The sequence below is a fragment of the Capra hircus genome, chromosome 3 (genome assembly GCF_001704415.2).
Source record: "Capra hircus breed San Clemente chromosome 3, ASM170441v1, whole genome shotgun sequence".
Lineage (NCBI taxonomy): Eukaryota > Metazoa > Chordata > Mammalia > Artiodactyla > Bovidae > Capra > Capra hircus.
In genome coordinates, this window is record NC_030810.1 from 66,292,701 (window position 1) to 66,436,879 (window position 144,179).

Here is a 144,179-nt window from a genome sequence, read left to right on the forward strand (position 1 = left end):
TTACTCCAGAATTCTGAGGGAGGTGAGACAAGAATAGGTTTCCTGAACAGCACTGGCAAAGTCTAGGAAAGTCGGCTGCATGCTTCACTTGTTCTTTACCCCCAAGGGGAAAATTGTGGGCTGAATGGATTTTTCTAGGTGCTGAGCTGTTCTGGCTTAGGGGAGAGGCTGATGTTATTAAAGAAAAACTGCTCCTCTTACCCATTTCAGAGAGATTTCTCAGTTGGTGCTCATCTGCGTGCTAAGTCACTTCAGTTGTGTCCAACTCTTTGCAACTCCATGGACTGTAGACTACCAGTTTCCTCTGTCGATGGGATTGCAAAGAGACACAATTGAACCGCCTTAGCATGCAGATGAACACAAACTGAGAAGTCTCTCCGAAATAGGTAACAGGAGCAGTTTTCCTTTAATATCATCAGCCTCCCCGCTAAGGCAGAATAGCTCAGCACCTAGAAAAATCCACTCAGCCAATCAACTGGAGTGGGTTGCCATGCCCTTCCCCAGGGGATCTTCCCAAACCAGGGATCAAACCCTTATCTCTTAGAATCTTGCATTGGCAGGTGGATTCTTTACCATTAGCACAACCTGGGAATCTCCTGTGCTCATCTGAGCTGTTGCAAATTTTTAACTGGATTCTGGAGCATATTATTCTTGATTGGCGGTCTCAGAAAGGTATTTTGGCCCTAATAGCATTTTTTTAATGTTCCCAGCAAGGACTGGGATCTCCTATTTCACTACGTTACTGATATCACATCAGAATTTTAAAATTTTTACTATAAAAATAAACTTCTTTAGAAGCTATAGGATTATTCAGGTCAACTACTTTAACTTAGGTGGGTTTTGGTAGTTGGTGCTTTTTGAGAAATTAGTCTGTTTCACTAAGTCGTTCCTCCTTGGAAGAGAAGCTATGACCAATCTAGACAGCATATTAAAAAGCAAAGATATTACTTTACCAACAAAGGTCCATCTAGTCAAAGCTATGGTTTTTCTAGTAGTCATGTGTGGATGTGAGACTTGGACTCTAAAGAAAGCTGAGCACTGAAGAATTGATGCTTTTGAACTGTGGTGTTGGAGAAGACTCTTGAGAGTCCCTTGGACTGCAAGGAGATCCAACCTGTCAGTCCTAAAGAAATCAGTCCTGAGTGTTCATTGGAAGGACTGATGTTGAAGCTGAAACTCCAATACGTTGGCCACCTGATGCAAAGAACTGACTCATTGGAAAAGACCCTGATGCTTGGAAAGATTGAAGGTGGGAGGAGAAGGGGACAACAGAGGATGAGATGGTTAGATGGCATCACCAACACAATGGACATGAGTTTGAGTAGGCTCTGGGAGTTGGTGATGGACAGGGAAGCCAGGTGTGCTGCAGTCTGTGGGGTTGCAGAGCCAGACATGACAGCGACCGAAATGAACTGAACTGGACTGAACTAAGTTGTTGAAATTATGCATTCATTGTGGTAATGTTTTTTAATTTATCTGTTTATGTATCAAATATTCAAAATATTTCTTAAATCTTTATATTTGTGTGTTTTAGTAAATACATTTTCATTGGCCTAATAGATTATTGACCCTGGACAAAGTAGGGCAGGGACTTCTGCTGTTAACACTTTGCCAGTATCACTTTATGGTGTGTTCCCTTCCTCTAGATCAGTGGAACCTATATTTCCTATATAAACTCATAGAAGGAAAAGTAATCATGTGTCACTTAGAGAAAATATACTTCTCTAGGCTAAAAAGAATTTTGACACAGAAACCCCATAAGGGTCAACAAATATGGGCTCTAACATATGGTATCTTTGGCAGATTGAAAGTGTATCACCTTGAATTGTGCTTTTGTCATTATACTTCTCAATGACCCATATCCGATCTACTATGTCACAAAGTCAGGGGAAGGGTAGGGGCCTGAGAATCCTTATATTTAATACATTTATTTTAATGTCTAGCTAGATTAAGGACCACTGGTGAAAGTAACATGCCTCCTTGGGAAGACAGCTGGATTTTGTTTCTGGAGATAATATAGAAAAAGTGTTAAACCAGAGGTTAGATGATTTGGAACCTGTTAAAGAAACTCTTGCTACCATTTTAGAGAAGAAGTTACCTAATTTAGTTTAGCTGTAAACTAAATTTCTGATTTTTTTTTCTGATTTTTAAATGATTAGTAAAGAAAGCACTATTTGATCTTGAAGGAACAGTTATTCTTTTCTATCATGAAGTCTCTTCAACTGATAAAAATGTATTTAACTTACTCCTTTGTTGCAGCACAGCTTGGAAAGTACAAAGAATTATCTACATAAATACTGCTTCTAATATGCTTTGAGTCTCATATGGTTTCCTATAAACGTGCAATTTGAGTAAGGAAGTACTGCTTATCAGCACTAGCCCAACTATGGAAGGAGGCATTCTTAATCCTGATGGGAGTGAAGGGGATTCAGTAGAGTAAAAGTCCCAAAACAAGCAGGTTTATTAATGTAGATTCAGTGGCATTAGCTGCGTCCCTGCTTTTCTCTTATCATGTAATAGTTTGAAGCACTGCATGATCTTTTCACAATGCTCACATCTACAATCTAATTCACATGTTCCTTACAAATGCAAGAAACATAAGGCAGGTACATAGAATTTTGACTAGTATTTCTATTACATAAAACAAGGGTCTGCAAACTATGGCTCGTGGGTCCCAGCTGTTTTTGAAAACAGTATTTTCTTGAAACATAGCCATGCCATCCATTTATGTATCATCGGTGGCTGCTTTATGGCAGAGTTGAGCGGTTGAGTCAGAGACCATATGGCTCACAAAGTCATGAATAGTTACTATCGCATCTTTTACAATAAAGTTAGCCAATATATGGCTATATAATGTAAAACATTATTTTCTTGGTGAAATAATTTTAAAAATCAGAAATGTAAAATTCAGTGAAGTATAATTTATTTCCAGTTTGAAAATAATTCTTCATCGCTTTAAGAAACTTCAACCACGTACTTAGGAGTTTTGACAATTGTGATAAAGTCCTAAGTAATACCAAGAGTATTATTTTACTGGTCAAAAGAAGTAAAAAACAACTCATATTCTCTTGGGGGAAAATAAGCAGGATTTCAAGTATGACTGTTAAGAATTGGGAAAAGATTGCCTAAGGTTTAAGGTTATAAACAATCTAATAATTAATTTAGCTCAGTTTTCTAACACATTGTCTGTCATCATTTTAAGTTCATCTTCGCAAGTTATAAATTGCTACAAACACACAATGTACAGTTGTCATCCTGTTACTTTGTTTAGCGTCACCTAAAGTTCTAAAGGGTCCCATTAAATTGTAATCTGAGTGAACTGAGCAAGAAGGAAAAGTTTCCTTCTCTAGCCCATTTATTTATGATCCAGGTTATAATCATACTAAAGGCTTCTTCCATCTTCCTGTGAAAACTCTGTAGCGATTCTAGATCACTGCGTAAGGTGATTTACTTTAGCTTGAAATTCACCACTAAGCATTGCCCACTCCCAGGCCCAGGAATCACATCACTGCTGACAGTCTGTGCAGTCTGGAGACAATGGGACACCATATACTATCTTCACTAAGAAGCTAGAATGGTTGTCCCTGATATTGGAACCTCTTGTGTATTTGGTGAAAGTCATGACCAACTATGTCCCAAGACTTGGACCTAAGATTTTGCTCAGTATCCACTTGTCTAACTAGTGGTCATCTGGAAGAAGCAGCTCCTGATGGTATTAGTTTATGATGTCTCCTGTGCTGGCACAGAGGTGAAACGCATCTTGTTACACAGTTGACAATATTGTGAGGATGATACATGTGATTTCAATTATAGTGCTGCATGTCTGCACATTTTAGTGTAATAAAAATGCAAAACCTAAATATTATCGAACATGGTGACACTTTTCTTAGTTTTAAACTTCTTGAGTGATGCCTTTGATAAGAGTTACCAGGAAAGCTCTATTCTTTAATTCTTTAGCTTAGGACACATGGGTAGATTGGCCTATTCATATCCTTCTGGAGATTCTGTATTTCATTTTGAAGTCGTCTTTGCTCCCCTTGGAATCCTTCCTGTAGTAGTCGGGACTGTTCCTAAAAAATACAAATGGGGACTGAATAACGTGTATCATTAAGAAAATCTCTAACTTCTGTTTAGTTTCCACATTTCATAGATTAAAAAAAAAAATTAATGTCTTCTTGAAATTTTCTCCATCATTAATTTTCATTATTGTTTGTCTTGAGCCTTCTAGCTCTGTGATTACTTTTCCTGAGTTTCTTGAGTTAAGAAATATTTTTAACTCATATCTCCTGATATGGTGGTGAATCTCAATTATCCTTCTAATTTTTTCTCCCATTAATTGTATCAAGCTTTGCAGGCAATCTTAATGAAATGTTTCTCAATGCATTTTGATTTTTAAATACACACACATACACATATAATAGAGAAATTAAAAAATATTTTTCAAAGTCTGATGCAGTCTGAATCTTAGATCAGGAAATTTGATCTAAGCTTCCACAACTCGGTGGCGGTGGGAGCAAAATATAGGTGAGGGAGTATCAGGGTACCAGACTTGACCATACTGAATTTCTCCACATAATATTCCCAACTTAACACACACTAGAAGCAGGGAACAGAAAAAAGTAGGAGTAACAGATGGATACAGTGGTGTAAGATTTAAGGAATCCTTCTACTTATGAAGGTTCCCTTAGAGCTAAAATTCATCCCAGGTGTGACAGGAAAAAAATCATACATTCCTCTAAGTAGCAAAGACGGTTCATGTATCTTTCCAAGCATTGTGAACTAATAAAACTATTTAGTCTTATCTGAACCTCTGTTTAATTTCCAAAGTAATAGGGACATAACAGTTCTTGCTTCGTATAGTACTAAGTAAGAGATACGGATAAGACCATTAAAAAAAAATAATGCTTGGCAGATAATAGCTATTACTGATCGACAGATACAGTGAAAAAGGACTGGGTATGACATAGCTGCAATAAAATCTTTTAACAACGAGATATTATAGGGGCCAGTTCAGGCAGGCAAAAAAGATTGAAAAGTACAAGCGAGCAAGCAAGGTCTTTCTTCTGGGCTTCATGTTCTCACTGCTGTGCCACATATGTGAACAGGGAGTGTGGCAGGAAAACAGAATAACAGGAACCTCACGGTGTTGCAGTTAAATACCTGCAGTTTGAGAGCAAGAGTTCTCTCTTGCTCTTTCAGTAACTGGGCCCGCTCCCTCTCCATCTTCTCAGTCAGTTGTTTCACATGTTCCTGATAGCTCTTTTCTTTCTGCTCCATCATCTGCTGGTTCCTTATTTGCATTTCCTCCAGCATTTTTGCTGCAGCCTGTGCACATTCAGCTTTCATGCGTTCCACTGTCAGGAGGAAGAGGAAAAAGAAAAATGTATGTGGAGACCAAGTTGCTTCTTACTTCCATCTAAAGTTACCTATCACTGTTGCTACTGACTTCATATGCCCTACTCAGAAATGACTTTAGCAAGTAAGAAACATCTTTTATCCTGTTGCTACAGTGTGAGGCTCCTAGGTTTACCCAGCAGAGTTAGTTAGAACTTTTAAGAGCTTTCAGGGCTGTCTAGTCTCTTGACTGGCTCCTCACCTTCAATCAACTTTTCCTTCTCTGAAAGTGTCTGGTCTGTTTGTAGAATTGCATCAGTCATAGACTCCTTGGACTTCAAGTATTCCTGAAGAATCTCATCAGCCTGGGGCCCGGAAAAAATGGGGTTAGTAGTAGGAAATGGCTGTAAGCACTTATTCCTGTTTCCCACCACTTTTCCCTCTAGGAACTGCTCCTCTTGGCCCTGGTGTGCCTGGTGGTCAGATTCCCTATCACTGGGCTGAGCACATGCTCCAGACTGGCCAAGCAAGGTGCCCTCCCAAGCAGAATCCTTTATAAGAGGTTGATATATATGTAAATAGTAATCCTCTGTTCTTTTGACTGAGAGCTCTGATTTTGGAGCTGTTGGTGCTATGGGCCCATATGGCGTGAGCTTGTTGGAGAATGAAGGCATCATGGAGAAAGTGGATCTGAATAAAGAGGGTAGAGGGAAAATGGGAGGGAGGAAAGTGTGGGGTTGAAGGGAGCCACAGTCAGAGTGATAAATGATGATATTATTTGAAATTTTGGATACATCTGGTAATCCAGTTTATAACTCAATTGTTAACTGAGTGCAGACTCTTGGATGAGCACATAGGTTATACCTGGTGTAACAGGCTCCTTGCAGTGTTTATTGAATGAGAGTGTATCAACCTTGCTTACCTGTATGCCCTTCCTGGGCTCCTGAAGATACTTCTTCTTCAGCTCTTGCATCTTCTCAATGAAGAGACGATAGCCCCCTGATTTCGAATAAATCCCCTGTTTCACATCTTCTTCTAGAGGACTGAAAATATCCTTCAGTAAAGCAGAGCAACGATCGGATGATGCTTTACGATTCTGATTACAAAAGTCTTCTCGTTTTTTGTCTAGCTGGGCCTTTAATGCAAAACAATAGGAAATGTTAATAAACAGAGGAATGAAAAGATGTTAGCTTGATGTTGAAATTTCTGGAAAAGCTTCTCAAAAAATAAAAGTTAAAAAGGTCTCTGACCCCTAGACAGACTTATAGGCACTCAACAGGACCATATCCTTCCTCCAGATTCTGACTTTTACTAAAGCCCTTTCACCATGGGGTAACCTTCAGAGCAGTGATTACTAGCTATATGGTACACCTTTGGAGATAAACTCCGGCTTTTCACATTGGATCAGTGACTGCATATGAAATTAATGTGGCTCAATGTAAGTCTGCTTGTGATAACTAAAACTAACAGTTTCTTTATTGCCAAAATATCCAGTGAGTCTGATAACAATAAGCATGTAATTTGATTAGAAGCTCTGCTACTTATATATGCATGTAATGAAACTATAGGGAAGAATATTTGTTTATTCATGAAGGAAAAATGTTTCAGTGCATAATAAGATATGTGATAAAAAAAGTGGTTCTTCTTATGATAACACAGATTGGTTTTCACCACTTAAATATCTAGTGAGAATTACTTTTCTCAAAATAAGCACCCATCTCATTTTCTTCTATTATTTTACTTTCTAAGAACCTAAGCTGTATAAACTTGAGAAAACAATTACCGCTAATTCTTTTTGAAATAATTGGTCTATATCTTTGAAGGAACTGCTCATGAAGACTTCAATGGTCTCTTTCTCAGTGTCCCTGTGCACGTCCAGCAGCTCCTGGAGGGTTTCTGTGGGCAGCTGCAGCTTCTGACCCATCTGCTGGTCATAGTGGGCAATGGCCTTTTGCACCGCAGCCGAGTTCTCAATCTCAGCCAAGGCCAGGACTGCATTCTCCATGCAGGGCAGATCCCCACTGTTGATGGCATTGACATAGGTCTGCACCAGGGTCCCTAGACCTACAGTAGAGAACAAATGATGATGTTTATTTTATGTGGAGTGAGGAAACTTTCTCTTCTGTGTAATTCTAATGTCTATTACCAACCACTTGTCTTACAGCATCAATGCCTCAGCAGCATCTGAATACCTGCTAAAAATGCAGACTCCCAGCCTCTGTCCCAGTTTGATTGACTTAGACCCTCCTCTTTGGCAAGATCCTCAAGTGGCATAAATGTATCAAACGTTGAGAACCTCTGTTCTGGATAGCGAAGTCCAGCATTCATTCAGTGCATTCACTTTAGCAGCAGGCATTGTTAGGCCAGAAACCATATTTCTCTCATTTATGTCTGTATCATCAACCCTTGTAAGTCCATGGGAAACATTTGATTAAAATTTGTGGAGCAAATCAAAATGAGCCCTCCATTTTGCTTATTCTAGCAGAGCATTATAGGAGACCTTTCTGTGATGTTGGAAGTACTCTGTGTGTGCTGTCCAGGGTGGGAGCCACTAGCTTCAGGTAGTGTGAGCTCTTGAGACATGGCTGTGTGATCAGCATGTTAAATTTCTATAGTTTTTATTAGCTACATTTAAATTTAGATAGGCACGCTTGTCTAGTGAAAACCATGTTGGACAGGGCAGGTCCAGTTTACTAGGACAATTGTCCGCTCTCAGAGCTTTTATTCTTTGCCTTTTGTATCTTTTCTCAACTACGAAGTCTGACTAATAAACCCATCAGAAGTGTTGGTGCCACCTAGAGTTTATCACGGTAACAGCAGTAGATGTGCACTTTTCAAAGTTGAAGCTACATGGATGCTATCACACCATCCTCTAGTCTTAACAGTGAGAGTGAAGACTGGGAAGAGGACTCACGTGGGCCATCCACCTTGATGCCTCCTGAGAGAGTTTTAGTTTTGGAATTGCCAAAGATGTAGGAACAGAAGACTGCAGCTTGTTGCACAAATTCGGGATCCAGCTCATCGTCACACAGTTCCTCAAGCTGGCCTAGTTTCTTCCTATGCGTGGGCCGATCAAAGATGAAGCATTTCTTCTTTGGGAAGAACTTTCGGATACAGAGTCGAGGCATATTAAAAGTTTTATCTTTCGGGCTGGTACCTGGAGGAAGAAAAAAGGAATTTACCTAATGTAGGGTCTTGCAAACACTTCCTGTAAATGGTCAAACAGTAAATATTTTAGACTTTGCAAGCCAGATGGTCTCTTTTCTGAGTACTCAAGTCTCCTATTGTAGCCTAAAAGCAGTCATAGAGAAAATATAAATGAATGGGTACAACATTATTCCAATAAAATCTTATTTATAATACCAACTGGCAGGCTAGATTGGATAATATTTGCCTGTGGCAGTCCTTTACCAGCCCTGAACTGTGGATGGTGCATGCCTGCATTTCTTTTCTTCAAATAAATGACCATTCTACTCCTACTCTTTGGCTAATTACACCACCACAAGCCCTAAGCATGGAGATATCAATCTAATCACAGCACAGGGCAAGGTAAAAGAAAAAGAAATGTATTCTTAGAACAGGGAGAAAAATAATCTAAAGCCAAATCTATTAATTCAGCATTACTTCTTAGTAACTTCTTAGTAACAAGCATTACTCCTTAGTAATCACCCCTTGAGAAGAAATAGAAACTGTAAGTAGAAGACGACTGTTGACAGAAAACTAAGGAACAATAGTTCTTAGTGTTTTGTCATCTGTTTACCAATTCTAAGTCCCCTTTACCTTTGCTAAGCTTGAGTGAATTCTCCAGGTACTCGTCTGCTGTGATGGACTGTCCCTCTGCTTCCAAGTCTAGGGAGAAATCCCTCAGTGTCCATACGAAGTCTGGAAAGAAGCTCACAAAGTCAGCTGAATCCTCAACCTCATCCACATCAGGTGAGGATCTTGCCCTGATCCTATCTGTCAGCTCTGTCACATAGCTGAGTAGCAAAATAAGGAAAACTGGCATGAATGAAGAGTACCTCCCCATCCTATATTAGTTCCACATACAAAGCCTTGTTTCTCCTTTGTTCTTAACCCATATATCCCAAGTATCAATTCTTCTGTAGGTTATAGGATTTTCCCCTTGCCATTGAATTCTTTTTTATATTTCTCGTTTTTGTTTCACCAGGATTCATGGTTAGTCAGCTGTTTTTTAAAGTTTGGTCTCCCCTCTGACTTTGATGTGCTTTGGATCCCAAAAGGATACTGCAGTTGGTCCATGGCCTGCTGGCTGATAGTTCCCATACTATTGTACACGAAAGTGCTGCTCAAGAGTATTGCTAGGGCGAAGATCCAGGAGTCATTCTGGTTGTCACCCTGGAAATCAGAACATATTTTACCAGAACTGTGTTTCATTCTTAATGACACTTTCCTGATCAGCAGTAGTAAAAGGATGCTCATGTAACTAGAGTGTTGTTGTTGTTGTTGTTTTTGAGACAAATGACCTGTAAGATGAAACTAAATCCCAGCAAAAATGACTGTTAATAGGACTTGAAATTTGAATAGTTTTGTAATTAATGTTTTTGGTTTACCCTGATTCTCACTGGACTCTTATGATCATTGGAAGGTAGTTGCAAAACAAATAGTCATTGCAGGTGGACATTCTAAGGGCTTAAATATAATTCAAATTTAATTTTTTCTCTTTATTTTTACCGAACAATTGTCTTCATATGGGGGCAATAATAGTTGTATTTATCTCATTAAACAATTGTTGTTCACCTAACACTTTCCACTTCTTATCTTCTAAATATTCAAACAACATCAGAGGCAAGTGTAGATCTATTACATCTGTTTTATAGATCAGAATAACTTGCTAAGGTCATTGAGGTACTGATAGACTTTAAATCCATGAGTATGGCACTTCAGAAGCTAAATCCTTAACTAAAGTTCTTTGCAGGATAAGATTAGGTTGAATTTGTTTTTTCACTGCATTGGATTTTTATTCATTACATTGAATTTGTTTGTTCTACCATTACACATCTGGGTTATATGGCTTAGGTCATAGCTTTTTATTAATTAGAACACTGTCTACAGACCACTATGCTCTTCTTCTAGGATTCTGCCTTATGAATGTTCTCCTGACCCCTGGTTGCTAAACTTGGTTTCATGGCATGTAAACAGCAATGAAAAAAACATGGTTAAGTAAAGGTCTTATTTAAAGGAAAATTAAATAGTGCAGAGAATACACAGACATGAGGGGCTTAGTCCAAACTACAATCCTCATTCCTTACCTTCTCCACATCCCCCAGACCCTCAGTATCAAGCAGAACTAGAGTATGGTTTGGCTTCTCGGGATGAGGCACACACCACATCCAGATGCCCTTCGTGTGAGACTGCACTGTGGAGCCCAGAGAGAAGCCTGCAAGGGGGCATGGGGAAAAGAGAGGGTAGAGTTTTAATATTAGCTGGTTCTGGAAGTTGAGATGACAGTTAACAAGTCCTAAAACATCTCTTAAATCAAGTTTAGAAGAACTGAAACCACAAGAAGTATTAATCTTACTTACAATCAGAGAAACAGAGAAACAGGGCAATTAGAATATTGAATACATGAAAAGATTAAATACCTTTCATGATAAAAGCAATCAACAAGCTAGAAATAAAAGGAAATGATCTCAGCATAGTAAATAATAATAATGATTGTATTAAAAAAAGATATAGGCAACATTATACTGAATCGTGAAAGACAGAAATCATTCCTTCCTCAAAAATTAACCAAAATGAACCAAAGACCTACAAGAAAATGAAAGTGAAAGTGAAGTTGCTCAGTAGTGTCCAACTCTTTGCGACCCCATGAACTGTAGCCCACCAGGCTCCTCCAACCATGGGATATTCCAGGCAAGAGTGCCGGAGTGGGTTGCCATTTCCTTCTGCAGGGGATCTTCCCGACCCAGGGATTGAACCCACGTCTCCCACATTCCCGACCCAGGGACTGAACCCAGGTCTCCCGCACTACAGGCAGGCGCTATACCCTCTGAGACACCAGGGAAGCCCTTGAAGACCTAGATGTTAGAGCTAAAACACACAGAAGAACTTCACGATGTTGGATTTGGCAATGATTTCTTGGATATGATACCCAAAACACAAATAGCAAAATAAAAATACATGAGTTGGACTTGATCAAAATTAAAATTTTTGTGTATCAAAGGACACTTCTTACAGATTTAGGTATGTAACTCAGAAAGGAAGAAAATATTTGCTAGTTATGAATCTGATAAGGGATTGATATCCAGAATATATAAAGAAGTCCTACAATGCAACACAAATAAGCAAACTAAAGATCATCCCAAATAAAAGAATGAGCAGAGGAATTGAATATACATTTCTCCAAAGAAATTATTCAAGTGATCAATAAACATATGAAAACATGCTCAACATTCCTAGTTGTTAGAGATGTACAAAGCAAAACCACAGTGTCTTGTAACAACCAATATTGGAAAGTAATTGGAAACATGTATAGATAGAACTGAGTCACTTTACTATACACCTGACATTAACACAATATTGTAAATCAACTGTACTTAAAGCACTAGTGTAGATCTTAGTGAATCCTGAAAGTTGACTAATACTTATAAGAAAGTTGGAAAATTTAACATTGAATGAATTTGACTATATTAAATAATTTTTATTAAAAAAAAACCCACAATGAAATACTATTTTATGCCCTTTAGGATGGCCACTATGAAAAATCCAGAATATAACAAGTGTTGATGAGAACATGGAGAAATTCAAACCATTGTGTGTTTCTGGTGAGAAATTATAATGGTATAGTTTTACATTTCCATCCAAATGTAAGCACCAGAATGGGACTTCCCTTGTAGCTCAGCTGGTAGAGAATCTGCCTGCAATGCTGGAGACCTGGGTTTGATTCTTGGGTTGGGAAGATTTGCTGGAGAAGGGAACAGCTACCCACTCCAATATTCTTGCCTGGAGAATTCCATGGACAGAAGAGCCTGGCAGGCTACAGTCCATGGGGTCCCAAAGAGTTGGACGTGGCTAAATGACTTCCACTTTCACTTTTCTGTGGAAAGCAGTATGGCCATTTCTTTAAAAAATGAGCACAGTATTGTCATATGATCCAGTAGTTCCACTTCTTGGTGTATAATGGAAGTGAAAGTGAGGACATGAACAGATGTTTGTGAACCCATGTTTTTAGTAATATTATTCATAGTAGCCAAAACAAGGAAACAGTCCAAATGTCCATCACCTAGATGATTGGATAAACAAATTAGTATCACATACAATTATTCAGCCTTTAAAAGGAAGAGAATTTGATACATGCTACAACATTGTTGGACCTTGAAGACATTATCCTCAGTGAAATAAGCCAATCGTTAAAGGACACTCATGTCTAATTCCTCTTGTAAGAGACCAGTCAAATTTATATACAATATAGAAGGGTAGTTGTCAAGGTGGTTGGGGCATTATTGTTTATAGGGGTACAGAGTTCCTGTTGGAGGAAGTTTATGGAGATGCATGTTGTTGAAGTTTACACAACAGTGTGAACTGACTTAATACCACAGAATTTTTAAAAACAGTTGCAGTGCTAAATTTTGTGGTAAGTTTTATGTGTATCTTACAACAGTTGAAGAAAAGAATAGCCAATACAAATTTAAACATTTTTCTAAATCTTAAAGATCAGTGGAAAATGTTCTTACTACATGAATATCTTTGTAAGAGTCTTGTAGTTTATTGTTATATACATTACCTATTTTTTGTTACCACATTAGTCTTTCTAGGAAAGGAACAACTTATGCTTTTAAAAAAGAAACTAAGGTAAAGTGCAAAGAGTGGTGAGCTGATTCTTTCAGGTCGTAATGACGATAATAACATAACTGTGGACTGAAAGTTAGCTTTCAGTATCCCTCCCAGGTCTCTCACTTCCTCTCTTCACATCACTACATGCTGGGGGTGTGGATGGACAGAGAGACTTGGCTGGGCTCTGCTGGGGCCACTCACCCTTGTTCTTCCCAGCCAGCTTGTTCATCAGGTAGGATTTGCCTGTGCGGTAGAGCCCCACGATAGCCACCACCACAACAGGCTGCCTGATGGCAGACAGGATCTTCAGGGCTTTTGGATTAACCAGCAGTCTCCTATTAGCGTTCTCAATGAGGCACTCTGGGCCTGTCATGTGGATCTCTGAGGCCATGTCCCTTTGTCTGCAAAGGAAGATATGGGATAAATTAGAATTTCCAGTCTAAACAGATCAAGAACTTTCATGAGGTTATTTTGCATTCAGAAGGAGGAATCATAGAATCCCCCCACATGGCCAAAAGTTGTTTGTCAACAGGGAGAGAGATGAGGGAAAGATCTGCCTCCTTTCAGAAAGTTACAGAAGTACAATCAGAGTAGTTCATTAAAAATACTGATTTGACAGTGACTTATCAGCCAACATTCAGCCACCCTCATGCACAAAACCTTCCATTTAGTTTACATGTAAATCTTTCCTTTTGGATTCTCATTTAAAAATTTATACTAGACATTAAGTGTAAAATAGAATAGGATTCAGAGAGATTTGTTGTACTTACTATGTATGCTGCTGCTGCTGCTGCTAAGTCACTTCAGTCGTGTCTGACTCTGTGCGACCCCATAGACGGCAGCCCACCAGGCTCCCCGTCCCAGGGATTCTCCAGGCAAGACACTGGAGTGGGTTGCCGTTTCCTTCTCCAATGCATGAAAGTGAAAAGTGAAAGTGAAGTCGCTCAGTCATGTCCGACTCTTAGCGACCCTATGGACTGCAGCCTACCAGGCTCCTCCATCCATGGGATTTCCAGGCTAGAGCACTGGAGTGGGTTGCCATTGCCTCCTCTTGAGAGATTTGCTATTTATTTATTCACTAATTCTTACTATGAATAAGCAATTTCATGAATAAATGTTCATTGCTTGATATATATATATATATATATATATCTGAACAATTTCTAATGATTTGAAAGGCATGTTTTTCTCATTAGTTATCCTTATTTCTACTGTAATAATTGTCCACAGAACTTCTCACACTGCTATGCTAGACGTGGAACTTACTTTAGCAAATTTTATAAAAAATATGTAACCTTGTGAAACACATGGCTCAAGACTCTTCCGAAACCTTGGTATGGGCTTGTGGAAGCAAGGGATCTAAAAGTTAAAATTTATTACCTTCAGAATAAATAGCCTACAACAAGGTGGGGATAAACCCCACAACTGAAAATATGCATGTCGCTGAAAATTGTTTGTATATACATATATGTGTGTGTTTGTAAGGGAAAAAAGGACAATGAAATAAAGATTAAAAGATCAGGAAGCATATCAGGAGAGCTAGAGAAGAAACTTGTTGAAAGGAAATAGCTATATTTCCAGCCATACAATTCTGTTTTCTGTTTTGTTCTTTTTCCCCATGTTGTAGAAGAGAAGTGAAACAGGAAGAGAAGGAAGAGGGGTAGAAGTAAGGAGAGAGGGATGGGGAGGCAAAAAGGGAGAGGAGAAGCTGAAAAGGAGAGAGAGCTGTCAGAGGGTAGGTGATAAAGGGAGCTAGTGCCAAGCCAAGGAAGTCAGCAGAAGAATTGCTAGAAGGCAAAGGGCAAAGTAAACAATGATGGTGCCTTTAGCATTGCACCATGGTAGAGTCTTTAAAGAGGAAGGTGTTTAGTAAAGTAGTGGGGTTGACTTCCGCTCCTAAGGCGTAAGACATCCTCGAGTTGGCACCAAGAAATTGAATGTAGTGAAACCTGTGGTATTTCCAAAGTAAGAAGTCCACTTTGAAACAAAGTTCACAAGTAGGGCTGAAGAGCATGGTGTTGTAGATTACTGGTGATTACGAGTGAAATGACACAAAATACATGAGACATACGAGACACACAAGAGACAGACAGGACACCACTCTGGCCAGAGGAACAACTGGGCAAACTAATTGCCGTTTATTATTATAAAGCCCCCTAGGCAGAATTCCAGACTGTATGAATAAGCCTTTTCAGTACAGTGCAGGTGCATACATGTTATCATACAGCAAAGGGGAGTGAAATTCTGGCCTTCTGCAGAGTCTGTCCAGAGCCCTTATCACAAGAAGGGAATGTTCCCTTATTTGCAAGGGACCATCAATCTCAAGGCTGTGTCCGTCTCCTTGAAAGAACATCTTGTTTGCAAGCAGCACATCTCCACTTTCCCTATTGTGGCCGCATTAACCCTTTAGGTGTCTTCATGAATCTGTATCTTTCACTTTGATTTTCAGGTTTTTCTCTGCCTTCAGAGTGTCAGGTGGCTGTTACCACTACATCTCATTTAGTATTATTTCCTTCTCATGAAAATAACATATTTGTCACCCTGTCAGTTTCTTAGCTGTAGTCAAATAAGTATTGAACAAATATAATAAAGACATTGGTAATATAACTGTGCCCCAGTCAAGACAGACAACATCAGCAAAGAGAAGGGCAATACTCATTCATTTCAAGCTATCAGCTGCTACTGCTAAGTCGCTTCGGTCGTGTCCGACTCTGTGCAACCCCGTAGACTGCAGCCTACCAGGCTCCTCCGTCCATGGGATTTTCCAGGCAAGAGTACTGGACTGGGTTGCCACTGCCTTCTCCTGTAACTGCATAGTGATACACCAATTCAACTTACTGCTATGGGGGAAAAACACCATTTAATGAGACATGGAGACAAAGCACAAACCCGACTAAGGGGACACATGCTCTGGACCAAAGCACAGCTATGACCAGAGCAAGTGAGGGGACGGGGGAGGGGAGATGGATGGGTAAACTACAGCCTCGAGGATGGGGGTTGGCGGGGTGGGTCTGGATTGATGATGACTAAGCAGACAACAGGATGAGACAGGAAATCAAAACCAATGATTTTGCAGACCCACCGTCAGAGAACTCCAACAGCAAGGAAAACATACAGAACTGTTCTTTTACAAATATTCGGAAAGAAATCAAGGATGAAACCACAGAGAAATCGTCAAAGAATTTTGAATATCAACTAATTAGCCAATGATGCAAATTATAAAAACAGTGTGGCAAAAGACCACAAAATGGACTAGTTACCTCACAGGCAGCTTCACAGGCCGCTAAAGTGATTCACGGTTAATTTAATGATAAGCTGACTAACCATGCAGCTAACATGAAATGGGTGGTAACAGAAAAAAGAGATACTACAAGTCCAGTTACAAAGCAGAGTGTTGTACACGTGATTTCATGGGGTAAATAGCAATGTACTCACAAAACCTAAGCTAAGCACGCAAGAAAGCTGGAACATGCGCTTTAGAACTGCACACTCTCACCAAAAGTCCTAGGTCATCATCCCAGTTTTAGACTCAGAAAAGCGAGGCAGCCCACATCTTCTGTGGGGCCCTGGGGCACCGGGCTTTTAACCTGGTTTCACACACAGAGCTGGCCTGAGCACGTGGCCAGGTCCATCAGCAAGCAGACCAGTGTAGATTCTTGGTTTTGTTCCCACTGCATATTAGCCCAATAATTCCACACAAGCACAATCATGACCCAGGACATGCTGCCACTTGATAACACCAGGATGTCATCCAACATTGTGTCTCATGTCAGGATGAGCTGCAGCCTGTCTTGATGCTGGTCATTTAAAAATTTATTTTATTTTATTTTTAATTAGAGGAAAATTACTCTACAATATTGTGATGGTTTCTGCCATACATAAGCATGAATCAGCCATAAGTATACATATCCCCTGCTGCCAAGTTGTCGTCCCACCTATCTCTCCATCCAAACCCTCTAGGTCCTCATAGAGTACCAGTTTTGGGTTCCCTGCATCATACGATGCTGATCATTTTTTAGAAAACTAATGAACGCTTGCAGACCCCTTCCCACCCCTGCGCTAATCTTATCATGGTCTCCTTCTCCCAGAGCAGGGCTCCTTTAGCACTGGAGAGAAAAATGCTCTGAGGAAAAAATGGAGTTCTTACCTGTTTTCTTCCCAGCTTAGGTGGAGCGGTTCTGCAACTTCTCTGTCTCTCACTAGATGTTTAGACTTCTGTTTCACTCACTCGTATCCTAGGTCTTGCTTGCTTTCCTTCAGCAACCAGACAGAAGTAAAGCAACCTCTTTAACAGCTTTAGAGTAATGTGAAACTGAAAGCACTGAGAGCAAAGCAATGACTCAACAACCATAAAAGGAATTTTTGAAAGCTGTCCTAGTATGAGGGAAGATGGGTTTCACACAATTTCTCAACTAGAACCTTCACGTTAATTTTTTTGAAAGATATCTTAGAGATCATTTAATATTTTGAAAAGTGTCTACTAGATACTTAAGTATAATGGAATGTGTCTGAGAATTGGGGATCAGTTTAGGAAACCTAGAAGAGGAAGCATATTAATTTTTAAGTTTAATTTCCTTAAATAATGGACACACATGGGCCTGGCTCCTCATTTATGCATGCCATAAGTGAGGAAAGAGACACATCTTACACATTTTTGAACACACAGCCCTTGGAACTTAACACCAACTGCCCAGGCAGAAAGGAGTTCTGTGTGTTGCACACATGTTCCATGCACTGTGCTGACGGTTCTACATGGGTTAAATATTGATATCACACAACAGACATTTCCCCATCATTTTATAGAAACTGAAACACAGGAAGATTTAATATCTTGTCTCATATTACAGCACTGTAAATAATCTGAACCAACTCATTCCTGTTTCCAAACCCTCCTGTTTAACCTCTTCAATATACTGCCTTTCCTTGTCTGTTCAGGGAATAGCAGTAGAAGTAACAGCTTTATTTTTCTTGATTGTTCTAAGGAGCACACATTTTACAAGCCTAATTCCATCCTGAGTAAAATCATGCAAAATAAGTGGTCTTGTCGCCATCTTACAGTGAAAAAACAAGAAGCCTTGAGGGAGGGTAAATAACATGCCTGGTCAAATTCACTAAGCACGGCTTAGAGGTGGGATGTGAATTTGAAACTGTGTTTGCCCTTAAACTCTTCTGTTTCTCCTCCTCAGTAGGGCTTCTGAAGGAGGGAATAGGAAACTGAGGAGGAAGAGAGATATTCAAGGAGGAAGGGAAATATTTATAAGTTCTTCTGATCTCATGGTACATTGGTGTTTCTCCCCACATGGAAGCCAGTGTCTGAAGTTTAACAAATAGAATTATTTGTTTTAGTTATTTTATTTTGTTTTATTTGTTATTTGTTAAACCCTAACCCTAACAAATAATTCTATTTGTTAAATTATTTCCTTTTCTTCTTTGCTATTATCTTTTAAAGTGTCTCTGGGTAAGAAGTACTTCAAGTTGCTTTGAAAAATATGATTTTTCTGGGTCTTCCATTTGCTGCAAGGGTTTCTCTGGTGGCTCAGATGGTAAAGAAACTGCCTGCAGTGTGGGAGACCTTGGTTCGATCCCTGGGTCTGGAAGATCCCCTGGAGAAGTGAATGGCTACCCACTCCAGTATTCTTGCCTGGAGAATCCCATGGACAGAGGAGCCTGGTGGGCTACAGTTCATGGAGTCACAAAGAGTCAGACACAACTGAGAGACTAACACTTGCACTTTCACTTGTTGGAACACACTCAGGTTCCTCTTGTCTTAGCAATCTGTGTATAACAATTTGCTGCATGTGAACCTTTCTTATGACAGGTCTTGGCAAGACTGGTTCCTTCTTGTTCTGTTGGTCTCAGCTAAATAGTATCTTCTCATTGAGGTCTTCCATGGTTGCTAATCTCCACCCTATCATCATGTTTTTTGTTTTTTGTTTTTACTTTTCCCTATGACTACCTGAAATTCAAGTTCATAAAAGCATTGACTCCTTGTGTCAGCTGATATATCTCTAGCACTTGAAACACAGTTTGACTGAGAGTATAAGCACAATGGGTATTACATGTGACTAAATATAAAACAACTTCAAATATGAGAGTAACAACACCATTTGCTAACTTGAAGTGTAGAAGAAATATTAAAATGCTTTTGTAAAGCATTTAATTTATTTATTTACTTACATTTTAAAATTATACATTTTATATTTTATATATATGTAAATCTACTTCTGCTTCATTGACTATGCCAAAGCCTTTGTGTAGATCACAACAAACTATGGAAAATTCTTCAAGAGATGGGAATACCAGACCACCTGACCTGCCTCCTGAGAAGTCTGTATGCTAATCAGGAAGCAACAGTTAGAACTGGACATGGAACAACGGATTGGTTCCAAACAGAGAAAGGAGTACGTCAAGGCTATATATTGTCACCCTGTTTTTTTAACTTCTATGCACAGTACATCATGAGAAATACTGGGCTGGATGAAGCACGAGCTGGAATCAAGATTGCCGGGAGAAATATCAATAACCTCAGATATGCAGATAAGACCACCCTTATGGCAGAAGCAAAGAAGTAAAAAGCCTCTTGATGATAGTGAAAGAGGAGAGTGAAAAAGTTGGCTTAAAATTCAACATTCCAAAAACTAAGATCGTGGCATCTGGTCCCATCACTTCATGGTAAATAGATGGGGAAACAGTGGAAACAGTGACAGAGTTTACTTTTTTGGGTTCCAAACTCATTGCAGATGGTGACTGCAGCCATGAAAAATTAAAAGATGCTTGCTCCTTGGAAGGAAAGTTATGATTAACCTAGATAGCATATTAAAAAGCAGAGACATTACTTTGGTGACAAATGTCAGTCTAGCCAAGGGCATGGTTTTTCCAGTAGTCATGTATGGATGTGAGAGTTGGACTATAAAGAAAGCTGAGCACTGAAGAATTGATGCATTTGAACTGGGTTGTTAGAGAAGACTCCTGAGAGTCCCTTGGACTGCAAGGAGATCCAGCCAGTCCATCCTAAAGGAAATCAGTCCTGAATATTCATTGGAAGGACTGATTCTGAAGCTGAAACTCCAATACGTTAGCCACCTGATGCAAAGAACTGACTCACTGGAAAAGACCCTGACACTGGGAAAGATTGAAAGCGGGAGGAGAAGGGGACAAGAGAGGATGAGACGGTTGGATGGCATCACCAACTCAATGGACATGAGTTTGAGTAAACTCCGGGAGTTGGTGATGGACAGGGAGGCCAGGCAAGCTGTAGTCAATGGGGTCACAAAGAGTCGGACACAACTAAGCGACTCAACTGAACTGAATGCTGACATATTTTTCTTACATTTTATAAAATAACTTCTTTATTGAAATATAGTTGATTTACAATATTACATTAGTTTCAAGTGTATTACATAATGACTTATATGCTACATTATGGAATGATCATCACAATAAATCTGTAGCCATCAGTGCCCTTGCAAAGTTATTGAAGTATCATTGACCATACAGCTTATTCAGTATATTACATTACTGTGGTTTATGCATTATATAAACAGAGGTTTGTAACTCAATCCCCTTCACCCTTTTGCCTGCCATGGCTCTGTATTTGCAAAAGTGTACTGAAACACTGTGGTGCTGTGGCCTTACTCACTATACTAACTGTGACATTCCAATTAGTCATGTTGCAAAGTAAAAAGTCTCTGACTCTCCTCTACTTTCTCCTATGAGACAGCACTTTGTTCTGTCAATTAAGGACAGCTTGCAACTGTTCTATTGAACACATGCCAGTCAAAAGCGAAAGCAAGCTTAGTTTCTCAGAAATGGACTAGATGTTAGGAAACCAGCTCCTTCCTGATTAGTACAATGGCTTATGTGCAGTTTAGGAGGAAGCTGTAATTCCTCATTTTCCTGTATATGTGGAGTTGCAGTCTCTAGAACATTACATTATTCTAAAAATAGCCACAGATCAAGTTAGTTTGCAGGTTAGTATTATTGCATTAAATCTTTGTATGTGTATAAATGCTTAATGTTTTCAAATGCTGTCCAAATTTTAGTTTCCATAAAACAGACTCTGAATTTTAGGTTTGGAATGTTTTTATATTAAATGGCTTGACATGTGAAAAACTTCATGCAGCCTGTTCTAGTGTACTCAATACCAGGGACGTTATTCAGCTGGAGGCACTAAGTCTCATGTACACAGGAATCAAGACAGCACATGAGAAAATAATCTGCAATATATGTGTATGTATAGGAAACATATGTACTTGTGTGCACCTGTGCTAGGTGCAGAAGGGTGTGTAAAGATCAATTAGACATAGTCGTAGCCCTAAATACAGCTTAATCTAGGGGGTGAGATTGACTTGTACTCAAGTAATAAAAAGAAAGGAATGGAAAGGATAGGAGGGAGGAGCACTGTTATCCACATAGTAGTCTCAAGATCTCAGATTAGAACATTTAAAGCTTTACCCCATGAGGAATTTATGTTAGTTATAGGAAATAGATTGAATTTTAAGTATTTTTTAAAATAGCCTGACAGTTCTAATTAATATTTAACTTTATTTCTTGACCATCTATTCTGTCCTGTCTGTTCATCCTAGTAAACTCAGTAAAACACTTCAAATAACTATCATTTATATGCTGTTTCAATAATTTAGTGAATTCTTTGGAATATATGTTTTGGTTCTTCTTACCCACAAATTCTTAGTGAAAATTAGGATCATTTTGTGAAATTCCTCCATAATTGGGATTATGTCACATATAACGGGAAAATACAAATGACTTATAGATACTATTTTTAGTTAATTGTTTTTATATTTGAGTATGGATTGCTACTTTATTTAAAACCATTTTTTAGTCTTTCAGTATTGTGTAGTTTTCTATAATTCTTTTCAAAGTCATATTTGAATTTGCCTTATTATTTATCCTGTTTATTTGTAATTATAAAACAAACAACAAATTCTACACTATTTTAAGTGTACAAATTAAATATATTTAAGTGTTAATTATATTCACTTCATTGTGGAACAGATCTCCAGAGCTTATTTATCCTGCAAAACCAAAACTCTATACCTATTGAACAACTTCCCATTACTCTCTTACTCTAGCCCTTCACAACCACCATCCCACCTTCTGTTTATATGAGTTTGAACTACCTTACATATTTTATGTAAGTGGAATCAGACAGTATTGCTCACTTTTGTAGCTGGGCTATTTTAATTAAAATAATGGTTTCATGGTTAATCCATGTTATAGCATGTGGCAAGATTTTTCTTTTTTAAAGCTAATATTTTCCTTGTGTGTATCTACAGCATTTTTTAATACATTCATCTGTTGATACAGGCATATGGTTTATTTTCATCTCTTGACTATTGTGAAAAATGCTCAGTGTGAATACTTCTCTTTGAGATACTGCTTTTAATTCTTTTGGACATGTACCCAGTAGAGGAATTTCTGGCTCTTACGATAACTCTACTTTAATTGTTTGAGGACTCACTGTACAGTTTTCCATAGGAGCTGTATAATTTTTCATTTCCACTCACAATTCACAAGAGCTCCAATTTCTTCATATGATCATCAATATTTGTTATTTCCTATTTTTTAATAGTGGCCACGCTCATAAATGGGGCTTCCCAGGTGGTGCTAGTAGTAAGGAATCTGACTGCCAACAGAGGAGATGCAAGAGACGCAGGTTTGATCCCTGGGTTGAGAAGATCCCCTGGAGGAGGAAACAGCACCCTACTCCAGAATTCTTGCCTGGAAAATTCCAAGGATGGAGGAGCCTGGTGAGCTACAGTCCATGGGGTGGCCAAGAGCTGGACACAACTGAGCAACTGAGCACACACATGCATTGTTGTATACCTTTCAGCTCTAAATATTGTGTGATTCTGTTCTACAAGTGAGCTAATGGAAAAATGGCAGAGATTATATTTTTCCAGCACTTCACAGCTAAGTCTGGACACATGATTAAGTTTGAAAGTGGAATATGAGCAGAAGCACCTGTGTTTCTCTGTGGAATGGAGCTGTAGAATGCTGGGCCTATACTTGGCCAACCTGTGTTTCCCTTTTTATTGTCTGAATTACAGATTTCACAGTAGTCAAGTTCTGACCTTGTAGGTAAGCAAAATATCTTAGTGGGTACAGAACATCAAACTGAAAGAAAATTGAATTCCTGAATGACCCTTTCACATAAGCCTTCAGTGTTAGAACTGTATCAATCATGCCTGCTAACCCATAGCAACAGCCTTTTGATCTCTATCTCCAATATCCACTTTATTCTCTCCTCCTGCCATCAGAGAGATGGTCCTCTAGCACAGCTCTGGGCAAGCCTAATAATAACCTTCAAGACTCTACCTGTCTTGAAGTCCATGACTCATGTCCCAACACATCTTTCAAACTCTTTCTCCACAAGCTGCTACATGACTACAGCGGATTAAGGCTGACCCCTAGAATCCCACCTCTGTCTATTTGCTTATTCCCCTCCTACTCCCTTGGTTTACAGATCCCAGTAAAATATACCCCAGTGTTTCAGGAAAGCCATGGCATGTGTCACCTTGAATGCCCCCAAATATGGACTGTTTGAAAAACGGATCCTCTAATTTCACCATGATATCTTAAAAGAAGAATATTTTTTAATACTTCAAATTAGGAAGGAGAAGATATGAACTCATATTAAGACACAGATTTTCCATAAAAAATGTAGTTGGTTGCATGTCATCACATGCCAAAGGAAATGGGTATATTTAATTTTTCAAATGAGAAATTTATTTCCGGAATTTTCTCCATGTCAAGATTTTTTTTATTCCTTTAATTATTTTTTAATTGAAGGATAATTGCTTTACAGAAATTTTGTAGGTTTCCGCCAAACATCAATATGAATTGGCTATAGGTCAAAATCATTCTTGATTCATCTGTCATTTTAAGACTATTTTTGACAGTTTTATAAAAAATGAATCTCTAATATTTAAGTGTTAGTTCATATTATGGCATTGTCAAAGAGTCAACTTTATACCAAGATACTGCTGAGTCAGTTCTTCACATCAGGTGACCAAAGTATTGGAGTTTCAGCTTCAGGATCAGTCCTTTCAATGAACACTCAGGACTGATTTTGTTTAGGATGGACTGTTTGGATCTCCTTGCAGTCCAAAGGACTCTCAAGAGTCTTCTCCAACACAGAGTGCAAAGGCATCAATTCTTCAGTGCTCAGCTTTCTTTATAGACCAACTCTCACATCCGTACATGACTACTGGAAAAACCATAGCTTTGACTCGATAGATTTTGTTGGCAAAGTAATGTCTCTGCTTTTTAATATGCTGTCTATGTTGGTCATAGCTTTTCTTGCAAGGAGTAAGCGTCTTTTAATCTCATGGCTGCAGTCACCATCTGCAGTGATTTTGGAGCCCCCCAAAATAAAGTCTCTTACTGTTTCCATTGTTTCCCCATCTATTTGTCATGAAGTGATGGGACTAGATGCCATGATCTTAGTTTTCTGAATGTTGAACTTTAAGCCAACTTTTTCACTCTCCTCTTTCACTTTCATCAAGAGGCTTTTTAGTTCCTCTTCACTTTCTGCCATGAGGGTGGTGTCATCCTCATATCTGAGGTTATTGATATTTCTACTGGCAATCTTGATTCCAGCTTGCGCTTCTTTCAGCTCAGCATTTCTCATGATGTACTCTGCATAGAAGTTAAATAAGCAGGGTGGCAATATACAGCCTTGACACACTCCTTTTCCTATTTGGAACCAGTCTGTTGTTCCATGTCCAGTTCTAACTGTTGCTTTCTGACCTGCATACAGATTTCTCAGGAAGCAGGTCAGATGGTCTGGTATTCCCATCTCTTTCAGAATTTTCCACAGTTTATTGTGATCCACAAAATCAAAGGCTTTTGCATAGTCCATTAAGCAGAAATAGATGTTTTTCTGGAACTCTCTTGCTTTTTCTCGATGATCCAGTGGATGTTGGCAATTTCATCTCTGGTTCCTCTGCCTTTTCTAAAACCGGCTTGGACATCTAGAAGTTCACAGTTCATGTACTGCTGAAGCCTGGTTGGAGAATTTTGAGTATTACTTTACTAGCATGTGAGATGAGTGTAATTGTGCGGTAGTTTGAGCATTCTTTGGCCTTGTCTTTCTTTGGGATTGGAATGAAAACTGACTGACCTTTTCCAGTCCTGTGGCCACTGCTAAGTTTTCCAAATTTGCTGGCATATTGAGTGCTGCACTTTCACAGCATCATCTTTCAGGATTTGAAATAGCTCAACTGGAATTCCATCACCTCCACTAGCTTTGTTCGTAGTGATGCTTTCTAAGGCCCACTTGACTTCACATTCCAGGATTCTGGCTCTAGGCGAGTGATCACACCATCATGATTATCTGGGTCATGAAGATCTTTTTTGTACAGTTCTTCTGTGTATTCTTGCCACCTCTTCTTAATATCTTCTGCTTCTGTTAGGTCCATACCATTTCTGTCCTTTATTGAGCCCATCTTTGCATCAAATGTTCCCTTGGTATCTCCAATTTTCTTGAAGAGATCTCTAGTCTTTCCCATTCTATTGTTTTCCTCTATTTCTTTGCATTGATCACTGAAGAAGGTTTTCTTATGTCTCCTTGCTATTCTTTGGAACTCTGCATTCAAATGGGAATATCTTTCCTTTTCTTCTTTGCTTTTCGCTTCTCTTCTTTTCACAGGGATTTTATTTTGGTCATACCTGAATGGTGTAGTGGTTTTTCCTACTTTCTTCAATTTAAGTCTGTATTTGGCAATAAAGAGTTCATGATCTGAGCCACAGTCACCTCCCAGTCTTGTTTTTCCTGACTGTATAGAACTTCTCCATCTTTGGCTGCAAAGAATATAATCAGTCTGATTTAGGTGTTGACTATCTGGTGATGTTCATGTGTAGAGTCTTCTCTTGTGTTGTTGGAAGAGGGTGTTGCTATGACCAGTGTGTTCTCTTGGCAAAACTCTATTAGACTTTGCCCTGCTTCATTCTGTACTCCAAGGCCAAATTTGCCTGTTGCCCCAGGCGTTTCTTGACTTCCTACTTTTGCATTCCAGTCCCCTATAATGGAAAGGACATCTTTTTTTGGGTGTTTGTTAGTTCTAAAAGGTCTTGTAGGTCTTCATAGAACATGGGGGAGCTCCTCTCATGCCTCAGATGGGCATCATTAAAACACAAATAACTTTCTTGTCTAACAAATCCTGCCTACTTCTTTTGGCATTCAAGGTCTCATTATGGATTCAGAAACTATGTTTCAAGATTCAGTCCTCTCTACTCTGGTAGTGGGAATCTTTTTTAGAACTTAACTCAGGTGGCAGCTCAATGATGGCATGATACCTATGGTGATATCTTCTCCATTTCATTTTCCTCCTCTTCACATGGACAGAAGTAAGAAAAGGAAGTGCTACATGTTCATGAATAGGAATGTAGAGTTCTCATCTCAGCCTTCTCACAAATTCTGCTTATGAATGCATACTTTTCCTCTTGGGAGTCTGATAAAAATATATAGGTTAATAGAAGTTGCATCAATTCTATAACATATGGAATTTAGCTTATAAAGATATGCGGTAAATAACGGACAGAGAATGTTTCTTGAGACAGCATTTTATATGTATAAAGTTTGGATTGTCTGTTGAAATGAAAGTAATATCTCTTCCTGTTGGGCCCTTAATTTCTTGCAGGTTTAACCCTTTAGGTTCTGGGCAACCTGGACTATCTGCTGTCACTCACTGTATTTTGTGAACTTCTCTTCCCTTGCTGGTTTCCATCTGAGATCCACAGTGTGATCTGAATCCAAGGTCATCTAAATGTGTTATGTACTGTCTTCCTACAAACAGTGGTTCTTCTGTGCACAGAGCTTGGACAATAAGGATCATAGGAAAAATCTTTCCCTGGTCTTTTAATTTGTTGTCTTAATTCAACTTTTGTGACATACTCTTGTGAATTGTAAACTCATATGTTGGATAATGCCATTAAATTCTCTTGTTCAGTGGCTAAATTGTGTCCTATTCTTTGTGACCTTGTGGACTGCAACACTTCACCATGCTTCCTGCTTCCTGTTCTTCACCATCTCCTGGAGTTTTTCTCAAACTCATGTCCTTTGAGTTGGTGATGCCATATTATCACTATTTTTTTTTTTTTTTTTTTGCTGAATATGTACTATATTTGCTCATTAAGAGCTTCTTCAAACTGGTTCTTGTGTAATGCTGCAATATGCCAGAGTTTAACCACTTTTCTATGTATGGCCATTTAGATTGCTTTCAGTATTTTGCAATTACAAACAATGCTGAAATGAACAGACCTACAAACCTTCTCATATTTTTCTTTTTTTAATATAAATTTATTTATTTTAATTGGAGGCTAATTACTTTAAAATATTGTATTGGTTTTCCAAACATCAACATGAATCCACCACAGGTATACACCTGTTCCCCATCCTGAACCCCCCTCCCTCCTCTCTCCCTGTACCATCCCTCTGGGTCATCCCAGTGCACCAGCCCCAAGCACCTGTATCATGCATTGAACCTGGACTGGCAATTCATTTCATATATGATATTATACATGTTTCAATGCCATTCTCCCAAATCATCCCACCCTCTCCCTCTCCCACAGAGTCCAAAAGACTGTTCACTACATCAGTATCTCTTTTGCTGTCTTGCATACAGGGTTATCGTTGCCTTCTTTCTAAATTCCATATATATGCATTAGTATACTGTATTGGTGTTTTTCTTTCTGGCTTACTTCACTCTGTATAATCGGCTCCAGTTTCATTCACCTCATTAGAACTGATTCAAATGTATTCTTTTTAATGGCTGAGTAATACTCCATTGTGTATATGTACCACAGCTTTCTTATCCATTCATCTGCTGATGGACATCTAGGTTGCTTCCATGTCCTGGCTATTATAAACAGTGCTGCGATGAATACTGGGGTACACATGTCTCTTTCAATTCTGGTTTCCTTGGTGTGTATGCCCAGCAGTGGGATTGCTGGGTCGTATTGCAGCTCTATTTCTAGTTTTTTAAGGAATCTCCACACTGTTCTCCACAGTGGCAGTACTAGTTTGCATACCCACCAATAGTGTAAGAGGGTTCCCTTTTCTTCACACCCTCTCCAGCATTTATTGCTTGTAGACTTTTGGATCGCAGCCATTCTGACTGGCATGAAATGGTACCTCATTGTGGTTTTCATTTGCATTTCTCTGATAATGAGTGATGTTGAGCATCTTTTCATGTGTTTGTTATCCATCTGTGTGTCTTCTTTGGAGAAATGTCTGTTTAGTTCTTTGGCCCATTCTTGGGCCATTTATTTTTGGGCCATCATTGGGTCATTTATTTTTCTGGAATTGAGCTGCATAAGTTGCTTGTATATTTTTGAGATTAGTTGTTTGTCAGTTGCTTCATTTGCTATTATTTTCTCCCATTCTGAAGACTGTCTTTTCACCTTGCTTATAGTTTCCTTTTTTGTGCAGAAGCTTTTAAGTTTAATTAGGTCTCATTTGTTTATTTTTGCTTTTATTTCCAATATTGTGGGAGGTGGGTCATAGAGAATCCTGCTGTGGTTTATGTCTGAGAGTGTTTTCCCTATGTTCTCCTCTAAAAGTTTTATAATTTCTAGTCTTACATTTAGATCTTTAATCTATTTTGAGTTTATTTTTGTGTAGGGTGTTAGAAAGAGTTCTAGTTTCATTGTTTTACAAGTAGCTGAGCCGTTTTCCCTGCACCACTTGTTAATATTTTTTCTTTTCATATATATATGTGTATATATATATATATTTTTTGCTATTTCTTCAGGATAGATTATTAGACGTGAGCTTGTGGAGTCAAAGGTAAGAGCAGATGGTTTTGTTAAATGTGGACAAAGTCCTCTCCAGAAGGGTATGCTACATTCTATTTCACCCCCTCCTTTTCTTCTTCTTTTTTTTTTCATTTTATTCTCCAAGAGATGAACTTTTCCCTTGGTACCTCATCTTTTGACTTCATCACAAAATTTGCTTTGCAAGTTCCGCTTCTTCATATTTAGGTCACTGGGTTGAAGAAAGCTGAGCTTTCTCGGGTCAGGTGTATAATATCAATAGTAGGTAGCTTACATCTAGAGAAATGTGTCAAATATACCTCTGTACTTTGAACACAGACACTGTCCTCATCTAGCCTTGGTCCTGATTTCTCTTAAGTCTGTCTCTGAGCAGAGTCTGGGTCAGACGGAGTGATTCAGACTCCCCAGTGGCTTCCTCCTCTTACTGTTTAGCATGGCCCCTGGAGCTGCCAGGGCCCATCTTGTCTTCCATTCACTGGTTCTTAATCTTCGTGTCTGCATTCACATGTTTTTCACCAGGCCTGATACCTCAATGTGACTCTTACTCTGTTGGTTGTTTACTCAACTGAGTTTTCAGATTTTGAACTTTGTTTTTTTTAATTTTATTTTTAATTTATTCTTTATCACTTCCATAGGTATTAGCTTGCATATTGCTTAAAATTCATTCAGGTAATGAAGCAGTCTTTTGTAGGCATGGCCTCTTTAACTAGGCCTGGATGATTTGATAATTTTGTTGAGTTAAAAGCAGCGAAAGCCTTCTGTTAGTAGTCTTTTCTGTGTCTTTTTAATTTCAATGTCTCAATCTTGACAACTTGAGGTGATCTTGACCTAACATTTGTTAGCTCTTTGAGATACAAATAAATATAGAGTATAACCCCCTCGTGTTCAGTCTTATCCTACAATGAAGACTGATTTGCTTCCACTGTAGAGTTGATTGTTTCTGACCTGCTCACACTGAGGGCTTATTTCTAATAGGAGGTGAATCCTGTCCCCTATTTAGTTTACCACCTGTGCAGAGGAAAATAGTTTAAAAAAAAAAGAAACCCAAAAAAACACACATTTTTTTCTATGATCAGGACCCATTTCCTCTTACAACAGGCCTACAAGATTTGTTGGATAGGGTGATAGTCTGTTCAACTTTATAGCATAAGCATAACATAACATGATAAAATGGAAATCAATCAGTGGCTGACTCAGTGAAGGGTAGACAACTTGATGATGAAAGTCCACGTGAAGAGAGAGGTCCCAGTCTTCTGGCCATCCTACTCAGGCCAGACTTGTGGACGAGGCAGTGCAAGGTCCTCCACCTCCTAAAGTTTCACACATAGAATACAGCCATGTGACTGAGACCAGGTGAGTCCAGGAAAAGAACTACCCACTCAACTCTCATAATATTTCTCATACTGTGAGAGATAAAATAATTTTTGCTTTTATTCAATAGGTTTGTGGTGTTTCTTATGTAGCAACAGACAATAGAGTTCACCAGTTGGTAAAGCTCTTTGGCATTATATACTAAAGTTTAACATAAACACCCAAGGACTTGGGCATTTCACTCTTAAATATATTGCTATCAGAAATGTATGCACATGCACACCAAGGAAATACATATAACGATCATATCAGCAATATCTGTAATACTTCAGCAGTGAAAATAGCCAAATTGTTCACAAACAGTAAATGGATAAGTACCTTGTAGTATATTTGCACTGTATAACATAACTTCTAATAATTACTATGCAAAGACTTAAAGCTTGAGAATGACAAAATTACAGTTGAATCTAACAACATGGATGAATCTCTTAGTGGTAATGTTGAATGAAAGGAGCCAGACACAGTAGAATCCATATTGTTTGATTCCATCTATGTAAAGTTGACATGCAAGCAGATCTAATCTCGGTGTTAAAAGTCAGGTAGTAGCTATTCAGTTCAGTTCAGTTCAGTTGCTCAGTTGTGTCCGACTCTTTGCAACCCCACAAATTGCAGCACGCCAGGCCTCCCTGTCCATCACCAGCTCCTGGAGTTCACTCAAACTCACGTCCATTGAGTCGGTGATGCCATCCTGCCATCTCATCCTCTGTCGTCCCCTTCTTCTCCTGCCCCCAATCCCTCCCAGCATCAGAGTCTTTTCCAATGAGTCAACTCTTCACATGAGGTGCCCAAAGTACTGGAGTTTCAGCTTTAGCATCATTCCTTCCAAAGAACACCCAGGACTGATCTCCTTTAGAATGGACTGGGTGGATCTCCCTGCAGTCCAAGGGACTCTCAAGAGTCTTCTCCAACACCACAGTTCAAAAGCATCAGTTCTTCAGTGCTTAGCTTTCTTCACAGTCCAACTCTCACATCCATACATGACTGCTGGAAAAACAATAGCCTTGACTAGAGGGACCTTTGTTGGCACAGTAATGTCTGCTTTTGAATATGCTATCTAGGTTGGTCATAACTTTCCTTCCAAGGAGTAAGTGTCTTTTAATTTCATGGCTGCAATCACCATCTGCAGTGATTTGGGAGCCCCCCCAAATAAAGTCTGACACTGTTTCCCCTGTTTCCCCATCTATTTCCCATGAAGAGAAGGGACCTGATGCCATGATCTTAGTTTTAGATTGGTACAAATGTAATTGTGGTTTTGGACTGTGAATTTTAAATCATTATAACTAGGCTCAAACACATCTTTATTAATCAATATAGGAACCATAACAATCAACACATTTTTACCAACAAGAAATAAGTTTGCTTATTCCTGTAGCATAAAAATCTGTGCTTTAGGATTCAATGAACTGTTGGAAAGCATTTTCTGCCTCCTGCTGGTTGTGGAAGCATTTTCACTGCAAAAAGTTGTCAAGATACTTGAAGAAGTGGTCAGTTGGCAATATGGCAGATGAGGCAAAAGTTCATAGCCCAATTTGCTCAATTTTCAAAGCACTGGTTATGCAACCTTGTGTGGTCAGGCAGGTCAGGCACTGTCATGGAGCAGAACTGGACCTTTCCTACTGACCAATGCTGACTGCAGGCACTGTAGTTTTCAGCGCACCTCATCAATTTGCTGAGCATACTTCTCAGATGTAATGGTTTTGCCAGGATTCAGAAAGCTGTAGTGGATCAGACCAGCAGCAGACCACCAAAAGGTCATGACCTTTTTTGATGCAAGTTTTGCTTTGGAAAGTGCTCTGGAGCTTCTTCTCGGTCCAACCGCTGAGCTTGTCATTGCTGGCTGTTGTATAAAAGCCACTTTTCATCACATGTCACAATCCAATTGAGAACTGGTTGGTTGTTGTTGCATGCAGTAAGATAAGACATTTCAAGATGATGACTTTTTTTGATTTGTGATCAGCTTGCCAGGCACCCACTTATCAAGCTTTTTCACCTTTCCAATTTGCTTCAAAGGCTGAACAACCATTGAATGGTCAACATTGAGTTCAACAACTTCTCATGTAGTTGTAAGAGGATCGACTTCAATGATTGCTCTCAGTTGGTCATTGTCAACTTTCAATGACCAGCTGAAACACTCCTCATCTTCAGGCTCTAGTCTCCTTTGCAAAACTTCTTGAACCACCACTGTACTGTACTTTCACTAGCAGTTCCTCAGCCAAATGTGTTGTTGATATTGCAAGTTATCTCTGCTGATTTACAACCCATTTTGAACTCAAATAAGAAAATTGCTTAAATTTGCTTTTCATCTAACAATATGTCATAGTCTAAAATAAATATAAAATAAGCAGCAAGTAATAAGTCATTAGCAAAAACACATAAAGCAAGAAATGCACATTAAAATTATGTATAACATAACTACATTTATTTGAGGATGTATTCCAATATTAAATGGCAAATTTCTACAATGCCAAACCACCATTACTTTTGCACCAACCTAGTAGCTATGCATTGGGGTGGTGGGGGTCAGGTTAATGTTTAAAAGAGGTACAAGAAAACATCTGGGTTTGGGAGTGTTCTTATTTTTGACCTCAGAAATAATTCCTGGCATGTGTTCATTTTGTAATATTTCACCTATACACTTCTGAACTGAGCATTTTTGTGTTCTTTTGTCACATGTTAATTTACAATGTTTAATCTTTTGAAAGAAGTTTTTAACACTAAGAAAAAGGTCAGTTGAGGCCTCCAATTATCAGTGTTTTTTATCAAAAACAGAGGACAATTAAAACATCCCTGAACTGCTTGTTTTTCTATGTCACAGTCAGGTCAAGAATTTAGACTCTTTTGCAGAATCACTAGACAGTATCACCTTGACCTAAAGTTAATTTCTTACCAAAGCTGTCAAGAAAATAGTGTCAGATCCCCCTTCCTCTTTGGTAATCGCCAATTGTTTGCTGTATCTATGAGTGTCTTTTGTTTATTTTGTTTGCTCATCTGCTTTTATTAAGATTCCACATACGAGTGATATAGTATGGTATTTGCTTTTTTCCGCTTGAGATGGACCTCCGCAGAAGGTCCATCTATGTTGTTGCAAATGGCAGAATTTCATTCTGTTTAATGGCCGAGTAGTATTTATTTTATGTGTAAACCATTCATCTTCTTTATCCATTCATCTGTTGACAGGCACTTGTGTTGTTTCCATATCTTAGCTATTGCACATAATGCTATAAACATAGGTGTCATGTGTGTGTGTATGCTTAGTTGCTTAGTTGTGCCTGACTCTTCTCTACCTCATGGACTATATCCCACCAGGCTGTGATATCCATGGATTTCCCAGGCAAGAATACTGGAGTGGGTTGCCATTTCCTCCTCCAGGGAATCTTCTTGACCCAGGGATCAAACCCTGGTCTCCTGCACTGCAGGCAAATTCATTGCCTGCAGCTACTACGGAAGCCCATGGCTACGCATATATCCTTTCAAATTAGTTTTTGTGTTCTTTGGGTAAATACTCAGAATTGGAACAGCTGGGTCATATTGTAGTTCCAGTTTTTTTTTTGGAGGAAACGTTATACTATTTTCCATAGTTGCTGGACCAATCTCTATATTTTCTCTGAAATTTTGAATGCTGATAAAACTTCCCAGGGACTGGCTGCTTTATAACCTTGAGAGGTCTCCAAGTGCTTCAGCTCTGTTCCTTCTGAAATGTGAATAGCTAGAAAGTTAGAGCCCCAGGCTCCCTGACACCTTGAGAGTTTAAACTAGGTTCAATCCTGGCTGTAAACATTTCTCTTCAGGGAGATGAGAGAAGTTAGAATATTCTTTTAGATGAGGGCAATTAACCAAACAATGAATACCTCAGTTCCCACGTCAGCATAGGTTGAACTCTAAAAGGAAGGTACAGAAGGTTCAGCACAGGACAGCAAAGTGTGCTGTGCAGCCTACTAATGGGAAAACGCGCTACAGTTGACTCTGAGAAAATATGTTATATACTAAAAACTGTGCGATGCAAAAAGGTTCAACTGCTTGCATATATAAGGAACATGGTTTTATTCTTTCTAGTCATTTCAGTCTATCTATATGCATGTAGTATATGCATGTGCATGCGTGCATGCTAAGTTGCTTCAGTCAGGTACGACTCTTTGTGACCCTATGGACTGTAGCCTGCTAGGCTCCTCTGTTCATGGGATTCTCCAGGTGAGAATCCTGAGGTGGGTTGCCATGCCCTTCTCCAGGGGATCTTCCCAGTCCAGGGATCGAAACTGAGTCTTCTATATCTCTTGCATTGGCAGGCAGGTTCTTTACCACTAGTGTGACCCGGGACACCTGTGCATGTACTACGTACTGCTTATTCAGTAAAGTAACAGATTTCCTTCTGTTTTATTGGTTATGGAGAGAATTTTATTTGTTAAGACTTTTAATTCACCAATAATATGAAAGAATGAATTTCCTGCCTACACTACATATCCCTTTCCAGATGACCAAAGTTATTGTCTATAGATAAATTTGGGCATGTTGGTTGTTGTCAATTCAAAATAGGTACAAAATTATTCTATTTATGGAAACATTTATAAACTAATAATAAAAACCTTGATTACTATATGTGTCATTCTTAGAATTTCTAGTTCATGGTTGGGATTTTAGTTTATTATTTTTATTCTTTCTGTGACTAATGAATTTTTTAAATGACTGAATTATTTTACAGTCACGGAAGAACATATACATAATAGTAAAGTAATCATCTTTTGAAAAAATCTTTTATTTTAAGAAGAAAATTTCTGCTAAGTGTTAGGTATTGAAATTCATCTGTCATTTTTTATATACAAGTATTTAATAAATAATCAGTGACATTGTGCAAAGTCAGTCTTATATAGTATTCAGTGTAAACAGATGAGTTATCTTAGGTAGGTTACATAGGAAATGTGGTCACCATGAGGGATTTACTCCTCTTGGTTTGGCTTGAAAGCAGAAGCAACTGATGAAGTTGCAGGGCACAGTGAAGGTGTTTATCCTAGTAAGTTCACGTGTGCATGCTTAGTCACTAAGTTGTTTCTGACTCTCTGTGACCCCATGGACTATATGCCACCAGGCTCCTCTGTCCATGTGTAAGTAGCAGACAAAGATTTAGAACAATAGTAGGTTGGGCTGTAAAAAATTATTTTTTCATGTGGCAATTAACATAAAAATATTTCAGAATAATAGTGTGATGTGTATGTTTAAATGTAGACTCCAATTTATTCTCATAGGGTGGTTAATAGAACGTGACTTAACAAATCTACAGTAAAACATTTTAAGATAAGTTGGTTTTGTACAGGAAGTCCTCTGAATTAACAACATGGAATTTGCTTAGTGGCATCAGTTCAGTCAGTTCAGTTCCGTGGTCAGTCATATCTGACTCTTTGCGACCCCATGAACTGAAGCAGGCCAGGCTTCCTTGTTCGTCACTAACTCCTGGAGCTTGCTCAAACTCATGTCCATCAAGTCGGTGATGCCATCAAACTGATGTCCATCGAGTTGGTGATGGGCTTTCCTGATAGCTCAGTTGGTAAAGAATAGGCCTACATTGCAGGAGGCCCTGCTTCTATTCCTGGGTGGGGAAGATCCCCTGGAGATGCGATAGGCTACCTACTCCAGTGTTCTTGGGCTTCCCTTGTGGCTCAGCTGGTAAAGAATCCACCTGCAATGCAGGAGACCTGGGTTCACTTCCTGGGTGGGGGAGATCCCCTGGAGATGTGCAATGGTATAAGAGTCAACAATAATAACGACAATGACATCCGTGTGGCTTAAAACATGTGATAGGTTAGGAGAACTGAGCGAGTCCCAGCCCCCTTTTCTGAATAGGAAGTAAGGTAGGAAACTGTGGCTTCTGCCAGCTTTGTGTGTTCCAAGGTTCGCCCCTGTTGCCCTGCCTCTCCCCACCCCAGGGAGGACCAGGCCCTGAGAGAACTTCAAGTCCAGAGGACCTGCCACATTTGCTCATAGCTGCTCACCATGGACCAGGCCTTTGCTTCATGGAGCAGGACTTTCCCAGGCTGCAGACTGATTGCTTAAATGTTCTTGCCTGTGTTATACTCAATGTTCACATAACTAGCAGAATTGAACATGAGCCCAAGGAGACCAAAGGAGACCCCTTGACACTGTCTTTTCAGTTCTGCTTCTGTAAAAAGTCATATCTTGTATTCTTGACGAGAAATCTCTTGTGTTGTTTGCAATTCTAATGAGCTCCTGCAACCCATCTGTAGCACTGAAGAATTGCCTTAATAAATACATCCTGTGAGGACTATGTAATACCCAGTCAACAGATGAGAGAGCTTTGTGAGGCAGGCCATATGCAAGTCTGAGGAGAAGGGGTAAGGAATGTAGAAATGTCCAGAGTAGCCCACTTCTTCCCAATGTTGGTAGAACATTGGGAAGCTCACTTCTACCAAATGTTGTGTTGAAAGAATGATTATGATGTTGCCTTCCTACAGAATTGCTCAACAAGTACTTGTATAGAACTTTGATTCCATCAGTAATTTAACATATGTTTATTAACTATGAAGTACGGAAGAGGCCTTTCACCTGGAGCTTTGTCTTGAGATATGTATAACTTTACTACAACAGACAACCACTTAGGACTGAACATCAGAGTTGGGCAGATTCCTTTCACTCTGCTGTAACTGTCCAGTCCCTCACTCTTAACCACTTCATTTCTCTAAACCATGATCACTTCCTGGCACAAATGGGTGTGCCCGTTTCTTGTTTGCATTACTTGCTATGTGTGTCGGAGAGACTTGATGGGGAAGCAGAGCTCCTCACTGCCCCCCCGCCCATACAGACTTCCGGTATTCAGGGCATTCCTCTAGTGACACCAGAGGGTCTTTGGGGAGTGGACCAGCTGACTTTGGTCAGAGAAGTGGCAACTGAACCTTAACTCACAACCCTTAAGAAAGCAGAGTCATGCTGTAGATGCCACAGTCTGTTAGCCTGTGACTGTCATGTTCAGTGAGAAATGGATCTCCATATCAAAAGCACAGCTTTATTTCAACAGAAGCTCCTTAGGCAACTGACAATTATGGTGACAACCAAAGTATTGCCAATCACAGGCTGTTTCTTCACTATTTTAAACAGTATCATTGTTCTGTGGGCCAAAGGTGGTTACTTCATTGCTGTATAGTTTTCTGACATAGAAACTCAAGGAACCCAGAGCACGTGGGGGTATCCAGTCCCTTCCAGAGAAAAACAGCAGGCTCAGATGGGTGTGCATGTGCTTTCCACCCAAGTCCTCCTCTACATTGGCTAAAAACTGCCATAGAAAGGGCTCATTTGCTTAGATTTATAAATGACATGATTTTATCCTTTCTAGTCATTATAGTCTACCTATATGCATGTACTGTCATGCATGTGTGCTCAGCTGTGTCTGACTCTGCAATCCCATGGACTGTAACCTGCTAGGCTCCTCTGTTTAGGGATTGTCCAGGCAAGAATACTGGAGTGGCTTGCCATTTCCTCCTCCAGGGTATCTTCCTGACCAAGGGATCGAACCCGCGTCTCCTGCATTGCAGGCGGATTCTTTACCTCTGAGCCACCAGGGAAGCCCCATAGGCACGTGCTGCTGCTGCTGCTGCTAAGTCGCTTGTCATGTCTGACTCTGTGCAACCCCATAGACGGCAGCCCACCAGGCTCCGCCGTCCTTGGGATTCTCCAGGCAAGAACATTGGAGTGGGTTGCCATTTCCTTCTCCAGTGCATGAAAGTGAAAAGTAAAAGTGAAGTCGCTCACTCATGTCTGACTCTTTGCGACCCCATGGACTGCAGCCTACCAGGCTCCTCCATCCATGGGATTTTCCAGAAAAGAGTACTGGAATTGGGTGCCATTGCCTCCTCCAATAGGTACGTGCTTGGTATAGTTTATTGAATAATGTAAAAAATATCCTCTTTATACATCATTAAGAAGAGGAATTTCTTTAAGACTTTTAATTTACCAATAATATGAAGGATTGAATTTTTGCTTACATTTCACACCTCTCTTCAGATGACCAAAGTTACTGTCTGTAGATAAATTTGGATATGTTTGTTGTGAATAAATCAATTCATAATAGGTACATAACTGTTCTCTTTATAAAAGCATTTGTACAGCAATAATAAATACGCCAGAGCCTTGAACAGTATTTCCACTATAAACACCATTTCCATCTCATTGTTAGGATTGTAGGTTATTACTTTTATACTTTTCTGTGAATAGTGAATTTTTTAAAATGATTTTGAATTCTTTTATAATCATAGACTAACACATGCACAACAGGAAAATACTTTTCCTTTGAAAAAGAGAAAGATTTATTTTCAAGAGAAAATTTCCTGCTAGGTGATGGGTACTGAAATCCATTGTCATACATTTGTTAGGTGAGTATTAAGCAATGAATAACGTTACACAATATCTGTCATACAGAGTGTTTGATGTACACAGATGAATTATCTTAATAGAGTTGCTTACATAGAAATGAGGCTGCAAGAAGAGATTTTACTAGTCCTCTTGGTTTAGACAGAAACCAGCGGTAATTGATTTAGTTTCTGGGTGCCATAAAGGTGTTTTATTCTAGCGAGCAAATAGGAAACCAAGATTCAGAAAACTGGCAGGTTGGAACTGGAAAAAGTTATTTTTTCCAAGTGGTAATTAACATTAAAATACTTCAGAATAATAAGTGTGCTCTTTATGTTTAGATGCTGACTCCAATTAATGACCATAGGGTGATTAATAGAATGTGAATTGACCAAATCTAGAATGAAACATTTTAAGGTGATTTTGTACAGGAGGTCTTCTTATCTGAATTAACAGCAAGGAGTTTGTTAAGTGGCATAAGAATTAGCAATGAAGTCAGTGTGGCTTAAAACATGTGTTATGTCCCGAGACTGAACAGATCCCAACCTCCTTGCACGAACAGGACATAAGGAGGGAGGGGCCATGGCTTTGCTAGCTTGCATGTTCCAAGGTTCACTCCTGTTGCCCCACTTCTCCCCACCCCAGAGGGAGCCCAGGCCCTGAGAGAACTTCAAGCCCAGAGGACTTGCCACAGCTGCTCACCATGGACCAGGCCTTTGCTTCAGAGCAGGACTTCCCCAGACTGCAGATTGGTTGTTTAAATGTTCTTGCCTGTGTTACACTCAATGTTCACACAACTAGCAGAATATAATCTGAACCTCAAGAGATCAAAGGAGCTCACGACACTTTGCTAGTCCTGCTTCCTTTTATTTCTTTTTCTGCTCTGATTGCTGTGGCCAAACCTAAAACTATGTTGAATAGTAATGGTGTAAGTGGGCACCCTTGTCTTGTTCCTGACTTTAAGGGAAATGCTTTCAACTTTTCACCATTGAGGATAATGTTTACTGTGGGTTTGTCATATATAGCTTTTATTATGTTGAGGTATGTTCCTTCTATTCCTGCTTTCTGGAGAGTTTTTATCATAAATGGATGTTGAATTTTGTCAAAGGCTTTCTCTGCATCTACTGAGATAATCATATGGCTTTTATTTTTCACTTTGTTAATGTGGTGTATTACATTGATTGATTTGCGGATATTGAAGAATTCTTGTATCCCCAGGATAAAGCCCACTTGGTCACGGTGTATGATCTTTTTGGGTTGTCGGATTCTGATTGCTAGAATTTTCATTCAAAATTGTGTGGGTTTTCAATTAATTAATTAATTTATTTTTTGCATAACAAGCACTAGTAATCACTTTTGTAATAACTTTAGTAATTCTTTGGTAATCAGTTTTTAAGCTCCTCTTCAACAAAACTATCATGACATATATATTTTAAAAATGAACTGTAGTGTTACACTACTAAAACATCAGAAGCCTTTCAAAATATACTTAGGAGGGTTTCTCAGCCCCTTTCATACGATCACCGAGAAATTTCAGTCCCATACCAACTACTTTATAAGGCCCAGGGAGTACTGCAACTAATGCCATGCTCGCCATATCAAGGACATCTGAAATATTGAAGGACTTTTCAGTTGTTCGAATACCTTCTTTTAGTTGATCTATCTCTTTATCTAACGCCTCAGCTTCCTTTTTGAATCCATCTGTGAGTAACTCTTTTTGCATCTGTAAAAAGGAGAGTCCCTTTTTGAAAATATCCCAAATCAGCATTTTGCGTCAAACAACTACAGTTGATATGCATGTGTGTCTATGTCTCTAACACTTTAGATTTTTTTATATTATTCTAATATTTGCAAACATTTCAACACAGAAGGGAGGGTTTAGAGTTTCCCATGTTCCTTCAGCACCATCGTCTTGGGTACAGAGAAGTTGGGTATAGTCAGGTCTGAAAACTACCCCAGGGAGAGGTTCCAGCCTTGTAAATACACTTTGGGAGAACATGTAGGTGAGTTCTAAATATTTGTCAGTTTCACTGAGGTAGAATGACCAGACACATGTGACCAAAATGGCACTGCTGACTCACTTCAGAACTCTAGCTATCAAACTCCAGGCAGGGACAAAGAATGTATTTATTTTAGGGGTATAAAAGGAATCAGGAGATCTGATCAGGAAACAAATGTAGCAAAGTTTATAGCTTTCAGCATCCAGTATTTTATACCAGGCACAATCTGATATTTTCAGGAGCAGATGGAACTATTCCAGGTCTCTGACGGTTGTATCCCAAATTCTAAGGACTCTAAGACTGAGGTCCTATTCACTTGGGAACAAATGTGATGCTATAATCACCATGAACAGCAGTCCAGGAGGCTGGGCCATGTTATTTGTCCCACTGAAACCCTAACACTACAGAAGGTGCTGAGTCTTACAGACATAAACCAATTCACATCTCTGATGTTACGGTGAATCCTATGTTTTTGTATTTCCTTCTGGGATCTGACGTAAGATCAAATTCCTGTCCCTTTATTGCTGAGGAGTTAGGGTCTCCCCATCAGGCCCCACCCAGGCCCATCTAGACTTACCTTCAGCTTGTGCTCCAGCATCGTTTCCTGCTCTCTCAGAAGGTTTTCTCTTTCCCTTTCCATCTTCTCTTGCAGTTGGGCCAGGTTTTCTTTGAAGCTTCTCTCTTGTGCCTCCATTTTTTGTTCTTCTTCATTCTGTTTCTCTCTTAGCAGCTCCTGTTCCCTCTCAGCTGCATCCTTCTTGGCACACTCAGCTGTTTCACAAGAATTTTAAAGAGGGGAGAACATGACTTATGTTGAGTTGTCACCTCCTTTGCTCAGAGATAAAATGGCTTTTATATTGTGGAATGGAGTCTGACTGTTCCTGCTACCACATCAGACAACATCTTTCAGCATATGATGTAAAGCACTGATTGGATGTACATATAACTCAAACGCCCCCATTTACTTCCATATATAGCAGAGAGGTTCCATGGAAGAAGAGGAAGCTCTAGTGTCAGGAAATGTTTGCTCCCACACCTGCCAAAAGACAACAGGAGCCACCTTCCCCTCTGCGAGCTCAGTCCTCCCCTGTACCTGCCATGGCCTTGTCCCCAGCAGTGAGGGCCTGGTCTGCCTGCAGGATGGCTTCCTCTACTCCTGCCTGTGACTGCAGGTAGCTCTGGAGAACCTGGTTGGCCTGAGGAATCAAGAAGGAGCAAAGACTTGTCAGGTAGAAAAGACGTAGTGTCTTGCTTTGGAAATTATTGTTCAGTAAACTATAGACTGCATCCTGTAAATTCTCCATCCTTTGTAGGCTCCCCAAATGGTTACAGACCTGAGAATTATGTGCATGTCTACAAACACGCATGGAGCATTTGCTTGGAAGGCCACCGGAGCTGATTTTCAGGAGTCCCAGAGAGCCTGGGTAAATAAGAGTCTTAGCCCTTACAGTGCTGCTGCTGCTAAGTCGCTTCAGTTGTGTCCGACTCTGTGCGACCCCATAGACAGCAGCCCACCAGGCTCCGCCTGGGATTCTCCAGGCAAGAATACTGGAGTGGGTTGATCTCACGTGTCCCAGGACCCAGAGAATAAGTAGTAACTTGATAGGAGCCTGAGTCAGACCTACCTGCTGACCCTAGAGAGTCTCCCAGATTGGCTGGAGGCAACTGGAGCTTCACTTGGGGACATAGACACTGGCTGAAGACATTCTGGGGAGCTCCTTCCAACACTTGGACACTGGTGCTGGTGAGCGCCGTTTTGGAACCTTCCCCCTATCTTATTAGCCCTAAGACCCAGCCCTGCCCTAATGCAATGGTCTGCAGATACCAGTCCTGGGATGCCTCAGGCCAAGCAACGGACTAGACATGCATGCAGCCCCATCCACCAGCAGATCTCCTGAGCCCACAGCTGCCTCTGGACATGGCTATGCCTACCAGAGGGCCAGGGACCCAGTCCCATTCACCAGGGGGACTGAGACCTGAAACTCTCCAGCCAGAGACCCTGCGAGACATCAGGGGAAGATACCAGGTACAAAAGACCTCAGTTTCTCAGTCTGCAGGGCCAGTCCACTCACTAGCAGGCCATGTTATTCCTGGGACCAGCTGGGTTCAAGACCACCTGGACCAATATCAGGCCAACACAATCTTCAAAATCCCTCAGATCCAGGAGCCTAATGGCTCTACCATGGTCAACACATGCTCTGGAACTCCTGGACCCTGCACCCAGACCCCAGGACATGGCTCTCTCCTCTAGCAGGGTGTTACTAGATCAAGGACCTGGCTCACCCACCAGTGGGCAGCCAACAGACCTGGGATCTCCTGGACTCTTACTCAACTCATCAGAAAAACTGCACTAGACTCAGAACCCTCCTGGGGTTCCAAGTCAGCCTCCTCATGACGAGCTGTCTCTGTGCAAATCAGGATCTGGCAACCAAATGAACCAACAAAGACCCTTTGACTCTAATCTGCTGCTCTTTCCCAATCCTATTGCTCCTCACCTTAACTCCTTTCCTGGGAACCAGTTTATAGTCTTGTTCAAACTTGTTCCTTGCTTCTAAATAGAGACTGTGTCCTCCAGGGACAAAGAATGTGCCTCCTGAAATACTTTTCACCAAGGATTCTGAAACCTGCTTAAGCTCAGCCTCACAATATTTGACAGAAGCCTCTTCATTCTGGATCATGAAACTGTCCTTCTTTTTCTCCATGATGTCCTGCCAAGGAAATAAGGGAAAATTTAATAGAAAGAAGTTGTTAGACAGGATGGTCCAGCTGTGCCCCCTTGGAAGAAGCAGTCTGACAGCATCAAGGCACATGAGACTCAAAATAATAGACATGGAGTCAGGTGTCAGTTTAGTCCCAGTTCTGACCAACTCTTTGTGTGACTTGTATGAAGTCCCCTAAATTCCCTGGGCTCAGTGTCAACATCTGTGCAATGAATGGGTTGGCAGAAGCACAGTACTACTTTAACAGATTAGCATTAATAGTGATCTATCCATCCATCACCAATGAACAACGAAAAGACAATTATGACTGAAAGTAGGGCTTCTTCTGCCAACTTGGATGGTAAGGATAAAACATACATACATAGGAAATCAAGTTCCTACTAATGAATCAACTATACACTGAGCAGGGCTTCCCGGGCGACACAGTGGCAAAGAACCCGCATGCCAGTGCAGGACATGCAACAGATGCTGGCTCAACCCTTGGGTTGGGAGGATCCCCTGTAGGAAATGGCAGCTCACTCCAGTATTCTTGCCTGGAAAATTCTGTGGACAGAGGAGCCTGGGGGCTATAATCCATGGGATCTCAGAGTGAGACGTGACTTAGTGAAACAACACCACACCAATTAGAGTTTTCAATTTTTCTTGTATTCTCATCTTATTGAGAATTTGAGTGTGTGAAAATACAGGAAAAGAAATGTTTTGCTTGTACTTATAAATTCCAATCAGGCTTGCTTTCTCAATACAAAGAAGAGATTTTTGTAACTTATAATGGTCAAGCAAGACTGAAAGTCAGACTTTCAGTGAAGGTGCTAATGGTAAGCAGAATTGTGATCTCCAAGAGTTCTCTTTCCCAGGGTCCACACGCTACCTAATCCCTGGACTTGTGAATATGATGAACAATTATTCTGTGTACAGACTAAATTGCACGGAACATGTTGACTTTACAAAATGGAGATTACCCAGGTGGATATTACCTGGTCACACTTGCACTTTACATGTTACTCTTCTCCAGTTGGTGGCAGAAGTGGTAGTCCAAGAGATTAGAAATAGAAGAATAAAACAGTGCACCATTGCTGCACTGAAGATGGAGGGGAGTTCCCCAGAATGTCCATGTGGATACCAAGTCAATGTGAGCCTTGTTTTTAGCTATGGGACACCACGCAGAATACCCACAGACCCTGGGTGGGATCTGACCTGAGGAATGATAACCTAATAGATGTGTGTTGTTTCAAGTTGCTAAGAGCAGAGTAATTTGTTTTGCCACAACAGAAAATAAGAAGCCCAATTTTTAGAAAATTGATAACCTGTAGCCTGTAGAGCCCTATCAATCATTAGAATCTAAACTCCTTTCATGACAAGAAGCACAGGAACCATTTTGTCAAAAAGGGGGAGTCTCAGCATCACTCCAGAAGAAAGGAATCAGGAAGCATATATTCTAGGACACATTACCACGAGCTTCTTCTGGAACATCAGCTTGTCATCCTTGAAGGAGCGCTCCATGAAGATGGCAATGGCTTCCTTCTCACAGGCTGTGTGCACCTCCAGCAGCTCCTGGAGCGTGTCTGTGGGAAGGTTCAGTCGCTGGGTCATCTGCTCATTGTAGTGATCAGCCGCCTTCTGCATGGCTGCTGAGTTCTCACGCTCAGCCAGAGTTATTACTGCGTTCTCCAAACAGGGAACTCCTCCACTGTTGATGGCATTTACATAGGCCTCCACCAGAGTCCCCAACCCTGAAAGATACATAATATTTATTAAAGTGGAGAGAGAATTCTTGCCTGTTTTATAGGTTTAGACATTAGCACCTTAAAAAAATCACTAAATTTTATGGAAGTGGAAGTTCCCATTTCCTCTATTTATTCTTCTCCTCATTCTACTTACTCATTCTTGGATCCTTCTCCTGTTTGATCTATGGATCTACTTCTTTATAATAACATCACTATGTCTACTATTCACTCTATCTTTTATGATTCTCAAATTCATCATATTACAACATTGAACAAATGATCTCAAACAATATGCCCAAGATTCTCCTAGATCACTTTTCCCATTATAATAAAATAAAAAGAACTTATTATAGATATAAGTAAGTTACATAGCTTGTGGGCATTATTTGTAAATGAAAATGTCTTACTGAAATGTCATCAAGAATTTCAGGACAGCTGAAACAAACATGAAACCAAGCAGGGCTCATCTCAGCATGACTGCCCAGGAGGCATGTCTGTGAAGCCAGCCCTGTACATAAGACTGTATTTACATTTGTTTCTCAGACTCTCAATGAACTTACACAGATTCATAACTACTATTTACTTTCTGCTTCATATAAATTCACAAAATATCTTGCCTATTCTCACTCAAAACACTTATCCCTTCAGACATCTCATCACCATGAAGATTTCTATCTTTAATTTATATCACTAATGTAATAGTTTCATGAAATTTGGTAGACTGCAACAAGCACATATATATGCTTCTTTAAATGAAGAAACATGCATTTTCATGAGTGGTGTGAATATCCGTTTTCCAAGTCACATGGAGAAGAAAACACAACTGCAGAGAAACCAAGAGAAATCCAGAGTGTAATCACAAGTTTACCACACACTGAAGCACAGAGAGACATGAGGTAGCGAAGGAGACTCACCTCCCCCAGTGACAGTGATTCCTTCTCTTAGGGTCTTGGGCTTTGCATGGGTAAAGATATATGAGCAAAAGTCTTTTGATTGCTTCTGGAAATTCACATCCAATTGGTTATCTGATAGTTCCTCAACACGGAGTAATAGCTTTCTGTCATTTGTAGGCCGGTCAAAGACAAAGCACTTTCTTTTTGGAAAAAATTTCCTGACACACTCTCTGGGCATGTTGGAATTTTGGATTTTGGGATCCTTGCCTGCAGAATTGGAAAAAGAGCAATCATGAAAGGAATAGGGGACTGAGGACTTTCAGTTCCAAGGATCTTTGCATCACTATAACTCTTGCGCTCGTATATCTCCTATTATTGAATCGTGCAAATCAATCTTGCACTAATCTACCCAGAGCTGGAAAATCCCCTCATCCCCCTTTTTTGTATATCTCTAAGAGCAAAGGAAGTACTTCTGAGGAGGCGGGGGAGGAATCCATTCTTAGTGAAAAACTTCTGATTCTTTTCCTTAACTTTCCATGCTGTGCAGTGGATCAACTACTTATTAGATGTTTCTTGAGTAATAGATTAATCCAAGAAATTGTCAGAAATATTTTTCTGATATTACAGTTCCCATGTGAGAAATGACATATGGGCTCTATAGTAATGTGATAGTAGAAATAAAGATATTTATTATATATTTATGATATTGCTGGAAAAATAACCTGTGGAAGACAAATGATACTCAGGATGTGAAGAAACGCTTCATTAATCAGAGCAAAAAAGTACACACATTGTAGATAGATTGGCAATTACTGTAGCATACACTATTTCATGTTAGTGTAGCCTAAATGAAACCAATCTCAAAGAAAGGTAATGCCAAAGAATGTTCAAACTACCACACAATTGCACCCATCTCACATGCTACCAAAGTAATGCTCAAAATTATCCAGCCCCGGCTTCAATAGTACATAAACCATGAACTTCCAGATATTCAAGCTGGATTTAGAAAAAAACAGAGGAACAAGAGATGAAATTGCCATCCATTGGATCATCAAAAAAGCAACAGAGTTATGGAAAAACATCTACTTCTGCTTTATTGAGTATGCTAAACCCTTTGACTGTATGGATCACCACAAACTGTGGAAAATTCTTCAAGAGGTGGGAATACCAGGCCACCTGACCTGCCTTCTGAGAAATCTGTATGCAGGTCATGAACCAACATTTAGAACTGGACATGAAACAACAGACTGGTTCCAAATTGGGAAAGGAGTACGTCGAGGCTGTATATTGTCACCCTGCTTATTTAACTTCTATTCAGAGTACGTCATGAGAAATGCTGGGCTGGATGAAGCACAAGCTGGAATCAAGATTGCCGGGAGAAATAACAATAACCTCAGATACGCAGATGACACCACCCTTATGGCAGAAAGTGAAGAGGAACTAAAGAGCCTCTTGATGAAAGTGAAAGAAGAGAGTGGAAAACGTTGGCTTAAAACTCAACATTCACAAAATCAAGATCATGGCATCTGGTCCCATTACCTCATACATATAGATGGGGAAACAATGGAAACAGTGACAGACTTTACTTTTGGGAGCTCTGAAGTCACTGCAGATGGTGACAGAAGCCGTGAAATTAAAAGATGCTTGCTAACTGGAAGAAAAGTTATGACCAACCTAGACAGCATATTAAAAAGCAGAGACATTACTTTGCCAACAAAGGTCCATCTAGTCTAAGCTATGGTTTTTCCAGTAGTCATGTATGAATGTGAGAGTTGGACTATAAAAAGCTGAGCACCAAAGAACTGATGCTTTTGGTCTGGGGTTTTGGAGAAGACTCTTGAGAATTCTTTGGACTGCAAGGAGATCCAACTTGTCCAACCTAAAGGATATCAGTCCTGAATATTCATTGGAAAGACTGATGCTGAAACTGAAACTCCAATACTTTAGCCACCTGATGCAAAGAACGGACTCATTTGAAAAGTCCCTGATGCTGGGAAAGATTGAAGGCAGGAGGAGAAGGGGACAACAGAGGATGAAATGGTTGGATGGCATCACTGACTCGATGGACATTAGTTTGAGCAAGCTCTGGGAGTTGGAAATGGACAGGGAAGCCTGACATGCTGCAGTCTATGGGGTCACAAAGAATTGGACATTATTGAGTGACTGAAATGAACTGAACTGAACTGAAACCAGGAGACCTCATCTCTTCTTTCCATAATTTTACACTGGATGTGATTACTATATAGAAGGATTCTGGGCATCTACCAGTAGTTCAACAAATACTTATTTATTGAAAGAATGAATAAATTATTGAAAGTGAAACTTAGTCACTTAGTTATGTCCAACTCTTTGCAACCTCATGAACTGTACCTTGTCAGGCTCCTCTGTCCATGGAATTCTCCAGGCAAGAATACTGGAGTGGGTAGCCATTTTTTTCTCTGGGAGATCTTTCCAACCCAGGGATTGAACACAGGTCTCCTGCATTGCAGGCAGATTCATTACCAGTAGAGCCACCAGGGAAGTAAATGATCAAGTGAACAAAAATGAATATTGCTTCCAGGTACCACTCTGCTAAAATAATCTGAATAACTAACTTATTATATTAGCTGACATATACTATGTCAGGTTCTAGGATGAAGAGTGTGATATTATGAGGAAGAGCATATAAAGGATCTGACAGTCTTACTGGAAGGACATGACAATGCTTTTTTCCTGAACTCTGTAGTGTATAAATAGCCTATCTATCAATATGAAGAAGTAGCTACCTATGCTGGTAAGATGCACTGTGTTAAAGGTACTTTGAAAATTTGTTCTTTTGTTTACCTTTTGATTCTGGTTTGATGGATTATCTTTCTCAAATAGAAAAGGAGAAGCACTTAGATTTACTATGTAATGTAAGTTTATGTGAGCCTGTTTTTTTCATGGTATTCATTTCTCTAAAATAATTTGGTCTGATATTGGACTCCACATTTCCTCTGTGAGCTTAAGCTCTGGTCACTAGAGTTTTCCCAGTAACAATAATGACTGAAGCCACCATCTGTCATTTACCAGGCACCATTAGCATGGCCTCAACTCAACCTCAAATCAAGACTGACATCAAGTGCTGAATGTCAGAGCTCTGTTGACCCCACCTCCTACCGAACCATCCAGCACTCCAGCCCTGCTCTGATACCTGGTATCAACTTCAAGGCATTCTCCAGGTACTCATCTTCAGTGATGGGATAGTCATCTAACTCCAGTTCCAACATGAAATCCCGCACAGTCCAGATGAAGTCTGGAAAGAAACTCACAAACTCGGCTGAGTCCTCTTCTTCATTGTAGCTGGGAGATGATTTGGTTCTGATTAACTCTGTTAGTTCAGTCACATAGCTGTGATTAGCTAAGGAATAAGAAGCACCCTCCAACACGATTTCCAGATTTGGCCCCAAAACACGTTATATCAACGTTCTCTTTTGCCCCATTTTCCCTCTATATCAGCCATGAAAATGGAATCATGGGAAAGAAGAAACAGTATCAGTCGCTAGTCCCATAAACTCAAAGAAATGTGCTGGTTCAGTTCCTGGAAGGATACTGCAGCTGCTCCAGGGCCTGGTGGTTGATGGTGCTCATGCTGTTGTAGACAAAGGTGCTGCTCAGGAGCACGGCCAGGGCAAAGATCCACGAGTCATTCTTGGAGTCCCCCTAAAAAGTACATTACAGCGTGAGGATGCTACTCCTCATTCTCCCATACGGTTGTTCATTTACTATAACAGTTGTATTGTAACTGAATAGTAAGGCAAGTAGCATAAATTTTCAAGACAATGCTAAATGCAAACCTTTTTGGTGTTTACACTGATCCCGCTAAGCACTTTGGTGTGGTTAGTTATTAACAGAAGTGAATGACATCATAAATGTGCATCAGGCTTCTCTCGTGGCTCAGTGGTAAAGAACCCACCTGCCAATGCAGGAGATGTGGGTTAGATCCCTAAACTGGGAAGATCCCACATGCTGTGGAGGAACAGCTTGTGCACCACAACTATGGAGCCTGTGCTCTAGTGCCCGAGAGCTGCAACTACTGAGCCCATGCACTGGAACTGCTGAAGCCCACGCACCCTAGAGCCTGCGCTCTGCAATAAGAGAAGACACAGGAGTGAGACGCCTAAGCACTGCAGCTAGAGAGTGGCCCCCACTGTCTGCAATGAGAGAAAAGCCCGCACAACAACAAAGACCTAGTGAAGTGAAAAATAAAATAAATAAATTAACAGAATTATTTTTTTTAATGTTGAATGTTTAATACAGTGCCTGGAACACATAAGTTATGCAACAATAAATGGGCCATGATTCCTTTGCACTTCTTTTCTTGATCATAAGCTATGTTAGGAACTAGTGTTATTCAATTTAATTCATCAACTATTCATTGTGCATTTAGAAAACAGCGGATACAACATCTCCTTATATGGATATGTTTCCTATTACAGTCCCTCCTTAGAGAGATGGAGGGGCAGATTAACTGGCAACATGTAAATATATCCAGGATGCCAGGCATGAAATCTAATACTGTACTGTAAAAGACAAAGGGGATGATTTCACATGAACCAGAAAATGTACTCTGTGCATTCAGAGCCAGACGTGATTGTGTCTGACAGTGATATGATGGCATTAGGTTAAAGAGCTGGGCTTTAAAGAAATGACAGAACATGGACTTCTGCAGTTACAGGGACCATGCACACGGAGGGTCCACAGAAACCAATCACAGTTGTCAGAGAGCATGATCAGAAAGCGTATTACATGCTCCTTTTATTTGACTGAAGTAGTGGTTACCCATGTGGTCATAGATGATGAGGCTGAAAATGAGATTCAGGAGAAGTCATGAGCAACTTTGGAACAGGGTATATATTGCCGAGACACACCACAGGTAGGGAGGGCAGCAAGTTCTGCTGCTATCAGTGTGCACTCTGGTGTGCTTTGGTTCCTTGACAAATACAATTAGACAAAAATAAGAAGGTCATGCAAACTAGAATCTAGCAGGATCAGGAGACCATCTTGGGTTGTCACTGAGATGATTATTGAGTACTTTAAATCTGGATTTTTAAACTCAGAATTTCTGAATTCATGCCCCAAATCCTTTTCTGCAGTGATGAAAATCAAAGATTCAATGTTACTACTTTTAATTTAGAAGCAGATTAATATAAATAAGGAGAAAAATTGATTGCAAGTAACACTGTGAAGACAAAATACCTAATATTATCCAATTTACATTTTCCTCATGAGTCTAGCTCAAGTGTTTTATAGAATTCATTGAAGAATTCCTCTTCAGAGATCCAAAACATGGAATAAAATGCTCCTGGTATGTTGGAAGCTTTTCTGGAGATTTTCAAAATAGTTTATTTGCTGAATCTACTTTCACGATTCCTACTTCCAACTTGAGTAACCCTACACATCTGAACCTGCAGATCCAGTTGACTGCATGAGTTACAGCTTTCACTAAGATTTCTTCCCAAACCTAAAACACTGGGGTAAGGCCTCACTCTTTTTTTCATGGGTCAAGACTGCTTATTTTTTATCTCCCCAACTCAGCTCTGGCTTATACTTCACTCACTGTTGCACTTAACACAAAGCCTTAGATTTGAACCCAATACATATTTGTTAACTTCCATCTTTCACCCCAGTGTTAAAAATAAGGAGATGTGTCCCTAGTAACCAAAGTATTGATCTTATTAAAGAGAAAATTCAAGGAAAGAGAATTTAACCTCATTATTTATAACTGGATTTGCAGTTTACAGGAATATATGGTAAAAGTTGAATTGAGGTGAGAAATTGAATTTTAAGTGGAGTGTCAGGAGTAAAGAAGATTCCCTGCCTTACCTTCTCCACATCACCCAGACCCTCAGTGTCCAGAAGGACCAGGGTGTGGTTCTCCTTGGAGGGGTGGGGCACACACCACATCCAGATGCCCTTGGTTTCAGACCGCACTGTGGAGCCCAGACGGAAACCTGCCCAGAAAGAGGAGGAAGCAACGCACAGTAAGAGCAGATAGTCCAGGCTGCCCATGGGTTACTTTGGGTGAACTTGTGTGCATGTGAGTGCCTGCCTGTGGAGAGGATGCTTTCACTTTAACAAGTACAGAAGACCCATCCTCTACACATATTCAGAACCTTCTCAAGAAACACTTTGTGTGCCCTATTCATCTCTTACCATTAATAGCTCAAACCGTATCACATTCTAAAATGTTAGCTCTATTAACCTCTCTACATTTGTCTGACACTGAAGAGCTCCCTTATCCTCCACTTTCCGATGGACTTTTACCAGTGAGAGATAACAGTAGAAGATTAGAAGGCAGTCACCTGTTGCCCTGGCTACCACCCTGATGAACCATGGTGTCCCAGTGCCTCTGTTCCCACGTTTAGTCACATTTCCTTTTTGGTAAAGAATTGGCCTGCAATGCAGGAGACCCTGTTTGATTCCTGGGTCAGGAAGATCCCCTGGTAAAGGGATAGGCTACCTACTCCAGAATGCTTGGGCTTCCCTGGTGGTTCAGATGGTAAAGAATCCACCTACAATAGGGGAGATCTGGGTTCAGTCCCTGAGTTGGGAAGATCCCCTGGAGGAGGACATGGCAATCCACTCCAGTATTCTTGCCTGGAGAATCCCCACGGACAGAGGAGCCTGGTGGGTTACAGTCCGTGGGATCGCAAAGAGTCGGACACGCCTGAGCAACTAAGCACAAGACCTTGATCTTTACCACATCTGGAATCCACTCACTGCTTGTCTCTTCATGCTGTAGGAGATATCAAAGCTACTTGACATTGTTCCTGCCACCCTCTGAGTGTTTCTGCATTACTTCATGGGTTCCCTTTGCTCAGCTCATGCCCTTGTAATCGTCCCTCCAATAAACATCTTCAGTTACCCTCTAAGTGGATTCTGTGTCCTTTCACAACCTGCATTGATACATCAACTTTTGTTACTTTTATTCCTCTTCTTCCTCCTCGTATTTTCCTCATTTCTCTTCTCCTCTTCAAAAATGAACAATTCTTTGTTTACTGACTCACACGGAGATATAACAGAAGAGAAAGCAAAACAGACCTGTAAGACTTGCTTGCCCTTCTTTCTCAAGGCTTAAGCCCAGAGATGGGAGAGGATGTGAGGTACATGCCTAAGAAGCTGCAGGTAACAGAAGCTGCTCACCCAACAGTCCAAGATTTTGACCTTGGTCAGATGCCAATGCTCCCTTCAACTGAGAATAGAAATGGATCTGATGAAATAGCTGAGGGAGCATGGTTCAACATGGCTCAGGCCATTCAGTGCCGTATCTTGTGTGCTCTGCTCAAAGTGGGTATAGGACCTGAGATGATCTTCACTCTTCTACATCATGATGGCATTTGACTGTGTGCTGATTAATACAAAGAAATGTGAACTCTCAGTTCCTCCAGGGAGAAAAGACAAGCTATAAGTGGAGGTCATCATGGTCAGTTATGAGATGTCAAGAACAGACAATGGTATTACCACAGGAGAGAAAATATTGACTTGTTTCTGCTAGTCAACCCTGACTGGGTGCTAATTTGTGCTTTTTTCTTCCTGTGGTATGACTCATGTGGTAAGTCACAATTCAGATGTTTTAAAACATGACTGCTTAGTTGCTCAGTTGCGTCTGACTCTGGTCCCATAGGCAGTAGCCCGCCAGGCTTCTCTGTTCATGGGGATTGTCCAGGCAAGAATACTAGAGTGGGTGGCCATGCCCTCCTCCAAGGGATCTTCCCAACCCAGGATCAAACCCAGGTTTCTCGCATTGCAGGCAGATTCTTTACCAACTGAGACACCAGGGAAGCCCTGAAACATGACTGGGTTAAAGGTTTCCTCAGTAGGAAAATCACCTTTTTATTCCCAGGTGTTATCTCAAGTAGGAAAAGAAAGAATGTTCCTCAAACTCCTTGCATGTATCTCTTTCTTAGAGTTCTGAAATCTTAAATCTCTCCAAAAATGACCTATTTACTAATTTACGCTGGCAAGCAAAAGCGTCCTCCCCTGATTGGTGATCAATTTCCTTTCAAAGAAAGACAAACATAAAATGTCTTGTTTTAAGTCAGTACGAGATTGCAAAGGAAAAATGAGAGTGGGAGAAAGGAAGAACAAAGAGAGATGGGGGAAGAGAGAGAGAGACACACACACAGAGAAACAGAGAATTTGAGTGAGACACTGAGATATTCCTAGGGACCCTTAGAGTTAAGTGAACTGAGGTTCTACTCCCTAATTGTGCTAAGCTGCTGGGCCACAGAGGAAGGCATTAGGAAAGAAATGGTGTGTGGTTTTCTCAGAAATGCCCAACAGGACATGGGTGTATTTTCCTAAAAATCAATTAGAAACAAGTCAGGCAACTTGGTAGAAAAAAACCTCTTGAAATAGGTAAGACAAAAGGCAAATATATGAAAAAGTGCTCAAACCTATTAGTAGTGAGGCAAATAACAAGCAACCATACAGACACCAGATCGACAAATTTTAAAATGTTTTTACCGAAATTTTGTGACAATATGGAAAATTTAAATTGCCGCTAATAAGCCCATAAACTGAACATAAAGCTAAAAAGACTGTTTGATGTTATCTTGAAAGGCTGAAGACAAACAATTCTTGATTCAGCAATTCCACTTCTAGGTAAAACATAAGGAAGTTAGTATATACACACACTAGGATATAGATGAAGAATAATCATGAGAGCACCATTCATAAAAGATAAAAGTTGCAAATAATGCCAGTGTTCATCAGCAACAAATGGATCAGTAAATTGTGGTATCCTCTGTCAGTTTAAAAGTACAAAATAGTGAAAGTAATTACAGACACCTATGACAAACTCTTGCCTGGCGAATCCCATGGATGGAGGAGCCTCATGGGCTGCAGTCCATGCGGTCATTAAGAGTCGGACACGACTGAGCAACTTCCCTTTCGCTTTTCACTTTCATGCATTGGAGAAGGAAATGGCAACCCACTCCAGTGTTCTTGCCTGGAGAATCCCAGGGACCGGGGAGCCTGGTGGGCTTCCATCTATGGGGTCGCACAGAGTCGGACACGACTGAAGTGACTTAGCAGCAGTAGCTGCAGCATGACAAACTAGATGAACCTCATAAACTTCTTACTGAGAATATGAATCAAGATCCCAATGAATACCAGAATGTACTTTCCTCTATAAAGTTTAAGCTATTTTTAAGAAATAGTTGCATAGATTGTAAAATAATATTTAAATATAAAGAATGAAAGAAGGCACCATGAAAATCAAAACATCGGTGAGCTCCAGTGAGGGTGTAAGAGGGTGTGATTTGGGCTTTTGGGTGTTGGTGATGTTTTATTTCTTGCTCTGGGCAGTGACTGAACAGTTGATCACTTCATACTTATCAACTTTTTAATGTGTATATATATATTTTTTATGTATTCTTCCATATGTGTTGTGACATATGTGTGCTCAGTCTTGGCTGACTCTTTGTGACTCCATGGACTATAGTCCACCACGCTCCTCAGTCCATGGAATTTTCCAGGCAAGAATACTGGGGTGGCTTGCCATTTCCTTCTCCACGGAATCTTCCCGACCCAGAGATTAAACCCGAGGCTCCTGCATCTCCTGCGCTGGTGGGTAGATTCTTTACCACTGCACCACGAGGGAAACCTGAAAATGTTAGTTGCTCATTCGTGTCTGACTTTTTGCAACCCCAATGACAGTAGCCCATAGCTGCCAGGATCCTCTCTCCATGGAATTCTCCAGGCAAGAATACTGCAGTGGGCTGCCGTTCCCTTCTCCAGGGGATCTTCCTGACCCAGGGATTGAAACCAGGTCTCCTGCATTGCAGGCAGAGTCTTTACCATCTGAGCCCCCAGGGAAGCCCCATCTATGTGCCTTAGAGTTCACATATTAGAAAAGACTAGTTAGAGAAAGAGAATATGTACAGTTGTCAAAGTTTTACTGTGAAATTAAACCAAAAGGAATGCATGGTAGTCTCATTGAGGTATAGGATATAGGGATTTTGCTGTCGGTGCTCCCTTCTATTGTCTTCTAAAAAAAAGACATATTAAAAAATATTTGTGTGCCGCTTGGAATGACTCTGTGGTTTAGGACAAATGTGGTGAAGGAGAAAGGAAGGCAGTAATTGTTGAAGATGAGCCCCTGAGAAGACGGCAGAGGATGGAATCAGGACGAACGAGGTAGATGTTCTGATGGGACTGGGAACTCTCGATCACTGGGCAGAAGAGTGAACACTGTGGAGGGATGGGTTTGAAGTTATAAACTCGGTGGTGAGAATTAGGAGTTTTCTTCAGTGACAGGGGAGGGAGGGTTAGGCTCTTCCTTAACGTGACCCTAGAGGAGGAGGATCAGCAGCCTGCGTTACCATGTGTTCAAGCAAATATCCTGAATGACACTTAACAAAACTCACCATGGTTCTGTCCTGCCAGGCGGTTCATCAGATAGGACTTTCCGGTGCGATACAGCCCTGCGATGGCCACCACCACCACAGGCTGAGATATCTGCTCGAGAGTCTTTAGTGCTCTAGGATTTACTGTCAGCTGATTGTTCTGGTTTCTTACCAGACAGACGGGGTCCATTATGGTGGATCCAGATGCCATGGGAAGCTGTAACCCAGAGGAAAAACTCAGTAGAACACAAGGTCCCCAGAGGGGTGGGATTGGGGGGCAGAGGGAGGCTCAAGAGGGAGAGGATATATGTATACATATAGCTGATTCATATTGTTGTACAGCAGAAACTAACACAGCATTGTAAAGAAATTATATTTCAATTAAAAAATAATAAAATGTGAAAAAAAAACCCAAACCACTACAGGGTCCTGAGGTCATCCCTCATGATTACCAAAGTCATATGCACATTAGTCTTCTGCTTGTGGAACTTAGATATCAATTCTCTTTGCTTTGTATATTTCAAAAAGGTAAGTACTTAGCCTAGTGTGCTAAGGCCTGTATAGGTACAGTATGTATGTTATCTTATTGATCCTTAAATGAACCCTAACGCAACCTTGCCCACATGAGGCATACAGTGAACAGACTGAGAACACAAAGCGCTGATGATAGAGCTTTGAGAGCACCAACATTTGGGGGGTAAGTAGAGAGCGATGGGACATGAACGGGATGAGGGGTGACCAGAGATGATTTCTTGAGTTCCAGAATGATTTGATCACTTATTCATTGCACAAATGTTTATTGAGAACCTTCCATGTGCCGGACACTGTTCTAGGAGCTTAGGATCAAACAGTGAACAAGACGGATACAAATTCTTGCTTCATGGATCTCTATTCTAGTAAAGGAGACAGATAATATAGAAAGTGAAAAAAAAATATCCACATATATAGATATTAGAAGGTGGTAAATGCTCAGAAGGAAATGAGCAAGGAATGGGATTTGAAATTACATGGAGATTAATCAGGGAAAACCTTGCCAGGAAAGGAAAAATGAATGTGACTGGCGATCAGATGAAGGAATCAGTGGAGTAGGACAGGCTGGAGGAAGAGTGATTGTGAGAGGTAGAAGCTGAGACAAAGATGCTGCTCTCTCTTAAAACAGCACAGATCTTTAAGGTACCTAACAAAGCTGCACATGTAATAATTAATTTACTAACAAATTAAAGGTATTTCTTATTATTTAAGCAGATAGAGAAGAGATGCAAGCAATAGGGTGTTATAAGTTCTGGCTAGATATGCCAGGGTCTCACATCTGGGCCAGGCTCTACTTTAAATGATTTCATCACCATGATTAGATGTTTCATGATCATAGGAGATAGAAGTCAGAAGGCTTTGACTGTTCCTTTATTTTCTCAAAAATAATACTAAGCAAAATCCACGTTTCCATATGTTACTGGCTATGTGACGACTGAGAAGATTAATTTCTTTGTGCCTCAGTTTTTTCTTCTATACAATGGCAGCATTAGACATAAAAATCAATCTGTCATTAGGGTTATTTGGAGGATTAAATATCTCATGATGCTTACAGTAGTCTTAAAATTATGCTGGTAGATAGTAAATTCTATATAAGTATTGCTTTACAACTGAATGTCAGAAGACAGGGACAGTAATTACTGAAGGAAAGTGGAGGATTGGCTCTGACACTTCCCTCCCTGGTTTCAAGCAAGTGGGAGGACACAGCCCAAGAGGAAGATGAGCAGGCTGGGGAGATCCAGTGGTAATAGCTGAGAGGGAATAGCAGTGATGTAGGAAGAGTCAGGCTGGAGGAGTTCAGAGCTGCCCTGGGATGTCCAAGTACAGGTTCTGGAATCGGGCTGCCAGGGTTCAAACCTGAAGGTTCACAGCGCTTATTATCTGTTGATGCCTTGAAAAAGGAACGTTAACTCCAACACCTTCTTTTTCTTAGCATTTTATATGTAAAGAAACAATTCTTGATTCATTACAGTACAGCTGATAACAGATAGGCTCTAAATCATGAAAAAAAAATTTCTTGATTCATGTACTATTTTAATTAGACAGTGTGTTATAATGTGTCAGTGAGCTCTGTAAGATGCAAATTGCCAATAATTATAAGGTATCTTTTTATCAGAAAAAACATTTTTTATTTAACAGATTTCTTCTGAACAATTTCTTTTCTTTTTCTATAGTGGATTTGGAGCAGAAATGGAAGAGTAAAACATGACCTTCCTTTTACTGCTGTGTTATGTCAAAATTAATAAAGGAAAACCTGGAGAATTCCCTGACAGTAGTTGGGACTCTGTGTTTTCACTGAAAAGGGTGCTGGTTCCATCCCTGGTCTGGAAAGTAAGATCTCACTTGAAGGCCTGTGTCCCCTCCCCCATCATGTATGTGCTGTGTGCTCCAGGCAAGAATAGTGGAGCCTGTTGCCATTTTCTCTTTCAAGGGATCCTGACCCAGGGATCAAACCCACCTCTCTGGTGTCTCCTGCATATCCAGCACTGGCAGGCGGATTCTGAGCCAACTGGGTTTCGTGTGTCCCCAACCCTAGCCCCCTCTACCGCCGCCCCCCAGCAAGCCAGAAGGGGGCTTGTTGCAGAACTATAGACTGGAGGTCAGTTACGGAAGAATTGCCAATTACAGACCCCAAGGGAAAAATTTTCAACAGGGAAAGAGTCACCAATGACAACCCTCAAGAGGAAAAGGTGTATACTGCATCTCCTACAAGAATTGACCACCCCAGCAACTCAGTCAATGAGAACTGGTCATCACTCTTGAACTCTGACTTTTCTTTCCAAACCAACCTTCCCAGCCCCTTACTCTTCTCTATAATGTTCTTTTTCTTTGTTGGACTTCCTCATGGCTTTTTAAAAATAGCTTGCTTGTCCCAAATTGCAATAACTCTACTATTCCTAAATAAATTCACTTTGGCTTGTAAAATAACTTTTATTTTTAAGGTGAATAGCTATAAGCAAGAGAAATTGCGGAGTTTATATCTTAGACCAAATATTGATCAAGCTTTGTGTAAGTCAATGAGTCTACAAAGATTTTGTATTTTAACTCAAAGTATACTGAGGGACCAAAACCAAGAAGCTTTTAACTTCAAAACTAAGCACTTGGAGGGACTTTCCCAGCAGTCCAGTGATTAAGACTCCCTGTTCCCAATGCAAGAGACAGGGGTTAGATCCCTGGTCCAGGAACTAAGATCCCCACGTGCTGCGTAGCATGGCCTAATAAATATAAAACAATAAAAAGCCATAAAAAAGAAACTAAACAAATAGAAAAGAACAGTGCTAATAGAAGGCAGAAGTCAAGAATACCCCACACTGGAGATTTTCAGCAAGTACCAGTTGTTCTGAGGCTGTTAATGTATGTGCCACTCATTAAAAACCATGCATGATCAAGAAACATGATTAGATTTTACATTTACTATTAATAGGTTTTTTTTTTTTTTAGTAAGAGTGAGATTGAATCATTCCAAAGAAAACAGTTCTGTATGTATTCAGAGTATCAAATGTTAAGACAAAAATAACCCCGAGTCCATCTTTTAGGATTTAAATTAGCTCTATGTTTAGGACCATCTTTTTTTGTTTGACAACTGCCCAGCGGAGTGCACTCAGGATGTGTCTGAGGAGGGCAAGAGGGGGCTAGAAGAGATGGCACCCATCGCCTCTGCGAAGGGCGGGCTGGGGAGTGAGAGTGAGTTCGGGTCTTCAATCTCAAAAATGACTTCAGCTTCCTTTCCTCAGAAGACGTACCTGCTCTCCCGCTTTTGGCTGCAGCCCTGCTTAGATGCTCCAGGAGCAGCGGAGCATCCGGGCGACAAGCTTGAAAGCAGCCTGGGATCCCAAAGGAGACTCGGAGCTGCCGGAACAATGCGCCCAGCCGGCCGCCACCCACCGGCGCCGCGCCTCCATCTGCTCCTCTCCTCCCCCAGTGTGGGGTCTGCGCTGGGGGATTTATTGTTGTTATTTAACCGAAGTGTGCTTGGAAGGTCAAGTTTAGGAGCAGACTTACCTGGAGCTGCAGCCGGGGGTCAAGTCAGCTCGCCCCTAGGACTCTTTGCTTCTGGCTCCTCTGGAAACCGACTCTTACGCTCAGAAGCTGGAAAAAAGAAAAAAAAAAAAAAAAGCAACAGCAGCTGAAACGCCAGCTGGTTATTAGAAGTGGTGGGGGTCATGGGAAACGAAATCAAAATCGAAAGTGATAATTGTTTGTTTGTTTTTTTAATGGAGGCAGGAATCTGGATGAATTCCACGAAAGACAGGGAGACAAGTGTTCCTCCAGGCCTGGCTGGGTAAGCACAACTTTGTCCCTCCTCCACAGCTGGTTTGAAGGAGATGCAAGTAATGGTAGGATGAGAGTTCAGCAGTCTGTCTCTCTGGGGTGTTTTGTGAGAGAGGGAGTTTATTAATTTTTCTTCACTTGAAAAATGTTTCATTTTTTCCCCTTTCTCTTTCCTTTTTAAAAAGTGTTTTAATTCGGTGATCTTTTTCTTCATTAGCTAAATAAATATGTGTGTATAAAATCCTCAATTTTATAGCCCAGACATATTCACTATTTTTTTAAATTGAAGAATAATTGCTTTACACTGTTGTGCTGGTTTCTGCCACGCAATAACACAAATCAGCCATAATTATATGTATATCCCCTCCCTCTTGAGCTTCACTATTATTTTGTTAGAGTTTTCCTCTTTTCTTTTACTAGTGTGGAGCCAGATTTGGAGGTTAGGGGTTGATTCAGATTCCTTCCATTCTTTTCTGTATCCTTTAAGGCGTTGTACTAACCTGTAAGTTGAAAGCTTGACTGCTGCTGTTAGGGAACCAGTTTCTTTTGCCCAAGAGGCTGCAAACAAAAACACTGAGAGCAGGAGATTTGCAGCAGGGAGTTTGTTTGTGAGGCAGCCCAGTAAGGCTGCAGGGGCTGTGATGACACTAGGTCCCCTATGGGGCAGGCGGGTCTATTCTGACTCTGATCAGCTATATTGGTTTTCAAACAATCTCTTCCCTTATCTGCTCATTCTGTAAGATGAGCTCAAGAATTTCCCTTACTCTGCAGTTTCTGTTTCAGGTTTTTACCCTATGAAGCAGGGTTTCACTATCCCATTTGTATTTCAGATGGAAGTGAGGGAAAGGAAGGACAGGCAGAATATAATCTCAAAGTTCTATGGCCAAACTTTCCGAAGAGGAAGTGCTTTCGCACATATTCACTATGCAGACTTCTTTAGCTGAAAAAGCAGCTAGAAAAGTATAAAACTCCTTAGCCAGATTGCCATATGCTTATTTTGTAAAATAGAATGAGACCATATTTGGAGCTGCAAAGCATGTTATATAACTCTGAAGGTGTATGCTACCATATCAGGGTCAGATTTTTCTAGAATTCTGAGACTTCCCTTGGTAGATTCAAGACTTGAACCCAAACTGGGAAAACTACTGTGGCTCTATAATCCCTGAGCCACTGAGATGGATTTAGGGGGAAATTGAGCACATAACCTAAAGCCAAATAAAGTTAATCTTTTCTCAGTTACCTGGATCCCAGATATTTCTCTCTTTTCCTCTCTCACTGTTGGTCTTGTTCTGGATCTCTTGATCTATTCTCTTCTGTTTTTATGAACTTTTTGTTTTTGTCAATGTGAGTATAAAGATATATGTTTCAAAATGAAGACCATAAGGCCGCTTAGATATGTTTGCCTCTGAAACATGATATATATTATCCATATTATAAACATGATATATATTATTACTTACAAATATATTTGTAGTTTTATTTTCAGTTTCCATGGTTTGTCACTGCTTCACAAAAAGTCCTTTTAAAATTATATCCCATAGGTATAAATGACAAAAGTATACTATTTTGGAAAAGTAAGAATAATTACTTAAGTAAGTAAGAATGGCATCACCAACTCAATGGACATGAATTTGAGTGAACTTCGGTAGTTGGTGATGGACAGGGAGGCCTGGTGTGCTGCGGTTCATGGGGTCGCCAAGAGTCGGACACAGCTGAGCCACTGAACTGAATAATGATTAAAATGTGTTCCTAAATGGAAGACTTTGGCCACCTGATGTTGAGAGAGTCATTTCCTAGGCATATTGATAAAAAGTCTAGGGGTCCCCAAGGAGAGAGGGGTCTTGAATTCTCAAGAAGGAAGAAAGGACAAACTTCTTTCCTTCTCTACATTCCTTAGGATTATATAATGTATTCTGCCTGAGGACAGTCTCTGGATTAAACCTTCTTGCTAATTCTGTAAATCATGGGAGTAGACCTGCTCTTTACAAGGATTATAACTATAATGTTTTCTGCCTGAGGACAGTCTCTGGATTAAACCTTCTGGCTAATTCTGTAAATTATGGGAGTAGACCTGTTTTTTAAAGGATTATATAACAATAATGTATTCTGCCTGAAGACAGGCTCTGGATTAAACCTTCTGGCTAATTCTGTTATTTTAAAATATAAATTATGGGAGTAGGTCTGGTGAGGTCTTTACAATCTCCAGACATTCTTTGGATTCATTGGAGAGTAAAAGGTCACTTTTCATTCCAATCCCAAAGAAAGGCAATACCAGAGAATGCTCAAACTACCACACAATTGCACTCATCTCACATGCTACTAAAGTAATGCTCAAAATTCTCCAAGCCAGGCTTCAGCAATACGTGAACCATGAACTTCCTGATGTTCAAGCTGGTTTTAGAAAAGGCAGAGGAACCAGAGATCAAATTGCCAACATCTGCTGGATCATGGAAAAAGCAAGAGAGTTCCAGAAAAACATCTATTTCTGCTTTACTGACTATGCCAAAGCCTTTGACTGTGTGGATCACAATCAACTGTGGAAAATTCTGAAAGAGATGGGAATACCAGACCACCTGACCTGCCTCTTGAGAAATCTGTATGCAGGTCAGGAAGCAACAGTTAGAACTGGACATGGAACAACAGACTGGTTCCAAATAGGAAAAGGAGTATGTCAAGGCTGCATATTGTCACCCTGCTTATTTAACTTATATGCAGAGTACATCATGAGAAATGCTGGACTGGAAGAAACACAAGCTGGAATCAAGATTGGAGGGAGAAATATCAATAACGTCAAATATGCAGATGACACCATTCTTATGGCAGAAAATGAAGAGGAACTAAAAAGCCTCGTGATGAAAGTGAAAGAGGAGAGTGAAAAAGTTGGCTTAAAGCTCAATATTCAGAAAACGAAGATCATGGCATCTGGTCCCATCACTTCATGGGAAATAGATGGGGAAACAGTGGAAACAGTGGAAACAGTGTCAGACTTTATTTTTGGGGGCTCCAAAATCACCGCAGATGGTGACTGCAGCCATGAGATTTAAAGACGCTTACTCCTTGGAAGAAAAGTTATGACCAACCTGGATACCATATTCAAAAGCAGACACGTTACTTTGCCGACTAAAGTCTGTCTAGTCAAGGCTATGGTTTTTCCTGTGGTCATGTATGGATGTGAAAGTTGGACTGTGAAGAAAGCTGAGTGCCGAAGAATTGATGCTTTTGAAATGTGGTGTTGGAGAAGACTCTTGAGAGTCCCTTGGACTGCAAGGAGATCAAACCAGTCCATTCTGAAGATCAACCCTGGGATTTCTTTGGAAGGAATGATGCTGAAGCTGAAACTCCAGTACTTTGGCCACCTCATGTGAAGAGTTGACTCATTGGAAATACTCTGATGCTGGGAGGGATTGGGGGCAGGAGGAGAAGGGGATGACAGAGGATGAGATGGCTGGATGGCATCACTGACTCGATGGATGCGAGTCTGAGAGAACTCTGGGAGTTGGTGATGGACAGGGAGGCCTGGCCTGCTGCAATTCATGGGGTTGCGAAGAGTCGGACACGTCTGAGCGACTGAACTGAACTGAAGACACCGCCAGGCCTGCACACAGAGCAAAGGACTGAACAGAACTAGCCGGCTGCAGACCATCCCCCTCCAGTGACAGGCAGCCAGAGCCGGAAGGGATTGCAGGGCCTGAGAGACATTATCTACCAAACTGCTAGCAGGCTTCTTTGCTAACTAAGACTTCTTTGGGTTCTGGATGGTCAACATCCACCTGAGAAGGTGTGCCAGTTGTACACCCAGAATCCGAGTGGCAGGGACGGGGGAGGTGATAAGTCACAGTGACCGTGCTCGCCAAACACCTCATCACATGAGCTGCTTGGACCTGGGAAGGCACAAAATGCAGGCCCAACCGAGTCTGCACCTCTGAGGACTACCCAAGTGCCTGAACCTAAGTGGCTTAGACCTGGGAGGTGCATGCAGCCCAGGGCTGGCCTCCAATGCTTCCTGGTGGAGCAACCTAGAGCCTGAGCTGTGTGGGCAGGGAGGGCGCTTGCGCCTGGAGCCAGGGCAGGCCTAGAGTGGCTGAGACACTGCGAGCACACACTAGTGTTATTTGTTTACAGCGTCCCTCCCTCCCCACAGTGTGAATAACTTTTATTTTTAAGGTGAATAGCTATAAGCAAGAGGAATTGTGGAGCTTATATCTTAGACCAAATAAAGCCTTGTGTAAGTCAATGAGTCTACAAAGATTTTTGTATTTTAACTCAAAGTATACTGAGGGACCAAAACGAAGAAGCTTTTAACTTCAAAAGTAAGCACTTGGAGGGACTTTCCCAGCGGTCCAGTGGTTAAGACTCCCTGTTCCCAATGCAAGAGACAGGGGTTCCTTGGTCCAGGAACTAAGATCCCCACGTGCTGCGTGGTATGGCCTCATAAATAAATAAATATAAAACAACAGAAAGCCATAAAAATGAAACTAAACAAATAGAAAATAACAGTGCTAATAGAAGGCAGAAGATGACCAACAAGTTTCCAAAGGTGACTGTTCAGAATTATCTGATGCCTATGTCAGAAGCTTTCTCTATCTCCTTTATACTTTAATAAAACTATTACACAAAAGCTCTGAATGATCAAGGCTCGTCTCTGGCCCCAGATTGAACTCTTATCCTCTGGGGGCCAAGAATCCCCACATCGTGATTCAACAATAACATTTCAGTGTGAAGAGCTGACTCAATTGAAAAGACCCTGATGCTGGGAAAGATTGAGGGCAGGAGGAGAAGGGGACGACAGAGGATGAGATGGTTGGCTGGCATCATTGACTCAATGGATGTGAGTTTGGGACTCTTGAGAGTCCCATGGACTGCAAGGAGATCCAACCAGTCCATTCTAAAGGAGATCAGTCCAGGGATTTCTTTGGAAGGAATGATGCTGAAGCTGAAACTCTAGTACTTTGGCCATCTCATGTGAAGAGTTGACTCACTGGAAAAGACTCTGATGCTGGGAGGGATTGGGGGCAGGAGGAAAAGGGGACAACAGAGGATGAGATGGCTGGATGGCATCATGGACTCGATGGACGTGAGTTGGAGTGAACTCTGGGAGTTGGTGATGGACAGGGAAGCCTGGCGTGCTGCATTTCATGGGGTCGCAAAGAGTCGGACATGACTGAGTGAATGAACTGAAATGTACTGAATGTCCCTTCACCATGACAAGGCTGTGATCCATGTAGGGTATTGGGGTCATTAGGAGGATTACATATCTCATAATGCTTACCATACTCTTAAACTTATAAAAGCACATAATCAATCATATATAATTTTACAATTGTGTGTCTCTGAAGACTGAGAGGTTAATTTCTGAATGAAACGGGAGAGTTGGCTTTGGCCTGAGAAAGTGACACTTCCTTCCCTGGTTTCAGCAGTGGGAGGACACAGCCCAAGAGGAAGATGAGCAGGCTGGGAGGCCCAAGCAGTAACAACTGAGAGGGAGCACAGCAATGGGGGAAGAGTCGGGCTGGAGGGGCTGAAAGCTGCTCCGAGGTGTCCAAGTACAGGTTCTGGAGTTGGGCTGCCAGGGTTCCAACCTGAGGGTTCAAGTCACTTACTGTCTGCTGAAACCTTGAAAAAGGAACTTACGTGCAAAGCCTCCATTTTCTTACCAGTGTTATAGGAAAAACAGTAATTCCTGCCTGATTCATTACTATGCAAATGGTAAGATATAAGTTCTCAGAGAGTTTTTAAAACTTTTCCTGCATTAATGTATGGTTTTAACAGTAAATAAGTTGGACAATATGTTAGAATGTGTTGGTGCATTCTGCAAGTTGCAATTTGCCAAGAAATATGTTATCTAAAATCTTTCAGTCAGGAAAAAACATGAATTTGCTCAAAGGAGTTCCACTCTAAAATTTCTCCTTCTCTCGCTCTCTCTTGCTTTTTTTTCTACAGTGGATTGGGAGCAGAGATAGAGCAGTAAAATGACCTTTTACTGCTGTGTTAGGTGAAAATTAATAAAAGGAAACTTCAGTCAAATGGAATCAGCAGGCCAGAAAGAAGAGCTCTCACACAGTACCCCTGGAGATCAGTTATGAAAATTGACAATCACAAACCCAAGGAAAAAAATCTTCAACAGGAGATTCTCCAATGAGAGTCCCCAATAGGAAAAAGTATACCTCACATCTCCTAGAAGAACCCAGAGTACCCCAGCATCCCAGCCAAGGAGAAGGGTCATTACCTTGAACTCTCACTTTTCTCCAATGCACTTTGTTTTAAAACAATCCTTCCCAACTTACTACTTTTCTCTATAAAATAAGACAGAGAAACTTCCTCTTTTTCTTGGTTGAATTTGCCACATGTCTTTTGCTACAGCTTGCTAGTCCCAAATGACAATTCCTCTACTATTCCTGAGTAAACCCATTTTTACTTGAAAAATCACTATTTTTAAGGTGAACAGTTTTAAGCAACAGGAATAGTAGCATTCACTTCTGAGTCAGAATATTGATAAAGCTTTGGTAGGAGTTCATAAGTTTACCATGTATTTTTTTTAATTAAAAATATTCTGAGGTTTCCAAGCAAGAAAACTCAAAATGAAGTAACTAGAATGAAATAGTGTTACTAGATGGCAGAAGATGATGAACAGTTTCCAATGGTTACTATTCAGTAGAGTTATCTGAAGTGATAGTTAAAAGTACCCCACACTCTGTATTTTCAGCAAGCATCAGAATTTATAAGAGGCAGTATTTGCATGGGCCAGGTATTTTTAAAAAATGCATGGTAAATAAACATGAATAGGCTTACTTTTTTTTAAATTAAGAATGAGATTAAATTATTTCAAATAATACAGTTTTGTATTATTCAGAATATTGAATGTTAAGAAAAAAAAATCCACTGTTAATGTGTTACGATTTAAATTATCTGTGGACGACCACCAGTGCCCAGTGGGGTGCTATCGCAATGGAGGGGGCTGGAGGAGGAGACTGCACCCAGGACTTCTGTGAGGGAGCTGGGAGTTTGGGCCCTCAGTCCTAAAGTAGACTTCAGCCCCTTTTTCTCAGAAGATGAAGCATACTCTCCTCCTTGTCCCATGTGGACTTTTTGCTCCAGCCCTGCTTAAGGGGTTCACTTGTACAACAAGGAGATCAAACCAGTCAATCCTAAAGGAATTCAATTCTGAATATTCATTGCTGAAGCTAAAGCTCCAATATTTTGGCTACCTGATGTGAAGAGCCAACATATTGGAAAAGACCCTGATGCTGGGAAAGATTGAGGGCAGAGGCAGACAGGGTGACAGAGGATGAAATGGTTGGATGGCATCATGGACTCAATGGACATGAGTTTGAGCAAACTCCAGGAGGTAGTGGAGGCTGGGGTGCTGCAGCCCTTGGGGTCGCAGAGTCGGACACCATCTTAGCAGCTGAACAACAGCAACTGCTACATGCTCCAGGAGGAGCAGAGCATCAGGGTGACATGCCTCAAAGCCAACCAACTCTGAGCTGCTTGAGCTAATCTCTGACCCCACGGGGCCATCCTCCCCTCCCCTCCCCCAGGATAGGGCCTGCACTGGGGGATTTTATTGTCCTTATTTAACAGAAGAGTGCTTGGAAGGTCAAGCTTAGGAGCAAACTTACAATGAGCAGACGCTGCAGCTGGAGTCAAGTCAGCTGCTCTGAATCGCCCCTAGGGCTCCTCTTGCCTCTGGCTCCTCTGGAAACTGCTCTTATATTCAGAAGCTGAAAAGCCGGTTGGTTATTAAAAGTCATCAGGTATGGGTGGGGTTTGTGAGAATCGAAATTGAAAGGACAGGACTTATATATATATTTTTTTCCTTTCCTGGAAGCAGTAACCTAGATGCCTTCCAGGAAAGCCAGGGAGACAAAGGTTCTTCCCTGCCTGGCTGGGTAAACCCAACTTCCTCCCTCCTCCACATGTGACTTAGGCATTCCTGACCCCACAGTGAATGGGACCCAAATAATGGTTGGATGAGAGTTCAACAGCCTGTCTCTCAGGGGTGTTTTTGTGAAAGAAGGGGTTTGTTTATTAATTTTTCTTCATTTGAAAAGTCTTTAATTCGTTTGTTTTTCCTTTTCCTTTTTAAAAAAGTATATTCTTTTTAACTCTGTGATTTCTTTCTTCACTGGAGAAGGAAATGGCAACCCACTCCAGTGTTCTTGCCTGGAGAATTCCATGGACAGTGGAACCTGTGTATTTAATCCTTGATTTTATAGCCCAGAAATATTCACTTTTTTCTTTTTTTCTGTTCTTTTACTAAGGTGGATCCACCTTTGGGGTTTGGGGGTTGATTCAGATTTCTTCCATCCTTTTCTGTATCCTAAGGTGTTGTACTAACCTACAAGTGAAAAGTTTGACTGCTGCTGTTAGGGAACCAGGTTCTTTATCCCAAGGAGCTACAAGCCAAAACACTGAGACACCAAGGTTTGCAGCAGAGGCAACCCAGTAAGGAGGCAAGAGAACAAGTCTCAGGTCTGCCTCCCAGGAAGACAGGTGCTTCGAATATTAACAGGAGCAAGAAGCAGAATGGTCTTAGGTCTTAGAGAAAGGTGGTTTGATGGTAAGGAAAAGTGAGATAATTGGTGTTCTGTGCAAGTTTCTCTTGGTTACATGCTTCTTCATGGCACACGTGCAAATACAGAGGATTTGGTGTGAATTTTGGGCTGTGATGACAGTGGGTCGCCTATGGGACAAGCAGGTCTCTTCTGCACAGATTCTGATGAGTTGTATTGGCTTGACCTGGTATCAGCCAGTTTTGTTGTGTTACAATAGGAGTTTTCAAACAACCTGTTCCCTTATCTGCTGTTCTGTAAAAGGAGCTGAAGAATTTCACTTAGTCACCAGTTTCTGTTACAGGTTTTTAACCCTGTGAATCAGAGTTTGGCTACCCCATCTGTATTTCAGGAGGCAATGAAGAGAAAGGAAGGACAGGCAGAATGTAGTCACAAAGCCCTATGGCCGAGACTCCCCAGGAGCAAGTGCTTTGGCACATATTCCCTATGCAGACTTCTCTAGTTGCAAAATCAGCTAGAATAGTATAAAAATCCTTAGTCCGATTGCCATATGCTTATTTTGTAAAATAAAATGATACTGTATTTGGAGCTGCAGAGCATATTGTAACTGTAAAGGTGCATGTGACAATATCAGGGACAGATTTTTCTAGAATTCTGAGACTACACTGAGTAGATTCAAGACTTGAATCAAAGCGGGGAAAATTGCTGTGGCCCTGTAATTCCTGAGCCACCAAGATTGATTTAGGGGGAGGTTAGGCATATGACCTAAAACCGATAAAGTCAATCATTTCTCAGTTACCTGGATCCAAGAAATTTTTTTTCTCTCTCTTGCTCTTGGTCTTGTTCTGTCTCTCTGGATCTCCTCTCTTGTTTTCATCAACTTTTTGTTGTTGTCAGTGAGGGTATAAAGATTTGTGTTTCTAGATGAAGACTGTAAGGCCACTTAGATATGTTTGGCTCTGGAACATGATATATACTATTTCCAAAGTATCTACAAGTGTTATATGAAAACAAATTATAGTGTGTGTGAGTAATACATACAGCAGCATATAAAAATAGATTTTAAGAGCAAAAATGCCTGTCTATTGGCATGCAGAAAATTGAAGAAAATTTCAGCTTTATAGAAGACATAATATTGTTGTATTTGTATGTACCTTGTGGCTCAGCTGGTAAAGAATCCTGCAATGTGGGAGACCTGGGTTTGATCCCTGGGTTGGGAAGATCCCCTGGAGAAGGGAAAGGCTACCCACTCCAGTATTCTGGCCTGGAGAAGTCCATGGACTATACAGTCCATGGGGTCACAAAGAGTCGGACACGACTGGATGACTTTCACTTTATAATATTGCATCCAATAATTGAGAAATGGCAGAACTGAAAGAATAGGGAAAGTCACAATTCTAAGAACACACTTATCCCACTTAAGAGATTAATTAATAGAACCAACACACAAAATCAGTAATGGTGTTGAAGTCATGAGGTGAAGTGAAGTGTTAGTTGCTCAGTCGTGTCTGACTCTTTGCATCTCCATGGACTGTAACTCATCAGGCTCCTCTGTCCATGGAATTCTCCAGGCAAGAATCCTGGTGTGGGTTGCCACTTTCTTCTCCAGGGGAATCTTCCTGACACAGAGGTCAAACCCATATCTCCTGCATTGTAGGCAAATTATTTAACATCTGAGCCACCAGAGAAGTCCAAAGATTTGAAGAGGATAATTAGCAAATTGAACAAATAGATATTTAAATGTTGATAATTGTGATGAAACACTGTAGAAAACATATTTTTTCAGGTTAACAAATTAGTCAAGCAGAGTATACCAATTTACCATAATACTATGTTAAAAAAATATTCCCTGGTGGCTCAGATGGTAAAGAATCTGCCTAAAATGCAGGAGACCCAGGTTCAGTTCCTGGGCTAGGAAGATCCCCTGGGGAAGGGAATGGCTGCCCATTCCACTATTATTGCCTGGAGAATTCCTTGGACAGAGGAGGCTGGCAGGCTATATAGTACATGAGTTTGCAAAGAGCTGGACACAACGGAGCAACTAACACTTTCACTTTTCAATGTTCTAAAATAGTGACAAAAAGACAACTGAAGATTCTTATATTTTTATATTATAATTCTTAATACTATATAGGTCACAAAGAATTTTATTTTGAAAAATGTAAAATATTTTTTAAATGAGCAATACTGATAATACTATATTTCAGACTTCAAGATGCAGTTAAATCACTAATTTCAGTGAAATTCATATCCTCAAGCCATAAACTAGTAAAGAATTAAAGTAGAAAACAAACTAAATATCAATCACTTCAAGTGATCCAAATGAGGAAAAAGTAGAAGAAACCAAAATAAAAGCAAAACAGACTTAATGAAGTAGAAAGCCAGTATACAATAGCAGAGTCAAAGCAACCAAACCGGTTGTAAAATTGGTAGTTTATGAAATTGGTAAAGCTAGAGTGACTAATCAAGAGAAATGAGATCTATGTTTCAAACTACTAAGAATCCAAACTGACTCAAGAGAACATTGCGTCAATCTGAAAAGAAAAAAAGGTCCAAATAATATATAAAATCATGCTTTTAAAAACCCATCTCAAGTGAGGGCTCAAAGCAAGAAGATAAAATTTCAAAGAGTCGCAATCCCTTTTGAGAAGATGAGCCACATAAACAAGTTATCTTCTATCTGATTATAGATATTAGAATAACAAAAAGTTTAATAAACTTCCTGCATATTGCACAATGGCCAGAAGCCCCAATAAACCTTGCCATCAGAGAAATTCACACATACTCATATAAAATCTTCCATTGGCCTCCATCAAGTATCATAAGAAATAGTAGATGCAGGGCAGGAGATATGCAATAACCTTTGTTGGGCAGACTGACGGAGCTTTTCAAGATTTGAGGTGCAACAGATTTACCTGGAAAACCTAAGAGTATGCAGGCATTCAACAAAGCCTTGCAGTGAGTAAATGAAAACAAGAAACAAAAACAGCTGTCTACCATTGGAATAGGTCAAGAGCACAGAGACTGCCCACAAGACAAGTATGCAGGGTCTGCTAAAGGTTGAGGATGGAACAGGAAAACTAAAAGCATTTTCTGGTGCCTCAGGTCTTCCACTACAAATAGTAGAATTCCACTGGAGGAATGTGAAGCTTGTGGTGGACTTGATGTAGTGTAGCAACAGCAAAACTCAGCACAGGTGAACTATTACACTGAATAAATGCCCCCACAAGCATCCTAACCAAAAGAGAGGTTGTGCTATTTTTCAAATATGAATCTTATTATCTCAATATCCACTTTTTTTTTACAGTGGTAAGCATACAATAAAAATGGAGTCAAGCAAAAACAAGAAACAAACAAACACAAACAAACAAACAAAAAGTTAAAACTATGCATCATAATGAGATAAGATAATAGAAACAATATCAGAAATAAACCTAATGTGGAACAATCAGGGCCATTGAAATCACTATTACTATGTTGAAAGATCTACTGGAAAGGTGAATAACACACATGAACACATTAAAATTTTTAAAGACTGCATGCTATTAATAAAGTTAAGTGGAAATCCTATAAAAGTAAAGCACAATATCAGTGACTAAGAATTCTCTTAAAGGAATTAACAGAAAATATGTGAACAAATTGGTGGAAAGAACCGTACAATCTGAGATAGATCAATAGTCATTAACCACCATGGAAACACAGAAATAGAAAAAAATATTCTGAGCCTTCAATAGTTTAGGATATCCCCCAGTACAATGACAAAATGTTTCTTGTGCACATAACTGGAAAAATTAAAATAGAAGAAGTAAAGAAAGAGGCAGGAAAAATACTTGAAGAGAAAATTTCCCAGAATTAATAAAAGAGACAAATGACCAATCAAAGGTTCACAGAACCCCAAACAAAACAAATATAAGATAAATATGGCCTTGCACCCCACAGACTAGTAATAAGAGCCAATTATGAAGAGAAAATCTTAAAGACAAGCAGTAAAAAAAGAAACATTACATACAGAAGAACAAAAACTAGGCTTGGAAAGAAACATTGCTAAGAATTATATAAGCTACGAAAAAGCGGAATAACATCTCTATTAAAGTGTTGAATGAAAAATGTCAACCAGAATTATCTACAGATTAACAATGCCTTTAAGGTGAATGCAAAAGATTTTTTAAATGTAGCATTTGTATGTACCCTATTGGTGGGAATGTAAATTGATGGAGCCACTATGAAAAAGAGTATGAAAGTTCCCTCAAAAGACTAAAAGTATAACTACCATAGCAAGGGTATGGTATGAGCATGGCACACGGTATGAGTTTATGTAAGCATTACACTCATTCATGATTGTTCTGTGCTCATGAACTAATTGCTTCCTAAAGGCCCCACCACTAAAACCAGCACATTGGGCATAAGTTTTTCAACATATGATATTTGGGGAGACATGCAGATTTAGTCGGTGGTAGAAAAGTTCTCTAGGGCAGGCAGGGGTCCCCAACACCCCCCGCCCCCCCTGCTGCTGACTGATACTAGTCCATGGCCTGTTAGGAATTTGGCTGCACAGCAGGAGGTAAGCTGCAGGGCAAGAAAAGGAAGCTTCATTGCCATTCATCATCACAAGTATCACCACTTGAACTATCCTCTACCTCCACTCCCATTGTCTTCCATAAGACCAGTCCCTGGTTCCAAAAAGTTTGGGGGCCACTCTTCTAGGGAAACCGAAAGATAGCAGAGAGACAAAAACATTAACAGTAAGGAAATGTTATTTCCTGACACAGCAGCCAAAACAAGTGGTAAACACAGTCTAACCTGTAGACAGTTAACATGAAACTTCACACTATAGACATATTTACCTCAGGTCCTTCAAAATATTAAACTATGCCAGTTTTCAACAAAAAATTACTATACATGCTAAAAGGCACAAAAGCAGTCTGAAGCATCAAATCCAGTATGAGAACCAGACTCAGACATGGGAGAAATTTGCAAATTATCAGACAGCTAAATTTAAAATTACTGTGATTAATATGCTGAGAAATCTAATGCAGAAAGAGGAAAACGTGAATGAACAAGTGAGTAATGTAGGGAGAGAAATGGAAACTCCCACACTTGTAAGGAGATACAAGAAACCAAAACCATGCTGACAGAATGAAGACTGTCTTTGGTGGATTCATCAGTAGACTGAACCTGATTGGGACGGACTCAGTGAATTTGGAGGTGTGTCAATAGAAACTTCTCAAATTGAAAAGCACACCATATTCAACTGCAGGAAATCAAAGGCAAAGAGAAACTCTTGAAATAAACCAGAGATTTTATTTTACTCATAGAAGCACTAGGGTAAGAATTATATCAGACCTCTCCTTTGAAAGCATACAAGCAAGAAAAGAGTGGAGTGAAATAATTAAAATCTTGAGAGAAATAGCAACACCAAATTAGAATTCTGTATCTACTGAAATTATTCTTCTGAGTGAAAGAGAAATAAGTACTTCCTCAGACAAGCAAAAATTGAGGCAATCTGTCACCAGGAACCCTGATTTGTAAGAAATGTTTAAAGTTCTTCAGAGGAGGAAAATGATATATCAGAAATTTGGATCTACATAAAGACTGGGAGAGCACTGAAGGAGGAATAAATGGCAAGAAAATAAAAATATATTTCTCTTGTTCTAAGTTGATCTAACATACAACAATTTATTAAAACAATAATAGCACCAATGTATTTGAAGATTGAAGAGTATGTATGAGTGAAATGAATTATAGCAATGATACAAAAGACCAGAGAGAAGAATTAGGAATATTTTGTTATTTTAAGGTGCTTGTGCTAGTGGTGATGTGGCATAGTGTTATTTGACACTGAACATGGATTGGTTAGAAATGTATATTGCAATCTCTAGGGCAAACAATTTTAAAAAATTTTTAAAGAGGTATAATTGCTATGCTAAGCAAGGATAGAAAATAGGATCATATGAAATGTATAATTAAAACCAAAAGTTAGAAAAGGAGTGAAAGATAAAATAGTAACAAAGACATGGGCAATGAATAGCGAAAAATATAAAGTAAGGTAGATATTAATCCCACTATATCAGTAATCAATTTCAATATCAATGGTTTAAATACACCAATTAAAAGACAGAGACTGTCAGAGTGGATTAAAAACACAAAACTCAGTTACCTGTTGTGTACAAGAAAACCACTTTAAATATAAGGACAAGGTAGACTAAAGGGATGGAGATTATGGCATATCATATAGGGTATATATAGATTATAGTATATGTCATATATAGTATATATAGATGATGGTAGATAACATCAGTTTAGTTCAGTTCAGTCCCTCAGTCATGTCCAACTCTTTGCAACACCATGGACTGCAGCATGCCAGGCTTCCCTGTCCATCACCAACTCCTGGAGCTTGCTCAAACTCATATCCATCGACTGGGTGATGCCATCCAACCATCTCAATCTTCTCCTCCTGCCCTCAATCTTTTCCAGCATCAGGGTCTTTTCCAATGAGTCAGTTCTTCGCATCAGGTGGCCAAAGTATTGGAGTTTCAACTTCAGCGTCAGTTTTTCCAATGAATATTCAGAACTGATTTCCTTTCAGGTTGACTGGTTTGATCTCCTCACAGTCCAAGGGATTCTCAAGAGTATCCTCTAACACCACAGTTCAAAAACATCAATTCCTTGGCACTCAGCTTTCTTTAGAGTCCGACTCGCACATCCATACATGACTAATGGAAAAGCCATAGCTTTGACTAGATGGAGTTTTGTTGGCGAAGTAATATCTCTGCTTTTTAATGTGCTGTCTAGGTTGATCACAGCTTTTCTTCCAAAGAGCAAGCATCTTTTAATTTCATGGCTGCAATCACCATCTGCAGTGAGTTTGGAGCCCCTCCAAAAATAAAGTCTGTCACTGTTTGCATTGTTTCCCCATCTATTTGCCAGAAGTGATTGGACAGCATGCCATGATCTTAGTTTTCTGAATGTTGAGTTTTAAGCCAACTTTTCCACTGTCTTCTCTCACTTTCATCAAGAGGCTCTTTAATTCCTCTTCACTTTCTGTCATAAGGGTGGTGTCATCTGCATATCTCAGGTTATTGATATGTCCTCCAGCAGTCTTCATTTCAGCTTGTGTTTCATCCAGCACAGCATTTTGCATGATGTACTCTGCATACAAGTTAAAGAAGCAGGGTTACAACATACAGCCTTGATTTACTCCTTTCCAGATTTGGAACCAGTCTGTTGGTCCATGTCCAGTTCTAACTGCTGCTTCCTGACCTGCAAACATATTTTTCAAGAGGCAAATCAGGTGCCTGGTATTCACATCTCTTGAAGAATTTTCCACAGTTTGTGGTGATTCATACAGTCAAAAGCTTTAGCATAGTCAATAAAGCAGAAGTCGATGTTTTTCTGGAACTCTATCACTTTCTTGATGATCCAATGGATGTAGGCAACTTGATCTCCAGTTCCTCTGCCTTTTCTAAAAACCAGCTGGAATATCTGGAAGCTTATAAAGCAGAAGTCTATGTTTTTCTGGAACTCTATTGCTTTCTTGATGATCCAATGGATGTTGGCAACTTGATCTCCAGTTCCTCTGCCTTTTCTAAAACCAGCTGGAATATCTGGAAGTTCACGGTTCATGGAGGGTTGAAGCCTGGCTTGGAGAGTTTTGAGCATTACTATGCTAGCGTATGAGATTAGTGCAATTGTGCTGTAGTTTGAGCATTCTATGGCATTGCCTTTCTTTGGGATTGGAATGAAAACTGACCTTTTCCAGGCCTGTGGCCACTGCTGAGTTTTCCAAATTTGCTGGTATATTGAGTGCAGCAATTTCACAGCATCATCTTTTAGGATTTGAAATTACTCTACTGGAATTCCATCACTTCCACTAGCTTTGTTTGTAGTGATGCTTCCTAAGGCCCACTTGACTTCAGACTTCAGGATGTCTTGCTGTAGGTGAGTGATCACAATATCATGGTTATCTGTGTATGAATATCTTTTTTTTCTTTTTGCATAGTTCTTCTGTGTATTCTTATCACCTTTTCTTAATATCTTCAGCTTCTGTTAAGTCCATAAAATTTCTGTTCTTTATTCTGCCTATCTTTGCTTGAAATATTTCCTTAGTAGCTCTAATTTTCTTGAAGAGATATCTAGTCTTTCCCATTATTTTGTTTTCCTCTATTTCTTTGCTTTGATCACCAAGGAAGGCTTTCTTATTTTTCCTTGCTGTTCCTTGGAACTCTGCATTCAAATGGATATATCTTTACTTTTCTCATTTGCCTTTCACTTCTTTTCTCAGATATTTGTAAGACCTCTTCTGAGAACCATTTTGCCTTTTTGCCTTTCTTTTTCTTGGGATGGTCTTGATCACTGCCTCCTGTACAACGTTATGAACCTCTTTCCATAGTTCTTCAGGCACTTTGTCTATCAGATATAGACCCTTGAATCTATGTGTCACTTCCATTGTATAATCCTGAGAGATTTGATTTAGGTCATACCTGAATAGTCTATTGGTTTTCCCTACTTTCTTCAATTTAAGTCTGAATTTGGCAATAAGGAGTTCATGATCTGAGCCACAGTCAGCTCCCAGTCTTGTTTTTGCTGACTGTATAGAGCTTCTCCGTCTTTGACTGCAAAGAATATAATCAATCTGATTTCAGTGTTGACCATCTGATGATGTAGAGTCGTCTCTTGTGTTGGAAGAAGGTGTTATTATGACCAGTGCCTTCTCTGTTTGCCAGGGTCCAGCCCCAGTGGATCCAGGGTAATTCGAAGTGGGGACGGAGTCAACGTCCTAAGAAAGAACTATTTAATTAGAAAAGAGAGATTAGGAAGACATAGTGTAGTAGGAAAATTTAGTGGAGAAAAGAGGCTGAATAACTTGGTTTACATGGAGAACCAAGAAAACTCTGAGACAAGGAGTTTGCACCACCTACGTAGGCCACCGGTGCCTGCTTGAATAGTGGAGGGTGCCCCGCCTTGGGCTCCCTCTTGTGTGGATCTTAGAAGCCAGGGCAAAATTAACAGGATTGGCGAGCCTCCACACTCCAGATGGGAATTCAGACAGGAAAGAGGAGAAAGAGAAAAGACCACACGGGGGAAACCAGTCTTTCCAGGAATTGGTCCCATTTCTTTATTTTTCAGGTCCACTTTAATACTTTTAGTTATACATTTAGGGATAAATGTAAGACACAGAGTCACGCAGGGTCAGCTGCTCTGACCCGTATCTAAAGACAGTGTTCTTTGCATATCTTTGTTCTTACAAGGGTCTCACGTTTGTTTATAATATCTTCTGGTCTGGAGACCAATCAACATTTTATGGCCCCACCTTACTTTCTGTTGATAAAGGTTAGTCAATCAGAAAACTTGTTTCCCCTTAAGATCTACTTAGTCTTAAGATAGTGATAAACTTACATTCTTACATAGCAAGGACACAATGATTTATGACAAAGAAAGAGGAGTACAGTGATCTATAACAAAGAGAAAATTCATTAAGTCAAAAGTCTAGTATTGCTAACATCAAAACTACTATATTTTCCTTTTCTACATTCCAATCACGTTGATTAACATACTCCCAGGTGCCTGAGGATATGGAGGTCTGGCAGCAATCATTAACTCAGCAATGAAAACCCTTCACCAACATAATTCCTAACTAACTCACTAGTACTATACTAATAATTTTCTAACTTCTCAAAAGAATCTGTTTTGAGAAAGTTTAAAGCGTCCTGTGCCTCTCATGGTAGGGAGGCTGTAAACAATCACATGTGGCCGGATAATCCTGTCAGGCAGGCTAAAGAACCATCAGGAGAGTTTTGAGACTGAAACACGCCCAGGAGATTTATTAACTGGAGTCCTAAGTTAACTCCTTTACAGAGAGAGGTGGTGGGGGATAGCCCCCTGTAATGTCAGAAGTATAGGTGAAAGGCATAATGCAGCAAGGCAGGCAAACTCTGGTTTTGGGGGCAGATGCATGAACAGATTCAGTGATGCTCCCTTAAGGCTCAACTCACCTTTGCCTGTCAGGGCCCTTAACCTCTTGACCTTTGCCACGGGTGGGACTCCTCGTGCTGGCTCCCGACATCTGTTAGCCTTTCTCCTGCACCATTTTGTATTCTAAGAACAAATTTGCCTGTTACTCCAGGTATCTCTTCACTTCCTACTTTTGCATTCTATTCCCCTATGATGAAAAGTACATCTTTGTGGGTGTTAGTCCTAGAAGGCCTTGTAGGTCTTTATAGAACCATTCAACTTCAGCTTTTTCAGCACTAGTGGTGGGCATAGACTTGGATTACTGTGATATTGAATGGCTTGCCTTGGAAATGAACAGAGATTATTCTGTTGTTTTTGAGATTACACTCAAGTACTGCTTTTCAGACTCTTGTTGACTATGATGGCTACTCCATTTCTTCTAAGGGATTCTTGCCCATAGTAGTAGATACAATGGCCATCTGAATTAAATTCACCCATTCCAGTCCATTTTAGTTCACTGAATCCTGAAATGTCGATGTTCACCCTTGCCATCTCCTGTTTGATCACTTCCAATTGCCTTCATTCATGGACCTAACTTCCCAGGTTCCTATGCTATACTGTTCTTTGCAGCATTGGCCTTTACTTCCATCACCAGTCACATCCACAACTGGGTGTTGTTTTCACTTTGGCTCCATCTCTTCATTCTTTCTGGGGCTTCTTCTCCAGAAGCATCTTGGGCATCTACTGACCTGGGGAATTTATCCTTTGGTGTCATATGTTTTTTCCTTTTCATACTGTTCATGGGGTTCTCAAGGCAAGAATACTGAAGTGGTTTGCCATTCCATTCTGCAGGGGACTGCATTTTGTCAGAACTCTCCACTATGACCCAATCCATTTTGGGTGGCCCTACATGGTATGGCCATAGTTTCATTGAGGTAGATAAGGCTGTGATTCATGTGATCAGTTTAATTAGTTTTCTGTGTCTATGGTTTCATTCTGTCTGCCCTCTGGCTGATAAGGATAAGAGGCTTATGGAGGCTTCTTGATGGGAGAGACTGACTGAAGGGGAAACTGGGTCTTGTTCTGATGGATGGGGTCAGTTCAGTTCAGTCGCTCAGTTGTGTCTGACTCTTTGCGACCTCATGAATTGCAGCACACCAGGCCTCCCTGTCCATCACCAACTCCCAGAGTTCACTCAGACTCACGCCCATCGAGTCCGTGATGCCATCCAGCCATCTCATCCTCTGTCATCCCCTTCTCCTCCTGCCCCCAATCTCTCCAAACATCAAAGTCTTTTCCAATGAATCAACTCTTCACATGAGGTGGCCAAAGTACTGGAGTTTCAGCTTTAGCATCATTCCTTCCAAAGAAATCCCAGAGCTGATCTCCTTCAGAATGGACTGGTTGGATCTCCTTGCAGTCCAAGGGACTCTCAGGAGTCTTCTCCAAAACCGCAGTTCAAAGGCATCAATTCTTCAGTGCTCAGCCTTCTTCACATTCCAACTGTCACATCCATACATGACTACTGGAAAAACCATAGCCTAGACTAGACAGACCTTAGTCAGCAAAGTAATGTCTCTGCTTTTGAATATGCTATCTAGGTTGGTCATAACTTTTCTTCCAAGGAGTAAGCATCTTTTAATTTCATGGCTGCAGCCACCATCTGCAGTAATTTGATGGGTGGGGTCATGCTCAGTAAATCTTTAATCCAATTTTCTGTTGATGGGTTCCCTCCCTCTTGTTTGACCAGAGACCAAACTATGGTGGGGGTAATGAAGATAATGATGACCTCCTTCGAAAGGTCCCCTGCAGGCACTGTTTATTCAGTGTCTATGACTGCAACAGGCCACTCTCAACCTACCCTTCTGCCAAAGACCCCTGGACACTTACAGGCAAGTCTGGGTCAGTCTCTTGTGGGGTCAGTGCTCCTTTCTCCTGGGTCATGGTGCACACAAGGTTTTGTTTGTGCCCTCCAAGAGTCTGTTTCCCCAGTGTTGTGTAAGCGCTATAATCAAATCCCACTGTAACAGGAGGGAAAGGGGCAGGGCACAACTTTTGAAAGAATGACATCACCCAAGGACACAACACAAACTGATTAGACTCAAATGGGACCACGATGGCAGACAATACTAGATCTTGATCCTCAATCACAGGTGAAATGACACATCCAGAAGTGGCATGACAGTTCCAAGGTACTGTTAGAAGATCAAGGAATGGGCAGTGGCCCAAATCCTGGAAATGTCTTCCCCTTCCCAAAAATAGTTCGAATAATCCTCAGACTCACTAGCATGTTAAATTACCCAGCCTATAAAAACTAATCATGCAACATTTTGTGGTCTCATTCACCCTCTGCAAAGGCCCACACTCTTGTCTGTGGAGTGTGTTTCTCTCTGTATCTGAATAAGTCCAATTCCTACTTATCACTTTGTCTCTCACTGAATTCTTTGTGTGATGAGACATCAAGAACCTGAGCTTCACCAGGTCCTAAAACCAGGTACTGTGGGTTTTGGCCGGGTTTGAGTCCCAGCCATGGGGATTCAAGTCCCAAGCAGGGTTTTGCTGGGTTCAAGTCCCAGCACATGGGTTTCAGTCCCAATCTGTGGAAAAATGGTTTCACCACTGGCCTCCAAAGTCAAATTCCCTGGGGATTCTCAGTCCCTTTGCCAGATCCCCAGGTTCATATACCATACTAACACTAAACAAAAGAAAACTGTGGAAGACAGACAGAGTAGACTTCAGAACAAGAGAATGATCATGGGTAAAGAGGGCAGTTGCATAGGAGTAAAAGGGTTAAATATCCCAGAAGATATAACATCCCTCAGTGTGTTTGCGCCTAACCACAGAGTGCCAAACTATGTGTCCCATAAACTGACACAACAGGGAGGAGAAACAGAGGAATCCATTGACGGCTTGAAGGTTTCAACACCTCTATGTTAGAAATGGACATGTATAGTAGGTGGAAAATCATTAATGAAGTATCTGACTCTTTGCAACCCCATGAACTGTAGCCCACCAGGTTCCCCTGTCCATGGGATTATCCTGGCAAGAATACTGGAGGGTGTTGCCATTTCCTTCTCCTGGGGATCTCCCCGACCTAAGGATCAAATCTGCATCTCCTGTGGCTCCTGCATTCTCTCATGGATTCTTTACCACTGAGCCGCCTGGGAAGCCACACAATGTAGACCTTAAGAGATCTCAAATCAGCTGTAAGCAGTTCACATCTATAGAGTACTTCATCCAACATCAGCAGAATATACATTCTTTCCAAGCTCATATGGGCCAGGATAGATCACATTCTCAGTCATAAACTACACCTCAACAAATTAAAAGAATAGAAGTAATACAATGTTTCCTGTCAGATCACAATTGAAAAAACTGGAAATCTGTAAGAAAAAGCTGGAAAATTCCTGAATATGCGGAGATTGAGTAGCACACTTCTTAATAACACATTGGTTAAAGGAGGGATCTCAAGAGAAATTTTAAAATAGTTGAGGTAAATAAAAATGAAAATACTACTTCCCTAAATTTGTAGAATTTTGTGAAAGCAGAGCTTAAAGATACATTTATAACACTGAGTGCACATATAAAAAAAAGAAGAAAAATTTAAAATAAAAAGCCCAACCTTCCGCAATAGGAAACTAGAAAGACAAAAGCAATTCCAACTCAAAGCAGAAGAAAAGTAAAACTTAAAATTAAAGTAGAAATTCCTAAATATGAAAAACAAGAGATCAATTAAAAATCAACAAATACAAAAAAGTCAAAATCATTAAGCCTATGGCCAGGCTAACAAGGAAAAAAGAGAGATGATGTAAATTACTGTTACCAGAAATTAAGGATGGACAATGTACAGATATCATGGACATTAAAAAGATAATCAAGAAATAGTATGAACAACTTTGCATCCATGAAATTGATACCCTAAATGAAATGGACCAATTCCTTGAAAGACACTTTCTGACAAAACTCATTTAAGAAGAAACAGACAATCTAATTAGACATAAATTTATCAAATAATTTCGATCAATACTTAATAATCTCTCAAAGCAAAAAGCACCATGCTCAGATGAGTTCAATGGTGAATTCTACCCAACACTTAAAGAAGAAATCATGTGAATTGTACACAGTCCCCTTCAGAAAATAGAAGCAGAGAAATATTCCTGGCTCATTCTGTCAGATCAACATTAACCTAATACCAAAGCCATGCAAAGGCATTACAAGAAAAGAAAATCACACAAACATTTCTCAGGAATAAAGATGCAAAATTTCTCAACAAAATATTAGCAAATTGAATACAGTAATGTCTACAAAGAATAATATATATAATACAACCAAGTGGGATTTGTATGTGAAATATAAGGCATTAGGTACAAAATAACAGAGGAAAAGTTAAAAAGAATATTGAGATCATGGTAAAGAAAAAAAATTTTTAATCACATTGTATGTGATGTACATGATAATACTATTGGGTTATTATCACTATTTCTAACATAAGGTTTATCTCCAGAAATCTACCTAGAAGAATCAGTTGACACTAATGTGGGTGGAAATGGCTCTCATTATGAGACTGTAATTTCCAAAGTGGAAGATAGACAACTCTCATTTCCAGATCTCCAATGGGAGGCATGTGATTTGTATTCTGCCAGGAAGATACACTTTTGTGAGATTGAGATGGAGACATGAAGTAAAGTGAAGTCACTCAGTCATGTCCAACTCTTTGTCACCCCATGAACTGTAGACTGCCAGGCTCCTCCGTCCTTAGGATTTTCCAGGCAAGAATACTGGAGTGAGTTGCCATATCCTTGACCCCAAGGACTGTATAGGATTTTCCAGGCAAGAATACTGGAGTGGGCAGACATTCCCTTCTCCAAGGGACCTTCCCAACCTAGGGATTGAACCCAGGTGTCCTGCATTGCAGGTGAATTCTTTACCAGCTGAGTCATTAGGGAAGCCCAAGATGGAGACATAGCAACCCTCAATGCAACTTTTCTTGGGGGATTTATTTACTTCAGATATAAAGGTGGAAGCATCCAATACTTAGACCTGACATTGATAGAGCATCTAACATGTGATCTGGAGATCACTGTACCAGATAATAATGGATGTGCTGTTTTCTCTTGAGATGCCTTCCCATGTGGTTGGTATTATTCTAGGTGAAAGATCAGTAGAGTTTGATTCACTTAACATCTTGGAGAATCTGTCTGGTACCTACTAGGCTTAAAAATCATTTTCCTTTTAAGTTAATGAGAAGATACTGTTAGTTGCAGTGAGAACCTTAAGTGATACATGTCCTAAGACAATTGTGGTAGATTAATATTTTTTTGTATTAATGAATTATTTTTATTTTTCTTGTTTCTTGTCCTTCCACACTAGACATTTGCCTTGAGTGGCTCCCAGGCTGTGATGTCATAGCAAACAGGAAGAAAGAAAAATGGAGTTAGGTAAAGTTTTGAAGAATTATGGTTATGATTCTCAAAGGAATAGAAAGGAATTTTGGGCTAAAGTTTCCTTTTTGTGATTGTAGAAGTTGTTCTTGGAACTGTGCGTGAGGGGAACTAAAAAAAGAAGAGTAAAATAGACGTTGTATGGCCTAGAAATGGGGCAGTAGTTATCTAGAGGGATTCTCTAGACAAAGAACGTTGAACATCCACTCATACATCCATTTCACACAGGTGCTAGTAATTCCCCTAACAGTGTTCAGGAATCCCATCAGTGATCACAGCAATGCAGCCTCCACCCAGTGGAGAACTGAACACTGTCTGCACCCTGAAGTTAATTGTTCCAGGTCTCTCTTATTGGAAGCTGTCATGTGACTAGTGACTGCTTAGCAGGAGTAATGCTTAACTGTGCTCCATGACTTTGAACACTCTCATCAGACTTTTCCTGTGTACACAACACTCCAACTCCATCCCAGTACCAAAGTAAATCCTTGAGTAAGACCATGGGGCTGAGGATATTTAGAGGGGTGGTTTATGTGTGGGGAAACAGTCTACACTGAATAGAACACCTCTGATATCTCCAAATTGGATGTAAATGTATCCCAATTACACAACTAAAAGTCTCTCTAGAGTCAATATGCATGATTTCAAACACAGGTTGTAGTGAGGTATCATACTTGTCATTTATACTATATTTAATCATAAATTGAATTCTTCTATGGTTAAATACTACCTTCACATTTTATTTCATCTTTGCAAACTTTAAGCCTCAATGAAAATGCATCTTATGACATCAAGTTTAGTGTCAATTGTTTGACATCTTGAAGTTGCTCATGCACTCGTTCTTAACAGATAGAAACTGGTTAGGAAATTATGGTCCTTAGAGAATATTACATGGTAGTGGTTCTTCCTGTTTCTTCTTGAGGTATACAATCTCAACATGAAGTTTCATGCTCTCCTTTTGGAACCCCTCCTGGAGAAGTCGTTCCTGTTCCTAAAAGGGAAAGTGGAGACTGAACACACACAACTTAAAACGTTTCCCACATTTACTAAATTATACCTATATTAATCCCTCATGGGTTATGAAACTTCTTGTTGAAATCTTTTCCTCCTTTAATTTTCATTATATCCCTCTTTCTTGTGTCTACTATCAAAATTTTTCTGGGATTTATTTAGCTTCAGAAATATTCTTCTCTTATGGTTTCTAAAATATTAGTGACCCCTAGAATTAAATTTTTACCTCCTTCAACCTGAAACAACAGTCTTTAAAGAAAAACTGTCTTTTTCTATCTCAGCTCTATATCACACAAACTCCCAAATATATATCTAAGAAGGCAAGGAAGATGAAGGGACACCATAGGAAGGTTACTACAAAATACAGAATCACAAGAGGTGTTTGATCAGGGAATTTAGTACGAGTCGCCAAATTTTGGAGCAGAGATAACAGAAATAAGTTGAGAGAAAGCCCACACTGGTCCATGCTCTGTTACAGGGTAGACATCCCTACTCGGCATAGAGTTGGAGAACAGCCCGAGATCAGGAAGAAACTAGCAGCCTGGGTATGTGGTTCATGGTACGACATGGAATCTCCTGGTGGCTCAGATGGTAGAGAATCTGCCTGAAATGCAGGAGACCTGAGTCGGGAAGATCCCCTGGAGAAGGAAACGGCAACCACTCCAGTATTCTTGTCTGGAAAATCCCATGGACAGAGGAGTCTGGTAGGCTACAGTCCATGGGGTCACAAAGGGGTCGGGCACCACTTAACAACTAAACAACAAGATAGACTTCAATTATCAGAGATGGTTAGGGGTAGAAGCAGTAAGGAAATGAAATGTCTACTAGTGTTTGGGCTAGAACAGTCCTTAAACAGATATAATGCTCTAACTTCTAAGAACTTTTGATTCAGCACAGTGGAAGATAGAATGCAGATGCTACAACTGAATACCTGAAGTTTAAGGGCTAGAACCCTCTCTTGGTCTGCTATTAACTGGGGCCTCTCCTTTTCCATCTTCTCAGTCAGTTGCCTCACATGTTCCTGATAACTCGCTTCTTTTTCTTGCATCATCTGTTCATTCTTCTTTTGCATTTCCTCTAACATTTTGTTTGCAGCTTCGGCAGCTTCAGACTTCATGCATTCCACTTAAGAAGAAAAATAAGCAGAGAAATATGAGAATCTTAATTTATTTTTATAGCCTTATTTCTGCTTTCACCCTTTTTACTTGTTTGCTTATCTCATGAGGAAAGCCTCTTGTGTTTATTTTTGCACTGAACAATCAGAATCTGACTGCCAAAGCAGGAGATGTGAGTTTGAAACCTTGGTGGAGATCCCCTGGAGGAGGGCATGGCAACCCACTCCAGTGTTCTTCCCTGGAGAATGCCATGGGCAGAGGAGCCTGGCAGGCTACAGTCCATGGGGTTGCAAGAGAGTTGGATACAAATTAGCAACTAAACAAAGAGAATAAATCAGAAGACAGGTTAACATAAATATTGGTTAAGTAAAGAATCCTTTAAAAATATGAAATATACTTGCTATTTTTTGCACTGTAGTAATATTTCAGGTGGACCAATGTGGCTAATATTAACATTTCTGGGGCTTTCTAACTATCTAGAGTGTTTTCACGGAGAAGGCAATGGCACCCCACTCCAGTACTCTTGCCTGGAAAATCCCATGGACAGAGGAGCCTGGTAGGCTGGCAGTCCATGGGGTCGCTAAGAGTCAGACACAACTGAGCGACTTCACTTTCACATTTCACTTTCATGCATTGGAGAAGGAAATGGCAACCAACTCCAGTGTTCTTGCCTGGAGAATCCCAGGGACTGGGGAGCCTGGTGGGCTGCCGTCTATGGGTTGCACAAGTAGGACACGACTGAAGCGACTTAGCAGCAGCAGTGTTTTCAGCTATTCTTACCTTCAATCTCTTTTTCCTTTTCTGTCAGCGACTGATCAGTCTCTAGAAGTGCATCAACCACACCCTCTTTGGAATCCAAATATTTCCTCAGTGTCTCTCCTGTCAATTGAGGCAGACCAAGTTAGAATTAGGAAATAGATATTATGGGTTAAAGGAAAACCTAGCAGTACATGTTTCAATTCAATTTCATTTTACCCACTTTAGAATTTATTAATGAATACTATTTCAAACTGGCTTAAAACCCAACTCTAGATCCACCCTCAAATTTGCCTCAACTCAGTCACCCCAATGTTAGAAATGTAATCAGTAAAGCTGATCTTCTAATTGTATGGATTACAAACCTTATGGCTGTTCTTTACATCAGCTAATGGTATTTACTTTGGATTCAAAATAAAACCAGCAACAGCCCATCAGTTGTAACCTATTTCTCCGAAACACACTGGTCCAGGATAGTATCTTTTCTTGCCTGGACCATGGTATTCGCTTCATAATTGGTCTCCCTACTGCCTTCTACTCTTGCTCCCCTACAGTCTGATTTCCTGAGAGCAGCTAGCATCGTATCACTTTAAGAAAGATCACTTCACTCTGATGCGCCAAATCCTCTGCTGATTTTCCAGCTCTTTTCAAGTAAAACTGAAACTACTCTCAGGGCCCTCCAGGATACTATCTGGTTAGCCTCTGGCCTTGAGCATCTCTCTGACCTCACCTCCTGCCACCTCTTTCTTTGCTCATTGCCCTCTTGCCACATTTGTTGGACAGAAACCATTTCATCCTGGGATTTTCTGTTGTTTGAAGTTATCTTCTTCTAGATGCTCACTTGGCTTACTTCCTGACTTCCCTGAAGACTGTTGAAACAGCATCTCACCAGAGAGGCCCTCTCTAAAATCCTACATATAAAATAGGACCATGTTCCCTTCCTCTCCTAGGCCTGCACCCTACTTTATTTTTCTTCAGGGCTATTTTTGTTGCTGGGATAGCAGCTTCTAGAGTCACCCTAATATTTTTCTCCCCTTTGTTCTTTGTAATAGAACCTATTTTTTTTTTTCCCCATCGGGGCACATCATGGGCCATGATAAAACACTGCATTTTTTTAGTCAACCTCCCTGGTAGCTGGAGGTGGCCATATAATTAAAATTTGGCTAATACCACTTATGCAATGGTGTTATATTGGGCTTTTTGCAGATCACCTTAAAGAGAGTTGACCCAGAGACATTTTATCTTCTGTTTCCCCCCTTTCTTCCTATCTGTAATACAGAAGGAATGGGTGAAACTCCAACAGCCATCTTACACCATGAATTGACCTTGAAGATGGAGGATGGATGCTAAGGTGATGGAGCACAACAGGAGAGTCTGAGAACAGCATGATTGTGGAATTGTCATAGCAGCCTGGACCCCTCTGCCTTACTTCTTGTATATAAGAGAGAAAGAAACTTTTGTGTTTTTAAGACACTCTTGTTTTGTTTTTTAATAATATGTGCCCAAACCTAATTCTAACTGATATAACCTGAGTATACTGGCACAGAAGCATACTTATGAGCCCAGAGTTTCCTTTAGTGTGTCCATTTCAGCTGTACCACTTACTACCTGTACATCTTGGGTGAGTTATTTTACTTCCCTCAGTTTTCTTATTTATAAAATGAGGACATTGACATCATGTACTTCACAGTGTTCTAGTGAGGATAGCATGAGTTAAGCCCATTTGTTTCCTAACACAAAATAAGGTCTATATGTGAACTGTTATTATTATTAGATTTGCTGTAAGCTATACTTTATTGATTGCTGATGAATACTTTGAAAGAACTTGCTTGGTTTTAAACTGCACTAATCCCAGTTACCAGAGAAGGCAATGGCACCCCACTCCAGTACTCTTGCCTGGAAAATCCCATTGACAGAGGAGCCTCATAGGCTGCAGTTCATGGGGTCGCAAACAGTCAGACACAATTGAGCGACTTCACTTTCACTTTTCACTTTCATGCACTGGAGAAGGAAATGGCAACCCACTCCAGTGTTCTTGCCTGGAGAATCCCAGGGACGGGGGAGCCTGGTGGGCTGCTTTCTATGGGGTCGCACAGAGTCGGACACGACTGAAGCGACTTAGCAGCAGCAGCAGCAGCAGCAGCAATCCTAGTTATAAACATATTGTTAGGCCTGAGTAGAATTGTTGGATGATAGAATGACTAAATTATTAAATAAATTCTGCAAAAGTTTTTGAGGGCTCCCATCTGTGCTTCCAAGAAGCACTACCATGGGATGAATCTGGTATTCATCTCACGGCAGTCTGTCCTATTGAATAAACCGGTGAATTGTCAATGAAAGCCACAGGCACCATTGACCCATTGCATTTTTGTTGTTCCCACTGTAGTTTGAAAGAGTCACTTCAGCGAGGCCCCAGAAAAGGTGATCAGTATGTAGTGTACCTGTACCCCCTTTCTGGGGACCTGGTGGTACTTATCCTTCAGCTCATTCATCTTCTTAATAAATATATAATAACATCCTGGTTTAGAAAATGTTCCCTGCTTCACATCTTCATATAGAGGATGAAAACTGTCCTGAATTAAAGCCATGCAGTAATCTGAGGACGCTTTCATGTTTTGTTTACAAAAGTCATCTAGCTTTGCTTGTAGCTTGTCCTGTGAGGTGAAAAATAGCACAAATGGCACCGTGAGCCAGGATGAGGATGTGAACCAACGTGGATTACTGGGAAATGCTTCTCCTGCAGAGAATGTGGCACATAAATATAACACACCCATCATCATGTTGGGAGATTCTAGAAAACTCTTAACAGATTGCTGGTTTAAAAAATGCCTCTACTTCTCTTTGTGTTTATCTGAAGCTTTTTTCCCTGTAGTTTTTTAGCTTCAGAGAATGATTCTCAAAGCATAAACACTGCTCCATTTGAAACTTCTCTTTTTAAGTTCCTAATAGTTTACCACACAATTGTCCTTATGACAGGCCTGCAAGAAGTTCCTGGTTCCACCAATTTGTGACTTAGTGACCCTCAACCTTCATGAAATGAGATTTCTTTGTTGGTAAAACACAGGAAATTGTATCTATCTCATAGATTCCCTGTCAGGATTATATGCAGCGGTACAAAGTGTTAAGCCCAGTGACTTCTCTGTAAGTGCTCAAAAGGGTCAATGATTAGTGGTATGTTCTTTAAAGTAATAGCACTTTTGCATATTTTCTCAATAAAAGGCTAATGAAGGTAATGGAGATTGTACTGCAGTTAATGTCTGCATGGAGAAAGCCTACAGAACATCATTTTTACCTACATTCAATTATAGAAGAGAATTTGCATGTTTCTTTGGTCTAGAAAGACATCCATAGCCTGCTGACTTTCACTATTTAGTTTCATCAGAACCTTTGAAAGCAGGAAGGTATGATTTGTAAAATTCTGCCCTACAAGTCAGGGAAGGGATTGTCATCTGTCAAATGATAATTTGTCATACAACAATCCTTCCTTAATTTGGAAGAACTCAGACTTGAGTCCTCAAATAGCATGCTAATGATTGATTTCTCTTTCTTGTCTTTCTGAATATTTATTGTTGCCTTACATTAAACACAATAAGTTTTTAGGGTTTTCACAAAGAAGCAAATTCTCCTATATTATTAGCAGGGAACATGAAACCACTGTGTCTTTGACTAACTTCAAACTAAAAAATAAATTTAAATAATCTTATGTAAATACAGTGTTGCAGTTTACTTGTTTGATTAAAATATGGCATCTATAGGGTAGAAATTAATAGATGAGGATATTTTTAATAACCATAGTTGGTCATGGTACCATAGTCTCCAGGACTAAGGCTAAGAACAGTCTGTTCTTTTAGTAAAGAGTGCAAATGAGTACATATAACTGAGGGCTGCTATCCTCTGGGAGGACTACTTATAGCAAGAGAGGCGTATTCACATTATTGTATGGAAGAAACCAATACAATATTGTAAAGCAATTATTTTCCAATTAAAAACAAAAAAGAGAAAGGCTCAGATTTTTCTTCCTCTCATTAACCAAAATAGCAAACATACCCCTAATTTTTTCTGAAACACTTGGTCCACATCCTTGAAAGAGTGCTTCATGAAGACTTCAATGGCCTCTTTCTCAGTGGCCGAGTGCAGGTCCAGCAGTTCCTGGAAGGTTTCCGTGGGCAACTTCAGCTTCTGGCCCATCTGCTCGTCATAGTGGGCAATGGCCTTTTGCACTGCAGCCAAGTTCTCGATCTCGGCCAAGGCCAGGACTGCACTCTCCATGCAGGGCAGATCCCCACTGCTGATGGAACTGACATATGTCAGCACCAGGCTCTCTAGACCTATGAAAGGGAATTTAAAAAACAATGACTAAGAGTTGGTGAGACAGAGGAACAAGCTGTGTTAGTTTATTCCTGAGCATGCAAATGTAATCATTCTGAGTCAACTGATCGTGCACTTTTTATGCTTTTCAAGTGTTACAAACAGTAGTTTTAAGAAATTTTAAGAAGAATTGTGATGGGATATTTTGTTACCCTCTAGGTTCAGAATAGTTTAAAGCTTCCCTTTCCTCCTTCTTCCTTCACCCAAACGAAAGCTATTGGAATAAATGGGTTAGAGTAAGGATATTTTGCAGACAAGATGGTAAGTCTTAATCTTTTCTTAGCCTTCCTGAATCTCGCTTTCTTTTTCTTAATGAGTTCCCCTTCCTTTCTCTATTCTAAGTCATATAAAGGTCAAGGAGAGATTTTAATGTACACAAGCACATGTGTGTGTAAATGTAAGTGTACACGTGATGCATCTCACTAGTTCTGGGTCTGGCCTCAATAAGAGAGTCTTCCTAGATATTCTTTCATCAGAGCTCCATGCAGTGTGACCAATTCATCCAAGTCTGCCAGGGAATTCTGGTTTTAACTCTGAAAGTCTTACATACTATGAAATCCCAGCCTTGGGAAACTGGAGTGGTTTGTGGCCCTACAACTACTAGTTTTTGGCTACACTAAGCTATCACCTCATACTGGTCAGATGCCATTGTTCAAAGGTCTACAAATAGCAAATCCTGGAGAGGGTATGAAGAAAAGGGGACCCTCGTACACTGTTGGTGGGAATGTAAATTGATGCAGTCACTATGGAGAACATTATGGAGGTTCCCTAAAAAATGAAAAATAGAGTCCTCTTATGACCCTGAAATCCTAATCTTGGGCATATATACAGAGAAAACGACTATATGAAAAGCTGTGTGCACACCAATATTAATAGCAGCACTATTTATAATGATCAGGACATGCGTGCATGCTCAGTCACTTTAGTCATGTCTGACTCTGTGACCATATGGATCGTGGCCCACAAGACCCCTCTGTCCATGGGATTCTCCAGACATGAATACTGGAGTGGGTTGCCATACCCTCCTCCAGAGCAATCTTCTTGATCCAGGGATCAAACCTAGGTCTCCCACATTGCAGGTGGATTCTTTACCACTGACCCACAAGGGAAGCCCCACACAAGACATAGAAGCAACCAAATGTCCATCAACAGTGAATGGATAAAGAAGATATGGTACATATATACAATGGGATGTTACCCAGCCATAGAAATGAAATAATGTGATTTTCAGCAACATAAATGGGCCTAGAGATTATCATACTAAATGAAATAATCAAACAGTGAAAGACAAATATCATATGATATCACTTATATGAACGTGTGCTAAGTCACTTCAGTCATGTCTGACGTTTTGTGACCCTATGGACTGTAGCCAGCCAGAGTCCTCTGTCCATGGGATTCTCTAGGCAAGAATAGTGGTGTGGGTTGCCATTTCCTCCACCAGGGGATCTTCCCAACCCAGTGGTTGAACTCAGGTCTCTTAGGTCTCCTGCATTGGCAGGAAGGAAAATCAATAGTAAATAATCCAGATCTAAACAACTTCATCCATTCTGGAAAACTATTCCTCCTCCAGATATTTCTTTTAGTAAATAACATCTGTTCAAGTAGTCGCTTAAGCTCAGAATCCTGGAGTCAATCTTAACACTGCCATATCATTTCTTCCACATACCCACATGCCTTCCATCATCTAAACTTATGGATTTGATATTCAAAATATGTGAGGATTCTGCTAATTTTGACAGTCTCTATTGCCACTATCTTAGCCTACATAGTCCCCATTTATTATAAAATATTGCAAGTACCATTCATCTTCTTGTTGCTTCATGTACATCCCTCTAGCACATTATCTAAAACATTCTGAAAGACTGTATGAAACATAAATTACATATCTTTACCTCTTTGCCTGTCATTCCTCAAGATCTTTTCACTGGGCTCAGACTTTAACTTTCTTGAAGTCACCCGCAGGTCCTTGCAGGTATGGTTCCCTGTACTTATCCGTGTTTAATCCTTAGGGTTACATAAATAGCTTAAGTACCTTTTGTTCCCATCATGTTGGAATGAAGATTATGCCCAGTGGTTGGTACTTGGCAGGCACTCCTAATCAGAGTGCCTAATCACACATTTTTGCATTGATTAACAAGAGCATTGTGTTAAGGTGAGAAGCATAGCCTCACATACATGGAATAATTGCCTTTTCCTGACTTTGTCAATAATACACCTCTCCTGGAAGGAATTTCATAAAAATGGAGTTGAGAAGTTGGTGGAGAATTAAGATTCTAGTTCTTTATCTTTATTCATCCGACTCCTGTGAATACTAGATAATACCAGAAATAGTTTTGGTTCATATGTAAAATTCACAATGTGACCCTTGTGGTGTGTTTTCCTTGGCATCATTAGACTCTGTATTTGTCAGAAGTAATCCTCATGCCTCCCACTTCTGTTGTCTATAATGGGCAGTAGGAAAGTCCAGGTAAGGAAAGTGAATAAGAGGGACTCACGAGGCCCATTGACTGTGATACCGCCTGAGAGAGTCTTGGCCTTGGAATGGCTGAGGATGTAGAAGCAGAAGTCTGCAACTTGTTCTCTGAATTCAGGGTTCAAATCTTCCTCTTGTAGCTGATCCAGGTGGCTGAGGCACCTCCTATGAGCAGGGGCATCAAAGATGAAGCACTTTTTCTCTGGGAAGAACTTTCGGATACATAACCGAGGTTCGTTAAAGTTTTTAATTTTTTTATCATTTCCTAGAGGAAAGAAAATCAGAGGTTTTACAGCTTCAGGCTACTTCAAATATATACGCTTCATCTTTGTAATTTGCACAAATCCTATATAAAGAGGTAAAAATTAACTAATCATGGATCAGACCCAATAATTAAAGTGGTAGAGAAATGAAATTTCTTTCCTTCTCCAAGAAGGAAGTAACTTAAAATTAGATTGCATTGATTTATCTAAGAAACGTTTCATTTCCTCTAATAAAACAGCCAGGATAACAAAGTTATAAAATTATAATTATCAGCATCTGCATTGAATTGGTCATTCTGATACTGTTTTCTCTTTTTCTGTTTGCCAAACATGAGTCCCAGTAACCTTGCTTTAGCTTCAGTGAATACTCCAGGTACTTGTCAGCAGTGATGGGTTGTCCATCTAATATCAGCTCCAGGGAGAAATCTCTCAGAGTCCACACAAAGTCTGGAAAAAAGCTCACAAAGTTGGCTGAGTCTTGGACCTCATGTTCATCAGGTAAAGATTTTGCCCTGATTCGACTTGTCAGCTCTGTCATATAGCTGTGATGCTAACACAGGAAAACTGCAGAAAAGGAGTAGCACCTTTTATGCTATACTGTTCCCCAAAGCTTATCTAAACTAATTTTTCTTAATTATCTCATTCATTCATTCCACAAACACTTACTGAGCAATTACTATAAACCAGGAATTGTCCTAGGGACAAATAACATTGCAATGAGTGAGAAAATGCTACCATCTATAGTCTAGTGAGGGCTTCCCTGGTGGTTCAGAAGGTAAAGAATCTGCCTGCATTGCCAGAGACCCAGGTGCGATTCCCAGCTTAGGAAGATTCCCTGGAGAATGGAATGGCAACCCACTCCAGTATTCTTGCCTGGAGAATTCCATGGCCAGAGGAGCCTGGCTGGCTACAGTCTATGGGGTCATAAAGAGTCGGACATGACTGAGTAACTAACACACACTCATTCTGCAGAGGGGGACAGATGATAAACAAGTAAACAAAAATATAATAAACCTGAGATATTGATAATAGTTGCCTTGAAGAAAAATGAATCTCAGCTAAACTTTAGAGAATAACTGTGTGTATCTGTGCATGGTGCTGGTTTAAGTGGTGGTTCAGGTAAATTCCTTCTGAGGTGATCATTGTGCAGAAATCTAAATGAACCGAGAGAGGCTGCCATGTACTAATGCACCGGTGAGGAAATAGCTCCTGCAAAACCTCAGAGGGGAAACCATTGAGTGTGTCTAACATACAGCAGGGAGGCCAGCGTGGCTAGGGCAGAAGTCCTGGAATAGCTAAGGTCCAGACTATGTAGGCACTGTAGGCCATAGAAAGTGTTTGAATTTTAACCTAAATTTAATGGGAAGCCACTGAGAAGCTTTAAATTGAGAGGGGAATATGACCTGATGTTTGTTTTTAAAACAAAAACTGGCAGGTGCTGTACCTATGAGAGGCAAGAGAGAAGAGAAAGAGAAGGTTAGGCAGTTAAGAAGATAACCCGGAGGCAAGAAGAAGGAAGCTTAAACTGAAATTACCATTGAAGAAGTGGTGGGAATTAGCCAGCCTGGGCAAATACCTATGACAGGGGAGCTGACCAGACTGTGCGCAATAGTTTGTAAGAAATAAAGAAAGGAATTGTCTAGGATGAATACTAAGCTTTTGATCCAATAATCTCTATGAGTGCTATGGAAATTTACTGTGATGTTGAAGGGGTGCTTTCGGTCAAAAATTTAAGACTTTTCCAGAGATAATTCCACACACGTATGGACACCTTATCTTTGACAAAGGAAGCAAAAATATACAATGGAGAAAAAAGTCTCTTCAAGTGCTGGGAAAACTGTTCAACTACATGTAAAAGAATGAAACTAGAACACTTTCTAACACCATACACAAAAATAAACTTGAAATGGAAAAAGATATAAGTGTAAGAACAGAAACTATAAAACTCTATAGAGGAAACTATAAATTATAAACTCACAGAGGAAAATATAGGAAGAACACTCAATGACATAAATCATAGCAAGATCCTCTATGACCCACCTCCCAGAGTAATGGAAATAAAACCAAAAATCAACAAATGGGACTTATTTAAACTTAAAAGCTTTTGCACAATGAAAGAAACTATAAGCAAGGTGAAAAGACAGCCTTCAGAATGGGAGAAAATAATAGCAAATGAAACAACTGACAAAGATTTAATCTCCAAAATATTCAAGAAGCTCATGCAGCTCAATACCGAAAAAGCAAGCAATCCAGTCAAAAAGTAGGCAAAAGAATTGAACAGAGATTTCTCCAAAGAAGACATACAGATGGTTAATAAACACATGAAAAGATGCTCAACATCACTCATTATTAGACAAATGCAAATCAAACCCACAATAAGGTATCATCTCATGCCAGTTAGAATGGCCTTCATCAAAATGCCCACAACAAATAAGAGGGTGTGGAGAAAAGGGAACCATTTTACACTGTTGGTGGGAATGCAAACTGGGCCAGCCACTATGGAGAGCAGTGTGGAGTTTCCTTAAAAAACTGGAAATAGAAGTGGCATACGACCCAGCAATCTCACTGCTGGGCATACACCCCAAAGAAACCCAGATTGAAAGAGAAACATGTACCCCAATGTTCATTGCAGCACTATTTACAGTAACTAGGATACGGAAGCAACCTAGATGTTCATTGGCAGACGAATGGATAAGGAAGTTGTGGTACATATACTCAATGGAATATTAGTCAGCTGTAAAAAGGAACACATTTGAGTCAGTTCTAATAAGGTGAATAAAACAAGAGCCTATTATACAGAGTGAAGTAGTCAGAAAGAGAAACACAAATACTGTATATTAATGCATATATATGGAATGTAGAAAGATGGTAATGATGATCCTATATAGAGGGCAGCAAAAGAGAAACAGATGTAAAGAATAGACTTTTGGAGTGTGTGGGAGAAGGCCAGGGTGGGATGATTTGAGAGAATAGCATTGAAACATGTATATTGCCATAGGTAAAATAGATGGTCAGTGCAATTCGATGCATAAAGCAGGACAACCAAATCTGGTGCTCTGGGATAACCCAGAGGGGTGCGGTGGGGAGGGAAGAGGGAAGGGAGGTTCAGGATAGGGGAACACATGTGTAACCATGGCCGATTAATGTCAATGTATGGCAAAAACCGTCACAACATTGTAAAGTAATTATCCTCCAATTAAATTATATTAATTTTTAAAAAAAGATCCCCCATATATTTCTACTTGAATAGTGTCAGAAGCATGATCATATTCAATTCATTATAGTCACTTAAATATTTAAGATTTTTGTGTTGTTTTTGCGTGTCAAGTTTGAGATGTTTCTTACACATCTAAATGGAGACTTGTAATCAACTAGATACACAATTTTGTACCTGAGAGTGGTGGTCATGATTGCTTATACAAATGTCACAGTAACTGACATAAAGGTGCTAGTGAAAGTCCAAGGGTGGATGAGACGCCTAGGGACTAAAAGAAGAATAGAAGCTCAAGAATCAAAGAACTACCACACTTAAAGGCCAAGAAGAAGCTGAATGAGAACCTGAGTTTTAGAGGATACCAAGGGTTTGGCAATGGATATTTGTAGGGGCAGGTGATCAAATATGACTGCAGTTTTGTCCCCTGAGGTGGACCCAGGCAACTGAAGTATGCTCACCCTCTTCTCCATCTTTGGAATGTGCACTGCACTTGCCTTCCCCATGCTGGAAGCTGCACGAGGCCACAGCCTCCTTGAGATAGTAATGTGGTGCTAGGACCATCTGGACTGTGTACTCACCAGGTTCAATTTAGGCATCTATGCTGCTGCTGCTGCTAAGTCACTTCAGTTATGTCCAACTCCATGCGACCCCATAGACGGCAGCCGACCAGGCTCCCCCGTCCCTGGGATTCGCTAGGCAAGAACACGGGAGTGGGTTGCCATTTCCTTCTCCAATGCATGAAAGTGAATCCTGTTAGGCATCTATAGAGACCTTTAAAATTTGGCAGGTGGGTGTGGAAATCTGTTAGTCTTCCAGTCACCTAAGAAAGCATACCTAAGTAAATTCCCTTGCTTATTAAACCTGCCACCTGCCAATCTCCAGTGACCTGCCATCCTCTTTTGTCTCTCCTTACTGTCTGAGTGAGCTTCCCAGGTGCTACCAGTGGTAAAGAACCCTCCTGATAATGCAGGAGACTTAAGAGAAATGGGTTTGATCCCTGGGTTAGTAAAATCCTCTGGAGAAGGGCATGGCAATCCACTCCAGAATTATTGCCTGGAGAATCCCTTCGACCAACAAGCCTGGTGGACTACAGTCCATAGGGCCACAATCAGACATGACTGAATTGACTTAGCACACACACGCATACATGCTATCTAGGGACTGGGGTCAGCTTCAGATTACACACAGGAAGCTCCCGAGGAGACTGTGACCCAAAAATATTAACTCAGATGGAAGGCACACAGAACCTTGTGCAGCTAAGTGTCTGAGGATGATGTGTGATCAGAAAGGCTTGGGCTTCTGGGGGTGATTGAGGTAAACAGGGATGGTGAGCATAAGCATAATGGGATTCATTAAGAAGGGGACTCCTGAATTCTTCTGCAGTGGACCACCACTGTAACTGGTGATAAAATGAAGCTGTTCTTTTCTAGATTTCATGTTGTCTAGTCCACAAAAAGGATACTGTAGTTGGTCCATGGCCTGCTGATTGATGATTCCCATGCTATTGTATACAAAGGTGCTGCTCAAGAGAACCACCAGGACAAAGATCCAGGAGTCATTCTGGTTGTCTCCCTAGAAGTCATTGGAGAAGCCATGCCAAGTAACTAAGAGCACATGATTCCAGTTCAGATGGACAGACTCTGACCCAGCTGTCTCTATTTGGAAACACATTAATCATTTCCCTATGCAAAGTTTTATCCATCTGTACATGATTTTAAAAACATAAAATCAATGGTGTAGTGAAATTTAAATAAGACTTTATATAACTGCACATGAGAGTGTAAAGTAAATAAGCACTTGATCAGGTAATAGAATTGAAACCTCTCTCTGGAACTGAGATTATGATCTTCTATTCCCATGACATGTCATGATGAGGCACCTTTTGAACAATAGTTAAAATAGTTAAATAGTTAACCCCTTTAACAAGATTTTTCTAAGACTTCTAAGAGTAGTAATGTATGATCCTTTATGAACAAAGCTGTTGTTATCAGGTCTTATACTCTGCTTTTTTCACTAATTGTACAGCTGTGGATAACACTATTTCCACCATCTTTCTGGATTCCCACTCTGACAAGTCAGACGTGTTTATAAATTTTCTACTTAGATTTAGATGTACCTTCAGTAGCTTTATCAGAATGTTTTTCCACAATATGAAAGGAAAATGACTTGAAAAGTCATTAGTCATTATTTTATGGGTCACAAAAATATCAGCGGGCCTTACTGACCACTCTCAGTGCTTATATGTGTGGCCAAGATATGCAACAATTCACATAAAGCTCACTTTGGATTGCTTCAAATTGCATTTGCGGCAAATCTTGAGCACAAACAAGTAAATAAATAAATTAATTAAAGAAAATAAAAGAAGAATATAATACATTAATAGTATATATTTGAAGCACAATTCAAAGGGTGGGAAGTGATAGCGCAAGAAGGGCTACTGTTTTGACATAAACAGGATTAGAAGATTTATTTCTTTACCTTCTCCACATCCCCCAGGCCCTCGGTATCAAGCAGAACCAGAGTATGGTCTGGCTTCTTGGGATGAGGCATACACCACATCCAGATGCCCTTCGTGTGAGACTGCACTGTGGAGCCAAGAGAGATGCCTGCAAGGGGGCATGGGGAAATGAGGATCGATTTTTAATAGCAGGTGGATTGGATCTGGACATTGAGACATTAGGTAATAAAGTCAAGATTTCAAGAAATAAATGAAAGCATAATCAATATTGATCTTAATTATGAGAAAAAGAGAATTTAGAACATTCAGTACAAACTGAAATTTTTGTATTACCTTAGAGATCACTATAAACTTGATGTTAATCCACATACATTTTAGTAAATGTTTTATTATTTATTTTTATCTAGTTTTATTTATAATTACTGTACTCCTTTCAGAAAGACACGTTTATACTTTAAAGAGGAAGTTAAGGTGAAGTGGGAAGAAAGAGTTGACTCTTATCCTCCAGCACAGAATGAATGTTAGAAGCCCATCACTAAAATGAAAATTAGCTTTCAATATCCCTCCCTGGTCTCTCACTCCCTCTCCTCACATTACCATGCTGCACGCTGGGAGTGTGGGTGGACAGAAGGGGCTTGGCTTGGCTCTGCCCATGTCACTCACCCTTTTCCTTCCCGGCCAGCTTGTTCATCAGGTAGGACTTGCCTGTGCGGTAGGGGCCCACGATAGCCACCACCACAACAGGCTGCCTGATGGCAGACAGGATCTTCAGAGCTTCTGGATTAACCCGCAGTTGCCCATTGATGTTCTCAATGAGGCACTTTGGAGCTGGCATGTGGATCTCTGAGGCCATGTCCAGGGTGTTCCCTGATCTTCAAGGGAAAAGATGGCATGGAAACCAACATTTAGTCAGTGATCTGAGTGAGAACTTTACAGTTAGGACCAAAATTTGGTTTTCTCCTTGAACTTTTTTCCTTATGTGTTTTAAAAAGCCCAATGGTCCCTTTAAGCTTGTCTATAGACTAGTCCAAGGGTTCCCTTTAAAAATAACTTTATTTTGAAGGAGCTTACCCTTACACAAAAGCATACACTGGACACAGAGAACTTCCATGTGCCATTTCCCCAGCTACCCTATTATTAATTTCTTATGTAACCACAGACAATGATTGAAATGGGACTTTTATATTGAAACAATACTATTAACTAAGCTACACACTTCCCCCATGTCACCAGTTTTCCTTTTGCCTGGTTGTTTTGTCCTAGCTTTCCTTTAGCTCCTAGCGTCCTTTTCTGATCCAGGATGCAATTCAGGATCCTTTGTCGCCTTCACTCACTACCCTTGCTTAGTCTTCTCTCATCATTGGCAGTTCTTCATTTTCATTTTGTCTTTCATGACATTGTCATTTTAGAAGAGGACTGCCCTGTCATTTTGCAAAATATCCCTCTGTTTGGGTTTTTCTTATGGTTCCTCATAATTAAATTGAGGTTGTTTTTCCTTTTCTTGGCAAGAATGCCGTGGTTGTGATATTCTGGCAGTCTCGGTGTATCCTGCCAAAGGTTTCATAATGTCTGTAGGACACACTCTGGTGCTGGGATGGTAACTCTGCTCACTTGGTTTAGGTGTTGTCTGCCAGATTTCTCCACTGTAGTTACAGTTACCTCCTTGTAATTAAAAAAGTTAACATGGGGGGAGATATTTTTGAGACTGCAGATATATTCTCCTCAAAGCTTCATATCATTTCTTCAGTGCTGGTTTTAACATCCACTACTAATGATTCTCGCTTGTAGCAGTCATTACAGTGGTGCTTGCTGTAGGTCATTCGTACTTCACCATTCCTTCAACATTAGCTGAGGTTCTACTTCAAACAAGCTATCCCGTCTTCTCTGTTTTATTTCCTCATTTAATTATTTAGTTGTATCAGTATAGACTCACAGACATTTATTTTATTTTATTCTGTAGGGTTTAGTACTTTACTCTCATTCCCTTGTGGCTCAGAAGTAAAGAATCCGCCTGCCAAGAAGGAAAAGCAGGTTCAAACCCTGGGTAGGAAAGATCCGGGAGAAGGAAATGGTAACCCACTCCAGTATTCTTGCCTGGAAAATCCCATGGACAGAGGAACCTGATGGGCTATAGTTCACAGGGTCACAAAAGGTCAGACACAACAGAGTGACTAAACAACAACAAAGAAATTATTGTTTACTTGTTGCTTAATTTGCCCCAGATTTGTTCTTTGAGAGCTTCTTCAACCTGGCTCCTGGGTCGTTTGGCCATGCTTCCGTCATATTCTAAGCACTTTTTTACTTTGTGGCACCACAAGGTATTCCTGGTCCTTCTTGTACTTTGCCTGAGTCAGCTCTAGACCTGGCTATTTCTCCAGAAACCCTGATTCCCTTATTTGGATAACGGAAGTTTGATGCCAGGATATAACACTAGATGTGACCTTATTTCTAGGTCCCCTCATGGGCCAAATTCAGAAACACATGTATGAATACTAGCACATGAAGATACATCTATATTTATTTCTGCCTTTCTGTATACAGCCTTAATTTCCTGCTGATGTTTTAAATTGGAGGATAATTGCTTTACAATGTTGTGTTGGTTTCTGCTATATAACAGCATGAATCATTCATAAGCACATACATATCCCCTCCCTCTTGAACCTTGCTCTCACCCCACCATCCCACCCCTCTAGGTTGTCACAGAGTGCCAGGCTAGACTCCCTATGTTATATACTGCTCATGTTTCCTATTGCAGTCCAACACAACAGGAATTACTCAAGCTTAACCTTTCAACTCCATACTCTGACTATGAAAGCCACAGCTCTTATTATCATAAATTTGCTTATGTGCTCAGTCCTAGTATATGTATAGTTTCAAAGTTGCTAATCCATATCTTGGTGATAAATAGATTTACTAATTAAAGTGCATTATTAAGACACAGTTGTTTTGTCTTTAACCTAATATATATAGTCAAAACACTGTATTCTGAAATTCTTAGGTTAGTTCTTTCCTTCCTCATCCTCTTGAGCTGTTAGTTTATTCATTTGTAACACAGTCAGTTTCATTTGTTACTATTTGAGCTTCATTTAGGACTCCTCCACATCTTGGTTGGGCTTCTGTGGTCGCTCAGAATCTGCCTGCCATGCGGGAGACCTGGGTTCAGTCCCTGGGTTGGGGAGATCCCCCAGAGAAAGAAATGGCTACCCACTCCAGTATTCTTGCTTGGAGAATTCCATGGACAGAGGAGTCTGGCAAGCCACAGTCCATAAGGTTGCAAAGAGTCGGACATGACTGAGTGACTAACATTTTCACTTATTTCACATCTTGGTTAATTTTAGTATGGGATTATTTGTTGAGTATGTGAAACATTTTGTAGTTGTGAGAGTCAGAGCTTTCCAAAAAGGTATACTCAGAGAAATGTCACTTTTTCTTCATCTGACCACTCCATTCCTGTTCCGCCCTTCTATTCTTGAAAGCTCAGTAGTGTCCGACTCTGTGCAACCCCATGTAGCCCACAGGTTCCTCTGTCCATGGGATTTCTATTCTTACTACCTCATAATCACCCATTCTCTGAGAATAAACCAATCTAATTAGTTTCTGGTTGATACTTCCTAGATATTCTTTCTATAAATCAGATATATTTTCCTATTCACATTTTTAATAAGAAAGATCACATTTTACAAATATATGGAAATCACTCTATATCACTTCATAGAAAGCGTGCTCATTCTTTTGGATGGGTGTCTACTCCATTAAATGTATATACCATAGTTTACTTAACCACTCCTATGTGTGGGCACTTAGATTGCTTCTAGTGTTTTTCAATTACAGTGCTGCAGTGAATAACCCTGCTTTCAGATTGTTGCAGCTGTTTCTTCAGAATAGATGCTGGGGAATGAGGTTGCTCTGTCAAAAGGCAAGAGTGTATACTTTTGTTGCTTATTGCCAAATTCTTTTCCAGAAGAAGGGTATACCAGACTGCATTTCCACTGGCTCAGCTTGTATCCCATTTCCATAACATGGAGATTTTTTTCCTTGTGTCTCACATCTTCTGACTTCATTACAAAATTCCTGTCAAAGCTTTTCACCTTCAAATTTTGATCTTTGGACAGGACACCCTGAGCTGTCTCACCTCAGGCATATGTAACAGGCAGCCTGCATCTGGGGAATATTGTGTCAAACATTTATAGAATGTGAAACACATGCCATTCTAACCCAGTCTTGGACCTGGTTTCTCCCAAGTCTGTTCCTGGGCAAGTTCTGGATCAGACTGAGACTCAGGGTGCCCAGCGGCTTCCTCCTCTCAGGGACAGGCACTCCTGAGAGGCCACAGTCCACCCTGTCTAGTGACTCACTGCTTCTTAACCGTTGATCTGCTTCTGAATTCATGTGTTTTCGCCAAGACTGATACCTCTAATCTGAATTTCACTCTTCATGACAAATTGAAATTACAATGGAGTAATCATAGTTCAGACATACAAAACTAGAGTTGAGTGCCATTAAGAATTTAGTCTAAGGCATATCCTAGCTACATGAAAAGCTTGAATTTTCTCTGACCTGTATCACACCTAAGGACACCATCAGCTGTATTTGGGACAACATCTGCTACCTGCAACTTTATGGTTCAGGGTTCCCTCCTCCCCCCTGTGGAACTTTAAAACCATTTCAGTGATTTAAACCAATTTAAACTCAATTCAGCAACCAATTCAGGTCCTTACTTTTTGCCTTAATTATAATCCATAACACATAATTTTAAGTAACTGGTCTTAGTTTTGACCTTTATAAACTTTTTCTATTTTGTAGTCAAGAGGAACACAAGTTTTTAAGTGCTTCTTGAACTTGTCTCCCAGGCTGCAGTCCTAATAAACCTTGAATAAAACACTTTTTCCCTGGTGGCTCAGAGGTTAAATCGTTTGCCTGCAATGCAGGAGACCTGTGTTCAAACCCTGGGTCGGAAAGATCCCCTGGAGAAGGAAATGGCAACCCACTCCAGTATTCTTGCCTGGAGATCCTATGGACGGAGGAGCCTGGTGGGCTACAGTCCACGGGGTCACAAAGAGTCGGACACGACTGAGCGACTTGACTTTCATTTTAATCGGGTCATAGTTTCTGAAATTTTTGTTAACACTCTATATTTCACTCAATTATGTTACCAAATTTTGACCTCCTTGTGTTTGAAGATTGATTCTTTATTATCTCCGTATATATCAACTGGCATATTGCTTTCAATTACCTCAGGTAATGAAGCTACTCTTATGAAACATGATCTTATAAATGATCATGTTTCCTCTCTGAACTCTGTTCTATAAAAAGTATTTATTCGCATGATTTTAGTCATGACCTCTTTAACCAGGACTTGATGATTTGATAATTTTATAGCATTAAGAGAAGTTGAAGTTTTCTTTTAGTAATGCCCTACTTACCTTGTTAACTTCAATGTCTCAATCCCTATAACTGGAAATGATCACAATAAAACTTTTATTAACTTTTTGAGATATCAACAAAGACAGACTAAGGGATGCTGGTTTTTATTCTTATCCTACAAGAAAGCATGATTGCTTCTATTATAGTTGATTACTTTGACTTCTGGCTGAAGACTGGAATCTTACATGATGCCAGTCTTGCCACCTACCTGGCTTCCCATTTCTCTAGGGATGGCTAAAATAAAAAGCTTTTCTTTTTTTTCCCTATGATAGTACTGTACTCATTTCCTCTTACAACGGTGGCCCACAAGGATTGCTGGCAAGAAGATTGTCTGGTTTTAACATGAGACATAGCACGTTTATAAAATGAGGATCAATCAGTTACTGACCAGAAAAAGTGGCTGCACAAAGATTTTGTAAGCTCCCAAATTACAATAACCTGTAGCCTTTTTTTGTAGACCCCATGTTTTAGCACTTGGAAAGTTTTCAATAAAGACAGAAGTGAACTCCGAGCTTTAGTTAGTGGGTTTTGTCAAAAATAAAGACACTTTAATAAAGTATCAGGAAAGAATCTTGAAGCATTCCTGGCTCTCAGTTTAGACTCTGCCTCTGCTGGAACCTAACTCAACACAGAGCTCAGCAGTGGGCACCTAGACGACACCCTGCTGCCCAACCTCAGACTTTCATCTGAACTCATGACAGATCAGGCTCTGCGCAGCCTGTCTTAGTATGATTGCTTTAGAGAAAGTGTGCTGCCTCCCGTAAATCTCTTCCCACCCAGCCTCAGTCTTACCCGGTGGAGAGATTCTGTAGAGACGAGCAGAAAGCTGCCTCAACTGGAAGGTTAGAAGAGCTTGTCCTCTTTGTGTTTCTTCTGAGTTTGGTTTCATGTTTCTCTCTCACTGGCAATTTGGGCTTTGCTTTATCCCTCCAATCTCCTGGGGCTTCTCAGATTTTCCAGACAGCCAATGACAAGAAAGCAAAACTGTCAGGCAATGTCTGCAAAGAAATGGCACTGAAACTGAAAGCAGAATCTAAGGCTACTGTGGAAAATTCTGAAAGAGATGGGAATACCAGACCACCTGACCTGCCTCTTGAGAAATCTGTATGCAGGTCAGGAAGCAACAGTTAGAACTGGACATGGAACAACAGACTGGGTCCTAATAGGAAAAGGAGTACGGCAAGGCTGTATATTGTCACCCTGCTTATTTAACTTATATGCAGAGTACATCATGAGAAACGCTGGACTGGAACAAACACAAGCTAGAATCAAGATTGCCAGGAGAAATATCAATAACCTCAGATATGCAGATGACACCACCCTTATGGCAGAATGTGAAGCGGAACTAAAAAGCCTCTTGACGAAAGTGAAAGAGGAGAGTGAAAAAGTTGGCCTAAAGCTCAACATTCAGAAAACGAAGATCTTGGCATCCAGTCCCATCACTTCGTGGGAAATAGATGGGGAAACAGTGGAAACAGTGTCAGACTTTATTTTTTGGGGCTCCAAAATCACTGAAGATGGTGATTGTAGCCATGAAATTAAAAGACGCTTACTCCTTGGAAGGAAAGTTATGACCAACCTAGATAGCATATTCAAAAGCAGAGACATTACTTTGCCGATTAAGGTCCACTTGGTCAAGGCTATGGTTTTTCCTGTGGTCATGTATGGATGTGAGAGTTGGACTGTGGAGAAAGCTGAGCACCGAAGAATTGATGCTTTTGAACTGTGGTGTTGGAGAAGACTCTTGAGAATCTCTTGGACTGCAAGGAGATCCAACCCATCCATTCTGAATGAGATCAGCCCTGGGATTTCTTTGGAAGGAATGATGCTAAAGCTGAAACTCCAGTACTTTGGCCACCTCATGCGAAGAGTTGATCATTGGAAAAGACTCTGATGCTGGGAGGGATTGGGGACAGGAGGAGATGGGGACGACAGAGGATGAGATGGCTGGATGGCATCACCGACTTGATGGACGTGAATCTGAGTGAACTCCAGGAGTTGGTGATGGACAGGGAGGCCTGGTGTGCTGCGATTCACGGGGCTGCAAAGAGTCGGACACAACTGAGGGACTTAACTGAACTGAAGGCTACAAAAGAATTGCAAGATCTATGCTAGTGAGAGAGCGTGACATGACTTCTCAACTGGAACTTTTAAATTTTATAATTAGAAAACATCTTAGAGATTGCTAAAAAGAAAAATGAGAGAAAGATCCATTGGATCAATTAAAATAATGCTGTTTTTTTCTTGTTTGGAGACAGTTTGAAAAGTATTAGGATGAGAAAACCTAATATAATGATTGTCTAGGTCCAATTAGATTCAGTCACAATGTAGCTGGTTACTCGTGTTTAGTAAGTGAGAACTGTAAGTTCTCCAGGGGAATGACTGTGTCATACATTTTTTTAATTCTCCATACTTAATCCTAGTACTGGCACTTAGTGCTTAATAAATAATAAAAAATGAGGTTATATTCCATCTTTTGCACACTTGATTCATACCCAGTGACATCTTCTATACATACATTATCCCCTCTTAGTCTTATACCACAATATTTTTACCACAATATTATTTACTTTTATCACAATATTAGAGAGATTTAATAACGTGCTAAAATCACAAGTTAGTAAGTATGACTGAACCCCAAAAGTCTTTCTCTAGAACCCATGCTATCAACCACCTCACTTAATACCTCTATTGTTGCCAAGTGAACAACAATAATAATAATGTTTCTTATTTATCAGTTGCTTCCTAGGCCAAACTCTTCACATGTTATTACCTATTACATATAATAATTAGGCAGCTTGAGTTTGTAGTCCCTGGGCTCTTTGGGGCTTCCCTTGTGGCTCAGCTGGTGAAGAATCTGCCTGCAATGCAGCAGACCTGGGTTTGATCCCTGGGTTGGGAAGATCCCCTAGAGAAGGGAAAGGTGACCCACTCCAATATTCTGGCCTGGAGAATTCCATGGAATATACAGTCCATGGGGTCCCGGAGAGTCAGACACAACTGAGTGCCTTTCACTTTCACTTTCTTTCACTTGGGCTCTTTTGATTGAGGACTTCCTTGGGACTTTGACTTATTTATAAATAACTTCTAGAAAAATAGATACTCAATAGAAAATTGAAAATAATAATTCCGCTCTTCAAAAAGAAGGTATCCAAATGATCATAACATTTGAAAAAGATCTAACAGCAAAAATCATAAGATAAATCAAGTTAACATCACTAGCATATTGTAGCACACACCTGTTACAATGGCCTAAATGTGGCTCAGACAGTAAAGCGTCTGCCTACAATGTGGGAGACCAGGGTTCGAACCCTGTGTCAGGAAGATCTGGAGAAGGAAACGGCAACCCACTCCAATATTCTTGCTTGGAAAATCCCATGGACGGAGGAGCCTGGTAGGCTACAGTCCATGGGGTCGCAAAGAATTGGACACGACTGAGCGACTTCACTTCACTTCAAATGGACAATACTGACAAATGGAAAGGTAGACTAAGACAGGGAGCTACTAGATTCTCAGAGTTCCTGAGTAAATCTAGTGCAACCACTCAGGTAGGCTTGGTATTGATATTGGTGGCACCAGAAGTCTCCTAGTACTTATGCCCTGTGTAGTCCCCTCCACATCAAGTTCATGTTTAGCCATGTGACTTGACAATGATGTGTCAGCAAACATGACCCAGGGGTGAGAAGTATTCCTGCAACTTTCACTTCCTATTAATATGAGTGAAGTTGAATGTGAAAGTAGGACAGGGCTGAAATAGGATTAATGCTGAGAAATCACCTGTTGCTTCTCCAGACCAGTGAAATCTGTCGCTTATATCAGGCACCAAGAACTAATTTCAGTAACAGTTTAGTCTTCCTGTGAATTATATGTAATGAGAGTGTGCTTATAAACTGGAAAAAGTTCATTTCCCTATCCCCTTTACAGAGGTTCTCTTTTCTTCAGAAATTAATAGACAGTTTCTTTTCTTTAAACTTCTAAATGTAGATAAAAGTCTAGGGTCAAAATAAAATCACTGGCAGCTTTACCACTCAGAGAAGTCTCCAAGTGTCTAGGCTTCACCCCTATTGAAAAATGACCACCCAGAAAGCTAAAGCTTCAGGCTCCCTAACACTGTGGGAGTTTAACCTAGGTTCAGTCTTAGCTAAAGCTGTTTCTACTTATGGAGATAAGAAAAGTTTTATATTATTCTTTCAGATGAGAGAAATTAACTGGTAGCTACCTCAACTGTCCAGCGAGATTAGGGTGAACTCTGTAAAGGAAGGCATGGGAAGTTCTGGACGTCACAGCAAATGGTACTGCCCCACACTCAGTGGAAAACGGGATGCTGTTGACCCAGGGAAACATGTCACATACCAACTAAAACAGTGCAAAAGAATCTTACCTGTTCGGCTGTAGGAAAAGTATAACATTTCATGCTACTTACTAGTCACTTTCAGTCTACCTGTATGCACGTACTTAATTCTTTTTACCCTAAAATGAGACAGTCTTCTTTCTTTTGCCCCATTTCTGTAGTGTAGTGGTTATCAGGTTTGCCTCACTTTCATAAATTTTTAAATGTGAATCCAAACAGATTTCAATGGTAAATTAAGTGGAAGATTTTGTTCATGAGGGTGATTGTATGTTGATAAGTCACTGTCATATCAGTATTTTTAATGAGCTACTTTGATAACACTTCTCCAATTTTCAAAAGGAAAGATTTTATCTCATATATCTCACTGTTAACATAAATGGCCAGGGTTTTTTGTGACTGGCCAAAAAATCACCAGATACATTAGGATCATCTTTCTCTTTGCTGATGTTAACTGTGTTAACTAGGCACACAGTTATATTGTGGGGATTTTGACATTCCTCCTTCTGAACGCAAAATAACCTGATGAAAACTCTTCCATCTGTTTAGACTGGAAATTCTAATTCATCCCATCTCTTCCCTTGCAGGCAAGGCAACATGGCCTCAGAGGCCCACATGCTAGGCCCAGAGTGTCTCATTGAGAACATTAATGTGTGACTGCTGGTTAATCCAGAAGCTCTGAAGATCCTGTCTGCCATCAGGCAGCCTATTGTGGTGGTGGCTATCGTGGGCCTCTACTGCACAGGCAAGTCCTACCTGATGAACAAGCTGGCCAGGAAGAAAAAGGGTGAGTGACATGGGCAGAGCCCAGCCAAGTCCCTTCTGTCCACCCACAGCCCCAGAGTGAAGCACAGTGATGTGAGGAGAGGACGTGAGAGACCTGGGAGGGATATTGAAAGCTACCTTTCAGTCCACAGCTATGTTCTTATCGTCACTACGACCTGTATCAGATCACAGCTCTTTGCACTTTGTCTTAGTTTCTTTTTCAAAATCACAATTTTTTCCTTTCCTAGAAAGACAGATGTGGTAGTAAAAAATAAGTAATGTATGTAATAATAAACCACAAGACATTTACAAAAATATTCATGTAGTGGGAGCATTTGTATTGATCTTTAAGATATAAAACATTTTAAATATGTATTATTTATTCTTATTTCTTTTCTTATTTTTAATTGTTGTTAAGTTATACATGGGCTTCCCCAATGGCTCTGCAGGTAAAGAATCCACCTGCAATGCAGAGATGCCGGAGACCCAGGTTTGATCCCTGGGTAGGGAAGATGCCTGGAGGAGGGCATGGTAACCCATTCCAGTATCCTTGCTGGGAAAATCTCACGGTCAGGGGAACCTGGTGGGTTATGGTCCATGGAGTTGCAAAGAGTCAGACACAGCCGAAACGACTGCACATGCCCTCATGCAGGATACACATACATAAAATTTACCACAAAATTTACCATTGTAACATTTTTTTAAATTCTGTGGTATTAAGTAAATTCACACTGTTGTGTAAACATCACTAACATCCATCTCCATAAATTTCCCACAACAGTAATTCTATACCCTAATAAACAAAATGCCCCAGCCTTTGGCAACCACAATTCTATATTATCTATAAATTTGACCAGTCTTGAAATCTCATGTAAAGAATCATACATTATTTGTCCTTTAGTGATAGGTTTATTTTGCTGAGTGTGGTGTCTTCAAGGTCCAACAATGTTGTACCATGTATCAAATTCTCTTCCTTTTTAAGGCTGAGTCATTGTATGTGATACCTGTTTGCTTATCCAGTCATCCAGTTTATGGACATTTGGACTGTTTTCTCATTTTGGCTACTGTGAATAATGTTACTAAGAGCATGGGTGTTCAAATATCTGTTCTGTCCCTGCTTTCACTTCTTTTGGATATACACCAAGAAGTGGAATTGCCAGATCATGTGATAATTCTATGCTAAGCTTTTTAAAGAAATCACCATATTATTTTCCACAGAAATTCTACCATTTTACATTCCCACCAGAAACACACAGTGGTTCTAATTTCTCCACATTTTCCCCAACATTTGCTATAGTTCTTTTGATAATGGCCATCCTAATGGGTATGAAGTAGTATCTCATTGTGGTTTTTTAAAGTAAAATATTTGTTAATATTATCAAATTCATTCAGTGTCAAATTTTCCAACTTCATTATAAATATCAATTACTTTTCATGATTCACATAAGCTGTATGCTATGTTTTGTTGCCCTTTTTTTGAAACACAGTTGATTTACAATATTGTGTTAGTTTTAAGCATACAGCAAAGTGATTCAGTTATACATACATATATATTTTTTCAGGTTATTTTCCATTGCAGGTTGTTTTAATACATTGTGGTTTTGCTTAGTACTTCCCTAATGACTAGTAATGTTGAGGATCTTTTCATGTGTTCATTGGTCTTTTGAACAATTTCTCAGGAGAAATGTCTATCAAGTCATTCGTTCATTTTTTAATTGGGTTGACCTTTAATTTATTTGTGTTAAATTGAAAGACATTTATATATTCTGCATATGAATCCTTTATCAGATTTATGACTAGCAAATATTTCCTCCCAATTTGTGTGTTATCTATTGAACTCTCAATAGTGTCCTTTGATCGGAGAAGGCAATGGCACCCCACTCCAGTACTCTTGCCTGGAAAATCCCATTGGCGGAGGAGCCTGGTGGACTGCAATCCATGGGGTCGCTAAGAGTCGAACAAGATTGAGCGACTTCACTTTCACTTTTCACTTTCATGCATTGGAGAAGAAAATGGCAACCCACTCCAGTGCTCTTGCCTGGAGAATCCCAAGGATGGGGGAGCCTGGTGGGCTGCCATCTATGAGGTCGCACAGAGTCGAACACGACTGAAGCAACTTAGCAGCAGCAGCAGCAGCAGCAATGTCCTTTGATACATAAGCGTTTTAATTTGGATGAAGTCCAACTTATATATTTTTATTGTTATTTACATTTTTGGTATTATTTCCAAGATATCTTTGCTAATGCAATATTGTGAAGTTTTTCTTCTGTATTTTCTTCTATGACCTTCATAGATTTATTAATAGCTCTTAAGGTCTTTGATCCATTTGGGTTAAATTTTGTAGAAGGAAAGCTTTCTCTCTTTCATTGTTGAATATTATGTTGGCTGTGTTTTTTTTATATGACTACTATTATGTTGAGATTTTCCTTAAATTTCTAGTTTGTTGATTGTTTTCCTCATGAAAAGGTTTTGCATCTTTTTAAGTTTTTGATATTCTAATTTCCCTGTTTCTCTGATTGTAAGTAAGATTAATGCTTGTTGTGGTTTCAGTTCTCCTAAACTTGATTTTGTTTACTTGCATCCCAACTTCCAGAACCACCTGATAGTAGAATTCCACCCTCTCTTTTCCCCATGCCCCCTTGCAGGCTTCTCTCTGGGCTCCACACTGCAGTCTCGCACGAAGGGCATCTGGATGTGGTGTGTGCCTCATCCCGAGAAGCCAGACCGTACTCTAGTTCTACTTGATACCGAGGGCCTGGGGGATGTGGAGAAGGTAAGGAATGAGGTTCCAGTTTGGACTAAGCCCTCGTGTCTGAATGTCCTCTACACTTTTAATTTTCCTTTAAATAAGACCTTTGTTTAACCATGTTTTTTCATTTCTGTTTATATGCTATGAAACCAAGTTAGGAACCAGGGGTTAGGAAAATATTCATAAGGCAGAATCCTAGAGGAAGAGCATAGTGGTCAGTAGATAGTATCCTAATTAATAAAAAGCTATAAACTAAGCCAGTTAACACAGATGCATAAAGGGAGTACAGATAAACTCTAAATGATGAATTTTATCCTGCAAAGAACTTTAGTTAATGATTTAGGTTCCAAAGCCCCATACCCTTGGCTTTAAATTTAAAGTCGGTCAGTAACTCAGTGACTTTTGTAAATTATTTGACCTTTTTAGCCTCAGCTTTCTGATCCGTAAAACAGGTGTATTAGATCTACATTTGCCTCATAGTATTGTCTGGAATATTTATAAGATAAGAAACGGGAAGTGTTAGGTGAACAACAATATCCAACTGAGATAGAAACAAGTATTAGTACCCTAATAGTAAGACAATTTTTCTGTAAAAGTAAAGAGAAAAATTAAATTTAAATTACATTTAAGACCTTTGACTGTCCACCCACAATGACTATTTGCTTTGCAATTATCTACCAATGATCATAAGAGGGTCTAGTGAGAATCAGGGTAAAACAAAACACATCAGAAAACTATTCAAAGTCATTTTTGCTTGGATTTGGTTTTCTTTGTCACCAGTCTTGAAAGAAAGAAAAAAAAAAAAAAACTCAAGTTAAATGAGCATCCTTTTACTACTGCTGATCAGGAAAGTGCCATTAAGAATGAAACACAGTCCTGGTAAAATATGTTCTGATTTCCAGGGTGACAACCAGAATGACTCCTGGATCTTTGCCCTAGCAATACTCTTGAGCAGCACTTTCGTGTACAATAGTATGGGAACTATCAACCAGCAGGCCATGGACCAACTGCAGTATCCTTTTGGGATCCAAACCACATCAAAGTCAGAGGGGAGACCAAACTTTAAAAATCAGCTGACTAACCATGAATCCTGGTGAAACAAACAGGAGAAATATAAAAAAGAATTCAATGGCAAGGGGAAAATCCTATAACCTACCGAAGAATTGATACTTGGGATATTTGGGTTAAGAACAAAGGAGAAACAAGGCTTTGTATGTGGAACTAATATAGGATGAGGGGGGTACTCTTTATTCATGCCAGTTTTCCTTATTTTGCTACTCAGCTATGTGACAGAGCTGACAGATAGGATCAGGGCAAGATCCTCACCTGATGTGGATGAGGTTGAGGATTCAGCTGACTTTGTGAGCTTCTTTCCAGACTTCATATGGACACTGAGGGATTTCTCCCTAAACTTGGAAGCAGATGGACAGTCCATCACAGCAGACGAGTACCCAGAGAATTCACTCAAGCTTAGGAAAGGTAAAGGGGACTTAGAATTGGTAAACAGATGACAAAACACTAAAAACTATTGTTCCTTAGTTTTCTGTCAACAGTTGTCTTCTACTTACAGTTTCTATTTCTTCTCAAGGGGTGATTACTAAGAAGTAATGCTTGTTTCAGTTCAGTTCAGTCGCTAGGTCGGTCCAACTCTTTGCGACCCCATGAATTGCAGCACGCCAGGCCTCCCTGTCCATCACCAACTCCCGGAGTTCACCCAGACTCACGTTCATTGAATCAGTGATGCCATCCAGCCATCTCATCCTCGGTCATCCCTTTCTCCTCCTGCCTCTAATCCCTCCCAGCATCAAAGTCTTTTCCAATGAGTCAACTCTTCGCATGAGGTGGCCAAAGTCCTGGAGTTTCAGCTTTAGCATCATTCCTTCCAAAGAAATCCGAGGGCTGACTTCCTTCAGAATGGACTGGTTGTCTTCTCCAACACCACAGTTCAAAAGCATCAATTCTCCAGCACTCAACCTTCTTCACAGTCCAACTCTCACATCCATCCATGACTACTGGAAAAACCATAGCTTTGACTAGACGGACCTTAGTTGGCAAAGTAATGTCTCTGCTTTTGAATATGCTATCTATCTGAATAATAAATTTGGCTTTAGATTATTTTTCTCCCTGTTCTAGGAATAAATTTCTTTGTCTTTCACCTTGCCCTGTGCTGTGATTAGATTGATATCTCCATGCTTAGGTCTTGTGGTGCTGTAACTAGCCAAAGAGTAGGAGTAGAATGGTCATTTATTTGAAGAAAAGAAATTCAAGCATGAACCCTGCACAGTTCAGGGCTGGTAAAGGATTGCCACAGGCAAATATTGTCCAATCTAGCCTGCCAGCTGGTTTTTTAAATATGATTTTATTGAAACAATGTCATACCCATTCATTTACAGTTTCTCTATGACAGTTTTAGGCTACAATAGGAGATTTAAGTACTCAGAAAAGAGACCATCTGGCTTGCAAAGTCTAAAATATTTACTGTTTGACCCTTTACAGGAAATGTTTGCAAGACCCTACATTAGGCAAATTCCTTTTTTCTTCCTCCAGGTACCAGCCCTAAAGATAAAACTTTTAATCTGCCTCGACTCTGTATCTGAAAGTTCTTCCCAAAGAAGAAATGCTTCATCTTTGATTGGCCCACTGATAGGAAGAAATTGGGCCAGCTTGAGGAACTGTGTGACGATGAGCTGGACTCTGAATTTGTGCAACAAGCTGCAGTCTTCTGTTCCTACATTTTTAGCAATTCCAAAACTAAAACTCTCAGGAGGCATCAAGGTGGATGGACCTCATGAGTCCTCTTAAAGTATTCACTCTCACTATTAAGACTAGAGGATGGTGTGATAACATCCATGTAGCTTCAACTTTGAAAAGTGCACATCTACTGCTATTATCGTGATAAATTCTAGGTGGCACCAACACTTCTGATAGGTTTGATTAGTCAGACTTCATAGTTGAGAAAAGACACAAAAGGCAAAGAATAAAAGCTTTAAGAGCTGACAATTGTCCTAGTAAACTGGATCTGCCCTGTCCAACATGGCTGTCCCTAGACAGGTATGCCTATCTAAATTTAAATGTAGCTAATAAAAAACTATAGAAATTTAACATTCTGATCACAGAGCTATGTCTTAAGGGCTCATACCTACATGAGGCTAGTGGCTCCCACCCTGGACAGCACACACAGAATACTTCCAACACCAAAGAAATTTCTCCTATAATGCTTTGCTAGAATAAGCAAAATGGAGGACTCATTTTGATTTACTCCACAAATATTAATTAAATGTTTTCCATGGACTTACTAGGGCTGATGATACAGACATAAATGAGAGAGATATGGTTTCTGGCCTAACAGTACCTGCAGGTGAAGTAAATGTACTCAATAAACACAAAAGTTTCTCAACTGTTGATGTATATATACCTACTGAGGATCTTGCCAAAGAGGAGGGTCCTAAGTCAGTCAAACTGGGGCAGAGGCTGACAGTCTGCATTTTTAGTAAGTTTTCAGGTGATGCTGTAAAATAAATGGTTGGTAATAAACAACATTAGAATTAGACAGAATAGAAAGTTTCCTCACTCTGCCTACAGTAAACATCATTATAGTTCTCTGTCGTAGGTTTAGAGACCCTGGTGCAGACCTATGTCAATGCCATCAACAGTGGGGATCTGCCCTGCATGGAGAATGCAGTCCTGGCCTTGGATGAGATTGAGAACTCGGCTGCAGTACAAAAGGCCATTGCCCACTATGACCAGCAGATGAGCCAGAAGCTCCAGCTGCCCTCAGAAACCCTCCAGGAACTGCTGGACCTGCACAGGGCCAGTGAGAAAGAGGCCACTGAAGTCTTCATGAAGAGTTCCTTCAAAGACATAGACCAATATTTCAAAAAGAATTAGTGGTAATTTTTTTCTCAAGTTTACACATGTTAGACTCTTGGAAAGTAAAGTATTACTAGAAAATGAAGTAGGTGTTTATTTTGTGAAAAGCAATTTTTCTAGACAAACATTATTTGTTATCATAAGAGGAACCAATTTTATTTATGATATATTTTATTATGAAGCATTGAAACTTTTTTCTTTCATGAATAAACTAATAATCGTCCCTATAATTTCATTACATGCATACAGGTAATAATCAGAACTTCTAATCAAATCACAGACTCATTTTTATCAGACCGATTGGATATTTTGGCCAAAAGCAAAGAATATTTTATTCTTAGTTATCATGAGCAGGTTTATATTGAGCTACATTTATTTCACATGCAATCATTTGTCCAGTTGGAAAATTAGGAGTTTTCTCCAAAGGTGAAGCATGTAGCTAGTAATCTCTGCTCCAAAGGTTACCCTCATGGAGAAAGAGGCCTCTGTAGAAAGGCAGGATCAGGAGGAAGGATATGATTTTGTTGCATTTCTGTGAGTTCTTCTAGTGATCACAGACATTTTTTACTTTTATTTGTTTGAGAAGCTTTTCCAGAAATTTGGAGGTCAAGCTAACCTCTTTAAATTCTTCTGTTTATTAATACTTATATTTTACATTAAAGGCCCAGCTGGGTAAAAAGCAAGATGACTTTTGTAACCAGAATCTTAAAGCATCAGAAGATCATTGCTCTGCTTTACTGAAGGATATTTTCAGTCCTCTAGAAGAAGATGTGAAACAGGGGATTTATTTGAAACCAGGGGGCTATCGCCTCTTAATGGAGAAGAGGCAAGAGCTGAAGAAGAAGTATTTTCAGGAGCCCAGAAAGGGCATACAGGTAACCAAGTTTGATTCTGGGAAGCTACTGATGCCTTCTTGAGGTGACAGTGTGACCATGTGTGTTGTACACAGATGCGCAATTACAGGACCAACGTCATTCAGGCTCTCATTCTATAAACACGTACAGGGAGCCTGTTACACCAGGTATAACCAATGTGCTTATACAAGAGCATACCCTAAGTTAGCAATTGAGTTATCAACTGGATTACCAGATGTATCCAAAATTTCAAATAATGTCATCATGTATCTCTCTGCCTGTGGCTGCCCCCAGCCCTACACTTCCCTCCCTCCCATTCTCCCTCTACCCACTTTATTCAGATCCACTTTCTCCATGATGCCTTTATTCTCCAACAAGCTCACCCCATAAGGGACCACAGCACCAACAGCTCCAAAATCAGAGCCCTCAGTTTACAAGCACAGAGAATCACTATTTACATGTATATCAACGTCTTAAAAAGGATTCTGCTTGGGAGGGCGCCTTGCTTGGCCAGTCTGGAGCATGTGCTCAGCCCAGTGACAGGGAATCTGATCACCAGGCACACCAGGGCCAAGAGGAGCAGTTCCTAGAGGGAAAGGGGGAAAACATGAATAAGTGTTTACAGTCATTTCCTACTACTAACCCCATTATGTCCGGGTCCCAGGCTGAGGAGATTCTTCAGGAATATTTGAAGTCCAGGGAGTCTGTGACTGATGTAATTCTACAGACAGACCAGACGCTCTCAGAGAAGGAAAAGCTGATTGAAGGTGAGGAGCAAGTCAAGAGACTAGACAGCCTTGAAAGCTCTTTAAAGTTCTAACTAATTCAGCTAGGTGAACTGAGGAGCCTTAAACTATAGCAACATGAGAAAAGATGTCTCTTATTCGCTAATATCTTTTCTGAGTAGGGTGTATGCAGCCAATAGCAACAGTGATAGATAACTTTAGATGGAAGTAAGAGGCAACTTGGTCTCCACATACATTTTTATTTTCCCCCTTCCTCCTGACAGTGGAACATGTGAAAGCTGAATCTGCACAGGCTGCAGCAACAATGCTGGAGGAAATGCAAATAAGGAACCAGCAGATGATGGAAGAGAAAGAAAAGAGCCATCAGGAACATGTGAAACAACTGACTGAGAAGATGGAGAGGGAGAGGGCCCAGTTACTGGAAGAGCAGGAGAGAACTCTTGCTCTTAAACTGCAGGTATTTAAGTGCAACACCGTGAGGTTCCTGTTATTCTGTTTTCCCTCCACACTCCCTGGTCACAAAGGTGGCCCCGCAGTGAGAACTTGAAGCCCAGAAGAAGGACCTTGCATGCTTACTTGTCCTTTTCAATCCCTGTTTGTCTGCCTGAACTGGCCCCTGCAGTGTCTTGTTACTGAAAGACTTTACTTGCAGTTATGTCGCACCTAGCCTTTTATCACTGTATCTGTCAATCAAGGTAGCTGTTATCCGCTAGGCATTAAAAAAAGGGTCTTATCCGTATCAAAGCAAGAGCTGTCATGTCCCTAATACTTAGGAGATGGAAGAGAGGTTCAGACAACACTAAATAACTTATATAGGGTCACAATGCATGGGAAGATATCTGAACTGTCTTCACCACTTACAGGGATCCATGATTTTTTTTTTCTGTCACAACTGGTATGACCTTTAGCTATAAGAAATCCTTCATAAGCAGAAGGACTCCTTAACTCACACTGCTGTGTCTATCTGTCACCCCTACTGGTTTCCTATGCCCTGCTCCTAGTATGTGTTGAGCTGTGCAGAAATCCAGTATGGTCAAGTCTGGGACCCTGATTCCCTCACCTATATTTTGGTCCTTCTGCCACCAAGTTGTGGAAGCTTAGGCCAAATTTCCTGATCTAAGATTCAGACAATGTATCAGATTTTGGAAATCCTTCTATTTCTGTGTTATGTGTGTATGCATGTGTTATAAAAAATAAAAATGCATAGATAAGACTCAAAGCCAAACATGTCATTAGGTTGTCCACAAAGGTTGTATACAAACAATGGGCGAGAAAAGTAAGACTGCTAATTGAGATTTATCAACATATCAGGATGAGCTTATGTCAGGAGATACAAGTCAAAAATCTTTCTTAACTCAAGGAGACTCAGGAAAAGCAATCACAGAGATAGAAGACTTAAGAGAAAGTATAATGAAAATTAATGATAGAGAAAATTTCAAGAAGTTGTTCAATATTTTTGAATAACCTAGAAACTTACATTACCATATTTAAAATAGATAGCCAACGGGAATCTGCTGTATGGCTCAGGAAACTCAAACAGGGGCTCTGTATCAACGTAGAGGGGTGAGACAGGGAGGGAGATGGAAGAGGGTTTCAAAAGGGGGGGATATGTGTATACCTATGGCTGATTCATGTTGAGATTGGACAGAAAACAGCAAAATTTTGTAAAGCAATTATCCTTCAATAAAAAATAAATAAATGAAAAGTAAAAAAACCAACTTCTTGAATGTGGAAACTAGACAGTAGGGAGAGACTCACTTAATGATATGACTGCTCAATTCCCGTGTGTTTTTAGGAGCAGTCCCGACTACTGCAGGAAGGGTGCCCAGAGGAGAGCAGACGGCTCCATAGCGAAATACAGAACCTCCAGAAGGAGATGAACGAACCAAAGAAGGGGTGCGTCCTAGGCTAAAGAGTTAAAGAATAGGGCTTTCCTGGTCACTCTTATTCAAGGCACTACTCAAGAAGTTTAAAACTAAGAAAAGCATCACCATACTTTATAATATTTAGGTTTCACATTTTCACTACACTAAAATTTGCAAAGACATGCAGTTCTATAATTGAAGTCATGTGCTTCTTCCTCAAAATATTGTAAACTGTGTAACAAGACACACTTTACCTCTGTGCCAGCACAGGAAGTATCGTAAGCTGGTACCACCCAGGAACTTCTTCTTCCAGATGACCACTAGTTAGACAAGTGGATACTGAGCAAAGTCTTAGGTCAAAGTCTTGGGATAGTTGGTCATGAGTTTGACCAAATGCACAAGAGGTTGGGAAGAACCATTCTAGCTTCTAGTAAAGGCAGTATATGGTGTCCCATTGTTTCAAGACTGCACCATCTGTGAGTAGTGATGTGACTCCTGGATACCTGGAATGGGCAGTGCTTACTGGTGAATCCCAAGCTAAGGCAAATCACCTTGTATAGTGATCTAGAAGGTCTACAGAATTTCCACAGGAAGATGGAAGAAACCATTAGCATGATTATAACCTGGATCATAAATAAATGGGCTGAAAAAGGAAACTTTTCAGTTCAGTTCAGTCGCTCAGTCGTGTCCGACTCTTTGCGACTCCATGAATCGCAGCATGCCAGGCCTCCCTGTCCATCACCAACTCCGGGAGTTCACTCAGACTCACGTCCATCAAGTCAGTGATGCCATCCAGCCATCTCATCCTTGGTCGTCCCCTTCTCCTCCTGCCCCCAATCCCTCCCAGCATCAGAGTCTTTTCCAATGAGTCAACTCTTCGCATGAGGTGGCCAAAGTACTGGAGTTTCAGCTTTAGCAGCATTCCTTCCAAATAAATCCCAGGGTTGGTCTCCTTCAGAATGGACTGGATGGATATTATTTCAGTTTGGAAGTAAAACTGTAAAAAGTTGAACTTTACGTTTCTGATTTTTTATAGTTTTTTACCAAAAAAGTATAATGTTTTAGTTTATATAGCCATGATTGGCTAATGTTTTCGTAAAATCTGGGATAGTAACTATTCATGAGTATGTCCTCCACTCTGCCATAAAGCAACCACAGATGATACACAAATGGATGGTATGCCTGTTTTCCAAGAAACCATTGTTTTAAAATACAGCTGGCAATCAGAAGCCATAATTTGCAGACTCTTGCTTTATATAATAGAAACATTCATCAAAGTTTTTCACATCTGCTTTATGTTCCTTGCGTTTGTAAGGAATATAGGGATTACATCACATATGTTAGCACTGTGAAAAAGATTATACAGTGTTTCAAAATATTACATGATGAGAGAAAAGCAGGGAAGGAGCTAATGCCACTGAATCTACATTAATAAACCTGCTTGTTCTGGTTGCCTTGGGACCCTTTTTTCCACAGAATCTTTCCTTCGTTTCCCATCTGCATGGAGAATGCCTCCTTCCACAGTTAGGCAAGTGCTGATAAGTAGTAGTTTTTCACTCAAACTGCAGTTTCATAGGGGACCACGTGAGACTCAAGCATATTAAGTGGAGTATTTATGTAAATTCACTCTGTAGTTCCCACACTGCACTGCAACAAAAGAGTAAATCAAATACATTTGTATTAGTTAAACTTCATTGTAGAAAAGAATAACTCTGCATTCAAAACCTAGTAGTGGTTTCTTTGTTAATCATTTAAAAATAAGAAAATTAAAGCTAAACAAAAGTAACTCCCTTTCTAGTTTTGTAACATGAGTTTCTATACCAGATTATAAGCTATACCATTAAATAAACTAAACTCCATAATTGCAGAATTAATGTAACCTTTATTAACCTATGGGCTTCCCTGGTGGCTCAGAGGTTAAAGCATCTGCCTGGAATGAGGGAGAACCAGGTTCTATCCCTGGGTTGGGAAGATCCCCTGGAGAAGGAAATGGCAACCCACTCCAGTACTCTTGCTTGGAAAATCCCATGGAAGGAGGAGCCTGGTAGGATACAGTCCATGGGGTCGCAAAGAGTCGGACACGACTGAGCAACTTCACTTCACTTCACTTCTATTAACCTATACATTTTTATCTGCCTCTAGAAGATCAAGCAGGTATTCACAAGCAGAATTTATGAGAAGGCTGAAATGAGAAATCTATATTCCTATTTGCCATCATGCAGCACTTCCTTTTCCTTATTTGTGTCCATGTTAAGAGGAGGCCAATGAAATGGAGAAGCTGGCACCATAGGATGGTGAACACTGAGTCATCACCTGAGTCCATTTCTGAAACAGCTTTCCAGTAGCATAGCAGTGAAGACTGTCTTGAAACCTCGTTTCAGAACCCATAATGAGGCCATGAATGCCCAGACAAATAGGCAGGATTTGTTAGACAAAAGAATTTTTCTGTTTTAGTGATGTCCCTGTGATGCATAAGGGCTTCCTACGTGGTAAACAACCTGATTCCCTAATGAAGGAGACAAGAGCTCCATCTCTGGGTCAGGAAGATCCCCTGGAGAGGGGCATGGCAACCCACTCCAGTATTCTTGCTGGAAGAATCTCATGGGCAGAGGAGCCCGGCGGGCTACACAGTCTACAGGGTCACACAGAGTCGGACACAACTGAAGCAACTTAGAATGCACACACGCACATGTGATGCATCAAATGAAAGACTGAGAAAGCAAAGGACATACGGTGGAGGCGTGAGAACACTAACGTTGGGGGTGAGCAGAGAAACCATATAGGTTTCTCAAGAGGCAGGTCAGGTGGTCTAGTATTCCCATCTCTTGGTGAAATTAGATGATCAGTGTTTTCTTTTTTTAAAAAAACTTGACAACATGTATGAAGTAAACATAATTTTCTATTTCAACATTACCATTATTTCATCTTTTGACATTAGTCCACTCAGAGTCTGAAAGGACTTTGGGAATTCTGTTAGTTTTCTTTAGCTGCAGTTTATTTATCTCTAAATTGATTTAGCTAATCTCTAGTATTTGTTTGTACTTTTCCAATTTATGGTATTAAAATCAATGCAGATTTTCAATCACTTAGCTCTAACTTGGCAATAAAAATATTTACTCAATATGTACCTCAAAGGGTTGCTACATATATAAGCTATTATAATGAATCTTCCAAGCAATAATTGACATTAAACTGAAAGCTGTATTTCTTTTTTTAAAAACTATTTTTACACTTGGTATATGGTTTTTCCAGTAGTCATGTATGGATGTGAGAGTTGGACTGTGAAGAAGGCTGAGCGCCGAAGAATTGATGCGTTTGAACTGTGGTGTTGGAGAAGACTCTTGAGAGTCCCTTGGACTGCAAGGAGATCCAACCAGTCCATTCTGAAGGAGATCAGCCCTGGGATTTCTTTGGAAGGAATGATGCTAAAGCTGAAACTCCAGTACTTTGGCCACCTCAAGAGAAGAGAAGAGTTGACTCATCGGAAAAGACTTTGATGCTGGGAAGGATTGGGGGCAGGAGGAGAAGGGGACAACTGAGGATGAGATGGCTGGATGGCATCACTGACTCGATGGACGCGAGTCTGAGTGAACTCCGGGAGTTGGTGATGGACATAGAGGCCTGGCGTGCTGTGATTCATGGGGTCGCAAAGAGTAGGACACAACTGAGTGACTGAACTGAACTGAACTTAACTGATGTACCCACAAAGATGGACTCTTTAATCTTTTAGTCAGTTTTTAAAAATCAGTACAAGTAAATGAGTAACAAATGTGATTGATTCTATATTGATTCAGTTCAATTTGACAGACATTTAATTGTGTAATTATTATATGCTTATCCCTGCAATAGGTATAGACTGTGACATGGTCCCAGATATTGAAGTGTTTACCGTCTTGAAAGGTGAGAGTTTTATAAGAAAAACATACAAAGGAAATCTGGTGGTGGTTTAGTTGCTAAGTCACGTCCGATACTAATTCAAATAATAATTAGTATATGAATATGTATGTGTTAACATGAATGTATACACATGAATGAGTATATGCATATAAAATTTCAGGTGAAAATTAAGAATGGTAACAAGTATATGGGTAATGGCCATAGGAGGTAGCTATTCTAGCTGTGTTAGTCAGAAAAGGATTCTCTGAGGAGGTAACATATATAAAAGTTGTAAATAAAGGGAGGGGGTAAGCCGTTTGAGAATAGTGTTGCAGGCAGGAGATTGGGAGGTTGCTGAGGTGAAAACAAGCTTGGTGTGCTCAGGAAACCATGAAATGGCCTGTGTGGCTGCCACGCTGATTAGTGTTTTCAATTGTCTTTATTTGGAATTATTAAAATTGAGCAATACTATCTTTTGCCAGCAACACCTAAACTCTCATTTTACTGGTACATGTAACCCTGTGAGACCCTCATTGTCACTGGATATTTAAAGTAAATTTCTCACTCTTGGCAAACCTATACCTTGAAGGGGGCACATAGTATAAAATATGGTAGAAAGATAGCAGTGCTAACATAATGCTACAAATGAAATATTTGAGTCTGTTTCAGAGCAATAGTTATATTTGGAAAGGTTATAGATGGTTTCAAAAGGAGGTGTACTTTCTTCTGGATCTTGAAGGGTGACTCAGATTTCATCAAAGAGAGATTAGAGGAAATGTGCTTTAAAGGAAGAGAATGAGCAAATATACAATGGCAATGAATAAGGGCTACACGTTAGCCAGAGTCCACAGTAGCCAAAAGGCTCATTGAAGATGAACTTGAAACATCAGTTGTGGCCTAGATCATAGACTTTCTTCCAAAGACAGGTAGATTTGTAGATTATCAAGCATGCTCAGAATTGTGCTTGCTACATCACTCTGATGGCAGGAAAGAAGGGAGAAAGAACTCACTTGGAGAAAGAGCTCATTTAGGCAGCAGTTGCTACAGCTTAGAAGACATGTTATAGTCCCTTCACTATTGGCTTGAGTGGGAATTTTGCTCCATGAGATCATTCAGGGATGCAGCTCCCTTGCATACTGTGTTCTCTGCCTATCAAGTCATTGTATTCATCTGCAAGATCAAAGCTTGACTACTGCCACATCTGTGACCCAGGCAGTAGGAAGGAAAAAAAGGATTCACGGAGTCCAAGTTCAGAGTTCTCTTGCCCAGACGCAGTAGTGATATACATATGTAATGTAACGTAACGTAACGTAACGTAACATAACGTAATGTGTGTGTGCTCAGTTGTGTCTGACTCTTCGCAGTCCCATGAACTGTAGCCTGCCAGGCTCCTCTGTACATGGAATTTTCAGGAAAGAATACTGGAGTGGGTTGCTATTTCCTTCTCAGGGGATCTTCACGACACAGGTATTGAACCCACATCTCTTGCATCTCTTGAGTCTCTTGCATCGGCATGTGAATTCATTACCACTGCACCACCTGGGAAACCCTGACATACATCTACTTTTGTTTATATGTCATGTGATGCTTAATCACTTGTGCATACCAAGCTGCAAGCGTAGCTAGAAAAATATAGTCTTAGTTGGATTGCATGAACTCATCTTGTGAAATACAATCATACAACATTAAGGGGTGAAAATTTTGTTACAACACTAAAAATATATGCAACAGTATAGCAGAGACAAATTTCTTTAATGAATCCTGAAACAGTCTTGGCCATTTTGAGAGCTGAACCCAAGCTGGGCTAAGTATAGTGGCCCTGTACTTCCTGAGACACAGAGATTAATGTAGAAGGAGGGTGGACACATGACTCAGACCTGAATAATAACAATCCTTTATCTCCTCACTGGATCCAAGAAGTCCTCCTTTCTCTCTTACGTTTTTGGCTTTATTTTTAATATGGCTTATTGAGACTATAAAGATGGGTTTCTAGAGAAGAATAGTCTAAGGAGAGGTAGTTTTTTTTGAATGTAAACAAGATATTTTCAATATTTAATAATGGAGGCAAAAATAAATTCAGATTATTTCTTCCAGATTCCATAATTTTTAAATGTTCCAAAGAATATTTTTCCAAATTACACTTTAAAATTCAGTTATAAGAGTATAATATTGGTAAAGGAAATTTTTTTTAAATGGCTTATTAAACTGGTAGGATTTAATGGGGCTGCATTTAAGTGATATGAAATTTTTCATATTCTATTAGTGAATTCCAGAAAAAATGGTCTAGCATCTTGTTTTAGAAACTGTGGGGTTCTTTGAAACCTAGGGTACTCAACTATTGGGCCTAATAAAAATATTCAGATAGGAAGAATCTCATTATTTAACATCCTGCTACACAAAGTTGGAGAAAGATGAAGAAGCTGACCTCCATTAGGTGCTCACAGAAAATATTAAGTGTAGGGCAGGAGGCATGAGGGAGCTGCCTTGGTGGGGCAGGCAGGCTGGACATTTCATGGTTTGAGGTTATGCATCTGTACCTAGAGAAGAGAAATGACTGATATTGTCACCAGGAGACTTGAGCTGAATTTCAGGTAATTGCAGCCCACCAATGGGATAGAAATAAGATCATAAAAAAATAAAAGACCGATATGATGCAGGTGTTCAGAGTCTGCTAAAACTGGGAGTGGAACAGTGATACTGAGAAAAACCTTTTGGCATTCCAGGTTTTACATAAAGAACCATATAATTGCAGAACTCCACTGGAGGAATTTGAGGCTTTATTCACTTAAATTAGCTACAGAACAAATAAAACCCATGTCGACCTGAACTACAACTATACTGAATCATCTTAACAGAAAAGAGATGTACCCATTTCTAAGCATAAATACTATTTCATTCCCAACTACTTTTTACACAGTCACCAGCATTCAGTAAAAAATTATGAGACACAGAAAAAAAAATGAAGTAAAAGCTATCCATTGTGAAGACATAAAGCAAGCAGCAGAAATAGAGATAGACCAAGTGCTGGAACCATCAGACAGCCCTTTTAAAATCACTATAATTATTATGTTAAAGGATCTAGTGGGAAGATAAACACAGTAGACAGATGTGAATTTTCAGTGGAGAACTGGAAACTATTAATAGAGTCAGATAGAAATACTGAAAGTGACAATTAAGGTGTCCTTTATAGCCATGTGGGCTATAGTCCAGGGGGTCACAAAGAATCAGACAAGACTAAGCAACTAACACACACTTTAATGGGTTTAGCAGATGACCGAATGAGTACACAGTGGAGGAAAGAATCAGAGAACTTTAGATAGGTCAATAGAATTTAAACTGAACTGTGAAGTTACTCAAGGAATGAAAGAAAGAACTGAGCATCCAGTAGCTCAGTTATCATAAAACAATATCAAAAGATTTGCTATACATGTAATATTAAAAAATCAAAAGGAAAGAGAACCTTCCAAAATTACTGAAAGACAGCACACCACAGGTTCAGAAGTTCAGAGAAACCCAAGGATAAATACAAAGAAAAACACAACATAGGCAGAGTAATGAGATCTAAACAAAAAGATCTTGAAGGCTATCAGAAAAACAGATGCTACATACAGGGAAACAAGGGTAAGAATATGAACAACTTCTTTCTGGAAACTGCAAGTTAGGGAAAGTGGAAAAACATTTCTAAAGTACTGAATAAAACAATATTAATTCAGATTTCTTTGCTCAGTAAAACAGTCTCTAATGGATATAAAAATACAGAGATTTCATAGCAAAGCTGATAGAAATATATTTTAATGGACTCAGTGTAAATCCAACGAAAATTTATACTATTGTTGGTGGAATAGGAAAGTGAAGTCACTCAGTTGTGTCCAACTCTTTGTGACCCTATGGACTGTAGCCTACCAAGCTCCTCAGTCCATGGAATTTTCCAGGCAAGAGTACTGGAGTGGGTTGCCATTTCCTTCTCCAGGGGATCTTCCCAACCCAGGGATCGAACCCGGGTCTCCCGCACTGCAAGCAGATGCTTTACTGTCTGAGCCACCAGGGAAGCCCTGGTGGAATAAAGGTGACTTGAAAATTTATATGAAGATTTCTTATTTGTAGGATAAATACAAGAAAGTATCCTTCTAAATATGGCATCACATATTTGCGAATGTGAGAAAGACAAAAGGCTCTCTTCTATCACTCCTTGAGAGGCACTGATGTTCCTTCTGTCCCTTTTCCTTCAACATGGGTTCAGCTGTTCTTTTCTAAGGCTAACTGAGTCTATTCCCTTTAATCCACATCATCGATGGTGACCGTAAGCACTACTGCAGATACAGCCCTGGAGTCTTGACTGTTCCTCATTTGCCCTAACACCATTCCACAGGAACAGATTTGGTGCCTCTCAACTGAGGCCAATTGGAAATAGTATCTTCACCTCTTGGTCTTAAGATCCAATCTGTGAAATTAAAACGACAGTTATATAATTTGACATCCTTTGTTACTTGTGACATTTATTTCCAAAGGTGAAGATGTATATGAAAAGATTATCATAAATGTGAAAGTGTCCATTATACATTTCTAACGCATTTCAAGGCTACTTCATTTTAGGTTAAGAAATTTTCAAATTTGTGACTTGGGCCTCATGTCAATCAAACTTCACTGTCAAAAGCAATTGATTTGCATCTTGCCTATATGTCATTATTATAGCTCCAGTGCCATCAAAAAATAGACACAGCATAGTCTATTGCTGTGTCTTACTTAAGAGCAGTAAGTATACTGGAAATCTGACAGTTTGTAATATGTACTACGTTAACAGTACCAAGCTTGTAACTTTCGATAAGTGACTTAATTTTACCCAGTCTCATCTTTTAAAAATCTCTATAAGAGAAGTAATAATGAAATCAGTATTGATTTTGAAGATACTGTTCTTTTCAACCAAGACAGTTCCTTGGATATTAAATTGTACGTTATCATTTTCCTTTATGAATTGTACAGCTTGCAAAGGCAGTTATAAAGTATTATTAGTAAGTGCTCCAGCAAAATAGGCTGCGGTCTTTGGTACCTTTGAAAGTTCAGTTCAAGTCTGGAAGTAAGCTGAACAGTAAGAATGAGACCCTATCTGATTATTGGAAATTCAGCATAATAAAACTCTGCAAAGAACAGGTAAAAAGACAGATGTTAAAATATTTGCTTTTTTTCCTTTAATAATAAATCATATTTTGAGCAACTAAAAAATTTCAAACTCCTATAATGTAACCCAATTGGGTAATTCATATAAAACCCCACCAGGGCTTCCCTGGTGGCTCAGTGGTAAAGAATCTGCTTGCAATGCAGGGGACACTGGTTCAACCCCCGAGTCAGAAAGATCACCTGGAGAAGGGAATGACAACCCACTTCGGTATTCTTGCAGGGAGAATTCCATGGACAGAGGAGCATGGTGGGCTACAGTCTGTGGGGGTAGCAAAGAGTCTGGACACACTGAGCTACTAAGTTTCACTTTTTGTGTAATGCTTCTATAGGCTTCCCAGGTGGTGCTAGTGGTAAAGAACCTGCCTGCCAATACAGTAGACATAAGAAATGCGGGTTCCATCCCTGCATTGGGAAGATCCCCTGGAAGAGGGCACAGCAACCCACTCCAGTATTCTTGCCTGGGAAATCTGTGGGCTAAGAAGTCTGATGGACTACAGTCCAAAGGGTTGCAGAGTCAGATATGACTGAAGTGACTTAGCACGCACACACCATAATATTTCTATCATTTTTAAGACCTATTTTGCTGGAACTCCTTTTTTCATGAAATTCTTATTACAAAATTCAGACTTAAATTTAAGAAAGTAGGGAAAACCATCAGACAATTCAGGTGTGACCTAAATGAAATGCCTTACGATTATACAGTGGAAGTGACAAATAGACTCAAGGGATTAGATCTGATAGACAGAGTGCCTGAAGAACTATGGACGGAGGTTTGTGACATTGTACAGGAGGCAGTGATCAAGATCCCCAAGAAAAAGAAATGCAAAAAGGCAAAATGGTTGTCTGAGGAGGACTTACAGAGCTGAGAAGAGAAGCAAAAAGTACAGGAGAAAAGGAAAGATATATCCATTTGAATGCAGAGTTCCAAAGAATAGCACACAGAGATAAGAAAGACTTCCTCAGTGATCAATGCAAAGAAATAGAGGAAAACAATACAATGGGAATGATTAGAGATCTCTTCAAGAAAATTAGAGATACCAAGGGAAATTTTCATGCAAAGATGGGCACAATAGAAGACAGAAATGGTATGGACCTAACAGAAGCAGAAGATAGTAAGAAGAGATGGCAAGAATACACAGAAGAACAATACAAAAAAAAGATCTTCATGACCCAGATAATCATGATGGTGTGATCACTCACCTAGAGTCAGACATCCTGAAATGCAAAGTCAAGTGGGCCTTCAGAAGCATCATTATGAACTAGTGGAGGTGATGGAATTCCAGCTGAGCTATTTCAAATCCTAAAAGATGATGCTGTGAAAGTGCTACACTCAGTCTGTCAGCAAATTTGGAAAACTCAGCAGTGGCCCCAGGACTGGAAAAGGTCAGTTTTCATTGAAGTCCCAAAGAAAGGCAATGCCAAAGAATGTTCAAACTACTGCACAATTTCACTCATCTCACACGCTAGCAAGATAAGTTCAGTTCAGTTGCTCAGCTGGCTCTGACTCCTTGCGATCCCATGGACTGCAACACACCAGGCTTCCCTGTCCATCACCAACTCCTGGAGCCTACTCAAATTCATGTCCATTGCATCGGTGCTACCATCCAACCATCTCATCCTCTGTCATCCCCTTCTCCTCCCGCTTTCAATCTTTCCCAGCATCAGGGTCTTTTTCAATGAGTCAGTTCTCTGCATCAGGTGCCCAAAGTATTGAAGTTTCAGATTCAGCATCAGTCCTTCCGATGTATATTCAGGACTCATTTCCTTTAGGATTGACAGATTGGATCTCCTTGCGGTCCAAGGGATTCTCAAGAGTCTTCTCCAACACCACAGTTCAAAAGTATCAGTAATTCAGCACTGAGCTTTCTTTATGGTCCAACTCTCGCATCCATACATGACCACTGGAAAAAGCATAGCATTGACTAGATGGACCTTTGCTGGTAAAGCAATGTTTCTGCTTTTTAATATGCTATCTAGGTTGGTCATATTTTTTCTTCCAAGGAGTAAGCATCTTTTAATTTCATGGCTGCAATCACCACCGGCAGTGATTTTGGAGCCCCCCAAAATAAAATCTTTCACTGTTTCCACTGTTTCCCCATCTATTTGCATGAAGTGATGGGACCAGATGCCATGATCTTAGTTTTCTGAATGTTGAGTATTAAGTCAATTTTTTCACTCTCCTCTTTCACCTTCATCAAGAGGCTCTTTAGTTCTTCTTCATTGCCATAAGTGTGGTGTCATTTGTGTGTCTGAGATTATTGATATTTCTCCTAGCAATCTTGATTCCAGCTTGTGCTTCATCCAGCCTGGCATTTCACATGATGTAGTCTGCGTAGCAGTTAAATAAACAGGATAACAATATATAGCCTTGAAGTACTCTTTTCCCAGTTTGGAACCAGGCTGTTGATCCATGTCCAGTTCTAACTGTTGCTTCTTGACCTGTATACAGATTTCTCAGGAGGCAGGTCAGGTGGTCTGGTATTCCCATCTCTTGAAGAATTTTCCACAGTTTGTTGTGATCCACACAATCAAAAGCTTTGGCATACTGAGTAAGATTTTTTTCTGGAACTCTCTTGCTTTTGCGATGATCCACAGATGTTGGCAATTTGATCTCTGGTTCCTCTGCCTTCTTAAAATCCAGATTAAACATCTGGAAGTTCATGATTCTTGTATTATTGAAGCCTGGCTTGGAGAATTTTGAGCATTACTTTGCTAGCATGTGAGATGAGTGCAATTGTGTGGTAGTTTGAACATTCTTTAGACTTCCCTGGTGGCTCAGATGGTAAAGTGTCTGTCTACAAAGTGGGAGACCTGCTGGAGAAGGAAATGGCAATCCACTCCAGTACTATTGCCTGGAAAATCCCATGGACAGAGGAGCTTGGTAGGCTACAGTCCATGGGGTTGCAAAGAGTCATACACAACTGAGCGACTTCATCATTTCATTTGAACATTCTTTGGCATTGCCTTTCTTTGGGATTGGAATGAAAATTGACCTTTTCCAGTCCTGTGGCCACTGCTGAGTTTTCCAGATTTGCTGGCATATTGGGTGTAGCACTTTCACAGCATCATCTTTTAGGATTTGAAATAGCTCGACTGAAATTATATCACCTCCACTAGCTTTGTTTGTAGTGATGCTTCATAAGGCCCACTTGACTTTGCATTTCAGGATGTCTGACTCTAGGTGAGTGATCACACCATCATGGTTACCTGGGTCATGAAGAACTTTTTTGTATAGTTCTTCTGCGTATTCTTGCCATCTCTTCTTACTATCTTCTGCTTCTGTTAGGTCCATACCATTTCTGTCTTCTATTGTGCCCATCTTTGCATGAAAATTTCCCTTGGTATCTCTAATTTCCTTGAAGAGATCTCTAATCATTCCCATTGTATTGTTTTTCTCTATTTCTTTGCATTGATCACTGAGGAAGTCTTTCTTATCTCTGTGTGCTATTCTTTGGAACTCTGCATTCAAATGGTTATATCTTTCCATTTACCTTTAGTGCTAGCAAAGTAATGCTCAAAATTCTGCAAGCCAGGCTTCAACAGTATGTGAACTGTGAACTTCCAGATGTTCAAGGTGTACTTAGAAAAGGCAGAGGAACCAGAGATCAAATTATGAACATCCGTTGGATCATCAAAAAAGCAAGAGTTCCAGAAAAACATCTACTTCTGCTTTCTTGACTACACTAAAACCTTTGACAGTGTGGATCACAACAAAATGTGGAAAATTCTTCAAGAGATGGGCGTACCAGATCACCTGACCTGCCTCTTGAGAAATCTGTATGCAGGTCAAGAAGCAAAATTAGAACTGGACATGGAACAGACTGCTTCCAAATTGGGAAAGGAGTATGTCAAGGCTGTATATTGTCACCCTGCTTATTTAATTTATATGCAGAGTACATCATAAGAAACACTGCACTGGATGAAGCACAAGCTGGAATCAAGATTGCTGGGAGAAATATCAATAACCTCAGATATGCAGCTGACACCACGCTTATGGCAGAAAGTGAAGAGAAACTGAAAAGCCTCTTGATGAAAGTGAAAGAGGAGAGTGAAAAAGTTAGCTTAAAACTCAACATTCATAAAACTAAGATCATGGCATCTGGTCCCATAACTTCATGCAAATTGATGGGGAAACAGTGGAAATAGTGAAAGATTTTATTTTGGGTGGGGGGCTCCAAAATCACTGCCGGTGGTGATTGCAGCCATGAAATTAAAAGATGCTTGCTCCTTGGAAGAAAAAATATGACCAACCTAGATAGCATATTAAAAAGCAGAGACATTGCTTTACTAGCAAAGGTCCATGTAATCAAAGCTATGGTTTTTCCAGTGGTCATGTATGGATGTGACAGTTGGACTCTAAAGAAAGCTGAGCGCCAAAGAATTGATGCTTTTGGTCTGTGGTATTGGAGAAGACTCTTGAGAGTCCCTTGGACTGCAAGGAGATCCAACCTGTCAATCCTAATAGTCCTGAATATTCATTGGAAGAAATGATGCCTAAGCTGAAACTCCAGTATTTTGACCACCTGATGTGAAGAACCAGCTCGTTGGAAAAGACCCTGATGCTGAGAAAGATTGAAGGTTGGAGGAGAAGGAGATGACAGAGAATGAGAATGAGATGGTTGGATGGCATCACTAGTCGATGGACATGAGTCTGAATAAGCTCCGGAGTTGATGATAGACAGGAAAGCCTGGCATGCCACAGACCATGGATCACAAAGAACTGGACATGACTGATGACTGTACTGAGCTGATTTTACTGGAGATAAACAAAAAGGAAATAAAATGTATAAGAAATATTTAACTTTTTACTATTAAAATAATTTTCAGTCATTTTAGGGAAATATAGAAATCCCTGAAGATATAACTATTGGGAGAAAAAAAGCCAAAGTGGTAGAATTATTTTTAAAAATTTTATGGTTATTTACATTTAATATATATATATATACACATATATTTTTATAACCTATAGTTTTTAATAAAAATCAGTAGGCTTTCATATATGATTGCAAGCAATTACACTCATTTAATTTTAGTACTGTAAGCAAGGCTCAAAATTAAATGCCAACATTTGGGGCTTAAAATTAAATGAGCCCCATCATTTGTTTGTCAGATTATGTTGCATTCCTTATAGTATTTATTTATAGGTTTAAAGGATTATAAACAAAATCCAATAGAAATTGGTTCATAATATAAAATACCGTATTTAAGTTATGCCCTTGGTGAGGACAGAAGGAAGGTTAGACTTCTTTAGCTTTTCAGCTTTTGACAAAATTTCCATGCTGGTGGTTCTTTCCATCTTCTAGAGTACTTCTGTTTCATTATGATGTTATTTACTTACAGCTTAGAATAATCTAAGTAGATCGTCTGCTAACCATGACCAGGAATCATATAATTGCCTATAAACTGAGTATCCTCCATCCAGTTGGGAACCATACACTGTAGACTGTCTGCGCTAAGAAGCCAGGTTAGTTTTTGTTTGTTTTTTATCATCGATGCTTCTCCCTGATGGCCTCCAGCACAAAACCATTTGGCAAGAGTGATGTCCACCTGAGTTCAATCAAGATCCATGTGACTTGGGTTATTATAGAAATATTCCCCACTCCAGGTCACTTCCAATCCCCACTGAGAAAAATATGGAAAATTAGAGGTACAAGAGAAAGTTTCCCTGATTGAACCTGCCCAATATCAGTGCCAAGAGGCAATGATAAAATGTCCCTTATAACAAAAGTCATAATCTTTTTAAGGAAGCAATCAATACTTAAACTATTGGTGCATTTACCAAGAAATTAGTAAAATGCAAGTTTTACCCATTGAGTATCATAACAATAATTCAATACAAAAGTTCAGTATAATTATCATGAAGTTTATTTAAATGATAATTGTGTCAAGTTCTATAGTTTCTTATTTCTTTGTGTCTTCAGTGAAAATGAACAAGTAAGTGAGATTCTAATGTTAGCTCTTTAGAGTAAGATGCATGTATCATCTGGTGAGTCATTCCTCAGAAGATTCTGGAGTTTGTCGTGAAGTTTTCTGTTCTCAGCTTGGATTATCTCCTTGAGCCTTTTAACCTCTTCCTAAAGAATGATACATAAAATGAAAGAGCTGAGCAAAAAGTGGTGTCCAGATCACTGTTTAGGAAAAGTCCCAGTCACTGACTTTCCCCTTACTTATTTTAAACAATCAGTAATAAAAGACAGTCCCTAATTCCTCCTTTCCATTCATATCTATTTTACCTCTTACTCTTGGTTTCCTACTTGTGTAATTCTTCTTCCCAGTCTGTTCCTATTGCTGCAGAAACATCATCTCTCAGTCCCTGAAATATTGGTATCCCAAGAATTATATCCTAAGGCCCCTTCTCCCTTTGTCCTTAAGCAATGTGAATCACATCTTGACTTCAGTTCTCATGTACACACAAAAAAACATCAGATCTAGTATTACAAGGAGAGGTTAAAATTAGTAAAATGCACATTTTATCCATTATGAATGTCATAACTTTAAAGCTCAATACAAAAGTTCAACTGGGTGGTCTAGGTGATATCCTAGTCTGAGCCTTCGATAAGGGAATTTGTTCCATGTCTCCACAGTCACAGGGTTAAAATAGAAGGAAAGAATGAGTTCAGAAACCCTAGATTGAAAATACTGCCCTTCAGTGCGGGTCTGTAATCTCAAAATTGTCTTGAAACAGTTCTTGGAAAACAAGAACCTACAGGTAGATCAGCCATGATAGGGAGGATGACCTTCGTCTCCTAAGGGTGCTCACAGAAGAATGTAAGGCTAGGTTTGTAGATATGAAAGCACTGCAGATCCCACTCACTGGGAAGGCTGTTTTGATAATTTGCTAGGCTGTGTGATAGTGGCATTAATTATCTCTTTGGAACTTAATTTTTCTAATCAGAAAGATGGGGGCATAATGGCCCTGATTCACTGAATAGACTAGGTTAAAGAATGTATCTATGGTGCTTTGTACAGTGCTTGGTAGCTAGGAACTACTGCCAACTGAGTGATAATAATAGCAGAGGACTGGATGAAACAAACTCTGCAAGTTAAAGGCCTTCAGAACCAGCAACAATTAAGGTAAAGACAGGGGCATGGACATAGTAATATGAGATTAATTTAACAAGGTAATCTATGACCAAAGGAAAAGACTAGCTAGAAAAATGAACAAAATAACAAGACTAATTACTGTGGGTTAGAAATGTCCTTGGATTTTGCTTAACAAATTATAGTGCTTATGCTGTGCCACGTACCATTCTAAACTCAAATATTGACTCATTTAAGCTTCAAAATAGCCATATAAAATAAGTAATATTAATATAAATATCTCCAAACAATAGATTTAGTAAGAGGTGGAGCTGGGTTTCTCACCCACACTATTTGATTCCAGAGTCTTTGCCCTAGGCCACATTCTTACGCTGCCTCTTCCACGTTGTTGGTGCTTCGTGTTCTCACTGATACAGAGAGGGGAGTGTGATTAAAATCCAGAGATGAAATAATTGATGAGTACCTGGAGCTGACCTTCCATGGCCCTCTGTTGCAGTGCCTGCTGGTATACTCTGTTTCTCTCCATTAGTCTCACTTGTTCCTGATGGAATATCTTCCTCTGCTCCATCATTTGCTGATGCTGAGTTAGACTTTCCATCAACCTTTGTGCTTCAGCCTTCATAAACTCTTCTGTTATACCTACCTCAGAGAGGAAGGAAATGACAAACCTCTCTAGGATTAAAGTACCCTGCCTTCTGCCCCCACTCCCTTATTTGTTATTGCCACTACTTCATAGATAAAATTTCCTTGGTCATTTTTCCTCCCTGCAAGTAATCATATGGTAGCTGAGGGTATATGCCCTATTCAGGTATAGACTGAGGAGCTAAGAATGGTACATGTTTGCCATTCTACCTCTAGTTTAATGATCCCAGGTTTAACCAGGTCAAATTAACATAAAATGTGTAGAATTTCTGTGTTGCATTTTTTCCCCCTTTTCTTTCTCACCTTCGATCTCCTTTTCCCTTGCTGTGAGAGCCAGGTCTATCTGAAAAATGGTAACACTCACAGACTTCTTGGACTCTAAATATTTCTGAAGAGCTTCCTCAGCCTAAGAACCCAAAAAAATATAATCAGAAGTAAAAAATGATTCAATTCACTTCAGTTGCTCAGTCATGTCCGACTCTTTGTGATCCCATGAATTGCAGCACGCCAGGCCTCCCTGTCCATCACCAACTCCCAGAGTTCACTCAAACTCACATCCATCGAGTCAGTGATGCCATCCAGCCATCTCATCCTCTGTCGTCCCCTTCTCCTCCTGCCCCCAATCCCTCCCAGCATCAGAGTCTTTTCCAATGAGTCAGCTCTTCGCATGAGGTGGCCAAAGTTTTGGAGTTTCAGCTTCAGCATCAGTCCTTCCAATGAATATTCAGGACTGATCTCCTTTAGGATAGACTGGTTGGATCTCCTTGCAGTCCAAGGGACTCTCAAGAGTCTTCTCCAACACAACAGTTCAAAAGCATCAATTCTTTGCCGCTCAGCTTTCTTCACACTCCAACTCTCACATCCATACATGACCACTGGAAAAACCATAGCCTTGACTAGACAGACCTTAGTTGGCAAAGTAATGTCTCTGCTTTTCAATATGCTATCTAGGTTGGTCATAAATTTCCTTCCAAGGAGTAAGCATCTTTTAATTTCATGGCTGCAATCACCATCTACAGTGATTTTGGAGACTCCAAAAATAAAGTCTGTTACTGTTTCCCCTGTTTCCCCATCTATTTCCCATGAAGTGATGGGACCAGATGCCATGATCTTAGTTTTCTGAATGTTGAGCTTTAAACCAACTTTTTCACTCTCCTCTTTCACTTTCATCACAAAAGTCTAGTTCAGTTCCACAACTATTATTCTTCCTGTCTGTCGTCATTGATTTTTCAAAGAAGACCCCCCCCACAAACCCCCCATAATTAATACATAAAGCCAAGGATACCTGTATTCCTTTCCTGGGCTCCTGATTGTACTTTGCAATCAGCTCGTCTCTCTGCTGAATGAAGAGACAATGGCCCCCGGGTTTTGAATAAACCCCTTGCTTCACATTTTCTTCTAGAGGATGAAAAATATCCTGAAGTAAAGCTGAGCAACGATTCTGTGATGCCTCCAAGTTGCGTTTATGAAAGTCATTCTGTTTGGCTGCTAGCTGCATCTTTAAGGGGACAAAGGCCCATAGAAAAGGTATTACCAACAATTCAGTGTTTTTAGAAATGATTCACAAAGAGAATCTCTGTATTTTTTTCTGGGAATTCAAAGACTACAAGCAATACTATATTCTTTCTACCAAACCTATTGTAAAAAAGTTCCATGGATAATACACTGTAGAAAAGTGACTTTACTTTTGTATCTGAAGTCTCTGGACACCCCTTTCTTTTGCCTCTTCTACTTTAGATAGAATCTTCAGACTACAGATCTCTATCCTCAAGCCCTAATTTTAAATGCAACCTACTGTGTTACTACTGTTTCAATATTATATCGGGTCTGGGATTTCCAGTGAGGAGGTAGAATGGATGATTGGCCTGAATAATGAGCATATGCTATTAAACATGAGGAGATAATCTTTTAGTAGAACCTTTGGCAATTCTGTATGCTTGATTAATAAAAAAAGGTAAGTTAATACTTTATGAATACAATTTTTTAAGGGATAAGATTGCTTTGAAAACACTAGTTCATGGGTGTAACATAATAAGATGAGTTATCTGTGTGTGAAACTTTTAGAATCTATAGGGTCTAGGGGTTTCCCTGGTGGCTCAGTAATAAACAATCTACCTGCAATGCAGGAGATGTGGGTTCAATCCCTATGTTGGGAAGAGATCCCCTGGAGAAGGAAATAGCAACCCACTCCAGTACTGTTGTCTGGGAAAACCAATGGACAGAGGAGCCAGGAGGGCTACAGTCCATGGGGCTGCAAAGAGTCGGACATGACTTAAGACTAAATAATGACAACAACAGTTGGGTCCAGGGTAGTTATATGCTTTTTGTTGTTACTTGTCTTCAGAATAATAGTGAAATCTTGGTCACATAAGTGATAGTCATTATCTCTCAGTCTAGTAAGAATTGTTTTAGTTAAGTCCACATTTTGTATTGCATAGCAACATTTTGCCTTTTATTGCCCCTAAGTCCCATCCACTATAGCAAAAAACTTAATTACCTCTAATTTTTTCTGGTACCCTTGGTCCTCATCCTTGAAAGAGTTCTTCATGAAGACTTCAATGGTCTCTTTCTCACTGGCCCTGTGCAGGTCCAGCAGTTCCTGAAGGGTTTCTGTGGGCAGCTGCAGCTTCTGGCCCATCTCCTGGTCATAACGGGCAATGGCCTTTTGCACCGCAACCGAGTTCTTAATCTGGGCCAAGGTCAGGACTTCACTTTCCATGCAGGGCAGATTCCCACTGTTGATGGCATTGACATAGGTCTGCACTAGGTTCTCTAGATCTTAACAGGGGGAAGAGATGCTTGAATTATTTGCAGAGAAAAAGGACATGCTCTGAACTAATTCTGAGAATGTTCATTTAGCATATTCAGCCTTCTGCACAGTGTTCAAATGGACCAAGTAAGTTCCTTTGGGAAATTATATGATCAAGAAGACAGATCTTTCATTCTCTGAGAAAAGAAAGTGTTCAAAGGAGAAAACTGAAGATTTGTGTGATGACCTACATTTCATGACTTTCTAATTGAGCAATGAGGAGATGGTTACACAAAGTTGTGTGTATTCATTTATTTAGAATACTACAGACCTTTTGCCTGTCTACTCTTCCCTTTCTTTCTCTCTTCCTCAGATGTCTATTCCCTTCCTTTTCTCATCCACTTGAACATGTAAAGCTGGTGTGAGTGTTACCCTCACCTGAAAAAGCACAAAGTAGGCAAATTGGATCAGGTCGCCTTACTCTTTGTTGGAACTTTCCTGTTTGTCCTCCTCATCCTGTGCCTACTTGTGTTTGCGCTCATCTTCCCTTTAGGTTGTAGCAATAATTTACAACACAGACTTCCCTAGCTCAAACTGCAAAGCGTCTGCCTACAGTGCAGGAGACCTGGGTTCAATCCCTGGGTTGGGAAGATGCTCTGGAGAAGGAAATGGCAACCCACTCCAGTATCCTTGCCTGGTAAATTCCATGGACAGGGGAGCCTGGTGGGCTATGGTCCTTGGGGTCGCAAAGAGTTGGACACGACTGAGTGACTAACACACAATAATTTACAAAGTTCCAAGACATAGAGTATTTAGGAACAATTGGATTGAGAAGTCTGCTTAGATTTCTTGAAGGGTTTTAGACAATCTGGGCATCTGTTTGTTTAATGTTTATGGTAAGTATGTTCCATTTCTACAATGTATGTCTTCCCATTTTCTGCCTATCTAAGGCTGTGGCACTTAACAAATACTCACTGTATTGGTGGAACAAGTGCTGCCAACCCATGCGGGTTAGTCTAGTTCAACAGTGGATCATTTATAGGCAGAACTTTTTTAACTTGACATTTTCTTCAGATTATTCTTCCTATTTTATCTTATTTTGCAAACATTACTAAAAACATTTAGCTATATTTTTGGAAATATTTAATAAATATGATACCTATGATTTTCTTGGTAGTATCTAACTATGCATTTTTAGCATTGACAGTGGAAGGAGAAATTACAATAGTGCTCTCATTCTCTATTTTGAATTGAAGGAAAACCTCTGAAAAGGTACTCACGAGAGCCACTGGCCTTGATGCCTCCTGACAGAGTTTTAGTCTTGGAATGGCTAAAGATGTAGGAACAGAATTCTGCCACTTGTTGTACAAACTTAAGATCCAGATCATCATTATGCAGTGTCTCAAGCTGGGCAAGCTTCTTCTGGTGAGTGGGCAAGTCAAAAATGAAGCATTTCTTTACTGGAAAGAATTTCTGTATACACAGACGGGGCAGATTAAAATTTTGAAGATGTTGGTTGGGGCCTGTGGAGCGAAAAATAAGATTTATTTAGTATCAAATTAACCTTCACTTTGATCTATTTCGCACAAATAAATATGGCCTCTGCCTGATGCTGCTGGGCTTCCCTTGTGGCTCAGCTGGTAAAGAATCTGCCTGCAATGTAGGATACCTGGGCTCAATCCCGGGTTACAAAGATCACCTGAAGAAGGGAAAGGCCACCCACTCCAGTATTCTGGCCTGGATAATCCCATTGACTGTACAGTCCAAGGGGTCACAAAGAGTCGAACACAACTGAACGACTTTCACTTAACCTCCCTGACGTTATTTACTTCACTACATTTTCACAAACCCAAAGCAAAAGCTCAAAAGGTGATCAACCAGGGAAAGGAAAATAGAAAAGTAACTTGCTCCAAGAACAGGGAATAATATAATTTAATATGGACTCAGTTCATTTAAATGAATAGTATTATTAATAATTAATACTATTAATAGTATTATTAATACCATGTATTGTTAATAGTATTATAAACTAACAAATATTATTGATTGATTTTAATTAGTTAATCAAAATAATTTAATTTAATTAATTAAAATAGTTAATTATTAATTAACAATTATTAATTATTAATACTATGTAGTCATTTAGTCGGCTGAGTAACTATAGGAAACTATAAGTTTAACCAGCGACACATAAGAGATAACTTCTTGTGCTATTTTTCTCCCTCTTTCCAAAATTGGAGTCCATTACCTTGCTTTGGCCTCAGTGAATTCTCCAGATATTCATCTGCTGTGATGAGTTGCCCATTTGCTTCCAGGTCAAGGTAGAAATCTCTCAGAGTCCACACTAAGTCTGGACAGATTCTCACAAAGTCAGCTGTGTCGTCTACCCTGTTAAGATTAGGTGAGGTATCTATTCCGAGCAGATGTGACAGTTCTGTCACATAGCTGAGATGCAATTAAGGAAAACTTTTGGAAATAGGACTGCATCTGGGCCATATTTAATTCCATGCCTTTATATGCTTTTATATTCTCTTTGGGTTGTAACCAAGTCCTCCTTTAATTCAGTAAACAAAGGACTTTGTCTTGTTCTTTTAATGTTTACAGTGTTTTCACCTTTGTATTTTATACACAAGGACTCATGAGCTGGTGAATGGTGGAATTCTTTCTGGCTTTGGTACCATCCTGGACCACAAAAGGATACTGCAAGAGGTCAATAGCTCCCTGGTCAATTTTGTTCATGGTGTTGTATACAAACGTACTACTCAATAATAGTGCCAGTACAGCTATATGGGTGTCATTAGTCTTGTCGCCTAGAAGTCAGAATAAATTTCAGTCATGTCTCATGGCACTCCCATATGAGCAGTTACTAAAACTAGACCCTTGATCTACAAATGTTAAACAGGAAAAACTAAAATGGTTGTGAGAAACATGGGAAATTTAGTTCTGCCATTAGCATTGATAATTTTATATAAAACCATATTTTATTAACTTATCAGTCCCTTTTATAACTGGCTAGGTATTTGCAAAATCGATAGTCAAAGTTACTGAAGGTAACCAGAATAGTTAAAATCAAGATTTTCAACTGTGTGAAACAGAGTAGGTCTGTAAGCATAATACATGCATCTATTTTATTGAGTAACTTATACACAGGGAAGTTCATATTACTGATCATATTTAATACTCAAAAACAATGCTGTGAGAATAAGGTTTTAACTACTGTCTCTATGTTACAGGTAAGTAAACTAAAGCAAAAATGGGTTGATCATTTTGAATTGTGGTAAATCAAAAGCAAAATGAAGACATGGAAAACAAGAAGTACAAGGGAAAGATCCCATTTTGTGCTCAAGCCAGCTCATACCAGCTTACAACAGCTGGTTGTGTACACCTTTTCTGAGCCTTGAGTTTAGTGACTTCACTTCGGTAGCTTGGAGGCAGCTATGATGGGAGCACTTAGAAAACTGGAAAGTGCTACAAACCAAGGCTTTTTTTTCTTGCCAGTAGAAGTGGAAAAATAACGTGCATCTCCTGTGCAAAGGATAAAATGGATGAGACCAAAGGGGAAATAGGAGATTTGAGGAGACTTATTCTTGTTTGTCAAAGTCTTAAGAGCTGCAAGTACTAGGATCCTGATTTGGACTCAAGCTCTGCTGCCCTGAAGCCCACTGCTAACCTCTGTCCTCTGCAGGGTCAGACTCATGACGGTGACTTTTTTTGCACCATCTCTCTCTTCAGTTCAGTTAGCTGCCCAGCTCCACATTATCACAGTCTCCCAATTGTGATTCTGGCTTTCACACCTATTTTTCTCACTTCAGTTTCTAAAATTTAACTATTAAAAACAGAAAGGGGAAAAAATATAT

The 144,179-nt window shown here is 40.0% G+C and overlaps 3 protein-coding genes and 1 pseudogene across 8 annotated transcripts in view; 1 reads left to right on the forward strand and 3 right to left on the reverse strand.

Moving 5' to 3' along the window:
- LOC102170144 (guanylate-binding protein 1) lies at positions 2,444 to 106,529 on the reverse strand. Of its 3 annotated transcripts, none has more exons than XM_018045708.1 (11): positions 17,276 to 17,433; positions 13,330 to 13,529; positions 10,605 to 10,732; positions 9,581 to 9,690; positions 9,115 to 9,311; positions 8,249 to 8,491; positions 7,118 to 7,398; positions 6,257 to 6,469; positions 5,597 to 5,699; positions 5,161 to 5,354; positions 2,444 to 4,070 (listed from the first exon to the last, which is right to left on the reverse strand). In XM_018045708.1, the coding sequence occupies exons 2-11, from the start codon at positions 13,517 to 13,519 to the stop codon at positions 3,954 to 3,956; spliced, it is 1,776 nt and encodes a 591-aa protein (XP_017901197.1). In that variant the 5' UTR covers positions 13,520 to 13,529; positions 17,276 to 17,433; the 3' UTR covers positions 2,444 to 3,953. The 3 variants fall into 3 exon arrangements, with proteins under 3 accessions (XP_017901197.1, XP_017901198.1, XP_017901196.1); XM_018045709.1 differs by lacking the exons at positions 13,330 to 13,529; positions 17,276 to 17,433 and adding exons at positions 100,882 to 101,090; positions 106,435 to 106,529 and having other exon boundaries at positions 3,313 to 4,070; XM_018045707.1 differs by lacking the exon at positions 17,276 to 17,433 and adding an exon at positions 13,899 to 13,943 and having other exon boundaries at positions 3,313 to 4,070.
- Positions 39,913 to 68,400, reverse strand: LOC102181554 (guanylate-binding protein 4). Of its 2 annotated transcripts, XM_018045705.1 has the most exons (12): positions 68,275 to 68,396; positions 60,386 to 60,472; positions 56,375 to 56,570; positions 51,828 to 51,955; positions 49,555 to 49,664; positions 49,156 to 49,352; positions 46,005 to 46,250; positions 44,816 to 45,096; positions 43,142 to 43,354; positions 41,740 to 41,842; positions 41,224 to 41,417; positions 39,913 to 40,369 (listed from the first exon to the last, which is right to left on the reverse strand). In XM_018045705.1, exons 3-12 carry the CDS (start codon positions 56,562 to 56,564, stop codon positions 40,136 to 40,138), a joined length of 1,896 nt encoding a protein of 631 aa, XP_017901194.1. In that variant the 5' UTR covers positions 56,565 to 56,570; positions 60,386 to 60,472; positions 68,275 to 68,396; the 3' UTR covers positions 39,913 to 40,135. The 2 variants fall into 2 exon arrangements, with proteins under 2 accessions (XP_017901194.1, XP_017901195.1); XM_018045706.1 differs by lacking the exon at positions 43,142 to 43,354 and having other exon boundaries at positions 68,275 to 68,400.
- Positions 113,409 to 119,568, forward strand: LOC102181828 (annotated as a pseudogene).
- Positions 135,733 to 144,179, reverse strand: part of LOC102174264 (guanylate-binding protein 5) — a 16,374-nt gene continuing 7,927 nt past the window's right edge. The window contains exons 4-11 of one of the 3 annotated variants that reach the window (XM_018045712.1): positions 143,024 to 143,133; positions 142,571 to 142,767; positions 141,603 to 141,845; positions 140,071 to 140,351; positions 138,859 to 139,071; positions 137,877 to 137,979; positions 137,395 to 137,561; positions 135,733 to 135,964 (exon numbers count right to left, since the gene is read on the reverse strand). In XM_018045712.1, the coding sequence (XP_017901201.1) occupies positions 135,851 to 135,964; positions 137,395 to 137,561; positions 137,877 to 137,979; positions 138,859 to 139,071; positions 140,071 to 140,351; positions 141,603 to 141,845; positions 142,571 to 142,767; positions 143,024 to 143,133 (1,428 nt within the window). In that variant the 3' untranslated portion in view covers positions 135,733 to 135,850. Of the gene's footprint in view, positions 135,965 to 137,394; positions 137,571 to 137,876; positions 137,980 to 138,858; positions 139,072 to 140,070; positions 140,352 to 141,602; positions 141,846 to 142,570; positions 142,768 to 143,023; positions 143,134 to 144,179 lie in introns of all 3 variants that reach the window. The other 2 variants (XM_018045710.1, XM_018045713.1) reach the window with 2 other exon arrangements.

Excerpts from the sequence above, each read along its gene's own strand:
- LOC102170144 (XM_018045708.1), bottom strand. The coding sequence starts at position 13,519 with ATGGCCTCAGAGATCCACATGACAGGCCCAGAGTGCCTCATTGAGAAC. Across the intron at positions 7,399-8,248 it reads CATCAAGGTGGATGGCCCAC|GTCTAGGGACCCTGGTGCAG; the intron begins GTGAGTCCTCTT and ends TCTCTACTGTAG. Across the intron at positions 4,071-5,160 it reads CTCTTGCTCTCAAACTGCAG|GAACAGTCCCGACTACTACA; the intron begins GTATTTAACTGC and ends TGTATTTTTTAG.
- LOC102181554 (XM_018045705.1), bottom strand. The coding sequence starts at position 56,564 with ATGGCATCTGGATCCACCATAATGGACCCCGTCTGTCTGGTAAGAAAC. Across the intron at positions 49,353-49,554 it reads CAGGCCCTGGAGCAGCTGCA|CTATGTGACTGAACTAACAG; the intron begins GTATCCTTCCAG and ends AGCTAATCACAG. Across the intron at positions 41,418-41,739 it reads TGGGGACAAGGCCATGGCAG|CTGAGTGTGCCAAGAAGGAT; the intron begins GTACAGGGGAGG and ends CTTGTGAAACAG.